This window comes from Gorilla gorilla, chromosome 14 (assembly GCF_029281585.2).
Source record: "Gorilla gorilla gorilla isolate KB3781 chromosome 14, NHGRI_mGorGor1-v2.1_pri, whole genome shotgun sequence".
In the NCBI taxonomy this organism is placed as follows: Eukaryota; Metazoa; Chordata; class Mammalia; order Primates; family Hominidae; genus Gorilla; species Gorilla gorilla.
In genome coordinates, this window is record NC_073238.2 from 6,663,386 (window position 1) to 6,807,564 (window position 144,179).

The window sequence follows — 144,179 nt, forward strand, 5'->3', positions numbered from 1 at the left end:
TAAAAATTATATGAATTCATAAGCTTCCAACAGTTATGGAGTTACCCCTTTTGAGAAATCTGTGCTAAAAGGACCCAAACAATGCTGATGACAATGATCAGGATAATAAGTACGCTGGGAAGACAACAAAATGATTTAGATCTTAGACAAGTCATTCTAGGTGTCTCCACTGTTTCAGTTCTTGCATTCGTTCATTCTTGTGCTTTTTCATTTTACCAAATAAAATAGCTCCTTGATGTCATATGAATCCACGCTATGCTTAATGAGTATTGGTTAGTAAAATGCCTATAACTAGTAATCTTCATCTGTTCAATTAAATATTAATTCATAAAACACTTCAAATGTAAACAATAATTAGTAAATGAAAAGTACATAATACCTCGATTAGAAAAAAAATCACTCCATTAAAAAGACATTATTTGTGTGATAAAAGAGTTTGCCATTTTTGTATTTTTCTACAAGGTTAAAGAAAACTAAGTCAACTTATACAAGTGAATTTTAAAAGACATTAGGGCGGGCGTGGCGGCTCACACCTGTAATCTCAACACATTGGGAGGCCGAGGAGGGCAGATCACCTGAGGTCAGGAGTTCGAAACCAGCCTGACCAACATAGTGAAATCTCATTTCTACTAAAAATACAAAAAAATTAGCCCAGTGTGGTGGCACATGCCTATAATCTCAGCTACTTGGGAGGCTGAGACAGGAGAATAGTTTGAACCTCGGAGGCGGAGGTTGCAGTGAACCAGGATTGCACCATTGCACTCCAGCTTGGGCAACAAGAGCGAAACTCCATCTCATAAATAAATAAATAAATAAATAAATAAATAAATAAATAAATAAATAAACAAAAGCCTTTAACCCAGAATGCATAGTAAATTGGCCAAAAATGCTAACCTATGCATTTCAATACTATAGGAGTTGCGTAGGTAGAAATAACTAGATGAAATACTTCTGGTATTTCACCTTCCCAACTCACACAAGCCAGTGTTTTTCTGTGAATAACAAAAACAGCAGAATTTACTTGCCTATCCATAAGAGGTTACCACTTCTGTGTGTACCCCTGAAACAAGTGGTGGCTGGGTGAGAAGGTGGACAGCACTAGCGTAGGAGATGGGGTCTCCAGTATCGTGGGCGAGCTTCCTAAACCTCTGCAACTTTCAGCCCCTAAATGGGATGAGCCATCAGAATTTTTAGCACAATGCCCAGAACAAAGTAAGGATTTGACAAATGACGCCTCTCTCCACATTGTTCTGTCATCAGCCACCTCATCCTGTACCTCCAAGCCCACTGGGCTCCGGCTGTTTCCATCACATGGAGAATGACTCAGAGCCTGGCCTCCAGCCACCCTCCTGGCCTTTCTGCTTCTCACTCTGCCACTGGCTCCTCATGGACCAGCCTGGGTGTCCTCAGATATACTGCAAACTTGACTGTGGGAGTCACGCATCCCTCACTGCTCCTTCACCAGGGAGCCATGGGGCTTTCCTCCTCAGGAGGACTCTGCAAGCAGCTGGGTGAAGGGCCCTCCCATCTCTCATCCTTCCTTAACTTTTGTCACAGTTCTCCTTCCTTCCACTCAGTGCTGCGCACACTGATTGATCCTCCATCTTCCCCAAAAGACAGGAACAGCATGAGCAGTAGAGAGTAGATTCCAATGATAGAAAAAATAGTCAGTGATTTCTCATTTCCATTGATCATCAATGAAGAAAATGTATCCTGAAGGTCATGTACCTCCTATGGGACTGCTGCATCCTCAGCCTCCTGAATTTCAGCCCAGCACCTTCCTCCCCAGCACAGCAACAGGTCAGCCCTTACCAGCATCCCTCTCTTATTGCCTTTGTGCACAGCCAGCACCAGGGCCGGGGGAGGCCTTGGGATTGTCCCTCCCCAACAATCTGTGAAACAATCCTTTATGTCACCAACAAAGCACAGCCTTATGCATTGGTGATCAGTCCCTCCCAACACCTCTGTCACTGTAAAGCTGGCAGGCAACCCTCCAAGGTTGGCCTTCCCAAGCACTGCACCTCTAGGTGACAGAGCAAGTCCTTACCTTGAGGCCTGGGCGCCCAGTCTATCCTGTCCAATGAGCGAGCTGTGGAGAAGGGGGGATTCCGGGTTAAGGGGAGACTAGCAGGGCTCCTGCCTTTATGTTGCCCTGTTGGGAAGGCTATTAAACACAAAGTGCTAAGCAGTGGGGATAGAACATGTTTTCATTATTTAAACCAATACATTCCACAGAGGGAATAATAAGAAATGCTACAACCAAGCTAACTGAATCCAACAGCATATCAAAAAGATAATCCACCATGATTCAAGTGGGTTTCATAGTAGGGATGCAGGAATGGTTTAACATAGGCAAGTCAATAAATGTGATACATCACCTAAATAAAACTAAAAACAAAAATCACATGATAATCTGAATAGATGCAGAAAAAGCCTTTGACAAAATCCAGCATTTCTTTATGATTAAAACTGTTCATCAAAATCAGCATAGAATGGACATAATAAAAGCTATCTATGACAAACCCACAGCCAACATTTTCCTGAATGGGGGAGAGTTGAAAGCATTCCCCCTGAGGACGGGAACAAGACAAAGATGCCCACGTTCACCACTTCTTAACACAGTGCTGTTCACTACAGCATTGGTTATAAGAGCAAGACTGGAAACAGAACGAATGGATACCCATAGCGGGGTGCTTAAGTAATTTTGGGAATAGTCATAGGGTGCAGTAATTTATAGCTCTGAAACAATACAATGGATTTACATTTGAAATGTGGAATGATAACTAAGGTGCATTGCCCAGTGATATATGCAGAGGTGCAGAGGACTTTGTGTAAACACGATCACACATCAGCATGCATTCCAGGTGCATGTTTCTATTTGCACATAGATTGCAGGGATGATAGGCAAACAAAAATGTTGACTTGGTGTTTGGAAGTTCAGAGTGGAAGGGAAACTTCCTTGCTAACCTTTTATGATATTTAGTTTCTAAATGTGAATACGTAATACATTTAGAAATCTTAGTTAATAAGAAAAGCCTCTGTTCCTGGCCTCTTGCTGGCACATGTCAGGTGGAAATGGGGCTGTCATGCTAATGTGTGCAAACAGAAAAATCCAAGAATGGGAGTCTGCTTTTTTCATCATACAAATAATTGTTAATAGAAACAGTATGATAATTGCTCATTGATATACCATGCATATTCTATTAGATAATAATAAATTTCTGAAATTTGAACTATACTTACACATGGAAATTGAAGTATATGGAAGAAACATTGTGGCTTATATAGGCAATTGTTTTATTGGCATTTTACAAACATCATCATTCCTCATGGCACGGGTCTATGTGATATTAAGTAGCTTGTTATGCTTGGGAAAGGCAGTGATGACCACAAGAATGACTTCAAGTACTAAAGTACAATGGAGATTTCAACAATGTTTTGTTTAATATTTAAATATTTCATTGTGCTCCCAGGCTTTTTCTCACCCTAATAGCTCTCATCCATATCATGTGGGTCCCATTAATACAGATACCTCCGAATGCACCACTCTTCCATTATATCCAGTCAATTGCTGGTTACCTTGGGCCTACAACTGGGGGAGGGCAGGGGCTGCTGGCCACCTCCTCATCTACAGTAAGAGTCAATGAGCAGTTAAGTGGATACTGAAAACCATTTATCCTGCTGGCGTGAGAAATAAATGGTTTCTTTCAACAGCGTAGTAAAATGCATCTTTTCCAAACTATTTATATGACTCAAGGCCCATCTCAATTTCAGATGTGGTTAGCCTCAATTCCTGATTCTCACGAAGGTGTGCAATGTCATCCACGGCCCAGTGCAGAGGAACACAGGTGCTGCCGTCAGACTGCCAGGGTCCAATCCCGCCTCCTCACTCACCCCGGGAGATCCCTTTAAGCCGGGAGTCAACAGTGAGGATGGAAACATGAGTGCTTTTTAAAGTCCTGAAAGTTCAGAGGCCGACTGTCAATTTCTCCTCCACCCCTGGGCACACACCAGGAGAACTCTGTCTCCAGGTTGAAGGAAGTGCCTGTGAGAGAGTTGTGTCCCTCAGATTCTGTTCACCACAGGTGACACTCGATGCAACCCCAAACCTTTTCTGCACAATCCCAAGGGGTGCTGACTAATCCAACCCAAAGGCTGTGATGTTTGGCAGAGGCAGAAAAGAAAAGGCCAGGTGTTCTGGGAAAGACCACCTTCTAATAACACATCACCCTCATGGCCCAGAGAGACAGTTCTAACTATTATGCCAATAAACCTGGAAAAGACCAAATACAGTATGACACATATTTCCTGTTTCGTTTTGATTTCATGCCCCCTCCCTTAACCTCCCAAGCAGCATGGATACCCTGAAGGCCCCTGGGAACTCTCTCCCATTGGATCTTACGTGGAAAGTAGTTACCTACCTACAAATCCCCATCATCGGATAAGCTCTCCACAGTCAGATCTTTAGAAACACAAACACCAGGATAAGTCATTAGAGAGAGGCCCACCCACTCCTCCCACCCCAGCTGAAGCCATGGTGCTTCGCACAGGATCCCCTGGTGTTTCACCATCTTGGCCAGGCTGGTCTCGGGCTCCTGACCTCATGAACCACCTGCCTCAGCCTCTTAAAGTGTTGGGATTACAGGCCTAAGGCACCATGCTCAGCCATATTTATTTATTTAATTATTTAGAGACAAAGTCTTGTTCTGTCACCAAGGCTGGAGTGCAGTGGCGCCATCTCAGCTCACTGCAGCTTCCACCTCCGAGGTTTAAGCGATTCTCATGCCTCAGCCTCCTGAGTAACTAGGACTACAGATACTCATCACCACGCAGGGATTTCTTTTTCTATTTTTTTGTGGAGACACGGTTTCACCATGTTGGCCAGGCTGGTCTCAAACTCCTGACCTTAGGTGATCGGACAGCCTCGTTCTCTCTAAGTACTGGAGTTACAGGCATGAGCCCCTTGCCCGGCCTCTCACTACATTTAAGTGACGCCATGGCTCATGCCTGTAATCCTAGCACTTTGGGAGGCCAAGGCAGGTGGATCACCTGAGGTCAGGAGTTCGACATGAGCCTGGCCAACGTGGGGAAACCCCGTCTCTAGTAAAAATACAAAAATTAGTCAGGCGTAGTGGTACAAGCCTGTAGGCCCAGCTACTTGGAAGACTGAGGCAGGAGAATCACTTTAACCAGGAGGCAGAGGTTGCAGTGAGCCAATATCATGCCACTGCACTCCAGCTTGAGTGACAGAGACACTGTCTCAAAAAAAAAAAAGAAAAAAAAAGAGAAAGAAATATGATGCCGGGGCATCTCGGCCTCAATACCTGCGTGAGCACAGTCATGTCCAGGCCAGGGCTGCTGGTCGAGGTCCAGCCCCATCTCTTCCAGCAGAAAGGGAGTAAGCTTGCGGGGTGGCTGGGGGACAAGATCCCAGGATCTCGGCCTCTGCTCATGGATCAGCTCTGAGACCCCGAGTGAGCTGGGGGTGCTCTGTGCGCTTTGGTTTCCCCAGCTGTCAAGTAAAGGGATTGGATGAGGAAGTCTTGTCAAGGTGGAATGATCTCACATTTGGGGCAGCAGTGAATGATCCCACTCCCTGGGCCATGCCAGTGGCCTGGCCTCGGCTGAACACAGCCCCAACACTCTGGAATGGGGATGAGGGGGCAGTCCGCTCTTGCTCCTAGTAAGAGAGATGCAACAGGGCTCTGTGGCTGAGCTGGGTGCCTTGCCTCACACCTGTAATCCCAACCTTTGAGAGACTGAGGCAGGAGGATTGCTCAAGACCGGGAATTTTGAGAATAGCCTGGACAACATAGCCCGACCCCATGTCTACAAAATAATAATAAAACACACAGCTATAGTCCAAGCTACTTGGCAGGCTGAGGCAGGAGGGTCCCTTGAGTCCAGGAATTGGAGGCTGCATTGAGCTATAATCACACCACTGCACTCCATCTTGGGTGACAAAGTGAGACCCTGTCTCTAAAAGAAAAAAAATTGGCCTGTGAGCATGGGTTTGATTTTCAAACAGGACCCGGAGGGTAGGGTAAACGTGTGGGTAAATCTAAATGAATGTTATTGGTATAAAATGACAGTAGTATAGAAAATGATATCTTGTGGGGTTTAAAATAAGTAAAACATACTGAAATATGTATGCGTACAGTTATATATCTGGGATTTGCACTGAAATAATGTGGGGTAGAGGGAAGCAGGAAAGAGTATACATGAAATTAGCTTGGCCATAAGATTGTTGTTGAAATTGAATGGATACGTGGGGCTTCATTACACAATTCTCTTTACTCTTACATAGCTCTACACTTTCAACATAAATAAGAATAAAAACACAAAAAACACACAGGTACATCTATGCACACACACATATTTAAAATACACAAAAATATTAGCATATAAGTCACTGGGGGTAAATTTAGTTCTTGTTCCAAGGTTCTTGTACTGACTAGGAAGAGGATAGAAGTACTAACTCATAGGCTGGGCGCGGTGGCTCACGCCTGTAATCCCAACACTTTAGGACGCCGAGGTAGGCAGATCTCTTAAGGTCAGGAGTTCAAGACCAGCCTGGCCAACATGGTGAAACCCTGTCTCTACTAAAAAAGAATACAAAAATTGGCCGGGCATAGTGGTGCACACCTGTAGTCCCAGCTACTCAGGTGACTAAGGCAGGAGAATTGCTTGAACCCAAGAAGTGGAGGTTGCAGTGAACCAAGATTGCTTCACTGCACTCCAGCCTGGGCAGCAGAGGAAGACTCTCTCTATCTCAACAACAACAACAAAAAGTACTAGCTCATGTTAGACTTTGATAAGTGAAGGATGCATGTTGTAAGCTCTAAAATAATCCAGTCATCTTTTAAAATAACTCTAAGACTGCACAGTTATGAAACTAATAGAGAAGGAGGAAATTAAATAATAAAAATAATAAATCCAAAACAAGATGTGAGAGGAGATAAGAAGAAATAGAATAGGCATGGAAAACAAATTGGTGGTGGGTTTCAACCCAAATAAATCATTAGTTACATTTAAAAGGACAATAAAAATTAAAATAATTGAAAATAAAGTAAAACCCAACTAATGCCTTTTATATAAGGATACAGAGAGGTGGAAAATAATGAAAAATATGTCATGCATGCACTAACCAAGAAAGCTGTATAACTTTTTTTTTTTTTGGAGATGGAGCCTCACTCTGTCTCCCAGGCTGGAGTGCAGTGATGTGATCTTGGCTTACAGCAATCTCTCCCTTCTAGGCTCAAGCGATTCTCCCACCTCAGCATCCCAAGTAGCTGGGACTACAAGTGTGCCAACTTAGAATTATATTAGCCACACCCAGCTAATTTTCATATTTTTTGTAGAGGCAGGGTCTCGCCATGTTGCCCAGGTTGGTCTTGAACTCCTGGGCTTCAGTGATCCACCCACCTCGAACTCCAACAAAGTGCCAAGATTACAGCCATGAGCCACCATGCCCAGCATAACTATTTTTAATGAAGTAGACTTTAAGAAGAAAAGTATTATTAGAGGTAAGAGACACATCACGGAAAAGAAGAATTTACTGGGAGCCAGGAGCAGTGGCTCATGCCTGTAATTCCAGCACTTTGTGAGGCCAAGGCGGTGGACCACCTGGGGTTGGGAGTTCAAGACCAGCCTGACCAACATGGAGAAGCCCTGTCTCTACTAAAAATACAAAAATTAGCCAAGCATGGTGACACATGCCTGTAATCCCAGCTACTCAGGAGGCTGAGGGAGGAGAATTGCTTGGACCCAGGAAGTGGAGGTTGCGGTGAGCTGAGATTGTGCCATTGCATTCCAGCCTGGGCAACAAGAGCAAAACTCTGTCTCAAAAAAAAAAGTTACTAGCTAGTTTCAGTAATTCTTAACATCCAGGAAACTGGATGTGAAAGCTTTTCAGAGAAACTAAACCAATAGATTATACATAGAGAGAGATTTATTTAGGAATTGGCTCACATGATTGTGGGGACTAGCAAGTTTAAAATCTGTAGGGCAAGCCAGCAGGCTATAAATTCAGGTAAGAGTTGATCTCGAAGTCTGGAACCTCACATCTGTAGAGCAGTCAGGAGGCCAGAAACTCAGGCAGGGTTTGTGTGTTACAGTCTTGAAGCAGAATTCCTGCTTCTCTGGGAAACCTGTTTTTGTTCTTAAGGCCTTCAACTGATTGGAGGTGGCCCACCCATATTATGGTGGGTAATCTCTTTTACTTAAAGTCAATTGACTGTCAGTATTAACCATATCTATGAAATAACCTCCCAGCAAGATATTGACAAGTATTTGACCAAACAACGGGGCACCATAGCTTAGCCAAGTTGACACATAAATTAACCATCAGGAACGAGTAGAATATCCAAAAAACAACATACTAGGGGTATTATATCTTATATAGCTATTATAATTATATAAAACATATAATTATAGAATGAAGATATTAAGATAACCATTAGAACAAAAATATAAACTTTTCTTTCTTTTTTTTTTTTTTTTGAGACCAAGTCTTGCTCTGTCATCCAGGCTGGAGTGCAGTGGTGCAATCTAGGCTTACTGCAAACTTTACCTCCTGGGTTCAAGTGATTCTTCTGTCTCAGCCTCCCAAGTAGCTGGGATTACAGGCACCCGCTACCATGCCCAGCTAATTTTTGTATTTTTAGTAGACACGTGTTTTCACCATGTTGCCCATGCTGGTCTCTAACTCCTGACCTCAAGTGAGCCACCCCCTCGGCCTCCCAAAGTGCTGGGATTACAGGTGTGAGCCACCACACCCAGCCAAAAATCACCTTTTTCACAAGGATCAAAGCAGTCATTATGCTGGAGATGACAGACCTCACTGTCACCATGCTCCTTTTGTATGTCTACTAGGCACGGTGCTGGGTCCACACTCACAGAAAGCTTAGGAGCTCGCACCCAGGGGCTCCGGCTGTAGCAGAATCCTAAGAATAAAACCTGGTGCTGAAAGAGTAGGAGATGAGGCCGGGCGCCATGACTCACTCCTGTAATGCCAGCACTTTGGGAGGCCAAGGCGGGCTAATCAAGAGATAGAGACCATCTGGCCAACATGGTGAAACCCCGTCTCTACTAAAAATACAAAAATTAGCTGGGCATGGTGGCTGGCACCTGTAGTCCCAGCTACTCAAGAGGCTGAGGCAGGAGAATCATTTGAACTGAGGAATCAGAGGTTTCAGTGAGCTGAGATCACGCCACTGCACTCCAGCCTGGTGACAGAGTGAGACACCGTCTCAAAAAAAAAAAAAAAAGCAGGACACTGAACTCTGGGAGGGCCTCCTGGTGAGAGGTGAGCACAGAGGGGAGAGATGGAGGCAGGAGCATGGGCTTCTGGTGGCCCCAGCAGACCCTGTGGCAGTGTGGCCAGGGTCCTCTGCAGGGAGGAATCTTGGCCAGGATGACGCTGTAGCAGGCCTCTTCCTGAGGCCTCCAGCCAGCCCGGCCAGGGTCCCAGCATCCAGTGACCCCTGTTTCACAGCAGCAGCTGGGGCCAGCCCCAGGCTCTCTTCCACTCTCAGCTTCTTAAAACTGGAAGTGGAGAGAGTTGCTTGATAAAACACTGGGGCAAACCACATCCTCTCTTCACCAAGGGAGAGTTCGAGGGGATGCCGGCAGAGGGAGCTTTAGAGTAGAGACCCCTACCCAACCAGTGACCGTCAGGCACACAGCAGGGCATGCTATGGAGACCCCCAGACAGTCACTCGGTGAGACCCAGCAGGTCCAGACTCTTCAGAGATCTGTGGCAGCAGGTCCCCACTCCCAAAAGCCACGTGCCCACGGGTGGTCTCTGGTGCCTGAGACCCCAGTCTCATTTGCATCTTTGCAACTTCGAGTTTAAGTGGGTGTCGCATCCCTGTATGTCCTCCTGAGCAGAGGAGGGGCACAGCCCGGGGTGGCAGCTGGCGTCAAACCCTCAAATCCCCTGAGAGCCACTGGGGAGACTAAGCAGTCCGCAGCCCCCACTTGTCCGTGAGCTGCCATTCTCAGCCCTGTGGGAGGAGACAGAAAGCCCTGAAGAGAAACCAAAGGATCAGGTCAGGAGGGGCTAGGGGGGTGGCGTGAGCAATCAGGACAGGGAAGGATGGACAGATGGGGGAATGGAGGGAAGAAGGAATGAATGAAAAGGTGAATAAATGAACAAAGAGAGAGAATGGCCACTCCTCCCTTGCTTTAGTTTACAAAGTACTGGGATCCTCCCAACAGCCTGCAAGACAGAATTTCTGGGAAGCAGACCAGGTGGCTAGCAGGGAGGGGAGGCTTGCCCTGGCTTTTGTGGGCCCAATGGGAGGCAGAGGGCAGGAAGGGGCATCCTGTATGTGTCCTCCCTGCAGTGGCAGCAGCACCTTCCTGGAAGAGGATCAGGAAACACCCACTGTGGCCCCTCTCCATCACGACCTCATCCAGGACACCAAGTATCAGTCACTCAGCTCACGAGACCCAGGCCCTGACTCAGGAAGAGAGGATGTGAGGGGTGGGGCACCGGGCTCCTCAGGACTGAGAGACCTGAGATGAGGCCCCGGGCTGGGTGTTGGGGCAGACTGGCTATGGCAGCATTGTGTGTACCCCAGCAGGCCAGTACCACGCAGGGAGCCTCCAAACCCCTTCACCCATGACCCTGGGGGAAGACCCCAGCCTTGGAGAATTGGCCTCACTGAAGGGGCCTGCACCGGCCAGCAGGGTCAGGCGGGGCCAGACAGGTTCCCACCTAGGATATGCAAATGGGCCTCCTGAATCCCGGAGCCAGGTATGGACTCACACACCACCATTGTCCCAAAGTCCCCATCTGCCCCACGGGCACACCCTGCCACCTGTTCTGTGCAAGGGCCCTGAGGCTGTCTCCTTGCGCTCAAGCCCTGCAGGTGCTGAAGCCCACACACACAGCTCCTGCTTCCTGGGCCAGTGCACGTGCACACACACACACGCACACACACACACACCCACGCATATACATACCCACACACAATCACACACATTCACACATACCCACACCCCCCATACACTCACACACACACACCCACAAACACCCACGCATACACTCACACACACAATCACACACATTTACACACACCCACACACCCACACACTCACACACTCACAGTCACACACACCCTCCCACAGCAAAACACAATCACACAAATTCACACCCACCCACACCCCCACACACTCACACTCACATATACTCACACCCACACACACCCACACACTCACACATACACAAACACAATCACACACATTCACACCCACCCACACCCCACAAACACACTCACACATATACCCACACACACTCACACTCACACATAATCTCACACACACACACACATGCTCACACACACACGCCTTCTCCAGGGGGGGCTGGCTGCCAAGGGCCACCCAGCTTCCTCCCACGTCTCACTCACCGTACAACATTTGAGCAGACCTTGGAGTCAGCAGCAACAGCAGAGTGGACAAAGGCCTGGGGGCCACTTGGGGCCTGGTGTCGAGAGAGGAACACAGCCAGCACAATCACAGCCAGCGCCAGCCCCAGCCCCAGCCCCAGCAGGACCAGGTTAACCATGGCTCCGCAGTCCTGGGCCATGGCTCTGCAGCCCAGAAGGAGAGGGGAGGCCGGTGGGCAGACGGAGGGACAGATGGTTGGGCAGATGAATGGACAAGAAGATGCATAGATAGACTCACAGGTAATTGGACAGATGGACAAACAGGTGGGGGCTTAAGACAGACACGAAGATGGATCGACAGACAGGCCAGATAGCTAGAAAAAGAGGACAGTAAGAGAAAGATGGTCAGATAGACAATGGGACAGAGATGGGCTTACAGATGGGCGGACAGACAGACAGGTCTGAACAGCGGGCTGCCAGATGGACAGATGGGTGAATGGACAGATGGCTGGCAGCTGTGGTGAGCTGCTGCCCTCACCAAGTGCACACTACGGAGTGGCCAAACTCACGCCTCAACTTCTAGTTTTCAGCTCCTGCTTGTTCCTGGCAGGAGGCCAGGCAGCAAAGCGTCTGAGGGGAGTTTTCTTTGCCTAGAGAAGTCAGCTGCTGTGTTAACTCCCTCACTGCTGGTAGGTCCAAAGGCCCCACCTACCACCTGCCACAGCCCATGGTCACACTGTCGCAATGTGCAGGAGAACTTGGTGCCTGCTGCACTGCTGTTGCTAGGTAGGGGCAGGGCTCCCTGGAACCTCCACACCATTCCCCAGGTTCTCAGCAGCTCTGGGAAAGCAGAGCTGGGGCCGCTTAACTCTGCCCTGGATCCGGCAAGGCTGCCCCCCTCCCAGAGTGGAGCCCTGCTCCCCAGCTCCCATCTCTATCCCCTAACCCTCTCCGCATGGCCCAGCCTAGTCAGCATCAAGGTGGAGCTGAACAGAGGCAGAAGGAGGAGGACCCAAGGTGGTGTCACTCAGGACCCAGGTTCAAGTCCTTATGCTTCTGCAGCCTGGCCTGGGTCCCCCAACCCCCCCAGGGTGACCAAGGGCTTTCCAGTCTGCACAGAGGACAGGGGGACTTCACAGCATCAAATGTTGGTGACTACGAGACACTTACGTGGGAAATGCAGACAGACCATGCCTCTAGCCCTTGGTACCCGGCACCATCCATCCCTGGGACTTGCTGTCCTGGAAATGCAGCTTGGACCTCCAGGGAAGGGGGCTGTGCCAAGTGGGGGCCCCACCCCACCTGCAGCTCTTTCTCACCCTGGCTGCAGTTCTGCTTCCCTGAATCCAAATCCGCTACTACTGTTCTGGCAGCGCAGCCTGTCTGGGGACACTGGCCTGGCTCTGTTCTCCCCAGGCCTCAGGGTGCCTAAATGGGAGGCAGCCAGGGGAGTGAAGACCCACTGAGGGGCTCCGTTGACCAGACTCAGCAGGGGTGCAGGTGATGTGGGGTGGAATCCTTCCCACATGGCCCCCACAGTCCTCCCCGCTTCCTCCCCAGCTGAACACTGCCTGCTGCAGATGTCTACACCTGGAGTCCGGGCGCCTCCATCTGGGCAGCAGAGAAACTGAGGCACAGAGACAGACTGTGTCCTTACAGGCCACACAGCCTGCCAGGCCCCTATGTCTGGCCAGAGCCCCTGGTCAGCCTGGGCCGCAGTGATTGTTTAGAGGTAGGCTGTTCCCACGGCTGCCTCTCATGGTATGGGGGCCTGTGGACGCCTCCTCCCGCCCCCACCCGACTCCCAAGCCTCAGTGACATTGCTCAACCAGGAGCTGAAGTGCATTCCTGGGCTCAGGCCAGCCCACCCATCGACCCGCTGCAGTCCTGGAAGCCCAGAGGCCTGGGCAGCAGGAACAGTGGAGACAGCAGTGTGGGGGACGTCCCCCCTCCTCTCCCCACCATCCTCGTCAGGCAGAGGCCAGGGTGCAGGGACCACCCGAGCAAAGGCCCAGGGAAATGAATGGGTGTCATTCTAGTCCTGACCCGAGGCACAGCCAGGAAGGTCCCTGTGGGGAAAAGAAAGTGATATCAGACTGTTACTGTGTCTATGTAGAAAGAAGTAGACATAAGAGGCTCCATTTTGTTGTGTAGTAAGAAAAATTCTTTTGCCTTGAGATGCTGTTAATCTGTAACCCTAGCCCCAACCCTGTGCTCACAGAAACATGTACTGTGTCGACTCAAGGTTTAATGGATTTAGGGCTATGCAGGATGTGCTTTGTTAAACAAATGCTTGAAGGAAACATGCTTGTTAAGAGTCATCACCACTCCCTAATCTCAAGTAAGCAGGGGCACAAAACACTGCAGAAGGCTGCAGGGACCTCTGCCTAGGAAAGCCAGGTATTGTCCAAGGTTTCTCCCCATGTGACAGTCTGAAATATGGCCTCCTGGGAAGGGAAAGACCTGATCATCCCACAGCCCGACACCCGTAAAGGGTCTGTGCTGAGGAGGATTAGTAAAAGAGGAAGGCCTCTTTGCAGTTGAGATAAGAGGAAGGCATCTCTCTCCTGATTGTCCCTGGGCAAAGGAATGTCTCGGTGTAAAACCCGATTGTATATTCCATCTACTGAGATAGGAGAAAACTGCCTTAGGGCTGGAGGTGGGACATGCTGGTGGCAATACTGCTCTTTAATGTATTGAGATGTTTATGTATATGCACATCAAAGCACAGCACCTTTTTCTTAACCTTGTTTATGACACAGACATTTGTTCACGTGTTTTCCTGCTGACCCTCTCCCCACTATTACCCTATTGTCCTGCCACATCCCCCTCTCTGAGATGGTAGAGACAATGATCAATAAATACTAGGGAACTCAGAGACTGGTGCCAGCGTGGGTCCTCCATATGCTGAGTGCAGGTCCCCTGGGCCCACTTTTCTTTCTATATACTTTGTCTCTGTGTCTCTTTCTTTTCTCAGTCTCTTGTCCCACCTGATGAGAAACACCCACAGGTGTGGAGGGGCAGGCCACCCCTTCAGGTCCCTGAATGTCCTTCCTCAGGAAATGATGGGGGAAGGGGTGACGAGAATGAAGGAGAGGATTTAAGTCCCTCACCCCCCGAGGTAGTCCTGGGCTGAGCCCCATGGGACCTGGAGAACCAGGCTGTACCATCCACCAGCGTGTCGGGTCCAGGAAGTCTAATGGCCAGCTCCCACTTCTCTTGCTGCTGTGCAACCCAGAGCAAGGCCTGCCCCTCCAGCTTCAGTCTTCTCCCCTGCAAATGGGGTCACAGCCTTTCCTCTCAGGCCAAAATAAGGATTGAGGCTGGGTGCAGTGGCTCACCCCTGTAATCCTAGCACTTTGGGAGACTGAGATGGGGGGACTGCTTGAAGTCAGGAGTTAAGACCAGCCTGGTCAACATAGTGAGACCCCATCTCTATTGGTTTAATTTTTTTTAAACAAAATTAAATAAATAAAATAAGGATTGAAGAGTGGCTTGTACACCAGTTGAGCCTACCTCCACCTCACCCTTGCAGAGCCCCAGAGACACAGCCCTGCAGAGCTCAGACCCAGTGGGACTTGACTCCACAGGCATAAAACCCTGTTTGTCTATGGGCCCTTTGGAATCACCAGGTTTTCGGGGCTCCTGAAGGATAGCCCCGACCTGGCCTCACCTGGCCCCTGGCCCCAGTGCCCCTGGTGATATCCAGGTGCTGGGCTGTGATCACCGCCTCCCACCAGCCCACCTCCACCAGCCCTTCCCGGAACCCTGCTCCAGGTGTTGGAACTGTGCACAGAGGAGGGAGCAGGCCCCGAGGGAGGCCTGGAGGGGCTGCTAATGGTGAAGGCTGCTGTGTCTAGCTGTTTCCTTCTGGACCCACTCCCTCTGGGCTGCGTCCCAGGCTGGACCAAGCCCTGATCCCTGAGATCTGGGGACATCTTCCCGTTTGCTGTTCCCTGAGAACCAGACCTCCCTCTGGAGAGGATCACAAGCTTGGGTTTCAGTCTGGGCTTGCTCTTGGGAACCCCCCAGGGGCGTGGCTCTGACCAAGATGTTTTCCTCCAGCCTGTTGCCCAGTCCCCATTCCTCGGACCTCAGCTTCACCGCCAGTGTCATCGGCAGGGTGAGCTGGAGGCCTACGGGTCTGAGAAGGCGCCCGGGTTCCCAGCATCAGCTGGCCACCCTCTGCCTAAGAAAGCGCCAGGGTCGTGACACCCCCTGGTGGCTGCTCCTAGGTAGTGTCACTGCCCAGCCCCAGTAAGGGAGGGCCTGGCCCCAAAGTCCGAGGGATCAGGGTGGGAAGTGGCAGGGCTTGGTGTGAACCTTCCCCTGGCCCCCAGCCTTGTGCCCCGCTCTCCCCATGCTGAAGATGCTGAGGCTAGTTCCAGTGCCCGCATTGTGAAGATCTCCGAATCCCACCTCTCTGTTCCTCCCCAGCCAGATGGCTCCATTTCACACACAATACACTGAGGCCCAGAGAGTGGGGAGACAGGCCAGGGAGGCCACCTGGAGCCTGGCACAGTGGCCTCATTTATTATGCTGCTCTCCTGCTCACAGGGGAAGCCCGTCCCCCAAAGTCCTCTTCCTCATCCTCGTGAGTATCTTGTCCCTGGATTGCTTGTCATCCTTGTCTGCCTGGAGCAACCAGTAGCCAGCAGGTTCCCCGCCTTTCCTGGACTCCGAGGCAGCTGCCCAGCCACCAGCCGTGCAGACGATGGCTTGCACCACAGCGATGAAGGTGGACGCGATCTGGGTGTGATGGTGCTGGGTCTCCAGGGCTGCAGTCACTGCCTGGAGGTGGGAGGAGAGGGGAAGCCTGAGCAGGGCTCCAGATGCCACCTGAACCACGCCTGTGTGGTCACAGGCCTCAGCCCAGGTGGTGCCATTTCAGGCCAGGTCATCAGGAAGAGCAGGTTGGGGCCTTCTGGGTCTCATTGGAGCAGGGGGTTTGGCCCTCATGGCACAGGGGCTCCAGACGGCCCAGACACTAGAGAGAGGACACCAACCATTGTCCACTCTGTGATGATCCAGGCCTCCAGCCCAGGATGCTCTGGGGCCCCACACCGTGACTCAGTTTCTCCAACCCCTGGCCCACCTGGTCAATGTTTCTCTCCACTGTCGTGATGTTGGGCAGAAGCTGGTTGTGCAGCCGGTGCTCCTCCACGGCCCGCTTCACGTCATAGCCGAACCAGAGGTTGTAGATGATGGCCTGGGGCATGGGAGTGTGATCAGCATGGCTTGGGGGCTGTGCGGAGTGGGAAGGGCCAGGGAGAAAAGGGGTGACGCATACCAGTGCAGTGGCTGTGGTGATCTGCGTGCCCCCAGCAGCTCCCACCACCATCCGGACCTGGCCGTCCTGGCCCACCATGATCGTTGGGAACATGGATGAGAGCGGCTGCTTCCCTGCGGCTGATGGGAGAAGACAGGGATGCCCGTCAGCTGCCTGCCCAGGACACCCGCCCCTCTCCACCCCAGTCCCCCACCCCCGGACTTCCACCCCATACCTGGCTGGATGAAATTGGCAGGTGAGGGGGGTACCCCAAACTCATTGGTGATGCTGGGAGAGCTGAAGTCGTCCATTCATTATTGAACAGGATCCCGCTGACCAGGGAGCAGACCTTGGGGCCAAAGCTTCCACCCAGCCGGGTCAGACAGCGCCCGACCTTGCCTGGCCCAGCCTGGTCCCTATCCACCCACTGAGGCTGTAACATACTCACTGAGAGGCCCAGGATAAGCTACCAAGATTGGGCCTCAGTTTCCCACCAGGAAAAGAGGTGACGGAGCCACCTTACTGGATAAGTGGGCGGTCCCTGGGCCACCCGTCTCTGGCACTTTCCCACCCAGGCGGCCCAGCAGCCCCTACTAGAGGTTGATGGTGCTGGTGGCGGACACAGCACTGCCGTCCTCTGTGATGACAGACAGGTGAGCAGTGCCCCTGTCATCCGGCGTGTAGAACTCGGGCTTGTAGTAGGAGATCGGGTGAGTGGTGTTGTCAGAGATCTGGGCCTGGAGCTGGGCAGCGAAGAACTCAGAGGTCATGTTGCGGACCACCTGCCGAGACCCCAGAGCTGGCCTGATGAGGTGGGGAGGGAGGGTGGGGAGGGGGCACAGGTCTCAGAAGGCCCCTGACTGTGACTCTGACCAAAACCTTCTAGCACCCACAACCTTCCGTGGCTCCCCAGGACCCAAGGGCAGGCCCAGGACCTTGCACGACCAGTCTGACTCCCTGTCTCTGTTGCGTTTCAGTAACTCTGAATGTCTGTCTGCCTGGTCCTGAGCCTCCAGACCCTTGCCGCATTCAATCACTCATTCCTTCATGCAAAAAATATTTCTAGAGTTTGCACTGCATGCCTGGCACTGGGGAATCAACAGGGAACAGACACTTAGGTCCTGCCCTCATGCCAAGAAAAACAAACACACACAGGGAAAGTGCTGAAACCACAAGTCAGGTAAGGGGAATCAAGAGGCATGAGGTATGGGCAGAGTGGTCAGGGAGGGCTTCTCAGAGGAGGCAACGTGTGAAAAGAGCCTGGAATGCAGCCTAAATGGTCAGTGCAAAGGCCCTGAGGCAGGTGGTATAGGCTGGTGAGCCATAGGCAGAGAGTGAATGGAGTGGGGTGGGGAGAAGAGGATGAAGATGCAGGCTGGGGCCCAACCCACAGGACCTCCTAGGTCCCATAAAAACTGGCTTTTGCTCTGTGCCATGCAGGCTTAGGGCAGAGGAATGAGCAGGCTGGGGAGTGTTTTCACATGGTCCCTCTGGCAGCTATGACAGGGATAAGGATAAATCCCAAAGGGGAGGCTGTGGATATCAACCAGGCAAGAGATGATGGCCTGGGTGGGAGAAAGAGAAGAATCAAGGATGGTGCCGACTAGCGAGGTAAACCCTGCAGAAGGGGCAGGTTTGGGGATGGTCAGAAGCTTGATATTGGACACTTCATCAGACCTGAAGAGCATGGGTGCAAGTATAAAAAAAATAAATAAATAAGCATGGGTTCACAGGCAAGGGCAGGCTGAGAGATGAACATGGAAGTATTGACATTGAGTGGCTGCTGGATGCCATGAGCCTGGCCAAGGTCCCCAAGGCAGTGGCGAGGAGGAGATGAGGAGGTCAAGGAGGAGACAGAGAGGATGGACCCAAAGGCCGAAGAAAATGCCTCAAGAGAGTTTCAACACCGGGCGCGGTGGCTCATGCCTGTAATCCCAGCACTTTGGGAGGCCGAGGCCTGAAATCCCAGCACTTTGGGAGGGCGGATCACGACGTCAGGAGATCGAGACCATCCTGGCTAACACAGTGAAACCCCGTCTCTACTAAAAATACAAAAAGTTAGCTGGGCGCAGTGGTGGGCACCTGTAGTCCCAGCTACTTGGGGGGCTGAGGCAGGAGAATGGCGTGAACCTGGGAGGCGGAGCTTGCAGTGAGCCGAGATCCCGCCACTGCACTCCAGCCTGGGGGACAGCCTGGGGGACAGAGCGAGACTCCGTCTCAAAAATAAAATATAAAATATAATAAAATAAAATAAAGTTTCAGCAACACCCCACAGATTAGTTGACCAATCCCAGGGAAAGGTGTTCTGTCTGAAACTGCCCTCAAGGAAACAGAAAGGCAAATCCACGATGTGGGACATTTTCCAAGACTACTGCCCAGGGCTTTAAAAATCAACAAAACAGGCCAGGCACGGTGGCTCATGCCTGTAATCCCAGCACTTTGGAAGGCCGAGGCAGGCGGATCACGAGGTCAGGAGATCGCAATCATGGTGAAACCCCGTCTCTACTAAAAATACAAAAAATTAGCTGGGCGCAGTGGCAGGCGCCTGTAGTCCCAGCTACTTGGGAGGCTGAGGCAGGAGAATGGCGTGAACCCAGGAGGCGGAGCTTGCAGCGAGCTGAGATAGCGCCACTGCACTCCAGCCTGCGTGACAGAGCAAGACTCTATCTCAAAAAAAAAAAAAAAAAAACACACACACACACCTGTAATCCCAGCAATTTGGGAGGCTGAGGTGGGAAGATAGTTTGACCCCAGGAGTTTGAGACCAGTCTGGGCAAGACCCTGTCTCTAAAAAAAATACAAAAATTATCCAGGTTTGGTGGCACGTGCCTCTGGTCCCAGCTGCTCAGGGGGCTGAAGTGGGAGGACTGCTTGAGCCCTGGAGGTTGAGGCTGCAGTGAGCCAAGATCACACCACTGCACTCCAACCTGGATGACAGGGACTCTGTGTCTAAACAAAAACACAACAAAAACAAAACAGCCAAGGGAGCCTACTGTAGGCAAAGAGAAGGGACAGCAGGTTGTGTCACCCCAACATCCTGCTGTGCTATGTTCAAGTCTCACTTTTGAGACACACCCTGAGGTGTGACTTCAGTAACCTACTGTGGAATCCTTCAGAAAAACACGAATCCCAATGGATGTGGGTGGAGACGGAGAGAGTTAGGAAATCTGGCAGAAACGTCCACACTGCAGACTCCAGGAAAAGGGAACATTGATGCTTGGGCAGTTTTGGGATTTTTTTACATTTTTGTAGGTGCGAAAAATTTGCAAAATGAAAACTCGAGGAGATTGTGGTGAGCTGTGTGAGATGCTGCTGAGTGGGGCCTGATGGGGAAACTGAGGCTGGACATGGAGATCTGGTGGCATGGGGATAGAGCAGGGGAGGGGATACCCTGAAGGGAGAGAGGACATAGCCCAGCCATATTTGCTCTAAGAGGAGCAAAGGACAGAAGGAGGCAGCAGATAGAAATTTCTAGAGCAACAACAGCTGCCTTTCTTTCGGGAATAATCCGTGATAAAGAAGTAAATCGTCAGAGGCAGAAAGGAGCATTGTAGGAACAGCACCCCGAGCCAGCAAGTAGATGAAAGAGCTGGCCTTAGCCAAAAGGGAGGGCAGAGGGACACGCTGCAGTGGCTCTGTCCCCTCAGAGAGACAAGACACCAGGTCACTGGCTGCAGCGGGAGTCAGAGGTGCAGAATGCTCACGGGGAAAGAGAAGACACCACCCGGGCAGCTGACGCCCCTCCTGGGAGGCCACTGGTCAGTGTAGGGGGGTCTGCAGATCCACCCAGGAATGCCAAGGACCCAAGTAGGTAAGGAGGAATGTGAGGATCCTCAGCAGGAAGGGATATGACAGGGTCTTATAGGGACCCAGCGTGGAGCTGAGGCAGCTACTGAGTGAGTGGGTCAGGTGGTGCAGGGCTGAGGGTGGCATCTGGGAAGCGTTAGTTTGGAGTGACAGGGAGTGGGTGGCCGAGGTCTCTGTTCACCTGGCCCTCTCCCTTTCACCCATCCATCTCACCATGCCCGAGGGCTGCAATGCCCCCATGTGTTCCTCATCTCAGCACTGAGCACTTGAGAACCACAGCATGTGCAAAGGACCTGAGGTAGGAGGGTGGCCACTAATTCCCCACACTGTCAGTTCTGTGGGGCAGAAGCCAAGACTGGGGGTCACCCACCAGTCCATCTGAGCACACAGTAGGCCCGCAATCAAAGTTTGTGGCAGGAATGGATTCATAAAGCATATGTGAGGCTGTAGCCACCCTGGCGAGCCCACCCGATGCCTCTACAGCAGGCCCCACACCCACAGTGGCCCAGCCCCTGCCCCTTACTTCAGTCACATCCACAAACTTGGGGTCCCCAAGCAGGGTCCTCTTGGCGTAGGCAAACCGGAAAGCCTCTACGATGCGGTGGTACATCAGGCCCTTCTGCTCGGGGGTCTCCACGCTCTCCCGGGAGAAGTTGTACCCTAGTTGATCAGAGCCAGGTGCATGTTGCTGAGCCCTAGAGACTCTGAGGGGCTCAGAGGGTTAACAACTGCCTGAGCCACTTTGCCCACCTCAAGGAGCATTTAATAACCAATAGCAGCAGCTGCTTCAGAAGGCTGTGGTGAAAGTGAAGTAAGGTGAGGGCTCCCGAGCCTGGGCCTCACGTCACGCATCAGCTCTGGCCATTCAGTGACCAAGTGGCAGGGTCACCCACTGGACCAGGGTACCCTCTGGACCAGGCCCTGCAGCCCTGAGCTCCTGCACCTCTCTCCCTCCTGATGACTCCTGTTCCTCCTCCAACCCTTGAGCATTGCCCGCTTCAGCCCTGTCGCTCTGCACTGCCTCCTTCAGGACATGGTGAGCTGTGACGCAGGGACACACCTCGGGGGCTCAGTGATGGAAAGATGTGGCATGGGGGCCGAGCAGAGATGCAGCAGGGGTGGGGCGTGGGGAGAGAGAGGCAGTGTCATGGGTCCTACCACACGGCTGTGGTGCAACCACTCACCTTTGAGGATGTTAAGGATGAGGGCCAGCACGGGCCCACTGAGCCGCGCACTGGGCATGTACAGCACCGCGTCTCCCAGGCTGATGTTCAGCGGGTGCTCGATCAGCTCAGCACAGTAGTTATTCAGGTCCTCAGCTGTCACAATGCCCCCTGCAATGGGACAGCAGCTCGAATGGGCACTGGGATGGGGCTGCACCACTGCGTGGAGGATGGAGCTGCACCAGTGGTGTTGGGGGCAGGCATGGCTGCACCATGGTGGTGGGGAAAAGCCTGTACCTACCAGGGAGGACAGAGTGCACTACTGGAGGGGTGGGACTGTGCCCTGGGAGGGGGCCACAGGCAACCTCACCTCCTTGGGAACCTCACCAGCTCTGGCACTCCTGTCTCCCTGACACTGCTCACCACCTGACAGCCAGTCTGGGGCCACCTGCCCTCTGCCTGCTTGGCTTAGTGGCTTCCTGTCTGCCTTCTCTCATCTGTGGCCAGAGAGTGTTTTCTGTTTTTTTTTTTTTTTTTTTTAGAGAAAGGATCTTGCTCTGTCACCCAGGCTGGAGTGCAGTGGCTTAATCACAGCCTTGAACTCCTGGGCTCAAGTGATCCTCCAGCAGACCCTCCCCGGTAGCTGAGACTAAAGGCACAACTACACCCAGCAAATTTTAATTTTTTTTGTTGTGTTTTGCTATATTTCTTTTTTTTTTTTTTTTTTTTTTTTTTGAGATGGAGTCTCACTCTATCGCCCAGGCTGGAGTGCAGTGGCGTGATATCGGCTCACTGCAAGCTCCGCTTCCCAGGTTCATGCCATTCTCCTGCCTCAGCCTCCCAAGTAGCTGGTAATGCAGGCACCCACCACCACACCTGGCTAATTTTTTTGTATTTTTAGTAGAGACAGGTTTCACTGTGTTAGCCAGGATGGTCTGGATCTCCTGACCCTGTATCCACACGCCTCGGCCTCCCAAAGTTCTGGGATTACAGGCGCGAGCCACCATGCCCTGCCGGGTTTTGCTATATTTCTTTTCACTATGCTTTGAATTTTTTGTTTTCTTGTTCCCCACCCCCACCCCCACTGTATTTATGTAGATTCTCAATATTTTTTTTGTAGACTCACTATGTTGCCCAGCCTTGTCTTGGACCTCCTGGCCTCAACTTCTACCTCAGCCTCCCAAAGTGTTGGGATTACAGGCATGAGACACCAAGCTTGGCCTCAGAGGGCCTTTTCTTTCTTTTTTTTTTTATGAGATGGAGTCTCACTCTGTGGAGTGCAGTGGTGCAATCTCGGCTCACTGCAACCTCAGCCCCCCAGGTTCTAGCGATTCTCCTGCCACAGCCTCCCAAGTAGCTGGGATTACAGGTACAACCCACCATGCCTGACTAATTTTGCATTTTTAGTAGAGACAGGGTTTCACCATGTTGGCCAGGCTGGTCTTGAACTCCTGACCTCAGGTGATCCACCCGCCTGGGCCTCCCAAAGTGCTGGGATTACAGACGTGAGCCATGCACCTGGCTCAGAGGGCCTTTTCTAATTGGAGAATTCCTGCCGGCGTCCCTGCTGCTTGGCCTCTTCTCCTCACGATGAATGGATAGAGGGAGGGAGGGAGGCTCTTAATTCTCCTGGAGTCAGCTCCAGACAGACAGGGTATTGGCATGCCAATTTCCAGCCTCAGTGGTAAAGGTCGACAAGCTAATCACCCTCCTCCATGAAACAGTGACAAAAATTACCGGAAGAAAGCCACAGCCAAGCTCCAGGCCCCTGCCCTACAAATCCCCTTCCCCATGCCTCTCTCAAGGCGACCCTCATCCCTTGTAACCCTCTTGGTGAATCAAAGCCCCCTCTACTGGGCCTTAGCCCAGCTGTTCCTCTGCTAGGAATCCCTTCCTCTCTCTGCCTAACGAAGTTATCTGCAGCCCAGCCACCACCTCCTCCAAGAAGTCCTCCTGGATCTTCAGGCTGTATTCTAGTGCTTCCCTAGCCTTGGCTCTTGCCTACACCTGCATTTACCCCAACAGGGACTTGCTCTCCTGGACTGTGTGGCCTCTCTTGGTTTTGATATAAGCAGGAGCTGTGGACCCACATGGCCAGTCACTGACCCTCCTCCACCAGGAACTTCCTGCAGGCTCAGGCAAGACAGGAGGACCCCATGGCTCTGGGCTACAGCTCAGGGTTTCCACTGCAGAGTTCCTCACCCAGGCCCTTGAGGTTACCCACTCACCGGCCGCCTGGATGTCCTTCACAATCTGGGCCGTGAGGCTGCCGTTGTAGAAGGCCTGGGCACCCTCAATGGCCAGCGTCTCATAGGTGTCAGCCAGCCGTGGCAGGGTCAGTCTCTCCCCCTCCCGAAGCACCTTTCTATCCCGGCAGAACACCTCACTGGGGCAGAGGGGGCTCATGTGAGGCAGCAGGTGGGGTGGACTTAGCTAGACCACCCCACACACCTGCCCACACAGGAGACCAGCACAAAGCAGGGGCAGCGCCTGTCACAGGTGGGTGGCCCTGTCACTCAGCGCTCATCCTCCTAGTGTCCCTTCCGGGAACCTCCTAGTGTCCCTTGCCACTCAGGACACATGGCCAGCCACAGTGGCCACTGGGACCCCACGCTCAGAACGTGTCCCCACACGTGGTGGGAAGGGTCTGTATCTCCTCATCCCATTATCAGCGCAGGGTCCTGAAGGCAGAGGGCCGCTCCACTGCTGCTACAGCCTGCAAGGTCCTTGGGCTGTGCCTGCCCTGCCTGTGTCAGGGGGCCGCACCCACAGACATACCACAAGACAGGCTGCTGCTCGATGACCGTCCGCTTGTTTTCCAGGGCTGCTGCCAAGCCCTTGCTCATGGGGAAGCCCTGGCGGGCCAGCTGGATGCTGGGTTGGAAGAGGCGAGCCCAGGGCAGCCCAGCGGCAGCCCATGCCGCTGGTGTGCCAGCTCATAGCCTCGGATCTCCCCAGGCACCGCCACCGACAGCCCTCCTGGGGAGAGAGAGCCACAGTTAGTGACCCTGAGTGGAGGACATCGGGATCTCTCGCAGGCAGCATCCCAGGCACAGTCCCTGACTCGTTTTACAGATGGGGCAATGAGGCTTAGGAGGAAAGATTTTTTTTTTCTTTTTTGAGTTGGGGTCTTGCCATCTTGCCCAGCCTGATCTCGAACTCCTGGATTCAAGCAATCCTCCCACCTCAGCCTCCTGAGTAGCTGAGATTACAGGCGTGAACACCACACCCAGCAGAAGGGGATTTTTAATTTTTTTATTTATTTTTTAATTTTAATTTTTTTTTTTTTAGGAGGGGATGTTTAATTTTTTTTAAGAGGGGCTCAGCAGGTAGGAGTGTACATGGACCAGGGATGTCTGAGGAGGGCACAGGAGGGGAAGCAGTAGCATGCGGCTGGGTTTTGCTGTCCCAGGATGAGGTGTCTGTCTGTGCAGGTGCCTGCATGTCTAAAATCCTGTGCCAGGCCAGACCCCCTCCCATCTCGCTGACCACAAGGGCTTATCCTGTAAGACTCATGGACTCCACCAGAATGTGCCAAAACAAGAGCAGATCCCACCCTGACCCAGGTCAAGCACAGGCCACCTTCAAGACACAGCCAGCCCCAAGAAAGGGCTCCCTTCCTCTTTTCTACTGCCCCAGAGAGGCAAGACTGAGCCTTAACCTCCATCCTGTCCCCTTTCCCAGCCTCAGTTTCTCCATCCAACTATAAGGGTTTTTGTTTGTTTGTCTGTTTTGAGACAGAGTCTCACTCTTTTGTCCCAGCTGGAGTGCAGTGGTGCAATCACGGCTCACTGCAGCCTTGGCTTCCCAGGCTCAAGCGATCCTCCCACCTCAGCCTCTGAAGTACCTAAGACTACAGACATACCCCACTACACGTGGCTTTTTTTTTTTTTTTTTTTGAGATGGAGTTTCACTCTTGTTGCCCAGGCTGGAGTGCAATGGCACAATCTTGGCTCACTCCAACCTCCACCTCCCGAGTTCAAGTAATTCTCCTGCCTCAGCATCCCAAGTAGCTGGGATTACAGGCATGTACAACCATGCCTTGTTAATTTTTGCATTTTTAGTAGAGACGGGGTTTTACCAGGTTGGTCAGGCTGGTCTTGAACTCCTAATATCAGGTGATCCATCCTCCTCAGCCTCTCAGAGTTTTGGGATTACAGGCGTGAGCCACCACTCCCAGCCTAATTTTTTATTTTTATTTTTTGTAGAGACAGGGGTCTTGCTACGTTGCCAAGACTGGTCTCAAACTCTGGCCTCAAGCAATCCTCCCACCTCAGCCTCCCAACATGCTGGGATTACAGGTGCACCCAGTCTATAAGGGGTTTTGCCTTCCAGTTCTGACTTTTGAGGAGGTCATTGGAAACAGACCCCTGGGCCTGCTTCCCCCCGAGCCCCACTGCCCATATGGACACTACAGACACTGACCCTTTGCCCAGAAAGGTACAACTATGGCCTCTGCCCCCAGGTACTCTCCTGCTCTTGCGAGAGATGTTGGGGCCATTTGGTTTGGCTTTGCGGCTGCGGCTCTAGAACTGCCTCTCCCACCCTGAAGCCTGGCACAAGTTTCCAAGAGCTGGTGGTTTCAATTCCTAGAAGCTGCACATACATCCCGGAAGGTCTGACACCCAGCACATGATTCCTTCCACCTTGTAGTTAGACAGAAGTTCTTTTCTGTTTTGTTTTGTTTTTTGTTTGTTTGTTTTTGAGATGGAGTCTTGCTCTGTCTCCCAGACTGCAGTGCAGTGGCATGATCTCAGCTCACTACAACCTCCGTCTCCCAGGTTCAAGCGATTCTCCTGCCTCAGCCTCCCGAGTCGCTGGGTTTACAGGCACAGGCCAGCACACCAGGCTAATTTTTGGATTTTTAGTACAGATGGGGTTTTGCCATGTTGGCCAGGCTGGTTTCAAACTCCTGACCTCAGGTCATCCACCCACCTCAGCCTTCCAAGGTGCTGGGATGACAGGCGTGAGCCACCGTGCCCAGCTAAGACAGGAGAAGTTCTAATCTTTGATAGCAGACCAGGGTGATGATGCTTAGCAACAGTATTTTGTATATTTCAAAGTAACGAAGAGAGGACTATGGTGCTAACACCCAGAAATGAAAAATATTCAAGGTGACGGAGACTCCAAATACCCTGCCTTGATCATTATACACTCTATGCATGTAACAAGCACTCACATGTACCCATAAATATAGAAAATATCATGTATCAATATCAGAAAAAAATCTTCTCCTGACCTCAGGCCAATCAGACTCTCATGCCGCCACACTTGCCAAGTTCTCTGGTGACCCCCACACTGCCAGGCCCAGTGCCCCTCTCAGCTGTACTGGGCTCATCACTCTCCCTGAGAGCCACCCCTGCATCCCAGCACCTGGCTCCACCCAAGTCTCCCCCGCCTGCCATCCTAGCTCCTACTCTCCCCTCTGTCTTTGCTCTCTCTCCTCGTGGTCTGCTTGACATCTGAGCTTCAGCCTCCATTTATGCACTGACAACTCCCAAATTGACCTGCTGGCCTGGACTGCTCCTCTGATCACCAGACCTGAGTATCTACCTGCCTGCTCGAAGAAAGCATCTCAAACTTCAACGTGCCCAAAACCGAGCTCCTGAGTGTCTGCTCAACCTGCTTCCTGAGAACCCTGCCTGTCTCCATTAGGGTCACCCCATCCTTCCAGGTACAGACAAAAGATCAGGGGTCCCCGGGGACTCCCTACACAAGCATCACACCCAACCCATCTTCAAATCCACAGGCTCCACTTCCAAGTGTGTCTGTCCAGCATCAGCCACTTCCCAGCACCCTCTCCACGAACTACTGCAGTGACCTCTGGACAGGTCCCCACATGCTCCCTGCCCCTTACACAGCAATCCGTAGGCCAGATCCATCCCCTTCCACTCACACACTCCACGAGCCCCCACTTCCCTCAGACAGGAAGCAGAGGCTTCACCATAACCTAAGAGATCCCACACAACCTGGGCCATTTCCCTTGGGTCACTTGCTGCAGCCTCCCCAGCTCCCCACAGGGCTCTGTCCCTGCCATCACACCTGGATAGCAGACCAGGAGATAACTCCCCTGACCCCATCTCTGCCTCTGGGTCTTTGCTCAGATGTCCCCTTCCCTGACTGGGTCACCCTGCATAGAGTCCCAGATTTTGAGGCCCTCTAGGTCTGTTTTTCTACAGCCCATAACACACCCGCACCTGCCTAGTTTCTTTACCCACCTGGAGTGTCACAGATTTCATCTGCCATCTTTGTTTTTCACCCCAGCTTCAGGAACAACAGCTGATTCTTTAAGACAATGCTCAATACATTCTAGTTAAATAAATGATTCTAAGCATCCACAAGGTGCCAAGCCTATGATTCCCGCATTCTCTTACCCTGAGCAACTTCATGTCTACAGATGCTGAGTTTCTCAATGAGTATTAAAAACAAATGAAAGATTGGTGGGGCACAGTGGCTCACGCCTGTAATTCCAGCACTTTGGGAGGCCGAGGCAGGGGGATCACGAGGTCAGGAGATCGAGGGACCAGCCTGGGCAACATAGTGAAAACCCGTCTCTACTAAAAAATACAAAAAATTAGCCGGGTGTGGTGGCAGGCACCTGTAGTCCCAGCTACTCGGGAGGCTGAGGCAGGAGAATGGCGTGAACTCAGGAGGCAGAGCTTGCAGTGAGCCGAGATCGCACCACTGCACTCCAACCTGGGCGACAGAGTGAGACTCCGTCTCAAAAAAAAAAAAAGAAAAAAAAATCAAACATTGAGTATGTTGCAGAAGACTCCAAAGGGCACCACCCAGGACCCCCACCTGAAGTCTAAGGCCTGCTATGGTGAGTGTGTCCTGCCCCTCCATCCTCCAACTTGTTTTTTTTTTTTTTTTGAGATGGAGCTTCGTTCTTGTTGCCCAGGCTGAGTGCAGTGGCATGATCCCGGCTCACTGCAATCTCCACCTCCTGGGTTCAAGCGATTCTCCTGCCTTAGCCTCCTGAGTAGCTGGGATATTACAGGCCTGTGCCACCATGCCCGACTTATTGTACTTTTAATAGAGAAAGGGTTTCACTATGTTGGCCAGGCTGGTCTTGAACTCCTGACCTAGGTGATCCATCTGCCTCAGCCTCCCAAAGTGCTGGGATTACAGGCGTGAGCCTGTGAAAAAAAGGCCCAGCCTTTTTTTTTTTGACAGGGTCTCACTTTGTTGCCCAAGCTAGAGTGTAGTGGTATAAACATGGCTCACTGCAGCCTCAACCTCCTGGGCTCAAGTGATCCTCCCACCTTAGCCTCCTGAGTAGCTGGGACCATAAGCACACACCGCCATACCTAGCTAATTTTTTTTCCCATTTTTTGTAGAGATGGAGTCTTGCTATGTTGTCCAGGCAGGTCTCCTGGGCTCATGTGCTCCTCCTGACTTGGCCTCCTAAAGTGCTAGGACTAGAGGTGTTGAGTTGTTGAGACCCTCCCATCCTCCAACTTTTATCTCACAATTTATTGTGCCTCCTTTGGGGACAGACAGTGGCTTCCTGGATAGACAGTGGCTTCCCTTCAGGTACCTGGGGAATTTGGGGGCCTCCTCTCCACTTAAGACCAGATTAGAAAAGAGAGACTCCACCTCACATTCTAGAGCGCCATCCCCACAAATGAACAAATGAGTGAATGGGATGCCTGTTGAAAAGGCAGGATATAGACAGCCTGGGTTCAATTTTAGCTTCACCACCTCCCAGCTGTGTGACCTCAGATGATTTGCATGACCTGTCTGAGCCTCAGCATCCCCACCCTGTAAAATGGGAATCCACACAGCATCCCCTAGCCCAAAGGAGCAGGGAGGGTTGTGAGAGGCTCGTGGGTGAAAAGTGCAGAGCAGAGCGTGGGCCCCAGTGAGCCCTGGTCCATGAGGTCTGCTAGCATAATAATTATTCTTTCCATGTGCTGCACAGAGTGGCCCCGGAGGCCTTAGCAGAAATAACAGAAGCTCCCGGCCCTTTGCCGTGGTGATGATGGTCCCGACCACTCATTGTGGGAGGGTGCTATGGGGCCAGGAAGGGATGGGGGGTGCTAGAACTGCCCCTGAACCCTGACGGGAGCAGGCTCCTGTGGGCAAGGCCCCTTCCCAGTGGCTCAGCCAGCTCTGCACCCATGCCCCAAGTCTGCAGCATGGCTTACCCTTCTGGGACTGCTCCGAGCTGTTGAACATGCTGGCAAAGGCCAGCCTGGGGGCCACCTCGCGGGCATTGATGACCTCAGCTTTTCCTAGAAGGAGAAGCAGGTAGGCAGGCCCACCCACCCAAACCCTTTATGCCACGTGAGCCTGGGGGCCACCGAGCTGTGCCTCGGCCCAACCCACAACCCCTGCCCCTCTCCCTCTCCTCTTCCGAGGCACTCATGGGTGGTGCTGTTGTAGATGGTGAGGAAGAGGCCACCCTCGATGCTCATGCTGTGGGCATTCATGAGCCCCACACACAACAGGGCTGCAATGGCTGCTTCCACTGCAGAGCCACCGTCCCACAGTGCATCCCTGCCACATGGCACATAAAGGCATGAGAACCTGCAGGCTTCCACCCTGGCCCCGCATACACACCCTGCTGCCCACCTGCCCAAAGCAGGATGGAAGAGAAGTCCATTCGAGTTTTGGGGTTTTTGTTTTTAGTTTCTTTCTTTTTTGTTTTGAGATGGAGTCTTGCTCTATTGCCAGGCTGGAGTGCAGTGGCACGATCTCAGCTCACTGAAACCTCTGCCTCCCGGGTTCAAGCCATTCTCCTGCCTCAGCCTCCTGAGTAGCTGGGACTACAGGTGCATGCCACCATGCCCAGCTAATTTTTGTATTTCTAGTAGAGACCGTGTTTCACCATGTTGGCCAGGATGATCTCTATCTCTTGACCTCATGATCCGCCTGCCTTGGCCTCTTTTTTTTTTTTTTTTGGAGACAAAGTCTCTCTTTGTTGCTCAGGCTGGAGTGCAGTGGTGTGATCTCAGATCACTGCAGCCTCAGTCTCCTGGGCTCAATTGACACTCCCATCTCAGCCTCCCAAGTAGCTGGGACTATGGGCACATGCCACCATGCCCAGCCAATTTTGTTTGTTTGTGTATTTTGTAGAGATGGGGTTTCATCATGTTGCCCAGGCTGGTCAAGAACTCCTGTGCTCAAGTAATCCACCCACCTTGGCTTCCCAAAGTGCTGGTATTACAGGCATGAGCCACTGTGCCCAGCCTTTGTTTTATGAGACAGGGTCTCACTTTGTCACCCAGGATGAAGTGCAGTGGCACAGTCTTGGCTCAATGCAGCTTTGACCTCCTGGGCTCAAGCAATCCTCCCACTTCAGTCTCCTGAGTAGCTGGGACTACAGGTAAGAACCACCACACCGGGCAATTTTTTGTCTTTTTTGTAGAGATAGGGTCTTTCTATGTTGCCCAGGCTGGTCTCGAACTCATGGTCTAAAGCAATCCTATCGCCTCAACCTCCCAAAGTGCTGCGATTACAGTTTCTTCTTTTTCTTTTCTTTTTTTTTTTTTTTCTGAGACAGAGTTTCACTCAGTTGCCCAGACTGGAGTGCAGTGGCATGATCTTAGCTCACTGCAACCTCTGCCTCCTGGGTTCAAGCGATTCTCCTGCCTCAGCCTCCTGAGTAGCTGGGATTATAGGCGCACACCACCAAGCCCCGCTAACTTTTTATATTTTTAGTAGGGACAGAGTGCACCATGTTGGCCAGGCTGGTCTCGAACTCCTGACCTCGGGTGGTCTGCCCGCCTCAACCCCCCAAAGTGCTGGGATTACAGGTGTAGACCACCTTGCCCAGACAGTTTCCTCTTTATGAAGCAAACAAATGTACATGATTTTTATAATTGGGACAAAAAGGGAAATTGCTATACTTCATTAATAACATTTTTTTTCCCTGCTAGAGATGGTGGCTTACACCTGTAATCTCAGCACTTTGGGAGGCCAAGGTGGAGGATCACTTGAGGCCAGGAGTTCAAGACCAGCCTGGGCAATAGAGTGAGACCATATCTACAAAACAGTCTTTTTAAATTAGTCAGGTGTGATGCACGCCTGTAGTCCTAGCTACTCAGGGGGCTGAGGTGGGAGGATCGCTTAAGCCCAAGAGTTCAAGGCTGCAGTGAGCTATGATCATGCCACTGCACTCCAGCCTGGGTGACAGAACAAGACCCTGTCTCAAAATATGAAAAACATAATATTTTTTCTGTTTAAGTCTTTAGAAGGGAACTGATCTTTATATATAACATGAGATAAGAGTCTAAAATAGAATAAAACAGTAGAAGCCAGGCACCATGGCTCACACCTGTAATCCCAGCACTTTAGGAAGCTGAGGCGGGAGGATTACTTAAACCCAAGAGTTTGAGGCTGCAGTGGGCTATGATCGCTCCCCTATACTCCAGCCTGGGTGACAGAGTAAGACTCCACCTTAAAAAAAGAATAAGCCCTTCATGTCCCTGTTTGGGCAACAGCGTTCCTTGGGGGGAGGGGGGAGGGATGGCATTGGGAGATACACCTAATGCTAAATGACGAGTTGGTGGGTGCAGCACACCAACATGGCACATGTGTACATATGTAACAAACCTGCACATTGTGCACATGTACCCTAAAACTTAAAGTATAATAATAATAAAATAAAATAAAAAAAGAAAGAAAGAAATTGTCTCCTATCCAAAAAAAAAAAAAACAGAAAAGAATAAGCCGGGCATGGTGGCTCACACCTGTAATCCCAACACTTTGGGAGGCCCAGGTGGGTGGATTACCTGAGGTCAGGAGTTCGAGACCAGCCTGACCAACATGGTGAAACCCCATCTCTACTAAAAACACCATAATTAGGCCAGGCCACAGTGGCTCACACCTGTAATCCCAGCACTTTGAGAGGCAGAGGTGGGAGGATCACAAGATCAGGAGTTCAAGACCAGCCTGGCCAACATATCAAAACCCTGTCTCTACTAAAAATACAAAAATTAGCTGGGCATGGTGGCACATGCCTGTAGTCTCAGCTAATGTGGAGGCTGAGGCAGGAGAATCACTTGAACCTGGGAGGGGGAGGCTGCAGTAAGCCAAGATTGCACCACTGCCCTCCAGCCTGGGTAACAGAGTGATACTCTGTCTCGGAAACACACACACACACACACACACACACACACACACACACACACACACACACACAAATCTGTTGAGCGTGGTGGCACACGCCTGTAATCCCAGCTACTTGGGAGGCTTAGGCATGAGAATCGCTTGAACTTGGGAGGCGGAGGTTGCAGTTAACTGAGATTGCACCACTGCACTCCAGCCTGGCAACAGAGCAAAACTCCATCTCTAAATAGATAGATAGATAGATAGATAGATAGATAGATAGATAGATAGATAGATAGATAGATAGAGAGATAGGAAGAAATAAGTAAAAATAGCCACCAAACAACAAAACAGTGGAGTTTATCCAAAGAGACAGAGACTCTTAGAACTGAGAAAAGGGGCCCTGTTTGGCTCTAGGAGACCCACATCCTGCTCTCGGAGTCACCATCCCCTTCCCAAAGGCTACTGAGAGAGTCCAAGCAAAGCTTACATGTGGGGAAACTGAGTCTCAGAGGGGTGAAGGTATTGCTGTGGTCCACTTGCCCAGTTTTCAGGGCCCATGTCCCATGCCCTGCCCCACTCACCTCCCAATCTCCGAGCACTGCTTGGCATCCGCAGCCACGGCAGCCCTGGTATACACATGGTTGTCAGGTTCCTTGGAGGCTGAGGGCAGCCAGAGACAGAGGACGACAATGAACAGCACCAGGACCATGGCCAGCAGGCCCAGCACCACTAACTTCTTCTTCATGGCTCTGCTGCTCCCACGGGGTAAGGAGCAGGGTCAGGCCCAGCCTCAGACATTCCCTGGCCCCTCCCCAACAGGGCACAGTCTAAAGTCGGGGCTCAGAAACACAAGGCCTGTGTCTCCTTCCTGCTTCCCAGAATACGTACAGGCTGTCAGGCCCCCAGACCTTTGCGCAGGCCATGCTGTCTGCCAGAAGCTCTGGGCCTCATCTCTGCCCTCCCAAATCCTCCCTGCTTATCTTCAGAGCCCATCCTGGTAAGAACCCCATCTCCAGCAGCGACCCTTCCTGGGAGCCCCCAGATTTCCTCACCCCTCTTTCTGCAGGGCCTTGCCTACCTCCTCACAGTGGCTGAGCCTCCACTGCTTAGGGAGAAGCTCCAGTAGGGATGGGCCTGGCCTGGTTTCTCCTGTGTCCCCCACCTCAGCTTAGAGCCTGGCACTGTCCAGGAGTCCTCTGAAGACCCTCCACCCCACCTGGAGCATGGGGTTTAGCTTCCATAGTGCCCACAATCAGAACACCCCACAGATTCACTGCCACGGGGACAGGACTTACCGTCCAGCAGCAGACGGGGACCCCAAGCCTTGCCTGGGGTGTTGGCCACAAAAGACAGGAGGATTTGGTGGAAACACCTGAGGAAATAACTGGGGTCTCCCTCACACTCTGCTGAAGCCTGCAGCCACAGGATCTTCTTCAGAGACTCTCTGATCAGGCAGCCTTCTCGTTCTCCTGAAGGTCAAGGGAGGTTACCTGAAGCACGCGCAGCCCAGACCTTTCTGGGGGACTCCGTGTTACCTCCCTCTGCCTCTGGCTGGTTTCTCTGTCTCCAGTTGAACTCTGGAGGCAAAGAGGCTGTCAGTAACACATTTGTTTCCATGAATTCTCTCAGCACGTCTCCCAGGCACAGCTCAAAGAGGGTTTTGCATGGAGCAGGGCAGGTAGGGGACAGGGCATTCCTGCAGAAGCCCAGGATGTGCATGTGGTAAGCATGGCAAAGGGGGCTCAGGGGGCACTGCCAGCATGCCCTGCTCTGATGCTGGACTTGCCACTCACCTGCTGTGGGGCCTCAGGCAAATCACTGAACTGTCCAGCCTGGATGACGGCAGCACCTCACTTGCCTTGCTGCTGGGAGTTTTGTGAATAGAGTAGGTTAGACTGTGGGTAGGACTTGGTGAATGGTAGCTGTGATTATCATCATGGCTGCACTGGGGACACCCCCAGGAGGCCTGAGTGGCACAGGTCTCTTGCTCACTCTATGTCCCCTGTGGACTCCCTTCCAGGCTGTGCAGTGAGTGGCAGCAGTGACCCTTGGGAAGTCTCATGGATATGGCAGCAGGTGACAGGTGTGACAACAGGGAAGAGGGATGTGGTGACAGAGGTTGGAGTTCCCCTCTCCCACAGTCAGTTTCCCACAAAGGGAGGTGTCTGCCAGCAAGCCCCTCCAATGAGCCCCAAGCTGGGTTTCCCTCCACTCCACCCTGTCCCAGTGCAGAGCGTCTGACCTCAGAGGCAGACACACTATCCAAGAGGTCGTCTATGAATGGAGTCCCTGTGCCCTCCCCACACACAGGGAACATCCAGATGCCATCGTGGAAGTGTGGCCACCTCCCCAGGCTTGGTGGGCCTGGGGCCGATAGTGTGATACATTTGACCCCCTCCCAGCCCTGGATGCAGACACCAAGAGCAGAGAGACCTGGCAGTAGTCATGCAACAGCACACCACCCCACATCCCCAGCACAATCCAAAGCAGCCCCTCATCCCCACCGTGACCTACCACAGCGTGAATCCAGGTGCCACCTGTTTCTGACCTGAACTCCCTCACAGCTGCTGCCTGCACTCCCTCCCTCCAACATCGCCTGCCCTTCAGTCTTCCAGAAAGCTGCTAGAGGGCTCTGTCTGTCCAACTACAGAACAGGCCCTGCCTCCTCCTTGCCCCGTTGGACAGCTCACACCCTTCACCAGGCCTGACAGCGCTCTTGCCACTCCAACACCCTGGGTCCCAGCCGGGAGTCCGGGTCAGGATTAAGGGTCCCTGATAGAGACACCGATTCCTGGAGGTCCAAAGAGCCTCAGGAGCTGGGCCAGCAATATGCAGCATCTATTATGGACACAGAACATTCCCATCACATGGCCGGGTGCCGTGGCTCACGCCTATAATCCCAGCACTGTGGGAGGTAGAGGCAGGTGGGTCACCTGAGGTGAAGAGTTGGAGTCCAGCCTGGACAACATGGTGAAACCCCCATCTCCACTAAAAATACAAAAAGTTAGCCAGGCATGGTGGCAGGTGCCTGTAATCCCAGCTACTCAGGAGCTGAGGCAGGAGAATTGCTTGAACCCGGGAGGTGGAGGTTGCAGTGAGGCAAGATTGCACCACTGCACTGCAGCCTGGGCAACAAGAGGAAAACTCCGTCTCAAAAAAACAAAAGCAAAAAACAAAAACAAAAGGACATTTCCACCACAAGTCATGGGGCAGGGGCCTGGCCTGGTGAGTGACCCTGTCCTAGCATGACAGTCCCCTGCACCAAGGAAGCTACCCAGTCCCGTCCACTGGGCCGGGTCATGCTGAGTGCCCTGGAGGGCATGGCCTCATCTCTCCCAGGCTCAGGGTCATGAGCTGAGCCCCCGGTCAGGGTCCTGGGGTGGTCAAACCATGACCCAGCCTCCCCTGTCTGTTAATCTGTCTACCCAAAGGCCCAAGTAGGCACCTGGAGGAGCAGGGGGCACCCAGCCAGGCTTAGACTGCTGGGAAGAACTTGGAGGGGAGTAGGCAGTGCTGGGCCCTGTCCCTTCCTCCCAGGGCAGGTCAGCAAGGGAGGGTGGGCCCAGCCTCCCATAGGCAGATGTCCCCGGCTCGGAGGAAGACACCCTGCTGAGGTCCTGGGCTTCCATTTCCCATCCCTCCACCCTCAAAACTCACTGAAAGAATGTCCAAGCCCAGAGGCCTGGTTCTCACCCAAACAGTGTGAGAGCTGCACACACTAGGGGAAACTGAGGCTAGAAAGTAGGTCAGCTGCTATGGTTGGCCTCAAACCCAGAACCCCTTCCTTGTGACCCTGATGGGCTTACCTGAGGCCTGGGGACAGTGGGGGCCCAGGAGAGCACCTGTTCCTCAGAAGACAGTTCTGGGCTGCACCCGCTGGGGAGGAAGAGACAGACTTGTCTGCCTGGGAAAATCCCAGCCACAGAACTGGCTGGGCCCCCCCACTCTCCAGAGTGGCTCAGAGCCATGCCTGCGGCCCCCTGCAGCACTCCTCAGGGGGCCTCCGAATTGGGAGTGGGATCTGGGGGTGGCCACCTCCGAGGAGGAGCAGAGGCAGGGAAAGAGCAGGAGCGGCCAGAGGACCCATGAGCTTACCTAGTCCAAGAGACCAGCCAGGGGGTGCCCAGCAGCCCTGGTGGACAGTGGGAGGCATCCACACAGGGTGCAGGACAGGCAGGCCTCTCACAGAGATCCAGCCTGGCTGGGAGGATGGGGAAGCTGACGTCACAGCAGCAAGGAGGCACACAGTGACTTGGCACGGTGACTTGGCCTGTCACCACATGACTAAAGTTCACGCAGCCCTGGCAGGGCCCTGGATGGCAGGTGCTATGAGCCGGGGAAAGGGTTTCCTTCCTTTCAGACTCAGTTCCCTCCAAAGGGCACTGTCTGCCCACGAGCCCCTCCAGTGAGCCCCAGGCTGGGTCCCTCTGGCTCTCCCTGTCCCTGTTCAGAACATCTGAACTCACAGCCAGTGTCCCAGAGATGGCTCTGGAGGTGGTGGAGTAGTGGTGCCCCTGGCACTAGACCAGAACCCAGACTAAGGGGCCTCACCACACGCTGCTGTCAATGCTAAAAGTGTGTTCCGGGAACATGGGCTGGGGCCCTGAGTGCAGACTGGTTCTGCTGCCCATCCAGAAACATTAGCACCCCAGGCCCAAGGAACCACCTGAACAGCCCAGAAAGGCAGGGCCCAGAGAGGGCCTGAGCTGGCCCAAGCTCACAGAGCCCAGCAGTGCAGACTTGGCCACCTGGTAACTGCCCCAAGTTACTGCATGTTTCTGACCAGCCCACCAAGAAGTCTGAGCCAGGAACAGCTGCGGACCCAGCCCAGGGGACTTTGGACAGTGCTGCCCATTCCCCTGTGGCCCTCATCTGCCAGGGATATGGGCCAGAGTCTCCCTGAGTCGTGGCTCCCTCCCCTGATCCTGGCCTGCTGTGTCTACAGTGCCGGAGAGCCCCTGCAGCCTCCACCTGAGGTCTATTTCGTGCCCATAACACCTACCCCACAATCATCCTTCCAGGCTGCCCCAAGCTGACAGAAGGGGACATGAAGGCTGACCCAATATTGCTTCCTGCCTGGGTCACATAGGCCTGTCCTGTCATCCACTGCTCTCAAACGGGCTCTGGACAGAACCCACCAGACACACAACTGTGAGATCCTCAATAGCCCTAGGATGGAGGTGCTATGACCAAGCCCTTTCTCAGGCTATTCCTCCCCCTGAAGATCAGGGTGACTGGGAAGATGACAGGGCAGGAACCAAGGCCCCATGACCTGTCCCTGAAGGCTAGACAGCCAACAGGAACATCAGGGGATTTGGCCCTGCTGAGTGGCTGCATTCCATGGCAGTCAGCCGGGAGGGGTCTGAAGTGGAGAGCCACAGGGCTCTGTCCCCTGCCCTGCTCAGCAGTTTCCTCTCTGCCTGAGAGCATATAAGACATGCATGTTCTCACTCATAGGTTGGAATTGAACAATGAGAACACTTGGACACAGGAAGGGGAACATCACACACTGGGGCCTGTCGTGGGGTGAGGGGAAGGGGGAGGGATAGCATTAGGAGATATACCTAATGTAAATGACAAGTTAATGGGTGCAGCACACCAACATGGCACATGTATACATATATAACAAACCTGTACGTTGTGCACATGTACCCTAGAACTTAAAGTATAATTTTATATATAATACTATATATATTTATATATTATAATATATTATATAAATTACATAAATATAATAATTATATATATATATACACACATGTATATGACATACAGGATTCACAGCAGCAGGTGGGCAGGAAGAAAGTCTGAGTGGGTAAAGGATGGCCCAGATCCCTGCAGCTGACCCCAAAAGGAAAACCCTGGGCTGGGGAAAGTAGGGAGACAGAGCTGCCTTCAATAGGGCACAGCTGAAGCCTGGCAGCAGCTGAGGATTCCAGAGAGGGGAGACAGGAGGGGAGTCACTTTATCAAAGGACATGTTAATAGAGGTAGGGCCTACAGAATGAAGGAGGCTTTTCCTCACATGCTGAGTGTGTCACATTCTGTCCCAGTCAGCCCTCTACCCCCTGAATGCAGAGAGGGCACCTAGGGGGAAGTGGGTCCGGGGAAGCCATGTCACCTGAGGAAAGACTGCAGGGGCTGGCCTAGAAGTCTTCTCCAGACCCCACAGCTCTTGTCCTGGGCACATAAGGTAGTGAGTTCCCTGTCCCGAGAAATGTGCAAGCCTCACTCACCCGGAGACACTGACTCTGGTATCAATACCACCCACTTCCAACACACGTGCAAGCACGTGCACACACACACAACTGAGCCTCATCTAGGCTGAGCAGAGCAGCTTCCCAGGATGCAGCAGAGAGAGCAGTACGACGAAGAGGTAGACACGGCAGCCAGTCTGAGGTTTCCTGGTTAATCCTTCAACCCAGCTTGATGGCTTTGTCACCACAACCCCAGAGCCACAAAGGTGAAACCAGAGCACAGCCCCAACCCCATTCACAGGCAGGAAACTGAAGCTTAGACAAAAGGGATTTACCAAGGTCAGCTGGCTCCAGGAAGTCTGCAGACCTGCGGGTGAGCCCAGGACACACCCACCCCTTACCCTGCCAGCCCCCAGCCTGGAGTCGCTATCCCTGGATATCAGAATGTACAGATCTCTGGCTGCTTCCCCAGGACCGTCTACATCCCTGGACTGGATGCTTACTACCCAGATGTGGAGATGGAATCTGTCTCTCACAGTTTCCACCCTTGCGGCACAGAGTTGAGAATCAGAAGAAACACCCCTTCAGTAAGATTTAATAACCACTACCTGCTGGAAACCTGTAGAAAGAACTATATATATCCCTATATATATAGCTGAGAGGTGGCAGGTGCCCCCTGGAGTTGGGCAATGACCCCTCGCACAACCGGCCCTGCCCCACCCCAATCCACAGGCACAAACAGAACCCAGGAGCGAGGCAAGCATGGCCCAAGGACACAGCGTCCCCCAACCCCATCACAGCTCTGGCTCTACTCCAGAGCTGGCCCCCCACCCCCACTCAGGGCTGCCAGATCCTCCAGGGCCTGTTTGTTCATGCTGCACTCTTTCCTCTTAATTCCAAGAAGCCAGGGCTCTCTCAAGAGCTTCTTCGCACAAGTCAGGTGACTCCCCCCAGCCCTCCTTCACCCACCCGCATACCTCACTCAAACTCACGTAAACTCATCAGCCAAGAAACAGAGTCCCCCCCGCCAGCCCAGACCCAGTCGGATAAAGAACCCAGGGCTCTCCCCTTCTGTGGGATCCCTCTGCAGGATGCGCCCACACAAGTCTTGCCCCCTTCACCCCAAAGTGCAACTCACTCCCACGGCACGGGTACACAAACCGAGGCTCGGAGAGGAAGAGGAACTCCTCTAGAGTGCAGCAAGCATATGGCAGAGCTGAGAATGGGACTCAGGACTCCAGACACTCATGGGAGTGCCCTGACCTGAGCTTCCCCACCTATGATGTCCACCAGCTCAGAGAGGGTGAGTGGCGCCTCTGGGTCACACAGCACTGGGGCGCAACCAACTGCTCTCACTTCTGGGCTCACTCGACGCCCGGTCTGGTCGTCCAGCAGCACACTAAAACCAAGCTAAGATTCCCTGCTGTGACCCAGCTCCTCCTTCCCTCCCCCAGTGGACTGGGGGTGGGGCAGGGGGGAGGGGAGGCTTTAAAGGCACAGGAACTGCTGCAGGTGGGATGTGGGCTGGCTCCTGGTCCCATCCCTGGGGCTGTGTGATCTGGGATCGCTGCAGGCTGCAGGTCTCTCTGAGCCCGGTGGGGTCTCAAACCCTGAATGAGAGACCTGAACTCTGAAAGCCTCGGTGGGGCTGAATGAGGCTGGGTTTCAGCGGGAGGCAGATTAGACCAAAGGTTCCCTGGGAGATGGGGCCACAGAGCTGGGCTGCAGCCAGATGCCCATGTCAGGAGGAGCTGGAGATGTAAGCATCTGAGGCCCCACAAGGTCTGAGGAGCCTAGATCACTACTACAACCCCAAGGCAGGGGATGCTTCTCCTAACAGGCCCTCTCCCCAACTTTCAGGGCTATAGGCTGGGCTCTAGGAGCTGTTAATCCAAGGACCCTAGTCACCTGGACTGAACAGAGTCACGTGATCCAGGAGGGTCCTTCCTCAACCCCCAGTTTCAGGGGTCTGAGCAGACAGGCTGACCGAGGACCCCAGGCAACGGAAGCAGGGGGATGAGGCCCATCCGTCCATCATGCCCTCACCTGCTCTGCCCCGTTCAATGAGATGAGATAGGGTGGGTGCCCCCACAGGGCTGGCAGGTCGAAGCCTCTAAGCCCTCAGATCAAGGTCCACACATGGTCTGCAGCCTGCCAGAATTGTCACTCTTAGCAAGGCTAAGAGTGGCAACACAGCACCCTCCATGGCCCATCAGGAAGGACAGGCAGAGACAACAACGAATTGTAGGGATGTGAGAATAAGGGATGGAGAGGCCCTTAAGGCTACACTATGTGAGAAGTTGAAAGAACTAGAGATTTTTAACAGAGAAGGGGCATACATTTCATGTATTTGAAAGGAAATGACGCAGACTTCTCTTTGTTTTTTCCATGGGCAGATCTCAAAAGGGAAATTACAGGAAAGTGAACTTTTCAACAATCAGAGCTGCCCAAAAGTGGAACTGAGGCTTGCAGAGTGAGTAGCTCTCCCTCCCTGGAAGCATTCTGGCAGAGGTTGAGTGCCACCTGTGAGGGAGAGGAATAAGGGCTACACCATGGGGTCGAGGAAGGGCCAGAGGAGGAATGATTCAGTTTGGAGACAGGAAAGGCTTGTCTGGGCTGGGCTGGGAGCTAAGGAAGAAGGGGGATGCAGATGCATAAGACCAGAAAATGCCTTCTAGGTAGGAACTCTGGGTGTGGAGCTGGTGTCAGCCCAAGATTCAGGGTGCAAACTGCAAACCCAGAAGAAGATTCAGGAGCTGCCATGAACCCTGCCTTGCCACATTTTGCTAACCACAGCTGCCCTGCTCCTTGGTGAAGATGCTATCCACAGAAGCAGGGTCAAGGATGCTTCCATGAGTCTGCCGTCAGCATCAGGACCCACTGCAGGTAAAATGGATGGGACTGCAGTGTGCTAGGGTGATGGTCTGTGTACCTGCACCCACACTCAGCATGCACCTTGCAGACAGTCTCTCCACACCAGCCCCACAGAGCCACACCCACCCCCAGGCAGTCTCTGCACTAAACCCACTGGCCCAGGACAGCCGTGCCCTGCGGCCTTACCTGGCTGTTTCACAGTGACTTCTGTGCGCCCAGAAACCTCCTCTGCCAGCTTGTACCAGGCGTAGTTGGGGCTCAGCAGCCACTCCTCCAAGTGGCAGTAGTAGCTGCCGCTGTCGCTGACCTTGGCTCTCTGGAAGGTGAGGCTGAACAGGCCCCCCGACACATGCCTCTCAAACTGGAGCCTGGCTCTCAGGCCCTCCTCCTCCGCGTAAGTACCGTATTTGAAGGCGGAGTTGTGGGTAGTCTTCAGGATAAGCTTGCCGTTGGCATCTGAGGGCTTGTGGACGTACCAGAGCACCGCAAAGTGGGAGTTCTGGCTGGTCTGAGACTTGACTGAGCAGTTCAGCTGAATGGGCTTGTTTTCCACCAGGGTGAGGGTCCTCTTCGATTTGCTCACCTGCAGCTTTGTCACTGCAAAGGAAAGGGGAACACAAGAATCACCACAGACTCCCAGAAACGTGGCCCATCCACCTTGAGGCTCTGAGTCAGTTTTCCTCCAGCACAGTTCCTGGGGGATTTAACACCGACTGGCTTCAGTGTGAGGAAGGCAGCACGGAGCCCAGGCCACTGCTAAATACCCTTCCCTGTCTCCTCCTTGCCATGTGCCTGGCTTAGGCCTTCACCATCTCTCCCCTATCCACTGCCTGCACAGCCCACCATCACAGGGCCTCTGAGGGTGATCCTGCTGAAGTACAAATCTAGCTATATCAGGTCTCTGCTTGAAAAGTTTAATGGCTCTGAACTACTTACGGGCTAGAGAGAAACAATTCTTTTTCACAGCACAAAGTCCCTTCAGGATCTGGCCTTCACCCAAGTGTCCTGACTCATCTCTCACGACTCACCCTCAGGCACCCTCCACAGGCGCACACCCCTGGTGCAGTTTCCCTGAGTGCTGGCCTTTGCCCTTGCTGTCCTCTCTGCCTGTCTCCTTCTGCCACCTCCCACCCTCACCCTTCTCTCCACTTATCCCTCATTCCCATCCCCCTGGGCTCCATACCCTTCCTCAGCACCCTCTATATATCTTTGGGCTGTGTGTCCTCACATCTCTCTCCCATATCCTAGATGGTGAGCTCCCGCAGGGCAGGGATCAAGCTCTTTCCACTCAATCAACCAGTATTTACGGAGTGCCCACTCAGTTTCCCACAGGATGCTAAGTGCTGGGGATGCCCTGAAGAGTAAGCCAGAGTCCCAGCCCTCATGGGGTGGAAGGCCTAGCGGACATTCTTATCGCTGCACCCCCAGAGCCTAGCACAACACCTGGGCCAGGAAAGCATTTGATCAGTGTTTGCTGAAATAGGTGAATGAGTGGGTGAGCGAATGAGAGCACATTGGAGAAACACGGCAACAGGTAATTAGAGGATGCTGCGGGGGCGGGGAGAGGCGGCTTCCTCTAGGGGAGTGAGAGAGAAGGCTGAGAAGACAGTAAACCACGGGACAAGGCAAAGCCAACTGCAATCCTCCCTTCTCCTCACTGTCCCGCTCCAAAAACAGACAAGAGGGCAGCCTGTGGAGCGCCTCCCCAGCAGCTAATTAATGACGATATTCACCTTGCCAGTGGAAAGAAGCCAAGGTCTAATGAAATCCATCTTAGGAAGGTGATTTGAGATCTCACCCACCCTATCATCATTAACCTTGGCTCTGCATTCCCCCACCCATGCCTCTGATGCTACTAAAAATGAAAAAAAAAAAAAAAACAATTCTAAGTTCCTCTTAGGGAACTAATAGCACAAGCATTGTTTCACCTCCACCACTCTCTTGACACTTAGTTTTTCCGCCACAGGGACCAAACCACTTCCCAGCTGAGAAAGAAAGCAGGGGCAAGGTGCAGATTCCACCCAGGGACAGCAACCTAGGCCTCCTCCAACCGAGCTTGTGTGGAGGGCAGGGGCAGGGGCAGGGGCAGGGCAGGGATGCCTGGCCAGGCTCCAGCACTCTGCTGGTCAGACTCTTGTCTCTTTAGTCCAGCTCAACCCCAGGAACTGCATCCAGACCCAGGACCCAGCCCACTGGTCATGACCCTGGCCTGCCAGCTGGCTTAAGCTTGGTTTGGCAGCATCAAGGGTTGATTGAGTCCCATGCATCACAGAACCAAAACTTGTGAAAGCCACAGACTGCCACTTGGTCTCCCTGTAACACACAGACAAATGTTCTGAATGGATGGAAGGATTTAGCAAGCCAAGGTGTGGCAAAGTCCAATTCCCAATGCCATGACTGAGCAACACTGCGGAGCATCTCCCGGCGGTGAATCAGACATTCTCTCCAGGAAGACTTGTTGAATTCACAAACCCACAGACCTTCTCACGCCATCAAGAACACACCAGGCACCACTTAGAGAGAAATCCTGTGTGCCACGGCCCCACCCTCCCGGGTTCATCTTTTTTGTTAGCAAGTCCAATCTTCTGCCTTCTCCCTTCTTCAAATGCAGAAAGTCCTCTAGGGCACACTAGGAATCCAGGACAGGGTTTACCATTAAGCTCCCAAGCTCTGGAAGTTAGATTTGCATTCACTTGCCAGTCGACTTTTCAGATTGGATTCCTATAATACTTGAAACAACCGGCTCCCTTTTCATTCTTTTCCAACCCAATTCACCGCATGCAAATGATATCTATATCAGTGCAAATGACACTACCTGAATTATCTGGTACTTGGCCAAAAAAACTGGGTTGTTCAGCATGGAGTAGAATGAGGTTTAAAATGTATTATTAATTGGGACTGGATTCTTTTTGCAACTGTTACTAAGGAAACCTCAATTGCTACAGTAACTGCATATGTTAAACTGGAATCCTGTGAGTAAACTTCTATTCAGTCACATGGTCTGAGAACAAGAATTCAAGGAAGAGAAATGTTCCAAAGCATTTCCATTTTTTTTCCTTCCCGTGTCAAAATATTGTGAAGTGTTGAGAAGCTTGAAAGAGAGGCATTTTTTAAATTTGGTGCATGTCTGACAGGTGGGCAAGGGGTCAGCTCCTATTCTATGCTCTGGATTTCCTCCCACATCTCCAGGGCAGGTAGGACCTTTCCTGAGGCACAGGGGAGACTGGAATCTCCACATATAATTAGGGAGCCCTCCCATGTCCTGCCAGAGCCCTGCCCTGGGTGGTGTACAGCTTGCGTGCACCACCTTCCTCCACAGAGCTAGGAGAGCCCTGCCCACTTAGAGACCACAGGTGTTTTCATCTGCAAAATAAGAACAATGTCTCTATCTCCATTAGGAGTTTTGTGCAGACTAAAAGCAATTGTCTATAAAAAGAGTTTAGCACAGAACCTGGTATATAACAAACACCCAGTGAATTTTAGCTATTTTCATTCCTTTTTGGTTTCTGTGCCTTGTCCCAAGTTCAAAGTTCAACACTTAGATTGGGAGCTGTCAAGCATAAGTGGTAATCTTCCTGCTCAAAGTGCTGTTCTCAGACCAGCAGCACTGGGAGCTTGTTAGAAATGCAGACTCTTAGGCCCCACCCCAGACCCAGTAAGTCAGAATCTGCACTTTAACAAGATCCCCAGGTGATTCACAAGTAGCTTCAAGCCTGAGAAACCCTGGACTTGGCGTGTGAGTGAATGGGCTTTGAGAGGCCATAAATGCAGACGTGAAAGAAAAGAGTGAGGCTTGGTTAACCCCCAACAGTGAATTGGCAGGAGGAAGAAAGAATCCAGCAAGAGACAGGAAGAGGGTCTGAGAGCTGCTCCTGCTCACGCCAGCAGCTGCCTTCACAGCAGCCCCCAGGGGCCAGGCCCTGCTTTGAGGGAGTGGCCCTTTCTTTCTGCAGCTGGAGAGTTTCCTTCCCAGGCTTGTGATTAAAACTTGGAAGATCTGTGTTTTGTATGGTAGGAGAGGCTGTTGCGTTTGTTACAAGCCAGGGTAGGGTGGTTTCAAGGTGAGACAACAGGAAGAGGGAAGAACTCCACAGCGGAGACCAGCAGCAGCTTTCTCAGCCAGCCTACCCTCCCTTCAGATTCCACTCTGTGCATGCTCTTCTCACTCAAAACTCATTTATTTCTTCAATAAAGGATTCCCTTATGCTCCACTATAGCTGTTACTGCTGCCTTACAACGAAGGTAATTTTTAAAGTCTTCTCTTTCTTACAAAATTCTAAGCATATGCAGGGCAGGGACTCTGACCCAATCATTGTTAAACTAATCAATGAATAGTTGAATAAATGTGGTTACTTTTTAAAAGGAGGGGCAATTCTGATTTTGATAGAAAAGAGAACATTTCAAAAGGTATGTGGCCTCTGAGCTAGGCCCTGAGAAACACGTGGAGAAGGAGAGTGAAAGGGCACGCCAGAGAGAGGGGACAAGTGAAGAAAGATGACAACTACCCTGTACACTCTATTCAAGGAGGAGCAAGTGCTCAGGTGTAGTGGATGAGGTTAGAAAGGTAAGCTTCAGCCACACTAGAAGGGGCCTGCAACTTGTACTTGATCCTGACCACCTGTGGCCCTCAGGGTGCATGCCATGGATCTGCAGATCAGCATCACCTGGGAATTTGCCAGCACCTGTTAAGTCAGAAAAACTGCGAGTAAGGCTCAGCAACCTGCAGGCTCATGAGCCCTCCAATTGATTCTGATGCACATTCAAGTTTGAGAAGCAACAGCTGTGCTGCTGAGGTGGTTGCCGGTAAGTCTGGAGAAAGCGGTTTCTGTGCAGTGGTGTGAGCAGCAGCCAGAGTGGCAGGTGCAAAGAGATGGGCACTGAGGGAGGAAGACACTGCTCTTTATTAAAGACAACAGACAGTAATGCTAGAGATAGAGGCGGCCAGTGTCTGCGGCAGGAGAGATGTTTCAAGTGGAGAGAAGCAAGTCAGATGAGAGACAAGGAAAGAATGCAGGGTGAGCTGCATGGGAAGCCAGTGGCACAGGCGCCTGCCAGTCAAACTGTTACTACCCCTGAGTCCCTCTGTCCTTAACACCCCTTGGCTCCCTGCTCTCTCCACATGACCATTCCCTATTTGGGCCCTCAATGATCTCCTTCTCAGGCTCTTATAATTGGCCTGCATATGACACTCCCTCCCTCTCAGCCTAGCCACAGCCAGGGGATTTCCCTAAATGGCAAATGGGGCATGCTACTGCCCACAGCTGCCCACCCCACAGTCCATGACAGCAGTTCTCAATAAGGCAGCTAATTGCAAGCAGGTCTCTGGTTGCCATATTGATTTGGGGAGGGGTATATATTCAATAGAATAAAGCCATTAAAGATGTAAAATCATATATGGGACAACTCCATGCAACAAAACTCTGCCTCGTGTCCTGTGTGACTTTCAAATGACATTCACGTCGGCAAAAATTATGCCTCTGAGCCTAGAACCTACTTTCACTTTACTATAATCACAATTATTTTATTTTGCATGGTTTTAATATATGCCAGGTCAGTCAAGAGAGGATTTTCCTTTGTTTTGTTCAGAATTGTAGCAAGAGTTACTCAGGACTTCAGAAACCCTGTCAGGATGGCAGTCCTGCTCATGGTGCCAAGTCTGATACGGTGACTGTTAGTGTGCATTTAGGGACAGCGTTGACTGTGACTGTGCCTCCTAGCATAGCTGTCCTGAGCATTTACACATTGAAACACATTATTTTACTATGAACTACTTTATAAAAAAAAATACTTTCTTTATCCCACACTAGGACAGTATAGCAAATTTTAAAGATATGATTAGGAATGTTATATTGTATATGAATTTCATTTCTGGGTAAAGGGAATATTATAAATTATTACAAAAATGGAGTATATGATCTGGGTATGAGCTAAAGTCCTAATTTCTGAGTTTAGGATGTTCTTATTTATTTAGCAAACTTTCATCTGGTCCTATGTGCTCAGCACTATTCTAAGCACTTTATAGATATTAACTATTTGGTCCTCACCAATCCTATGAAATAAATATTATTCCCAATTTTATAAAGACACTTGCCCAAGGTCACACAGCTGGCTTAGTGGTAGAGCTGGGATTCAAACCGAGGCCGTCTGGTCTGTCCTTGCTTTTAGCTATTACATATGCCCACCCTCACCCCATGCTCCCATGTACAAAAGGGACTTCTTGATCCCTGCCAGCTTGCCTGGGGGTGAACCCCTCCCAGACCCCATGCTTTAGTCATCTCAAGATAAGCATGCTGCTCCCACCCTCCATGACTATCTTTATTCACACTCTTCTCTGAGCCTGAAATGCTCCACTCCTCCTTCCCAACCTCCCACCCTCACCCCTACCCCATTCCCTCCTCACGCCCCCTGCCCCCTGCCCCGTGTTCATGCCCTGTGCTGGCTCTGCCTCCACACCTGTAATGCTTTTCTGCTCTCCTCTGTCCCTAGGCCTCCTGCCTCCCACAGAGCCCGCAAGGCAGGAATGTGACACACCCATCTCAGCAGCCTCACCAGCATGGCAACCTGGCACTTAGTAGGTGCTCAATGCATGCAGAGAGACAGGGAGGGAGGGGCAAGGGGAAAGCAGCAAGAGTCTGCAGGTGGAAATAGCTAATGAAGGTTACCCAGATGTGCCCTACCCTGCCTTACCTGTCTGCAGGCAGGGCAGTGACCCTGGCTCGTTGATGCCAATAACAAGTGCCCCGGTGTTACCATGACAACAGGCCTGAGGCATCTGGGAGGGGCTGGGCTCTCATCTTAGGGCTCTTGCACTCATGCCCATTCTATCTTGGCACAGACAACAGGCAGAAGCCACCTGGGATGGAAGAAGGAGAACCCCAGACTCCCCTGAAAGAAGGCAGAGGCCAGTCCTCTGAGGGATGGGGCAGTCATCCCTCAGAATGTGAAAGGAGAGCCAGTGTTCACATGCTCTGGACTCATGGAAGTCAAAGAAAAGCCCTCTGCTATCCCAATCTGCCAGGTCAGCAATAAGAAATAGAAGAAAACCGATTTGGCAACATCCAGAGGGTATTAAATATTCATCCTGAGTGCCCATCAGTAAAATCCCAGCAGAATACACCCTCTGACAAGTCAGCTTTCCACCACTGGAGGCTGTCCTCATGGGAGCTTGTTTATGGCTTTGTCAATTTTAATAGCCAAACCAAGATATTGTCGTAAACATTTGAAAAATGAGTGCTGACATTTCCCTTACTGCTTCTGTATTTAGGGATGTGTAATTGGAGGGCGTTTTGAGCTAAAGAAAATCAGAATGAAGCAAGGCAATTATGCTTTACAATTAAAAGAGAAAACTGATTAAGAGCTAACAATCAAATATGTGAACTGGCTGAAAGTCTTGCCTAAGCACCCCTTGAGGGGTCACACTATGTGATCAGTGGGGATCAGACGAAGCTAGATCAATGGCAATATGACAGTGATGGCATTCCTTGAAGATTCTGTTGGGGATGTGCATACGCAACAGGAAGCACACACAGGGCATGGTCAAATAACAGATCCACAAGTCAACTGTGCCATCCAACCAGAGATTCTGATGAATACTGATATGGGGGCAGGATCAGCAGGGACGAGTCTGGGGCACAGACCACAAAGAAGCTTGCTGTGATAAATGATATCACAGCAGTGGAAGGCTGATGGTAAATGGACCAGCATGAGTGAGTCAACAGTCCCTGGGTTCCTATTTGATTCTGATGGAATACGAATATTTAACACAATATTCTTTAAAACGGGGGTAGCAGGGGACACTTCTATGGAAGACACCAGAGCAGGGCTAAGAATCTATGTTTTGAGGGGCAATGTACGCAGGGAGAGCAAAAGAAGAGAGGATAGCGCTGGTATCCCCAGGTCTTAGAGCCACCTTGTGGCAGAAGCTGGAAGAATCAGGAGTTAAAAGAGGCACAAGATAAAACTTCTACACCATCAGCAAACTGTGTCTTGAGGAACCTCTACCAGTGTCTTATAACCCCAACTTCCAAAAAACAAATTTAAGGATTTGCTAAAGGGGATTAGGAAATCAGGAGTGGTTAACCAGAGAGAGGAAACTTTAAATACAAGCATACGGTACCAAAGAAGATTCCTGAGAAGAAAAGCACTTGTCTAGAACATATAATAATAAAATTAGGGACTTGGACTCTGGAGCCAAACTGCCTGTCTGGACTTGAATCCTGGCTCTGCCACTTACTATGGCACACTGGGCAATTTATGTAATTTCTGTGTCAGTGTCCTCATCTGTGAAGTTGGGTAAAACGGTCCCCCTCACAGCACTGCATGGATTAAGAAACAAGGAACTAAGTTATTATGTGTAAAGCATTCCCAGTGGTTTACAACAAATGCTCAGTGAATATCAGCTGCCACTGTTGTTACTACCAGTAACGCTAGTGCCAAAACTCCTCCACATCATCAATCTACAAGGAGATAATTCTTCTGTAAAGGACAGCATTAACTGAATGCAGAAAGAAGAATCTCTGATTGCATAGCCTTTAAAAAGGTCAAAGTCTCCCTACCGCAATTACTTTTAAACAAGGCACACCTGGATTCAAATCCCAACTTCCCCCACTCACTAGGTGTTTAATTTGAGGAACTGAGAACCTCTCAGAGCCTCTGTTACTTCATTTATAAAATGGGAAAGCAATATGTTCCTCCCAGGGTTGCAGTGAAGATTAAGTGAGATAATATACACCAAGTGTCCAACAGTCTCCAGCACACAGTCAGCTCTCATGTATTTTTCCACTTCTATTTCCCCAAAATGAATGCACCAGCACCAAAGTATACAGGAAAGAGTAAAAACTCTTATGAAGCTCTCTGGAAAATATTAAGTGCTAAATGCATAAATATTTAATAAAGGAGAGACAGTAACACTTAAGGGGATGCACTCTCCTGGTGCCTCAGCTGCCCTCTGGTAGTCCTGCACGGCCTCAAGCACCCACCTTTGCTCTTCCTAGCCTCCAAAGGGCCATAAAAGTATATTACTGTGCACCTTTAAGTAGAGGCCTCATAACAGCCCAAGTACAGTGATACTCATAAGTCTCCTCTGCCAACCACTGTTCATTCTCATTTTATAGTGAAAACACAACAGAAACCAACTCGAGACACCCAAGACACAAAGACAACCTCAGAGCAGATCTGGGGTCTCCCAACCCTCCAGCTACTTTACCCAGGAGGCAATTATGGTATAAAGGAAAACGTTTGCTCTATGGAAGTCAGAGATACCTGGGCTCCAATCTCAGTTCAAATCTCAGTTTTGCCCCTTAACCAGCTGGCTTGCCTCCATCAAGATTCCTGACCACTTTGAGCCTTGGTTTCCTCATTAGCAAAATAGGGATACAAACACCTACATTATTAGGTTGTTGGATAAATTTAGAAAAGAAAACATGAGTAAAGCACTAAGCACAAACCTGGCATCCAAGAGGTACTTCATACATATTTTTCCCTGTCTGCCTTTAGTAACACCATAAATTAATCCAAATAATTAGAACCTTCAATGAACTCATTCTGTATTCTTCCCTTAGGCACTCCAGTCTTAGATTCCAAGTAGTACCAGAAACAGGCAAATACTAGGGATGGATTCAAAAATGCAATGTCAGACAAGGCCTTCAGGTCAGCATCTCCTCTACCTTCTACAGCTGCAGAACCATGTGATGGGCAATGCTGCTCAGAAAACTGACTTTGAGAGCCAGAGGGGACCAAAAAAGGTGCAATTACAATCCTAATGTCCCACTCAATAACGCAGGCAAGTGGGTACCTCGACATTTTCCACAACAAGGGTTCACATAAAATGGGGTCTCTGCTTAACCTTCCATTAACCTGAAAATCCACTTAAGTAAAACAGCCTCTTCTCTGAGCCTCTTGTCAGTCAAAGTTTAGGCTCTCGTTGGCCAAGGGAACAGTCTCATCATTTATACAACTCACTTGTTCCAAATCTGGTACAGAACAGAACTCTGTTATGGGGTTGGAAGAGGTGAAGGAGAAACCCAAAGGTTACCGTTATTTAACCTCATGTTGATGAAAACAACATTGTGGCCCCAACCATCTTTGCAAAGTCAGACCCTTGCCCTTGCCTGCACAGGTATCTGTTCTAGCCGAGGCATAGGCTGGGTGAGGGAAGGAACACAGGAGCCTACCGCCTGGGCTCCACCCTCCACCAGCTTCTAACCTGGCAGGAGACAAGGACAGATGGAGGAAAACCATAAGAGCTGCATGTACTTAACTCCTCCCGCATGTCAGCGGAAGAGCCTGATGAAGGCGAGAGTGTTTGCAGAAAGCCCTACTGACTAATGCTCCCCAAATTAATGCATCCTGATGATCTGCTTTGAGACAGACTCAGCCTCCATAGAGAAAGGAGCTCAAATTCAGGGCCCATACAACTGGACAGGGCCTGGGTGCAGGCAACATTGTGGGAGAAAGACAACCGGGGTTCAAATCCTGGCTCCACCATTCACTAGGTACATGACCTTAAGCTAGTCACTTAAATCTTTCCTGGGGTTGTTGTGCAATTCTAATAGAATAACTGACCTTCAGCACCTCATGCAAAGAAGATGCTCAATAGGTGCCTATTACCCTCCCTCTTTACTCAGAATTTCCTTGTCTATGAACAGGAGACAATGATATCACTTCCACATAATTGTATGAGGATTACAGGAGATGAGGTTAAGTAAAGAAAAGGGCTTTCTTTAAAACAATTGGCCTGTGCATTTCACAAATGTCCATGTCTACAGACACACACATACACACACACACACACACACGCAAACAAACAGGTTAGGGAACTGTTCTAGATTAAAGGAGTCTAAAGAGACAGGATAACAAATGTGATGTGTGATCCCTGGTTGGATCCTAATCTGAAAGGGAAAAATAAAGGGCATGATTGGGACAACTGGGGAAATGTAGGTGATAGGACTACACTAACGTAAAACCCCAAGGGTGTGATAATGGTGCAGTGGGTGGGTAGGTTCTTAGGAGTTACATGCTGAAGTACTTAGGGGGAAGTGTCCCAATGTCCACAGCTTTGCCTCCAATGGCTCAAAAACAACAACAAACGTACACACAGAGGAAGAAAACAAATGCCGTCAGACAACAACTGGCTATCAAGGAAAGGAAATACAAGTGTCCACTGCATGATTCTTAAAACTTCCTATTGATTTGCAATGTCTCTAAATGAAGAGCTGGGAAAGGGGGAAGTGATGCTAAGGGCTCCATGCACACTTTTCTTTTTCCCTCACGTCTGCTCAGGCAGCATGGGCACATAGCCCACAGGTCCTCAGCACTCACCTGGCTGCAGCAGCCTGATCACCAGCAGGCTGGAGGTCCTCTCCGCCAGTTGTGTCCCGGTGTTGTTGTAGTTCTTCCGCCACAGCTCTGCCACACACTGGTACTTGCCTGCTTCCATGTCACTGGCTCGGCTGATGCTTAGGCGGACGTTGTTGCTGGACTCAGCCTTCTCGGTGGCAGTTCGGGTTCGGAAGCTGGAGGACCTGTCCCCCCACTGGACCCCTCCATCCCGGGTGAAGGTCACCAAGTCATGGAACTCCACCGTGCCCACCGGCTGGAACCGCCATGTCACTGACACGGGGACCTGGGCAGGGTAGTGGGGTTTGATGATACACAGCAAGTCAAAGGAGTCGCTGTAGGTCACCCCCGGTGTCCGGGAGATGGCTGTGACTGCAAAGCCCATTTCTGGAGAGAAAGCAGAGAGATTCAACCAGAGTAGGCATGTGGCTTTCTCAGGGGAGTATGACATCAGCAATGGGGCAGCTGGCAAAGCAAGCAGTGTGGAGCAGAGGCTCTCGGGGCCCCTTTTGAGTTCTCAGGCTAGTGTTGCTTTTAGTATCCTGTTGAGGCCCAGTCCAAGAGTTTCCAAGACTCCAAAGAAAGGCCCACCACAATTCCCCCTGAACAGCACTAGCCTAACCCTTCCCAATGAGATCCTCGTGCATTTGCTCCTCCCCTGGAATTAGACATCACAATCCTCTCAGGGACTGATTGCATGTAGGCAGGGTTGCTCCTAGAAATCTTGAGATTCCATGAGAAAACAGGAAAAGAAAACCCCAAAGCCAATTTCCTCCATTGCACAGGAGGAAAACACAACCACACAGCCCCAACACCTCTTTTCCTGGTCCCTTAGTGAACTGGTGCCGAGAAGGGAAGCAGATGGAGTCGGCCTCCAGTCCCTTTCTCACGTCCCTCATGAAATCCAAGAACAGAGCAGGTGGGGACCTCCAGTGGGGTGGGACAATTGTCCTAAATGCAGGGTTCTGCAGTCTCAGTGGCTGTGGGTCTCTCAATATTCCTTATTGAATGGGCAGCACTGCTAAGCTCTAATACTGACTCCTCAATATGAGTACCTCAGAGTTCCTTCAGCCTGGAAATACTGTTTAATATTCATACATTGATCACAATCATAAAGCTAACAGTAGCCAATATTTATTGAGCACTATCTAGGTGCAAGCATGGTGCCAACTGCTTTGCTCTCATCATGCTCCACTGAATCCCCAAAACAACCTTGTAGAACAGGCAGGCTTGTCATCTCTTCCTGCAGATGTAGAAACTGATGCAGAGAGAGGTTAGATAAATTGCCCAATATCAAGCATTTGGTAAGTCAATGACAGAGTTAGTCTCCAACCACATGTAACTGATTCCAGGGGCCTTTTTAGGTTACTTTAGCCATGGAAAGCATAACACGGTGGTTAAATGTCCAGACTCTGGAGCCAGCAGCCAAGCCTTTGATACTTCCCAGCTAAGTGACATTAAAGTTACTTAACTTCTCTCTGCCTCTGTTTTCCAATCTGTAAAATGAGTCTCTGTGAAGATTAAATAAATCAGTGTTTATAAATATTACAAATAGTACCTGGCACGTGAGATATACTATATTTTGTTAAATATTTTGTTAAAAAATGAAATAGAAATTTAAAAAAACTACTTTAAACACTGTAATGTGAAAGACTGGACACAGGATGAATCTTTTGGCTTTCTATGGAGAGGTTAAGTTGGCAAATAGGTAGGTACAATTTGCTGAAAACTCTGGACCTTTGATTTGGATTTCATGGGCTATCTCTATATACCCTTTAAAAAAGTTTATGACACGGAGGCCCATCCTTAAACATGAAGCATCTCTGACAGTCACTGTGCATCTGTGTGTAGTAGGTGTTGCATGAGGGTTGTGTAGGACAGAACCTCAGGGACAGGACCCACACCAGGTGCTCCTGGCCTCACACCTGAAGGGGAGAGAGCTTCCCCAAGCAAATGACTTTGTCTAGTCCTGACACAGACACATGCCACAGTCACAGAGCACCCAAGCTGCTCTAACTGAACAGCCATAATGGCCCATTGTACATTTGGGACCCGCATCTAATTATACTGATATGAAAATTCATGTGTGTCATTGTTAACTTTAGACTGAAAAGACAACCTCAATTAGTCTAGAGTGCCCTCCCATTCTTCCTTGTTCAGTCCTTTGGGCCACCTGATTATGGCTGTAACCAGAGGTATCTCAGTGGTGGAGATCAGGTGAACAGTGCTGGCCTCCAGATCCCAGGGCAGAGCCCCTCAGTGCCCCTGGCTGTGAGAACCACCAGACATATGATGAGTAAGAAAAAACTCAGGGGATAACCTGATACCATAAATTACTTCTAGAGAAACAATCCTCACTAACTCTAATCACTCATTGGACATTCCTAACCTTCCAGGATGGTTAAAAAAAAAAAAACAGTACTGGACATCCAAAAGTTGTCCCCCAAGTTCCATCTCACTGGGTCCACATAGTTGCTGAGTATGGACACAGGAACTGAGCTGATCAGGAAACGCAATCACTGGAGGAAGTTTCTAAGACAGAAATCTGAGCCATATAATTACTGCAAAAAGCAGGTCAATCTTTAGGATTAAGCTTTAGAAAACAAATGTAATTCTAATCTCAGAGGGGTAAGAAAATGGAGGACTCTGTCAAGGACAAAAACCACTCGGGGCTGCCGTCTTTACTGGAAGTATCCAAAAGCACCACCATCCCGACCTGCAAGGAAGGTGGTGACACAGTCCCAGGGAGTGGGACATAAAGTTGCTGAGGACAACCGATGTCTCCTGATAAACAGGAAGACCTGACATAACAAATTTCTTTCCCAGCAAAGTCACAGACTGGTCATTTAAAATCTAATATACTGATTATATCCAGGCAGATAAATGTTGATAGAAGCCTCTTTACCCCAGTGAGAAGCAAATCTAATCTTCCTTGGTTTTAGCAAATCTCAAGGCGTCTTTTCATTCCATGCTAATGAGGGAATAGCTTTGTTAGGTATGGGCCCCATCAGGTAGTAGAAACTTCTAGCCTTAGGCAAAGTATTTAATGTGTCTCAGTCTCAGTTTCCTCCATAAAATGAAAGTGTCTGTCACTTGGCTAGGTGGGGATTCAATGGGACAACTAAGCTTAAGTGTTAAGGATTAGCCAGGAACATAGTAAATGCTAAATAAATGACAACAGATAATTTTATACCCTTCTCTGCTCTCTTTCAGGAAGGCTGACCCCTGAGCAGCAGGGCAGGAAAGACATGCCACACAGTGCTCAGCCACTGTGCTCTCTTTAAGGTCAGGCTGGCAGTGGCCATGCTCCTCCACCTGGGGCCACCACTATGGCTGGGTGGCTTCACTAACCTGGATGGAGTTCTGATAACATCACTCTCTCCCAGCCAGACTAGGAGTAGTCACAGCTTCCAGCTATTGCTATCCCTCAGGAGCCCCATCATCCACTGTGGGTCCCTTAGTCCCTGCTAGCACTATCTTAATTAATTAAACCCTTATAAGAAACAAAATAGATATAAAGGAAAGTACTTCAAACTGTATAGGTAAAAGACTGGCCATAGTTTCCTGCTAGAACTCTGACAGACAAAAGTCATGATAAGGTGTTTGACACTGAAGCTGTCTCCATGCCAGACCCACTGCCAGTCCCACCGCTCACTCACCAAGAGCTATGATGGAGATGGGAGTGCTGGCCCCACGCTCCCCAACAATCTGCTACTCGCCATCCACCACCCGCACCCATTCAGTCACATGGCATTCATACTGGCCCTCGTCCTCCTTCCTGCTGTTGAAGATGCCCAGGCTGAATGAGTTGGGCTGCACCTGCTCCATCTGGACGCTCCCAAAGCTGCTGCGCTCCCAGTAGGACGAGCCTGGCTGCACGGTGCCATCCCGGTCTAGCCACATGATATTGCTGTGGCGGTTCTGCCTGTCCACAAGCTGCCAGATGACAGAGAAGCGACCCTGCAGCCTGCCTGCCATGCGGACGCTACAGGAGAAGCGCAGGTCCTCGCCCTCAAGGATGACGCTGGCATTGCTGGCCACCTCCACGGAGATGCTGCTCTCTAGGAAGAGGGAGAGAGAAACACCCTGGAGGCTTTATGGTCTCCACAGCACCCTCCCCACAGAGGAAACAGGAGGAGGGGTGCAAATGGAATCATATTCAGGTACGGTGAGCCTCAGAGGGTCAAAAACACTCTGACCCTAGCTGATGTAAGCCCTGGCTGGTTCTGGGCATTGCTCCCTGTGGTTTTAGATCTGATAATCTAGGATGTTCTTTGCTGTGTGCAGAGAACTGTGATAACGAGGTTCTAAGACCTGAGCCTGAATAAGAACCTAAGAAATACAACATAGTGGCATGATGATTAGGGCATAAAACAATTTATTGGGTAATCTATTCAGCTGGAGTTCAGGGTTTTTCAAGTTGAATTTTCAGCAAGAAGAGTAACTCCAAAATCCTACTTCACTTCCCTCTTCCTACCATTCGATACTACAGCAGTCAAATAAAAGCTGAACATCCATAATGTGTCATTTGAGTCCTTCAGGACAATTTAGGAAATACGAAAAAAAAAAACTGACAGTAAGTATTTGGATGATAACGTGTGCTTAAGTGTGGGTAATAAGGGAGCACAGATGGTCTAGTTTCGCAGAGTGCATGAGGAGCAGGCTTTCATTCTTTCATTAACACACAGGAAGAAAACAAAGCCAGCAGCTCGTCATCCACCACTCTCCCGCCTGTCCAGTCAGCCCTGGGGCTCCTTTGCTCTCTTTCTAGAAACATTCGGCCAATCAAAAGTTTGGGATAAGGATTCCACTCCCTTCTCTGTCTCATCTAGCCTCTGCTGCTCACTTAACTATCTGAATTCACTCAATCAAATTATTTAAACTCGACATGCCTCAGCCTCTTCTTCTGTAAGACAGGTAGAGAGCCACCTTTAATTGTAGAATTCTTTAAATATTAAAAAGTAAATGAGATGATGCGTATAGATTCACCTAACACATAGTAGGTTTTCAAAAACTGGTCATCATGATCATGATTAATTTTACTATTCCACATAACTCTTTGTTTTTATAAACATCACAGATAGCCTAATATGTTTTAATTATGCCTGTAGTATTTTGTATAATTATCTATATTGAGTTCAGAAGGTCTGTAAGTATTAAAGAACACAAAGTAACTAATTTGGCTCCAATTTTGGGGTACCACCCACATTAAATACATGCAATAATTTAAACCAATTAATTAAATCAAATCCCAGATTTTAAGAGGCACACCCAATTACCAAGAGAAAACACACACGTACACATAACAATGCATTTGAATCAAATCTTTTCTCTCCTTTATTTCCCCAACAAGCAGAAACAAAGACGAGCACTGAGCCTCAAAATGTAGCTCTTATTATAGTGAGGATGCCTGCTAGCCATTCTGGATGTGCGTGTTTTATGTGAAAAATAAAAGGTCTGGATGGGGCAGGGAATAGCAATTTTCCCAGGAGGGCAACCTCCCCCAGGAGTCATACCAGGATGATTCATAGAGATAATCAGGCTCCTGAACAGTCACCATCTATAGCACTAATGGTTAAGGGGATGCATTTGGAGACTTCCTAACTCTGTAATCCTGTGGTTCTTCCTTAACCTACCAAAGCTCCAATTTCTCATGTGAAAAATTGAGATACTAATAGTGCCTACTTCTTAGGGCATGACATTGACAGGATTAGATGAGGTAATTATTTTTCATCATCATTAATAACAATAATATTCCTCTTTAGATTAAAGACTCATCCCCACTGTTACCAATTCAAAATAAGGGATTAAAAGGGCAACTGCAGCATCAAGGAAGAAAATCCTTTCACTTGTCTTAAGCAGGAGAATGACTTGCAGGACCTCACTCTCATCCCCTACTGTCATCCCAGTGGACGCTTACACAAGTCCTGGCTCATTTATTGAAAGGGCTACTGTTTGGTGGTGCTCTGTTGCTTGAGCAAGCCTGGAAACCCACATAGTTAGAATGTGGGGCTACAAGAAGAAATGCTATTTCATTACAGCAGCTGAGGCAAAGGCAACTACAGACCTGGTGCCTCACTGCCCACTAACACTACTTATAAGAATTTCCAGGCCTGAGAAAAGGCAGCCGACAATTTTAAACTCTCTGGATTAAGTGAAAACTAGGACAGAACTAATAAAAATCTGAGTACACATTCGCAAATGAAATTTCAAATCAGGAAGTTGATGGTGTAGCACAGGCTAAGCGCAGGGCGGTGGGTGTGGAGTTAGAAGCAAATATTTCCTAATGCAATGCAAGCTCAACCACTAACTGAACCATCAGCTCTGTCACTTCCTGTGTGGTGCTCTGATTTCTTCATTCATTCGATGGATATCATATTGGCCTCTACGAGGATTTGAGAGGTGGGAGCGAAGAAGATGATATATGCAGAAGCACTTTGGTCTCTTAGGAGGAAAAGCGCCATTAAAATCCAAGGCATTATCACCATTACCGATGTGATTGTTGTTGTTCTTCAGCCGACTTATCCAAGTGGCCTTGGGACAGGATCTGGTGGTGCTGGGGGACTTTAACTACCCAGTTATCTGCTGGAAAAGCAATATAGCAGGCCACAGATCATCAAACCAGTTCTCAGAAGGGGTTGGGGGAAATCTTAGTACAAAAAATATAGGAAGTAAACAGCGTGGCTGCCCTTCACTTGATCCTTAGAAAACAATGAGGAATTAGTTGCAGATTTAAAAGTAGAGAGTCCGTGGTTAAGGCAAGCACAGACTGACAGGAAAATAGTAAAGACAGTGGGCATTTAATTCAATAATTTCAGTTGTACAGTATTCAGCGAGCACCTACTCTATGCAAAGCACCATGCTAGGCATTGCAGGGTGGAAAAGGCTAAGAAACAAAAGAATTTCAAGATAATTAGGTGGAGCGGGCGGGCGGGCTGCTGAGGACGTGCCGCCTGTGCCTCCCTCCCTGCGTGCCTCACCCCGGGTGGCCCGGGGCTGCCGCGGTGCGCGGGTGCCGGGCCCTGCCTTGCCGGCCATGGGGGAAGGGGGCGCCGTGGGGCGCCGCCGGCCCTTCCCCGGGGCACTGCGGCAGCGCTGGTGGCAGCGGCGGCAGCGCTGGTGGCAGCGGCAGCAGCAGCAGCAGCGGCAGCGGTGGTGGCCCGGTAGCGGCGGCGGCTAGGGCGCGGGGCGCGCTGCCATGGGCCTGGCCGGGCTGCAGGCAGGAAGTTGTCCAAGCCCCGCGCGGTGGAGGCGGCGGCGGCGGCGGCGGCGGCGGCGGCGGCGGCGGCGGCGGCGGCGGCGGCGGCGGCGGCGGCGGTGGCAGCGACGGCCCCAGGCCCGGAGATGGTGGAGCGGAGGGGCCCAGGGAGGTCCCGTACCGACGGGGAGAACATATTTACCGGGCAGTCAAAGATCTATTCCTACATGAGCCCGAACAAATGCTCTGGAATGCGTTTCCCCCTTCAGGAAGAGAACTCAGTTACACATCACCAAGTCAAATGCCAGGGGAAACCATTAGCCGGAATCTACAGGAAACGAGAAGAGAAAAGAAATGCTGGGAACGCAGTACGGAGCGCCATGAAGTCCGAGGAACAGAAGATCAAAGACGCCAGGAGAGGTCCCCTGGTACCTTTTCCAAACCAAAAATCTGAAGCAGCAGAACCTCCAAAAACTCCACCCTCATCTTGTGATTCCACCAATGCAGCCATCGCCAAGCAAGCCCTGAAAAAGCCCATCAAGGGCAAACAGGCCCCCCGAAAAAAAGCTCAAGGAAAAACGCAACAGAATCGCAAACTTACGGATTTCTACCCTGTCCAAAGGAGCTCCAGGAAGAGCAAAGCCGAGCTGCAGTCTGAAGAAAGGAAAAGAATAGATGAATTGATTGAAAGTGGGAAGGAAGAAGGAATGAAGATTGACCTCATCGATGGCAAAGGCAGGGGTGTGATTGCCACCAAGCAGTTCTCCCGGGGTGACTTTGTGGTGGAATACCACGGGGACCTCATCGAGATCACCGACGCCAAGAAACGGGAGGCTCTGTACGCACAGGACCCTTCCACGTGCTGCTACATGTACTATTTTCAGTATCTGAGCAAAACCTACTGCGTGGATGCAACTAGAGAGACAAATTGCCTAGGAAGACCGATCAATCACAGCAAATGTGGGAACTGCCAAACCAAACTGCACGACATCGACGGCGTACCTCACCTCACCCTCATCGCCTCCCAAGACATGGTGGCTGGGGAGGAGCTCCTGTATGACTATGGGGACCGCAGCAAGGCTTCCATTGAAGCCCACCTGTGGCTGAAGCATTAACCGGTGGGCCCCGCGCCCTCCCCGCCCCACTTTCCCTTCTTCAAAGGACAAAGTGCCCTCAAAGGGAATTGAATTTTTTTTTTTTACACACTTAATCTTAGCGGATTACTTCAGATGTTTTTAAAAAGTATATTAAGATGCCTTTTCACTGTAGTATTTAAATATCTGTTACAGGTTTCCAAGGTGGACTTGGACAGATGGCCTTATATTACCAAAACTTTTATATTCTAGTTGTTTTTGTACTTTTTTTTGCATACAAGCCGAACGTTTGCGCTTCCCGTGCATGCAGTCAAAGACTCAGCACAGGTTTTAGAGGAAATAGTCAAACATGAACTAGGAAGCTAGGTGAGTCTCCTTTCTCCAGTGGAAGAGCCGGGACCTTCCCCCTGCACCCCCGACATCCAGGGACGGGGTGTGAGGAAGACGCTGCCTCCCAATGGCCTGGATGGGATGTTTCCAAGCTCTTGTTCTCCTAACGTCTCTACAGGCGCTCACTGAAGTGTATGAATATTTTTTTAAAAGGTTTTTGCAGTAAGCTAGTCTTCCCCTCTGTTTTCTTGAAAGCTTACTGAGCCCTTGGCCCCAAGCACGGGCCGGGCATAGATTTCCTCTTCCACAAGCTGCCGCTTTTCTGGGCACCTTGAAGCATCAGGGCGCGAAATCAAACTAGATGTGGGCAGGGAGAGTGTTGCTTACCTGCCCTGCTGGGGCAGGGTTTCCTGACACTAGGTTAATTCTTTATAGAAATGTGAACACTGAATTTATTTTAAAAATAATAATAAAAATTAAAAATAATTTTAAAAAAACCACGAAAACAACTTACATGTATATAGGTCTTGAAGTGATTGAAGTGGCTGCTTTTTTTTTTTTTTTTTTGCTTTTTTTTGCTTTTTGTAGAAGAGATTGAGAATGGTACTCTAATCAAAAATAAAGTTTTGTAGTGGAACCAGAGATTACTTACCTGACATCCACCCCCATTCCCCCTCATCCTGCTGGGGTTGAAAGTTCCAGACCTGCTGTCGAGGCCTTGTGTTTGTCAGATACCCAGTGTCCTCCTGCAAGGACGCAACTGAGCTGAAGTGTGAGCCTAGGAGCCCAGGACCCCTGACCCCAGCTGCTGCTGCCAGCCTCAGAAAGGCACCCAGGTGTGCAGGGGAGCACACAGGGCCCGGCAGCCCCCAGGAATCAAGGATAGGGCTAAGGTTTTCACCTTAACTGTGAAGGCAGGAGGAATAGGTGGCTGCTTCCTCCCACCCTTCACAGAACTGATTCTCACACACTGTCCCTTCAGTCCAGGGGGCCGGGGCTCAGGAGCCATGACCTGGTGTCTCCTGCCCACCCTGGTCCCAGGTAAATGTGAATGGAGACAGGTATGAGAGCCTGTCCTCATCTTTGATTTCCCCCCAACCCCACCTCAGGCCTTACGACGGTGTTACCTAAGAAAGTCTTCCCTCCCAAACCCCCCACCCCGCTAGCCTGGTCAGTGGTCAGCAAATTGGAAGAGGATCCGATGGGAGTATAAATGTGAGACACAATGTCTTGATTGTACCTGTTTGTGGTTTAGCTTTGTATTTAAACAAGGAAATAAACTTGAAAATTATTTGTCATCATAAAAATGAAACAAATTAAAATATTTATTGCCAGGAAAAAAAAAGATAATTAGATATGTGTGTGCATGGTTTTTAACAAAATAATAATAAGCATAAAAGAAAATAATCCAGTTGATGGGAAAAGAAGAAAAGACTGACAAGAGGACCCCTATGGCTACTTTCTACTTCACACTTGAAGAGAAATATTTTAAATAGTAAAACATATAAATGAAAAGTAAAGGAAATTATTACAAGCCTCAGAGAAAGAATAGTTTTAGCAGCTGAGAAAAGGTTAAAGGTTAGTCTTAAAACTTTACCACTTGTTTAAAATTAGAGCATCATAGGTTTTTATTCTCTTTACTAAAAACAGAACTATGGGAGAATGAGATTAATAAGAATATCTTGATACTGTGAACGTTTAAACACAACACAAGCAAACACCGGTAGTTTCTGGAATCCCTAGCAATGGCCACTACCCACCCACACAAGGCCAGTCTACATGAAGGCTGGGAGCCCACTGAGGCAGCCTCAGAAATCAGCTAAGCTTAAAAGGCTATGCTCCAGGAAGATGTGAGAGGTCCCGTCCACTGACTTTTAGAAACACAATTTCAACAGGGAAAAGCCATTTAGGGAAATGCCAGCCTTTATACCTGAAAAACCCAGATGGCAAATCCTTAATAATGCACTTTATGATTTAAAATCCTCCCATAAAAGACCTGCTCTCCTTAAGTGAGATTTCAAGGCAGGCATCTATCTACCCACTTCTTCTGGGACTTGATTCCCACACAAGAGCAAACAGCTTTCTGGGATTCCTGGTTTCCCTCCAAGCTGAGCTGGCACTGCTTGTGTATGCACAGGGCTGCTAGCAATCAGATAGGCCTATGCCCAGCCCTATCTGGACACCCTGATCCTGGACACCCCTGATCCTGATCCTCTGCTATGGGGAGACTGCTAAATGTAGGCAGGTGGGCTACTACAGGGAAGAGAGGCTCAACGGTTTTTCCCCCAGCTCTGCATTAACCTCGAGGGTTCCATCTGTCTCCCCTCACCCTCACCACACTATTCTCTCTCCCCCTACCTCTCCTAAATGATGCTGAGCCAAAGGAGAAGAAAGCAGCACATCTCTCTACTTACCGAGGGGGAGGACTATGATGGGGATGTTCTTGGGACGCTTGCTCTCCTTATCAATGAATTCCCCCGTCACGGTTTTCTCTCGCTCAGTCACCCGGCAGTTGTATTTCCCTCTATCTTCCTGGCGGAGGTGGTAGATCTTCAGCACAAAGACACTGTCGCTCTCTTTGGCCACGTTAAGCTGTCCCCTGGCTTCCCGGTGAGCAAATTCGCTGTTGAGGACAGGCACAGCGTTAGGGCCTATGGTGGCGATGAGCGAGCTGTTGAAGGCTCAGGGGACAGCAAAGTAACGGTCGGGAACATTCCGAGCCTCCAGGATGCATCTGAACTCCACCGGCTCGCCCACCGTGTGCAGCCGCTTCTCTGTTTCCAGCCGAACAGTGAATTCTTTGTCTGAGAGAATAATTAAGAAAAGAGACACATTCTGGGTGAATGAGGGCCCCAGCCAACTAAACCACATTAGCACATTCCCACTATCCTTCCTCTTCTTTACAATACTAATTGCGGGGAGGACCACAGCACTTGGCTTGAGAGTAAAATCCAACTCAGACCCAGGTTATCTGAGGTCCAGAGAAACGCCTGAATATCACAGACAGAATTCAAAACTACTTCAGCCCAGACGGTCTAAGCAAACTGTTACCCCAGTTAAACCAATGGGGCTCAGTCTGAAGCTTTAGATGTCTTGCATGAGACCCCCAGTTCAGTGAGAAGCTACTAATATCACTCAAATGGTGGATTACAAATATCTAGCCTTGATATATGCACCCAGAACTCTATTTAAGCAACAGCATTATAAACATTTTCAGCAGATATTGTAAGACTTACCCCACTGAGGTCTGTGGGAAAAAATTACAGAGTGGCCTAGGTGCTGGCCCAATCCTAACAAATGCTCAAAGATTAAAATTCCCTCTCTACCCCCCGCCATGTGAATACTAGAAATAAGATGTAGCTATGACAAAACCCTAACAGAATTACATAGAAAAAATAAAAACTAATGTCTGTTCACTAGTTTACCACCTGTCAGATCAAATCTTTAGGCAGATTTCAATGGAAGTAGGTACTTTCCCACTGAAGTACCTACTAAGTACTTACTTTAGTAGGAAAGTACCTACTTTAGTGGGAAAGTACCTACAAAGTACTCACGCCTGGTTAAACCTTAGTAGGTACTTTCCCACTTAGGAAGTACTTAGTAGGTACTTTAGTAGGAAAGTACCTACTTCTGCTGAAAGCCAGACAGCCTCTGAAATGATTACTAAACCCAAGCAGCCTCCAAAGAGCTAGGTGTTTTTTAAATTTTTATTTATTTACTTATTTATTGTGACAGGGTCTCGCTCTGTTGCCCAGGCTGGAGTGTAGTGGCATGATCATGGCTCACTGCAGCCTCGACTTCCCAGGCTCCAGCCATCCTCCCACCTCAGCCTCCGGAGTAGCCACCATATCTGGCTAATTTTTGTTGAGTTTGGTGTTTAACCAGGCGTGAGGGGGTGACCAAAGAGGGGCTCATCACCACTAACAGCATCACCACAACCGGTGTACCAGTGTACAGTGGCTATTAATCCCATTAGACAGCTATCGTATCTCATAGGCACCCAGGGCAGAAGTCAGGGGGAAGAAAACGGAGTTAAGGGTTAGGGACTGGAGCTGTGACCACTGCCCAGTTCTAGCTCTGTTCCTCTAAAAAGAACACTGAGGTGGAAAAAATCTCATGGCAGAGATGTTTGAATTCCATGTAGATTCATTAGCTCTGACCTTGTCTGCCTTCCCTAGACTGGCATGTCTAGTCTTTCCCACTATCTTCAAGATCTTGCCCATTCATCCCGTCCTAGGCACTCTTCAAGCGGACGAGGTTTCTGTTTCCCCGAGAAAACATAAGAGTCACGAATGAGCAGCATCCACATTCCTCTTTTCCAGCCCCAGCTCAGCTTTACCCCTCCCACTCCTCAGGCTCTCCAGCCCCTCCCCCCGATATAGGCCAGTGTCCTGCTGCAAACACCCCTTCTTTCCAGTGACCTAACTACTTCCTCTAGCAGCCAAACTTCCTGACAGGGAAAACCACGTCATCAACTCCAGGGCCTCCCCTCCAATGAAGTAGCTGCCGTCACAGCTTCCAGCTCCCAAGAGACCAGTCTTAAGAGGCATGGATTGAAGGAAGCACATTTCACTCTGCCACCATCTGCCTGGATGAACACACCCATATGGGACAGTCCCCGTGTTATCTGCTGGATATTATCTCTCACGTCAACCCAATTAGTCATTTATAACCCGACATCAATGGCAGAAAAGCACTCCTTCCACATAAACACCACTGGAGCTGTGCAAGGGGTACCCTAGACCTCAGACCTTTCCATTGCTCCAGGTTAGCCTGGCTGTAACTCTGGCTTTCTTCTTTCAGCGGCCAAAGACTCTGCTTATCTCAGGGGAATCCCCCCATGCCTTGGTGACACCTTCATGTTCCCAGGTTGAAGACACAAGATTTACCCACATCACCCCCGTTTCTGCCCTTGGTTATGCCCAGTCAATTACATCTCTAGAAACTGACCTGTGCTTTTTCCAATACCCCTTCCACTTCATCTCACTGAAATTAGGCTTCACTGACTTAGCAAATGTCACGAATGATCCACCCTACCCCTACCCCTACCCCCATCCTAACCAAAGGCTTTCCTTAAGCAGGTTGAGGCCTCTAAGCCTGCTCTGTGATCCCTTCTCTCCTGCTCTTCTTCTTGCTGGCCTGCCCATTCTGTTCCACTCTCTCACCTGTTTCTCTGGTCACCTCTTACTGCTGCTGTTCTCCCAGGCCCTTTCCCATTTTAACCCCATGGGCTCTTCCAGGGCCCTGATCACTCTCAGGCTCGGTCTCTGAGCCCCAGACCCCTATGTCTGAGGACCCACTGGGTGTTTCGCATACTGAGCATCTCTATCAGAGTCTATCTGATGGATGGGCTCTTTCATTAGAATTTACAAAAAGAAAAGGCAGCCAATGCTGCCACAAATGCAAAGGTCCCGCATGTCCTCATTATTGTTCCTTCCCTCCCACAGTTCAAGGAACCCCCAGAGCCACAGCCCCAGCCCCTGGGCTTCTAGACAGTTGGACCCCTCCTTCCATTGTGCTCTTTATTCTTTCACCTCTGGCACCCACTGACCTAGCCTTGGCTCTTATTAGCTCTTTTCTACCTGGTCTCTTGGCTTCAGATGCAACGGATTTAATCAACCTCCAGGTGGCCTCCATAGGTTTTTCTTTCTGAAACCCTGATCTGATTGTCTTACTCCCTGCTTAAAAATCTCTACCTCCTCTCCAGCTGTCTGCAGCAGAGGTCTTCAAACTTTATGAAGAAGAGGACAAAGGAAGGGGACTTTTTATTCATATAAAATCTTCTGCTGCCAAACATAGTTGAAGCAAGGGGGGACCACCCAGGCCCTCGCATGCCTTCTCCCTGCACTCCTGGGTATGCACACATGCACATGAAGACCAACACACACCCATGTCTAACCTCCTAGGCACCTTTGAGGGGCTTCCAGGGTTCCAAGAACAGCTTGAAAACTCTTGGCCCACAGAGTCAAGCCCCGGCTCTATATCACTGCATTTGGGGCTTTGGGCTCCCTTTCCTCTCATCACACACATCTGGAACTCAACATCTGGAACTAGTCATACTTGACTCCTTTCTGCTTGCCAAACATATCAAACACTTTTGCACTTTTATGCTTCTTCTACTGCTGACTCCTCAAGCTTCCAGACTCAGTTCAAGTCAAGAAACTTATTGGTGTTCCTGGATTTGTCTTATCAACCATCCCATTCAGAGAAAACTATGGTGGCAAGAACACTTCCTATTTCCGGTATTCCCAGAGCACTCTAAACAAATGCTATCAATGCACTTAGCACATTTTACTTGTCCATTGGTTCTCAGGTCTGCCTAAGTGCAGGGACCAGTGCTAGTCATCTTTGAAGCCCTTAATGCCTATCACCATCACACCTTCAATGCTGTGGAGACTGGCTACATGTTTACTGAAATAAACTGAGAAGGGTAGAGTTGGAGATGCAACTGCTGAACCTAAACAGCACAGGAATGCAGAGTGAAGTCATCAAATTTTTTTCACTTAGTTTTCCTTTTGATGGCTTAGTCTAGATACATTTTCAGGGTAAATTCAAAAAGTTCTAATTCCAAATTGGTAAGATTAAAATAAAGAAGATTAACTGATGCAACCTAATTTAAAAGCATTAAGACTCAAAATTTGGCCCAAATTTTTGAAGTTGATCTTAAAACTATCCAGGAAGGGAAAGGATAAATATAAAATAAAGCCCCTTGGATAGATTTTTTAATACTGAAAAATCCAGAAGCAGCTAAATGTCCTACAGAGCAGATAAAGTGCTCCCTATCCCTACCAACCCCTATGGTAAAAGATTTCACATCCATTAGATGACTTATTAAAGTGATGTCCAGAGAATTGCTTCTGCCCTAGAAGCTTTGCTTGAAAAAAATGTAGATAGCAGAAGAATCACCTGGGAAGCATGCCAGAAATCCAGCTTCCCAGGTCCCATCCCAGGAGCCTCCAATTGAAGACTTCTGGGAAGAAGCCCCAAAATGTGTACTGTTAGCTGAGTCTGAGGCATTACTCTAGAATGGCAGAGAAAGTATGCAAAGACCCAGACAACTAACTGCAGCAAATGGGACAGGGAGCCCAAGAGACAGGTCCTGAAGAAGGACCCCACCTGTACTGCAACTCACCAGCTCATTTCCCACAAAGCCACACTCACTCACCAGAACCACCACAGTCCTCACTGGAAGTGAGCATCCGCACAAGGAAAGGCTTTCAGGCCACTCATCACCAACTTAGTGATGGCACAACAACCACGCTCCCATCAAAGCTGGGGGAACTGAAGGCCCATGTGAGAACCTGCCCTCAGCCCAGCAGAGGCAGCCAGCAACAGCTGTCAGCTCTGGCCTGGAGCCTGGTGGGCTCATGAGACTGGGGAGTAGAGTCTGGGGCCACAGGAGATACCAAGAGAAGTCAGGGAGGGTTTCAGCTGGCTGTGCCACCATCATTTTGCCTCAAGACAAATGATGGTGTCTAAAGACATCATGCAACCTCTTAAGGACCGCTTCCAGGCCTTCACTTAAGAAAACATCTACAGTGGAACTTGGTACTCTCAGACTGGCCTCATCAACATGCCCTATGACTCCTCTTGAGCCCCAACATAAAGTAATCTGCATTCAGCATCCTCACCTGCAAAATAGGAGTACTACCACCTACTCACCTCACAGAACGTCTGGGGGATGGTGAAGTAATACGTGATAAAGCATTTTGGAAATTACAAAATATCACCAAAGACTATTATTAGATAAAAAATAATAATTTAAGCCAAAATTTCTCTAGTTCATAATGTTAGACCTTGGATGGAAGTCTCATTGTCTCAAATGGCTTCTGCAAATGAAACCAGATGGGTACCCAAGGAAGGCAACATCATTAAACGGGGCAGCAACTGTGGCTAATGGGAATGAAAGCCCAGAGTTTTAAGATACAAATGGTTTCTCAGAAATCTCCCAATTTTTAAAATGAGTTTCTAATTCAAAAAAGTGTAAACACCACATAGGTGGAAGAAAGCATGTCTCTAAGCAGGATTCAGTCTGTGTGGCACCTGCCTGTGACTCAGGTCTTAGGATACCTATGTCCCGCACATCCCTCAGCTCCCTCCGGCCGCACACAAGACCGGCTTTAACTTCACATGAAAACCTGCCGTCCTGGTAGAGGTGCCCAAAGAAGGAGTCTCCACATTCTCCCAGTATCTGACAGCTTTCACCACCAAGTAAAGGACAGGACAAGAGGCTCAGAGGGACTGACCAGTTGGCTGGACATTGACCACGGCTCCCTCGGAACGCTTTCGGGTCATAGCATACCATGACCCATCCGGATCCTGGATCCACTCGGCGGCCTCGCAGTAGAACTCGCCCTGGTCAGAAGGCTGCAGGTGGAAGATGGTGAGGCGGAAGGTGGTCCTCCCCAGCTTGTCCAGCAGCACCTCCCCCAGGCTCTGCCTCTGGGCATATTCGCTGCCGGAGTGAAGCATGAAATCTCGGCTCAGGGAGATGACCTCCACGGGCTTCTCGCCAAATTTCTGCCAGAGCCAGGCCACAGACAGGTGGCTGTGCTGAACGGTCTCCGAGGCCACCTCACAAGTGAGCTCCAGTGGGTCCTGCTCCACTCTGTGCAGAGTCTGGGGCATGGCAGTGGTCTGCAGGGAGTCTGGGATCACTGCAACACAGAAATGTCCTGAGACTGCAGTCACAAAGCCACAGAATCTGAGACTCCCGGGGCTAAGCTCCCATTCCACGCAGGTGTCACTGCACTGAGTCCCTAACAGTCATCCTTGAACCATCGATTCAAGGCCACAGACAGCCCCAAATGCACATAAACAGAAAGTTTTCTGTTCAGATTTGGAAATGCATTATTTGGTGCTTACACTTACCTGTCTCGAATTTTAATAACACTTGGATAAAACATGGGGTGTATTTCATATTACATAATAAATGAACTCCCTGAAAATACTGTCTTTAAACAATTGTCTTATAGGTCAAATAACATTTGTTGTTGATTCTGGCACTGCTTTGAGATACTTTAACTTCACTTCTGACTGATCCTGTAATGGAAATACCTCCTGGAACTTTTAGTTTTACATTTCTATACAACATCCTTTCTTTCCTTCCCACATCCCCATCCTGTAACTTACTTCAGCAATGCAGCCCTAGGAAGATGATTTTTTTAAAAAACCATTTTTGGTAGAAACAATAATCATCATACCCTATTTTTAGTGGGTTTAATTTTCACGTAATTCATCGATCAAAGGGGTCCTCACTGGAAGGAAGCCACAGTCTGGAGAGATTCAGGCAAGAGAATAGATTTTCTCCGTGATCCCTTGGTCAGAATCATACCCTGATCCTTGCTTGCACCTTTCTGGAGATTAAATAGCACCACCTCTCTGTATGATGAGAGTACCCTAGTCACAACTAGTATGTGTTTTCTCCCTGTTCTCACCCAAGGATTGGGTCTTACAGGTCTCCTGCTGGGAACGGCCAAGTGCAGTGGCTCACACCTATAATCCTAATACTTTGGGAGGCTGAGGGAGGCGGATCACCTGAGGTCGGGAGTTCGAGACCAGCCTGACCAACATGGAGAAACCCCGTCTCTACTAAAAATACAAAATTAGCCGGGCATGGTAGTGCATGCCTCTAATCCCAGCTACTCAGGAAGCTGAGGCAGGAGAACTGCTTGAACCAGGGAGGTGGAGGTTGCAGTGAGCCCCATTGCACTCCAGCCTGGGCAACAAGAGTGAAACTCTGTCACACACACACACACACATGAAAAATAAAAGGTCTCCTGCTGGGACACAGACTAGTTAGAGAAAGGAAAAATAAACAAATGATAGTATGTGTATTAATAAAAGAACTAGCAACACCCACTGCTTAGTTGTGATAATAAAAACTGGACATTAAGATAAGCAGAAAAACAGAACAGCCTTGATATGGTTAACCCTTTGACACTGGCAAACACTGTGACCAGTGCTGCCCACACTGGAAGCTCCTGCATCCCTCTTCCTCATGTTTCCTTCAGCATTAAGGAGCAACAAGGGAGACAGCCAGTTCATAGTTCCTTACGCATGGAGCCAAAGGACCTTCAATGTACAAGGTCTGAGCAAGGACCCGCAGCCACATGTGCTTCCTGCTTCAGCAGTGCCCCGTGGGTCTCAGAGCTACCCAAAGGCCTATCCTTCCGAGAGGTTTCTCCTCTCTTCCAACTGATGTCATAAGTCTCACCTTCCTTGTCATTCAGATCATCAACCACAAACGTCCTTGCCTTATATTTTCATATCCCTTTTCACCAGTTACAGAGTTAGTTAACTTATGAAATTCTTAACATCTGTATTAGATCTTTTTAAAGTTTCACCCTCAACCACCTATTATTTAGAAGTGAACACAGAAATTTAGTTTCCTTGTGCTATCTGTTGACCCCTAAAATATGTTGGGAGTTTTGGGATTTTTTTTAAAGTCAAATGCATGGCTTAAAGCAAAATTACACTACTAAAGAACTGAGTCAGGCCAGACGCTGGCAACGTGAAGACAGCTTCTCCTTACCCACTAGGTTCATCTTTGCACTGTAAATCCCAAAGTATTGCTTATCGGTGCTGGGTGTGTGGCATTCATATTCTCCGGCATCCCGGGCCTGAAGATCTGTGATGTGCAATAGGGTTGGGTTCCCCTGGACTCTTTCTATGAAGATCTTCCCTTCGCAGATGCGCTGGGTGTAGATGGCATAGGGGAAGGAAGAGTCCATGGTGCTGACGATCTGCACCTCTCGCACTGGCGACGAAGGCAGGTAAATGGATCACTGGAAATTCTGCTCAGAAGGTCCCTGGTAGCCACTCACATTGCACCAGATAGTGATGTGGGAGCCCTCCGTGCGGTACAAGGGTCCTTCCTGAACGGTGACCTGCCGCTGTGCTGACACCACACCTACAAGGGAGAGAAACACACGCAACATGCTGACTTACTTCTCAGACCAAAATGCAAAGTAGGCAGCAATCTCCAAAGGGTTTGTTATTTGTGTGACATGATAATAATATAAACAGCTTACTGGCCCTTTCAAAGGCACTCTGTGACTTATAAATATTAATTAAAACACTCTGTGGTAAAGCACTGTCCCTAATTTGCATATATGGGAATTTGATCATGCCAAGATGTGCTTTTGTTACTTACTCAACAGCTGACCCTTGGGAATTTCATTTAGCCCCTCTGTTTGTCATGTATATGGCAGTTTATATCTATTTATTAATGCTGTGTATAAAGTTTTTAATAAAATAAGCAGGAAAAGTTGAATCCTTGGCACAAATTCAGATGAAAACAAATAAAAGCAACCATCTAGAAATCTGGCTGAAATTAAATGCTTCTTCCTTGGTCCGAGTGCTGTTGGGAGGGAGTCCTGGGAGCACCTTTTTACTGGTGCTGCACCCTTCATTTTCCCATGTAGCTGCTCCCCAACACCACCCCAAGGAGCATTCCTTAGTTTCTCTTCCCTCCATAAATGGAGGCAGAGCTGAGCTCCTGCAGGCTGCTATCGTTTTAAGCTGAGCACACCCAAATACAAATGTGAAGGGCTGAAACAGATCCCTGATGCCCAGATTCCCACAAACTGACAAAGGGGGGAACTAACAGTGCCCAGCTAAACCTGTGACAAGGACAGTCAGGCTACCCTTGAGTTTCCCACTCAAGACTCCCCCGCTGACCTCCTGCCTTCTGGCTCAGATACTGTTCTCCAAGGTCACTTCTGCCTGCCTTCTCCATGTTCTTCTTAAAGTGGCATGGTGAGTTTAAGTTCTCATTTCATGCCAACTCAACACTGATTGTGCCTGAGCCACTCAGAAGGTGGGAGGGGCACACCGCTGCCTCTTCATTTCGGCAGTGCTCACGTACTGCAGGTTGTGAAAAGCGCAGGTGAGTTATAGGCGCAGCTTTGCCACCAATTAGAGCTGGTTGTGTCATCTCAGACAACTTGCTTTTCTTCTCCAGACCTTGATCTTCTCATCTATCACATGATTTCTAAGAAGGCTTTAGAGAGGACTAGCATGGGTTCCGATGCTGGTTTTGTCACTTATTAACTGTGGTCTTGTATAAGCTGCTTAACCTCTCTAAGCCTCAGTTTTCTCATCAGTAAGATTGGGATAATAATGCCTGTCTCATAGGGTTATTGAGAAGATTTAGTAACATCTGTAAAGACCCTAGCACAGAGCCTAGCCCACAATCAGTCCTCAATAAAGAGCTGCTGGCTAAGACATATTTCTGCTGGAACATTCTGTGGCTCTGGATCCATAGAGGACAGGATTTGGCCAATGACTGCTTAAGGACATTTCAATGGCCCCTTGACAATGACACCATCGCTGGGCTGCCCACCTCATCCCACAGCTGCCGCCCATTCTTGTGATAGCTTCCCTTTTCCCCCACAAATGGGAATGGCGGCTGCCCTGGCTATGCCTATCTGAAGTGGATCCAGCTGGTGAACAGCTGGGACAGCTCAAATACTAGTGGAGTGCAGCTCTCTGCCCAGCCGAGCAGGTGACTGTGCCTCAGTGTAAGCTAATCTAATCTGCAAGATGACAGACCTCAAAACGGCCCATACAATAAAATGCCCATGGCTTGCAAAACTTTAATTCATGCAGAACCTTTCCTCACAAACAAAATCTTACACAGAACCCCATCTTGGCTTCAGCAGAATCAGGAAAAATAAAAAATTGGCAGGGGAAGGAAATAAACAGAACAAGTGGTATCTGAATTTATTTGATATATTCTGGTTGATGGCATTAATTATGATACTTAAAGTCACCATGAGGACAACTCATTAGTAATATCAGTATGTTAAAATATGCTGCATAACATTTTTACTATATGTACAGTCATGCACTGAATAACATTTCAGTCAATGAGGAAGCACATGTGCAACAGTGATCCTGTAAGATTATAATGGAGCATATATAGAGATCTAATATATGGCACTTAATGTTGGCGTGGCAGATCAAGTAGGGGAAATGACTGCTATTTAGCAACAGTGCTGGGACATTTGATTTTCCATAATAAAATATATAAATGAAAATATATATCCCATCTAGGTTTGTTGAAATACACCCTATGATGTTCACACAAGAATGAAATTGCCTAACGACACATTTTTTAAAACATGTCCCCATCATTAAGTGACCCATGACTGTATACACACACACATATGGTGACATTTGAATCAAATGATTGCAGTATTCCTGAAACACAGAACATTTTGCAAACCTTTTACCTACATTCATAACATTAGGTATCCTTTGAATTGCAGTGTTGTATGACAGAGCAACTACAACCAACCCCCATCCATCTCCTGCAAAGAAGGCTGGAGGCAGGTCAGGGTACACCAGCATCTTCAAGGACTGCTTCTCAGTCCTGGACCTACACTGGAATCACCTGGGGAGCTTTAAAAAAATAACAGTGCCTGGACCCCACCTGACATAACTGGTCTTAGGATTAATTAGGATTTTTTTTGAAGCTCCACAGATGATTCAAATCAGGTGTAGCAAAGCACTGTTACTTTAAAGTGTCTCTACCTACATGGTGCCGGCCAAGTGCTCAAATGAAATATCTTAAGGCTCTCACTAGCTTTAAGTTTCTCTCTTTGGTAGAGACCCAATCACTGGTTCAAGGAAGTTTCATTCTCCTCCAGTCTTCCCCAGTGCAAAAGAAAAGAGCTGAGACCCATCAGATACTGGCTTTTGTGATGCAATAATGAGTTTAACCAGAATGCATCCTATTTACAGACCTTACAAAGGCACTCGGCCAGCGGATCATGCATGTCCTCCCCACCCAAAGGTAAACAGTGTTAATTGGCCTGAATGAGCCAGGACAGAAGGGTCAAATGTACTTGTCTAGGCTGGAAGCAGGTTATAAACAATCCGGACAAATAAATAACTACTGGATTGCACTTTAACCACACACATTCAGCTGCACCTGTTTATTAAATACCTCCTTAATTTCCCTCTGCCCCACAAAGGGCTTCTGACCCCTGAAAATAATGCTTCTCAACATAAAAATAATTGTTTTCTTCTTGGCAGTTTAATTCCCCTTCCACACATCCCACCCCACCCCCCATTTCCCTGTAATGGTAATACACTGCTGTGCAGACCTCTGCTGCCTCCAAAGAGGCACAGGCACCCAACCCTGACCAGGGCATCCTCTGACCCACAGCCCCTCTATCTCCCCTCTCAACCTACAATAGAAAGTTCCTCCCAGGCAAGGATCTTTTTTTTAAATAACTTTTTTAACTTTAGACATTCTGTACTCTTTGGATTACTCTGCAATAAGCGAATATGACTTCTGTAACATAAAAAGAAAGATCAAAATGTTATATATAACTGCATGAAAAGAACTAGAAAGAAAATACTAGGTGACAGGATGGCAAGTGATTTTTATTTTTTCTTAATATTTTACTCCTTCCCCCAGTCCTCTGCAATGAGTGTGTACCAGTTTTATAACTAGAAAAAAATTTTAGCCAAAAAGAAAAATAATGCATATTTGCTATATAAAATTCACTACTGTAGTATTTATATATATATATACATATTTGGTCTTTGTCCCCAGTTCCTGGCACTGAGCTCCTAAACCCCTTGGAACTTCCTAAGCAATGGGAATACCTTTTGTTATTTATAAGAAGCCCCTTTTGGCCATCCCAGAGTTTATGCTAATGAGGTGACTGAAGGTGAGCACGGAGGCAGTTTCAAGGAAGGAGCTGGCCACGCTTAGAGTTGTGGAGTTTTCAGCCCCACCCTTAGACCTCCAAGGACAAGAGGGGGACCGCAGATTGATCCAATCAGCATTGGTCAGTGATTTGATCAGTCATACCCATGTAATGAAATCCCATATGAAAACCCTAAATAACGGAGTTAGGAGAGCTTCTGGGTGCTGGAAGCGGCATGCACCAGGAAAGGGCATGGGCAGTCAGCACTACTCCCCTCTCAGACCTTGCCCTATGCACTAAATAGGACTGACCTATGTGACCAATAGGAAATGCACAAATGGTGGAATGTGACTTCCAGGGCTAGGTCATAAAAAGACAAGCACGATGTTATGAGGACATCAAAGCAGCCATATGGGGAGGACCGCATGAGTCCTCCTGCCAACAGCTAGCACTAACTTGCTAGCATGTGACTGGAAGTAGATTCTCCAGCCTCAGTCAACTCAGTCAAGCCTTCAGATAATGTCAACCCCAGGCATCTTTTTGTTGTTGTTGAGACAGGGTCTCACTCTGTCACCCAGGCTGGAGTGCAGTGGTGCAATCATAGCTCACTGCAGCCTTGACCTCCGAGGCTCAAGTGATCCTCCCACATCAGCCTCCTGAGTATCTGGGACCACCAGCACACACCACCATGCCTGGCTAACTTTTTTATTTCTTATAGAGACGGGATGATATGGTTGGGGTCTGTGTACCCACCTAAATCTCAGGTTCAATTATTATCCCCAATGTTAGAGGTGGGGCCTGGTGGGAGGTGACTGGATCACAGGAATGGATCTTTCATGAATGATTTAGCATCACCCTTTTGGTGCTGTGCTCATTAGAGTTCTCACCGTATCTAATTGTTTAAAAGTGTGTGGCACCTCCCCCCTCTCTCTCTTGCTCCTGCTTTGGCCATGTAAGGCATGCCTGCTTCCCCTTCACCTTCCACCATGGTTGAAAGTTTCCTGTGGTTGCCCCAGACGCCGAGCAGATGCCAGCATTATGCTCCCTGAACAGCCTGTGGAACTGTGAGACAATTAAACCTCTTTTCTTTATAAATTCTCCAGTCTCATGTATTTATAGCAATGTGAGAACTGACTAATACATAGGGTCTCACTGTGTTGCCCAGGCTGGTCTCAAACTCCTGGGCTCAAGTAATCCTCCTGGCTTTGCTTCCCAGAGTGCAGAGATTACAGGCATGAGCCACTGAACCTGCCCCTTTCCCCCCAACAACATCTTGATTGCAACCTCCTGGGAGACTCTGAGTCAGAAGTATCCAGTTAAGATATTACTGACTTTCTGAACCACAGAAACTGTGAGATAATAAACATCTATTGTTCCTTTAAGCCTTAAGTTTGGGGCTTTTTTTTTACACCAATATATAACTAATATCCCTAAGATTGGATGCAAAATTGTGTTACATACACATGAGAGTGTTCTTCTGGGAAAAGAGTCCATAAACTTCAAAAGATTCTCAAAGGCCAAGACCCAAAAAGATTAAGAAACATTGCATCAGACAATAAATTGTCAATGAGCAAGGTCCTGTCCTTTTAGACTGGGTTTTGAAATCACCCATCCCACAAATATATGATACCACTTAACTAGTTTTTCAAGATATTTCTTGTTCAAAGATGCTCCCACTTTTTCTTTGTGCTCAAGTCCTAGATAAACCTGGCTAGGGGCAGGAGGTATGATTCAGGAGTTAGTGAGCCGGGAGGGCTCACTGTGCCTGGGAAAGCCAGCTTCTCATGCAATTTTTGGAATATGCCTTGGCTCAGAAACCTACTTCTCTAGGCACAGGGTCCAACTTACATGTTCAAGATGCGTGACTGAGCATGTGAAAGTGTCAGAGGGATCAACCTCACCATTTTACATCTACTTTTCCAGTTGTGGCCCCTACAATCATCAAAGCCCATTCAGCACCATGCTCCTCCAAATTCTGCATGCGACTCAGCCACACTAGTATCTTTCTTCATCTATAAGATGAAAGTAATACAATGCACCATGTAGCAAACTCACAGGAGACCCTAGAGATCAAATAATACTGTGAAAGCCACCAAATGAATATTTTAAAATTTTATCTCATTTCTGTCAAGGTGAGATATCAATCTAAAAACAGGATAAATCTTTGTAACTACAAGAACATTAAAAAGAACATTAAGTTTGGGTTAAAAATGCAAAGCTGCATATGCAGGAAAATTACGTTTAAAAAAAAAAAATCCTACACCTACAAAAACAACCAAACAAAACATTGATGATACTGGGCTGAATCACTGAATGGTGAGAATATGAGTGATTTTCTCCTCTCCTATTTTTCTCAATACCTTTTCTCTATTACCTCCTTTTTTAAATAAGCAAGTATATATTGTTCTAAACTGAAGATAAATGATCATGAGTAGCACTTTCCCAGGCACTGTCCTAGTTGCTCTGCATACATCATCTCATTTAATCCTCACAACAGTGAATGGGGTCGATTTCATTACAGCCGCACTTACCAGACAAGGAAATGGTTTTCAAGGTTAAGTAACCTTCTCATGACACAGAATGTGACTAAGAGTTTTCTTATTCCGTGGCAACAGCCCTCTGAGGTAAATACTCCTAGTGACCTCACTTTACGGATGCAGAACCTGAGGCAAGGAGTTAGGGAGTAAATGAAGCTGGCTAAAGACACTTGCACTGGCCAGGCACAGTGGCTCATGCCTGTAATCTCAGCACTTTGTGCTGACCAACATGATGAATCCCCAGCTCTACTAAAAATACAAAAATTAGCTGGGTGTGGTGGCACACACCTGTAGTCCCAGCTACTCGGGAGGCTGAGGCAGGAGAATCGCTTGAACCCAGGAGCTGGAGGTTGCAGTGAGCCGAGATTGTGCCACTGCACTCCAGCCTGGTGAAAGAGTGAGACTACATCTCAAAAAAAAAACAAAAACAGAGAAACAAAAAAAACCTAAGCATCAGTCAATAAATCAGACAGAGAATAAGTTAAATTCAAAGAAAGAAAAAGGAAAAACATAACAAACAAATGAAATACAAAAGAAACACACAATAGAATCAGCCAAGCTAAAACTTGTGGTTTTTTTGGTTTTCAGATAGGGTCTCATTCTGTTGCCCAGGCTGGAGTGCAGTGGCTCAATCACAGCTTAGTACAGCCTCCCCCTTACAGGCTCAAGCGATCCTCCCACCTTTGCCTCTCAAAGTGCTGGGATTACAGGTATGAGCCACCGTGCCCTACTAAAACCTGGTTCTTTAAAAATACATTATAAAATTCACAGACCTTTAGCAAGATTTGTCAAGAAAAAACATTCAAAAAACAATCTTGCACAGGAGGACTGTACTACAGATAGAAAGACTCTGAAAGGAAGTCATAACTTGCAGGCCAAGAACGATGGCTCGCACCTGTAATCCCAGCACTTTGGGAGACCAAAGTGGAAGGAATGCTCAAATTCAGGAGTTTGAGATCAGCCTGGGCAATATGGCAAAACCCCGTCTCTACCAAAAATACAAAAATTAGCTGGGCATGGTGGCACGTGCCTGTGGTCCCAGCTGCTTGGGAGGCTGAATCAAGATGGTGGCTTGAGCCTGGGAGGTGGAGGCTGCAGTGAGCCATGATTGCACCACTGTACTCCAGCCTGGGCAACAGAGTGAGACCCTGTCTCAAATAAACAAATTCATAATGTAAAATTATGAATACCTCTATGCCAACATCTAAAGCATAGATGAAAAATCTTTTTTTTTTTGAGACAAGGTCTCATTCTGTCACTCATGCTGGAGTGCAGTGGCACAATCACAGCTCACTGCAGTCTCGACCTTCCAGGCTCAAATGATCCTCCCACCTCAGCATTCCAAATAGCTCACACTACAGGCACCCACCACAACACCAAGCTAATTTTTTTTTTTTGTAGAGATGGAGTCTCACTATATTGCCCAGGCTGGTTTTGAACTACTGTAGTCAAGTGGTCCTCCCACCTGAGCCTCCCAAAGTGCTGGGATTACAAGCATAATCCACCATACTTGGTGAGATATGAATTTCTACGGAAAAAAATCAAAATTGACTCAAAAAGTAGAAAAAAAACTTACATAGATTAACTATATTGAATCAGTAATGAAAAAACTTCCCATAAAGAAATTTCCAGGCCCAAGTGCCTTCACCAAAAAGTTCCATGAAACATACAAGAGAAACAAACCAACCAAACAAACAAACAAACAAAAAACTCTGCCACCAACACAAACAAATAAAAAAAGAAGACTCCCCAGTTCATTTTACAAGGTTAAAATAAAAATAACCTTGATTCAAAACCCAACAAGGCAAGTGCAAGAAAAAATATTTACAGGCCATCATTATTCAACATGGATCAGCAATTATTTTTAAGATGTACTGGCCAGGTGTGGTGGTCATGCCTATAATCCTAGTATTTTGGGAGGTCCTAGTGAGAGGATGGCCGGAGCTCAGGGGTATGAGACCAGCCTGGGCAACAAGGCAAAATCCCGTCTTTATAAAAAATACAAAAATTAGCTGGGCATAGCAGCACACCTATCGACCCATCTATTTGGGAGGCTGAGGTGGGAGGATCACTTGAGCCTAGCAGGTTGAGAATGCAGTGATCCCTGATCATGCCACTGTGCTCCAGCCTGGGCAACAGAGTGAGACCCTGTCTCAAAACAACAACAGAAAGATATGCTGACCTCCTGTGATGCTGGCCAGGATGGCATATGCATGCTACGGCCTGTCGTTTCCACTGATCACAATTTGAAACTCTGGACAAAATATAAATAGCAATGACCCAAGTACTCTGAAAAGTAACCAGCAGACAGGTTGGGAAACGTCAAAACCTGAAGAATTATCTGGATGGCGGTGGTGAGAGATCATATTCTGGGTCATAAAAGTCATAAAACAAACCCTAAAGTTAAACAATTAAAATTCAGTGAATTATTTTCTCTGATGACAGAATTAAACTAGGAATCTAGAACATTTCTAGAACATCCCCAAATATGAGAAGTTAAATGGCGTACTTCTAAATGGCCCATAGGTCAAAGAGAATATCTTAAGACAAACTGGAAAACAGTTTGAACTTAATAAATATGACATCATCTTATCAAAATATGTGCTTACAGGGCAATTTATAGCACTAAATTATGAGAAATGAAGCATCAAATCAATAATGTAAGCATTTACTTTAAGTAAAAAAAGAACCAAATAAACTCAAATCAGGCATAAGAAAAACAGAGTAAATCAGTAATATTTAAACAAAGACAGTAAAGGAAAAAAATTCAATGAAATCCAAAGTTGGTTCTTTGCAGGGGTGGTGGGAGGTGGAAATCAATCAAATGAGGAAGCCTCTAGCAGACTGACAAAGGAAGAAGAGAAAACACAAATTGCCAATACCAGAAATGAAAGGAATATTATTCCAAATCCTGTAGACACTAGAAGGCTATAATGGATACTACAAAAACAAAACAAACAACTATATGCTTCTAAATTCTACAAATTAGGTGAAATAGATCAATTCCTTGAAAGACAGACTACCAAAACTCAAGAAGAAACAGACAGCTTGAATACCCCTGTATTTATTAAAGAAACAGAAGTGGCACAGCACTTTGGAAGACAATTTGGCAGGTTCTGATAAAGTCAAACGTACATGGACCATGTGACTCGGCAATCCTACCCTTAGGCATTTGCACAAGTGAAATGAAAACCTATGCTCAGACAAAAAAGCACTTTGTGAATTCCAATCCACTTATAATTTACCAAAAAGTGAAAATAGTCCATATTCCTCCAATGACAAACCAATAAGCAAACCATGTAGTATTTATACAATGGATTACTATTTGGCAATAAAAAGGAATAACTGTTGATACAGTACATGAAAGTAGCCAGACTCAAAAGGCTACATCCTGAACGATTCCATTTGTATAAAATTCTGAAAAAAAAAGCAATGCTAGAGGAACACAGATCAGTGATTGCCAGAAGTTTACAATGGAAGGTTTTACTATAAAAGGCAAGGTAATTTTTGGAGTGATCATATAATTTTGTAATCTACCAAAAACAAACATAATAAATGGGCAGATAAGTAAAGTTCATGGATTGGAAAGTTCAGTATTGCAAAGGTCTCCCAAAAATGACCTATCAATTTAATCCCAGTGGAAATTCCAATCAGTTTTGTGAAGGCTGCTAAGTCAACTCTAAAACGGCCAAGAATAGACAAGATCACCGGAGAGGAAGCAGGGAGGTGGACACAAATATCTTCTGATTGATGAGTGAAATCATTAGAAGGCCAGCAAAAATACAAGTAAGCCAGAATTTCTAAAGCACCACAAAAGAACACTAGTTAGTAGTGCATATAGGTATCTCCCAAATTTGTTGTAAACATAGGCCTTTAAAAAAATATTAGAAACTGATATTTAAAGAGATATAAACTCATATTAAGCTTTTAAAAAATTCTAAGCAAGGGCCTCACCTAATTTCATAAAAGGTTGTGTAGAACCAACCGTTGCTGCAAACGATGTGCTGCCCTGAGATGTGAGGATCCCAGTGGTCCCTCTGGGTCAACAGCAGCTACCATGGCTGAGCCCAAACTCTGATACATTATCTATCTACAATCTTTATTTTTAACAATTTATATCAATGCTACCCATAAGGCACAGAGAAGCAGAAATGTTTATGTGGCCTCCTGCCAAAAACAATCACTTGTACTTATTTCTAGTACTCCAGAAGACAGTAATAGAAGTTTTTCAATTTAGAAAAACATTTACAGCAAAGAAAAAAATCTCTGTAAACTTCCTGCTTAACCAATCTAGTGAATTGTGATGAGCCATATAAATTCATTTAGCCACCTTATGAAAGACTTAATCCAAAGTCACTTCTAACTTCTAGAAGAGCTAATGTATTATAATCACAGTTGTGAAAGACTCAAAGGCCAGAAATGTCAAGGTGTGGTCTATATCCTAAGTCCAGAAAAAAAAACAAAAAGCAACATGTACAGGCCAAATGATTGCCAATTTCTTCTGCCTACATCATCTTTCTTCACTATAGCCTGAAATTACATTTCATGTTTGACAATTCTCAGCAAGGAGACAAAACAAGCTTATGAGTAAAATAATAGAAAGCAGAGCCACAGAGAGGATGACAGGCAGGAGTCATCTCCCAAGTCCAAGTTCCACTTCTATATTATTAGACAGGGCCTCAGTGTTTTTGAACTGTATGGAATTAATATTGATTGTAGCATGAGTAAAACCTATCTTCTACTCATCATGAAAAGTCACAGTCGTTTTGTTTAAAGACTCCAGAATTATTATAGGCAGAAACAAGAAGGTTACACACCTATTTGGTGAAACGAGGAATCAGGAATGAGCATTCCCAAGAGAATACAATTACAAAAGTAAAATCACCTAGAGTTTTTGGGCTGCTTAAAAAACCCAGAAAGAAGTGCCAAATGAGAAAATAATCAAATTCAGTGGAAAAACTCACTTGAAGGTATCATGGTCAGCTGCGTTTCCACCCCTTTGTTGCACTTCAAATCCTGTGTATTCCACAAAGACTTGCTCCTTTCTAAAGGCTATGGTTCACGTTCAACAGAATAGCAGCAACCACCATGAGCCTGAGGGCTGGCTAGTCTTTAGTATTCTGCCTTATTCAAAGAAATGATCATTTCCCTCATTCCTAAAGATCTCCCAGGTCCATTACAAAAAAAGGAGCAGCAGCCAGGCCCAGTGGCTCACACCTGTAATCCCAGCACTTTGAGAGGCCAAGGGGGGAGGATCACCTGAGGTCGAGAGTTCAAGACCAGCCTGGCCAACATGATGAAACTAAAAATACAAAAATCAGCCGGGTGTGGTGGTGTGTGCCTGTAATCCCAGCTACTTTGGAGCTGGGTAACTGGCAGAGGTTGAACAATTTGCAGGTCTCAGAAGACAGGAAAATGTGGGAAAGTTTGAAATTCCAAGAGACTTGTTGAATGGCTTTGACCAAAATGCTGATAATGATATGGACAATGAAATCCATGCTGAGGCAGTCTCTGATGGAGATGAGGAACTTGCTGGGAACTGGAGCAAAGGTGACTCTTGTCACCTTTGATAAGATGGTGGTTGAGGAGAGTTCTTGGCAAGCGGTGATGTGTGAATGTAGTGAGGGGCCTGAAAACGGAACTCAGAGAGGACACTGGGTTTTAGAGGCTGAAACTACAGAAAGTCCGCTGCGTTCAAGGCCTGCTTCCACCAAAATCTAGCAGTGTGGCCTCAAGCAAACCATTTCACTTCTCTTGGCCTCAGTTTCTACATCTGCAAAATGGGATTTATAATCCTACCCCAGCCCACAGAATTCAGAGTTATATGAGAAGGCTAGAAGAGCTCACCTACCAAGGGACTCTTTTAATGGCAAGGTGGGGAAACTGAGGCACCGAGAGGGCTAGGGCTCTGCTAGCTGTCACCCAGAGTCTGATGGACCTGCGATGAGAAACCAGAACTCCTGCCCCTAGTTCCCCCGGCTTTCCTCAGGCTGGGGAGTGAGTGCGGTGAATAGAAAGGGCAAGCCCTCCTGCTGTTTCTCTCTGGACAGGGGCGGGATGCTGGGTGAAGGGTGAAAGGAAGAGGCTGGAGAAGGGAGAAAAGCTCCAGCTCACACTAAGTCTGAAATTTTTTAAAATGCGGACTCCGTGGCCCCTCCCTTACCCGCCCCATTCCTCTCTGAAGTCCTGGTTGTGAAGGGCCAAGTCCCAAAGTCTGCTGCTCCGCCTCTCTGTGTGCAGAGCCATGGGGCCTTCACAGGCTGCAGTGGGTCCCGAGCCCCCAGGGCTGTGCCCGCTGGTCCTGACCAAGATCGTGGCTGCCGAGGTCTGTCCAGCGCCAAGGGCACAGGGCCAGGGCAGGCAGGGCAGGGCTACCCGAAGCGCATAGAGGCTGCTGGTGTCAACGGGACGTCTTCTGGGGCGCCTGGCATCCCTAGGAGTGGAAGCCGCTGATGAAGTCAAAGCTGCCTCCTCCTTCAGGAAGACTTTGCTCCCACAGCTGGCGAACAGGAAGTGGAGCAGCGCCAGGAGGATCTGGGGGCGCTGCTGAGGGCTTCTTTGCAGGGACAGTGCAGCAGGCAGCCAGGGACAAGACTGCACGGCAGCCCCCCATGGCCAGGGGAAGTTCAGAACCGGAGTCGCCCGCTGCCCGGCGATTCTCCATCCCTGGATCGGTACAGGGGCATTTGGACGCTGTGGGGAAGTCGCGGTCTGGGGATATTGGGTCCAGCCTTCGGGTAGAAGCAGGTGATAAACGCAGTCAGGCCAGCCCGGAGCGTCAGCCACACTGCGGTGCCCACAATGCCCAGGGTAAGCGCCACGAGGCGCAGGAAATTGGCTAGGGTGGGAGCTCACTGGTAGGCGGCCCTGGAAGTCAAAGATCTGCTGCTCCAGCGCTGCCACCAGTTGCAGGCAGCAGAAGGCGAGGAGCGTGTGGCACCCGCGTACTCGCCCATCGCGGACCTCTTTATCCAACCTTCAATAATTATTCTTTTTATTATATTCAATGATTATCTACTTTTCATAGAGAGCAGCTGTCAGTCCAATAACACACTTAACAAATGATATACCTAGTCCTCAAGGTTAACAAACACATGAAGACCAGCCCAACCCTGAAAATCAGTTTGCAAACCTTCGCTATGTCTGATGCCATTCCTAAAAATTTTTAGGGACAAGTTTTGTTTGTGGTAAACAACATAAGGTGGGGTGTGTGCTGAGCCCAAAGCTGACCGATTGCTCACAATTACTCATAACTACCCATTGACTTGATTTTATCAAACTTCAGACAGTCTTGTCTCCTCTCCTCAGGCCCCTGGACCTTCGCTCACCACCTAAGACTGAACAAGCACTAAAGGACAGACCAGCCCGCTAACAGCTCACTCCAAAAATGAGCGGGACTCCCAGAGAAACTATTTTTATTGGAGCATCCTGGTTTTGCCACCTGCTCACCCCACTGCCTGTCCTTCTCTCCAAGGAGGCTTCTGCCAGCCCTGCTTGTCCTTCCCTAGAAAAGGAAAGCCTTTTCCTGTTTGATCCTGAGACACCTGTAGATTGAGTTTGGAATATTCTCCCTATTGCAATAGTATTTTTGAATAAGTTTTATTTTTCCCTACCTCTGGTTGATTTTTAATTAATACCAGTAAGCTTGGATGAAAGCCTGCACACCTTAGGGGTGTGTGTGTGTGTGTGTGTGTGTGTGTGTGTGTGTTTATGTATGTACTTTAGCATTACCATGAATGTAATAACAGTAAAATCAAACAAACACAGATGGATAAGCAATATGTTGGACTAGTATGAAAACGGCATTGGCAGCAGTGATATGATTTTTTTTCAAAATGCTACGCTTTTTGAAGTATAATCTTATTTTAACTTAAAATCTTACTATCAGAAAATGCAGTGTACATTAAAATGTTCTGAACTTCTTTTATTCATATATTAAATGGTTGTACTCAAATATCTACAAATTTGTTTTTCACTTATGTAATTGTCTTATAGAATGTTCAAAAGTCATGCAGAATGTGAGACAATTTTCTATTGAATACGATTGCTTTATCATTGCAAGACATCAAACATCCCTGTTTCCCGCCAAATAAATGTACAATAGCAATAAATGTAAAGATGTGTTTTGTAAAAAAGATATATTTTTGAGTTACAAAACAAGGATTTTAAAACTTGAATTGTTACAGTGAATATGTCTTAATACAGGCCAGAGTCATTTAGGTAAAAAATTACCTCGCATCTATTCTTTGCAGTATCACTTAAAGGTGTTTATTTAGCGGCAAAGATTTTTTTTTGTGCCTAGAGGCAGATATTTTGCCCCATGGCTATTTACGGTATGAAACTGTATTTAAATGAGTGTACATATATAAAAGCTGCCATTCTGGCTGTAAACTATTGCAGGTTATCAAGATTAAAAAATAAACAAATAAAAATATTTCTGTTTTTCTATGAAATGTCTTTACTCGAGTCCAAATGTAGAGATATAAAATGCTTGAAATTCATAAAACCAAGTGTTTCACATATTTCAGTTGTGATGGCCTTTGTCCTACTTTTGTTAGTGAAGCAGGCAGACTGCATTTTTTCCCTCTCATACACCTTCAGATGATGGACAGAAAAATTTGATAAAACTTCTAGGGCATTATCTGATGAAACACATTAAACACTAAAGGAGAAATACAACTTCATTGTTTATAAAAGACGTATAAGAAGGAAACCTACATACATATATCTATCAGTTTTGTATTTTCAAGAAATATTTGCCTTAAAATGAACTTCATTAGAATATGTTTTCTCCCACAGAGCCAAGGAAAGTAAGTTAGACACAGGATCTGGAAGTCTACCTGTGTGATGTAATTACATTGAAAACATTCCACAAATAACGCAGAAATGTATCATTGTGATCCAAAATATTCTCTAAATTTGCTCAAAGCAATGTGGCCACATCTATTATCTTTTACTATGACTAGTCATCATTCCATGCATTTGAACATTACCTCACCCATTTGCAGCCTCCTATCTCTGCAATTAATTATGGCTAACATTCTCAGCAGTCCAAACATCTTGCAAGTGACAGCTTGAAAAAGCCTACCAGAATGATGTTCACTCTGTCACCTGACTAGCTTGTCTTCCATCTAGACATTGCAGTATGTAGAAGAGTGCTTTTAGTATTATAAATTTGATCCAACACGTGTTCAATTAGATGAAATCTTAAATATTGCACTACATGTGAATTGGGAAAATGTTAATTTGCTTCTGTAGTTTTAAGTGTATTCTCAGAGGCAGATGAAGACATATTACATCACTGAGTTCAAGAAATAAAGTAAATAGAAGAAAAAAGGTGTTATTTTAATTTGGTTATATTTATATTTGAAGTTTTCTTTTCCAGATTTAGGAGAACCTACTAAATACACTGAAAAAAATGTGGTAGCCCTGGCTTAAATATCATACCTTATTTTTTGTTTATTAATTCCAGGGTAGAGTAGAAAAATATGCTCTCTTATATAATATAAAAATGATATGGGGAAAAGAAGTAAAAAATTAACTTAGAGACACCATTAATTAATTTCTTTTATAAATGAAACACTAGATAGTTTCTATTTGTTTTGACAAATAGAGAATATATTTAGAATCAATGCTTTATTTCTTGGAAAGTGGAGTAAAAAAATTAAATGTAGTATTCAGATTGTATTATAACTATGCACTACAGATCACATACATTTGTCTTTTCTTTGTATTAGACATTATTTAATGGTAAGCATCCTTTCAAGGGCTATTTTATATAAGTAGTAAGGTATCTGGAATTTCTGAAATAATAAAAGTGACCTAAATCACTGTGTTTGGTAAATTCACAATATCCAAATAGCAGGAGGGGAGTGCTAGAGGTAGGGAGGGGAATGCTCATGTTCTCATTATTCCCAAACAGATTCTTAAAGTCTTCTCACTGGACACATGGATGCACCTCTGTAATACCCAATGTCTTAGCCACAACTGTCTGCACTTTTTAATGAGATACATTTCAACATTATTCCTTGTCACCTCAATATCAGATACTTTCTCATGTAATCTTTTACTTCTGAGGAGTTGAATTATTGATCCACAAACTGAATCCATAGCTATGTATCTGTGGATGTTTTTAAATTATGTGAAAATTTTGTATATGCATTTTTCAGGGGAAAGTATCAGATCACCCACCTGGTGATTGTAACAAAAACAATCACTCCTGTTGATATTTAAGTCTTAATTAATTCAGAAAAATTTGCACACACCTTAAGGTCAGATAGCATTTTGTACCCTACATAAAAAAACTCCTTTTTTTTTTTTGGAGATGGAGTCTCACTCTGTTGTCCAGGTTGGAGTGCACTGGCATGATCTCTGCTCACTGCAAACTCCGCCTCCCATAACATTAATGATCACTGATCACAGATCACTGTAATGAATATAATAATAAGGAAATATTTTAAAAATTGTGAAGATTACCAAAGTGTGAAACCAAGACACAAAGTGAGCACAGGCTGTTTGTTAAATGGCACCAATAGACTTGCTTCACCAGGGTTGTCACAAACATCTCATTTGTAAATAAAAGAAAAAATGTTCCTATCTGTGAAGCACAATAAAGAGAAGTGCAATAAAATATGTTTGTATTAATTTGGTTAACTTTATTCCAACTTAATGTAAATTAGTTTTAAAACAGTTTATAAAATTCTAAAATGAACCTGGCAAATTTAGAGCAATAATAAAATGATTTAAATTAGAAAAGTCTTTTTTTAAAAGGATAAATAACAGATGTCACATTGGAATTATTAAAGTTGTTTCAAGTTCAGCTCTGAGGTTCTTAGAAACTAAAGTAAAAAAGTATGACCAGTTTCTGAAGTCAAGATAAAATCATACAATCTTTAACTTAGAAAATTATCTTCTGTGTTGTGTCCTAAGCATAAACAAATGTAAGGACTTGCCCTGACACTCTGTAAGTAGTTCCACTCCAATACGCCCTGCAGAAATGTTTCCTGGCAAGAACAGCAAGTCAGAAGCCTTTTCAGCATGGCAACGAGGGAGAGAGACTATGCTATTAAAAAAAAAAAAAGATGAGCAGGAACAATAGCATCTTAGACAAGTGAGAAGTTTCAAAAGAGACATGTATAAGGAGAGCAGTTGCAATTATAAGGAGCAAAATATGGAATGATGAAAAAAGATACTTTAAAGAAAGTTTTCCTCAGTACTTTGCAATGCACTTGCCACCTTCTGAAGAAAGCTGGCTCCTCCTGGAACCTTAGGGTATTTGGACCCATGCTTTGGAATGGGGTGACCATCTGCATCAAGCTAACTTAAATTCAAATTTGTGTGCATAGGATAAGAATAATTGGGTTAAATAAAATTCACTTTTAATCTAAAATGTCATTCATTAGTTTGACCAACTTTCCTTACCACTGGCCACTTGGTCCTTGTCTTGTTTGACAGGGTTGTCAAACAAGGTTTGTTGTTTCCTTCTTTGAAGGAAAGAGTCAGTGTTTCTTCCATTCCAATGCATCCACTTGAGGAATTTTTAATAAAGTGGGCAATGAATGGGCAGCAGAAGAATTTACAGGCCTGCTAATCAAATGCTAAGTAATAAACCCTGGAAATTCTAAACTCGTTTGCATGAAGACCTTGCTTATTTTGTAACTATTATGTATTATCAAACGTATACTTAATTCTTTGAATGTGTTAGTATGTGTTCAAAGTACACCTTAATTTTATATATACATATATTTAAATTACATAAAATAAATAAGCCACTAAAAATTTTTAAACATGTTCTTATATTTCCTTTCAGTATTTTTATGTGCATGCATCTGTACTTGGTAATATTGCTGAATGCATGTTTGCATTGACAAAGCCTCTCCCCTTGCCCAAACTCTAGTCAGGATCCTCTAAGCCTCCTCTCAGCCTCAGCCTTCAGTGTTCGTCCTAGTCTGGCCCACATCTCTCAGGTTTAGGAAGAAACTTGCAAAGAATCCCCCACTCTCAGTACTGATCACCTTTGATATCTGATCAAATTTGTTATCTCCCACCACCCTCCAGATGATTTCTGATCAGTCTGGCCTGCCTTCAGTAAGAATCCTGTTCGATCTGTTTAACCCAAATCCCCTTTGCCCCTGATGTTTCCTCTTAGTATCCCCAGTTGAGCCAATTTTTAACCATTAAAAAAATCTTGGAAAAATTAAGTTCAGATAGGTTCCAGAGTGCTTATGTTCATTTCCTGGCTTTCTGAAGACCTGGCATATCCTCTTTAAATTGCCTCAATACAAGAAAATACAAAATGGAAAGAAGTAGACATTAGAAACTGGAAAAATGGAGAAATACAGGAATGAAGATAAGTTTCTATTTCAAGTAATTAGGTAAATTGTAAGGTGTTTATATTTAACTTTTTCTCATTAGCTTTAGCCCCTTGAACCTTTGAGAACATGTTATTACTATATTTATCGAATGTCATATTTTTTATTTTAACATAGAATGGTATTTTCACTCAAATCTCTTGAAACATATATTTATAGTCAATAGTTAAATTTTATTTAATATCAATTGTTTCTTTTTATTAGTATTTTCTTAAAAAATAATATTGGCCCGGCGCAGTGGTTCACACCTGTAATCCCAGCACTTTGGGAGGCTAAGGTGGGCAGATCACTTGAGGTCGGGAGTTGGAGACCAGCCTGAGCAACTTGGAGACAACCTTTCTCTACTAAAAATACAAAAAGTAGCCGGGCGTGGTGGTGCATGCCTGTAATCCCAGCTACTCAGGAGGCTTGAGGCAGGAGAATTGCTTGAACCTGGGAGGTAGAGGTTGCAGTGAGCCGAGATCGCACCACCGCACTCTAGCCTGGGTGACAGTGCGAGACTCCATCTCGAAAAAAGAAGAAAGAAAGAAAATGCCAGACATTTATTGAAGGGCTGGAATGGTATAGTGAAGTGTTCTGAGTCAGTTGGGCTCTGACTGATAAAGAGCTTGGCATGTTTGAAGGACAGCAAGGAAGCCAGAATAGCTGGAGCATAGCAGCAGGGAGACAAGTGCCACAAGATGAGTTGGGGAAAGGTTTGTCTTTTAAGTGCTCTGAGAAGCAACTGAAGATTTGAAATAGAATAGTGACTTGCTTGATCACATTTGTACTTTTGAAAAGTTCCTCTGGCTGCTGTGGGGAAAGGCTTGAGTAGATGCAGGGTGGGAGAAGCATAACCAGCAGTAGACTCTTGTGGCAGGTTAGGTGAGAGATGGTGGTGGCCACGACTGGGCTGCTAGTGGTGGAAGTGACAAGAAGTAGAAGGATCGGAGACAAAACTTGAAGATAGAAAGTCTTGAATTTGCTGATGATTTGCATTGACGAAGTGTTGGGGGAGAGGACTGAAGGAGCAGAGGAGAGTGACAAGGGACTGGATGTCATTTATAAGGATGGGGAAGACTGGGATGAAACCGGTTAAGGGAGAAATTTTAAACATGGCAAAATTAAGAGGGGTTTTATGTGAGAAAATGGAAATGCTAAGAAGGAAGTTGAAAATCCTGCTAATTTGGAGATCTTTGATTAAAACTAGAAATAAGAATGTGGGAAGCATCAACTTCCAAGATGCCCTCATTGTAGATAACACCATTTAGGATCTAGGCTCAAGCCCTGGGAAACTCCAGGGCTTTGGAAGTCAAATAGAGGAAGAACACGTACAGGAGATGAAGAAAGATTAGCGAGGAAGTCAGTGAAATATCCACAGGTGGGCTGCTGCCAAATCCAGCAGAACAGTATGCCAGATGTTAGGAGCATGAGTAAAATGAGAAAAGAGAAATGGCTTTTGACAACACTTCCCTACTAATAGTAGGGAAGAAGACATAGGTACAGATTCAAGTTGATTTCAAATTATGAAAGTGAGGTAATTGACCTGCAGTGGTTGCTGCTCAGTGAAATCAGCATAGTGATTACCTGAGCTAGGTTAGAGATTTGATGGGTAAGAAAGAACACCTGAGGGTAATCCTGGAGGGGAAAAAAATAAAGTGTTTGCTGGAGAGAATGAGTTGGATTGCTGGACTTCAATGTGTGTGGGTTGAGTTTGTGACTTAAAAATGAAACCAGTCTATTGCTTGTGTGGCTTTTCCAAAATACTGTTATTCCGCTACCTATCTCTTACCCCAAGAGTAGTCACATTCTTATTTCTGGTTATTTTAATTCCTGGTATTTGTATGTGATTAATGAGATAGTACTTGTTAATTTGATGATATTCTAGAAACCTGGTAAGTACTATGTACCTTGTCTTAAGTTTTGGTTACTTGATTGGTAAAATTATGCATGCACCATTGAATTACCTAATTCAAAATATATTCATTTATTGTTTGACATTTGTCTTGTTTTTCTTTAAAATGTTATCTTTGTGGAGTAAACATTTTTCTTTATGCTGTTTAGCATCTTCAGATTAGTTCAGGATATTGCTGAATGTGGTTGGAAGTAAAATGCTTTAGTTTTAGTTATATAGATTTTAATAAGATAATACTTTCTATATAATTTATCAGGTACTTTAGGCATTTTAATTTGCAAATTTAGGACAATTTGCTTTAACGTTTCTTCACTTTTGTCCATTGGATGTAATTTCCATAAAGTATTCATTTCTCTAAGTAAAAACCGAAACCAAACCGACAACTAATGGTCACTGAAGAAAGAGTGATTAAATGCTAAGGTTATAATGGTATTTGCATTTGAATGTTACCAGCTCTCTACAGTGTAAAGTTTATGCATTTATCGATTGCTTATGTTTCTCATTGCATTCTTTGGCCTACTGGTTTTGGTTGTTTATAGCTATAGAATATAGAATTCCTTATGGTTATCCATTTCTCCTTTTAAGTAGAGTGATAGTTGTTAGAAGAAAAATAACCCCCCAATACTTTCTTCTAGTGTTAATTCTTAAAGTGTGATTGACTTTTATTTACTTTTTGGTGCAGTAATTGCAGTTCATGAGTCAATGTTGATATCATATAAACCTTAATTTTTAAAGTTTCATTGTAGTGATGTCTCTGTAGCAGCAAACATTTAAGTTATTTAAGTTATACTTAAATGTTTAAATCACTGTTAGTGATTAGCTTATTTTGCCTTCCTTGAAGCAATTTGTCCTAAATTTCCATACGTTTGCATTTGTTTTTGCTGTTCTAAAATTCCTTAGTTGCTGGCTTTTACCTTTTATGTTGCTGAGTTTTACACATCTATTTTCTCAACTGCCATATCCTAGGAGGCTTGGAGTACCCATAATACAGTGAGCCCACCTTCCTGGTCCCCAGACATTTCAGAAGGTCGGGAAATTTTTAAACCCAGGCAGCTTCCTGGCAGTGCCATTTGGAGCATCAAAGTGGTAAATAAAATTGCATTTACATTCATATATCATTTCTGTCTGATTTGTTTTGCCCTACTGGGTGTTAAGAATTAAATCTTTCTTTTCTAGATTGAGCTTCCAGAAACACTATTTAAATCTAAAAATTTTAATGTAAAGAAATAATATGCTTGCGTTTAAAAATCAAGTATACATTTTTAATACCTCTTTTTATGGTTAATTCCTTTTGTTGTGATTACTACTGGTTTTATGAGGGAGAAGTCCTTGACATGTAGACCAAAAGGTAATTAAGGACCTTTTCATTCATGATATCATAAAACTTTGTTGCTTAGAAAAAAGCAGAAGAAAAAACTCCATTAATTTATTATGTTCTCATGGAGAAGAAATACCAAAATTGTGGCAGATTTCATTGTCTGTTTAATACCTTAAAATGACAAGGCTTTTTCCCCCATGACATTGGTTGATGGCTCTGCCAGTCCTTGAAGTGAGTTAAGTAGTGTGATGCATTTTGAAGAGAAAAAAATTAATTTGAAAAAGTATTAACTCAAAAGTTAAAATACTTCATTGACTGGAGATGACAGTTTTTCTTCATATTCTATATTTAATATTCTGGAATATGGCTGTTTAATTCAGACTAATCAAGGATTTTAAGGAATTCTAGATTATACTTTATTTTCTTTCATGACTGGAAGAACTATTTTTTTTTAACCTCCCTACCTCACCCTGATATCATCCAAGATATTGAGGTATAAATATACCTCATTTGATAGTTTGATAATATAGACCACCAATTTTTACTTACTTTTTTTCTGGGTCAGCATTTCATGTTTGAGAAAATAAATTGAGAGACTACTGTAGTCTTGATTTTTAATCGCTGACTTAATTTTTCAAAAATCTTTTATACCAATTTAATAACAAAACAAACTCAGCCTGGCACAGTGGCTGACGCCTGTAATCCCAGCACTTTGAGAGGCTGAGGGGGCAGATCACTGGAGGTCAGGAGTTCGAGGCCAACCTGGCCAACGTGGTGAAACCCCGTCTCTACTAAAAATACAAAGAGATTTAGCTGTGCGTGGTGGCATGTGCCTGTAATCTCAGCTGCTAGGGAGGCTGAGGCAGGAGAATAGCTTGAACCCAGGAGACGGAGGTTGCAGTGAGCCAAGATCACACCATTGCACTCCAGCCTGGGCAAAGAAGCGAGACTCCATCTCAAAAACAAACAAACAAACAAAAAACCCAAAAAACTAACCTGACCCCATCCATCTGTTGTGCAAAGAAGCTGATGCACTTCTCAAAAGGGATCTCAAGGAGAGCAGGGTAAGAGAAGACAGGAGTGGCAGTTTGAAGCTGGGAGCTGGCTGTATTTATTACATCCAAAGGGAAAAAAGCCATTCCTCCCATTCCTTTTGTTCATGTGTTTCTATTTTATGCTTACAGTATCACCATCAATTTTTGACTTGGAAACCATTCTGCTAAATAGGGAATAAGTTCATTTCAAACTATGATAGGGACATCAGTTGAAGATATGACATATTATTTAACTTATGGTGAGGGAAACACCTAAGTATTTTCCTGAGCATCTGGATAATTTTAAATATACATAATTCATCTACTTAGGTAGGTGCCAGGTTTTTTCAAGGAGTAATTAATTAGTACAAACAAGGGTGAGGGGGCAGGGAACACCATACTCTGGTACTTAATGTCTGAAATTATCAGGGAATTTAACACATTTTCCAATAGGTTTATTTCTTGTGTAAGAAGTCAGATAAATTATTTCCATTTCAAGTATTTATTATTCAGATTATTTAAAGCAAAGCTTTCACAAAGCCTTTTGTCAGCTTTCCTGTAATCCTCAAATAATTTTTCCTGGCTGGACGCTTTGGCTTACTCCTGTAATCCTGGCACTTTGGGAGGCAGAAGCAGGAGGATCACTTAAGCCCAAGAGTTCTAGGCTGCAGTGAGCTGTGATCACACCACTGCACTCCAACCTGAGTGACGAAGAAAGTTCTTGTCTCAAAAATAAAAGTAATAACAATAATAATAAATTTTCCTCTAAATACAATGGTGAATGAGGTAGAAATGTTGAGTTCATAAGAGAACTGTTGAATAGTGAAGGAAACTGACTTAATTTTAGTGACAGGAAGAATACTGTTACACACTAGCAAAAATGAACTTTCATGCTGATGTAGCAGTACAGAATATGCTTCCAACCCAGGGACGCTGGAGCCAGACTTGCTAGCTAAGCGACCTTGGACAAGTTACTTAACCCTTTTATTCCTCAGCACACTCATCTCAAATGAGGATAATAAAACCTACTATATGGGATTGTTGAGAGTAAAAAATACTTAGATTAGTACATAGTAAGTACTCAACAGATGTTAGCTATTACTGTAATCACCGCGAGACCAGTTAATGAGAGAGTTCTTCCTTATCCTTACTCTATATTGAATACAACTTGTTGCACTTCGAAATATCTGGATAAGGCTATAGTTGTTGTCGTCACCGAGAATGTAGGAGTGGGAAAGAGAAAAATCATGCAAAGGCTTGCTGATAGCGTTCACAGTGACAGCCCGAAAGTATGATTCTAAGGTTGTAAGCATTTTATATTTAGATTTTTAAGTTGTGGAGTATACTTTTAAAGATAAAAATAATAAGCCAGGTCTCTTAATACTTATCTAAAGAAGTGTTTGTATAACATTTAATAAAATGTTTTATCTCAGTGGCATTTGGATTTAAAAATTATTTTGGGCTGTCACAGAATGTTGACTTTTCCTAATCTATTACATAGGGCCGTGGGTCTGGATTTCCAGGAAAGCGGAGACCTCGAGGTGCAGGACTGTCGGGGCGAGGTGGCCGAGGCAGGTCAAAGCTGAAAAGTGGAATCGGAGCTGTTGTATTGCCTGGGGTGAGGCTTGCTTCATGTATATTTTCTCTAATCTAAATGTCAGTTAATGATGAAAATCTCATAGCAAGTTATTTTGAACTTAAGAGTCATATAAATAGGTCAAAATGTTTATTTTACTGTCCTACTTTGCTTTTTTTTTTTGAGCCTCTGGTTACGTTTTCTTGTATATTTACTTTCTCATCCTTTCTCTTTTCTTACCTTCCTCTTTGACTCCTTATCTTTCTATGCCAACCCTCTCTAAAAAGTCAGTATGTAATATAGTTGCTCTTTAATTTAAAAAATTTTAAGATTGATATTTGCTTACTATCATGTTATGAGGCTTTATTTATATGTGTATTACAAATATATTTGCTAACTACTAGCAAATATTTTATGTAATAACTTTGCTATTTATTAAAATCCTGTTTTTAAAATTCTGAAATGTCATTTTAAGTATAGGAGACAGGTGAAATTGTTCAAGTTTACTACTAAACCAGGAATAAGGAAGCTTGGATTCTCGTCCTTTTTTCAAAAAGAAAAATTTTCAAACCAGGCTTATTGAGGTATAGTTGATATAAGCTATATTTGACATGTACAATTCCATAAGCTTTGATATATACATATACAACCTTGAAAACGACACCACAATCATGATAGTGAATATATTCATCTCCCAACATTTCTTCATGTCCCTCTGTAATTTTCTGCATTCCCCCTGCCATCCGTTCTTGTCCCCAAGATTAGTTTGCATTTTCTAGAGTTGTATATAAGTGGAATCATACAGAACTGTATGCTTTTTGGACTGATTTATTTCAGCACAATTATTTGGAGATTCATCTATGCTGTTGTACTTGTTAACAGTGTACTCCCTTTTCTTGCTGAGTATTAATAAAACTGTGGATGCACCACAGTTGTAGACCTGTGCACTTTTTTTCTTCTTCTTTTTTTTTTTTTTTCTGAGACAGGTTCTCTTTCTAATTCCTGGCTGGAGTGCAGTGGTGCGATCATAGCTAACTCCAGCTTTGACCTCCCACCTCTGTCTCCCAAGTAGCTGGGACCATAGCTGTGTGCCAACACACCCAACTACTTTTTAAAAATTTTTAATAGAGACAGCATCTCACTATGTTGTCCAGGCTGGTCTCGAAATTCTGAGCTCAAGCAATTTTCCCACCTTGGCTTCCCAAAATGCTGGGATTACAGGCGTGAGTCACCATGCCCCAGCCTGTAGTCTTACATTCTTGTAATGTCTTCATCTGGTTTTGGTATCAGCATAACTCCAGCTTCATAGAATGAATCAGAAAGTATATTCTCATCTTCAGTTTTCTGGAAAAGTTGTGTAGTAGTGGAAATGTATCTTCTTATATTATACATGAATTTATTAGTGAAAGCATCTTGGCCTGAAATTTTCTTTGTGGGGGGTTTTTGTTGTGTTTTCTTTTTTTTTCTTTCTTTCTTTTGAGATGGAGTTTCGCTCTTGTTGCCTAGGCTGGAGTGCAATGGCACAATCTCAGCTCATGCAACCACTGCCTCCCAGGTTCAAGTGATTCCCCTGCCTCAGCTCCCTGGTTCACCATGTTGGCCAGGCTGGTCTCGAACTCCTGACCTCAGGTGATCCACCTGCCTTGACCTCCCAAAGTGTTGGGATTACAGGCGTGAGCCACCATGCCCAGGCTGGAGTGCAGAGGCGTGATCTCTGCTCACTACAGACTCCACCTCCCAGGTTCAAGCAATTCTCCTGCCTCAGCCTTCTGAGTAGCTGGGATTACTGGCATGCACCAACATGCCTAGCTAATTTTTGTGTTTTGGGTAGAGATGGGTTTCGCCATGTTGGCCAGGCTGCTCTCGAACTCCTGACCTCAGGTGATCCATCTCCCAAAGTGCTGGGATTACTGGATGAGCCACCGGTGCCCAGCCTGTGGGACAGTTTTTAACAACAAATTGTATTTCTTTAATAGGAACCTATTTAGGTTATCTGTCTCTCCTTGCATAAATTTGCACCTTTCAAGAAGTTTGTTCATTTTGTCTATCTTGACAAATTAAAGGAATGGAGTTGATCATAATGTTTCTTATTATTTTAATACCTGTAGAATCTGTAGTGATTTCACCTTCCTCATTCTTGATACTAATAATTTGTATCTTGTCTTATTTTTTTCGTGATCAGTCTGGCTAGCGATTTATCAATCTTATTGATCTTCTTGAGTCAGCCTTTGTTTTCATGGACTTTTCTCTGTTTTCTTTCCTCTTTCTGTTTTATTGATTTATATTCTCATCTTTATTTTTTCCTATCTTCTCACTTTGAGTTTAATTTGATCTTCTTTTTTTGTTTACTCTTACGTGTCCCTGCTTGGAAGGGACACTTGTGAAGTTTAGGTCAGAGCTTTCTATTCTCCTTGGCTTATATCTGTGGTCTAGGAAAATGAAATTTCTATCACCTTCTGGATAAATCACACTATTATCTATGCAGGCAACAATAGCACATATTTTCTCAAAGATTACCTTTGCCCTCAAGTTAGGTTTTATTTTTCTAGCAGTCTAAAGGTCATGAAATAAATTATAAAATAAAAACAGTGGGTCTTCAAGCTAGATGATACTGTTTTCTTTCTTGCATGGACAATTATTTTAAAATATTTTGGTTTTTCTGCACTTATTATTTAAATATGACTCCCCACCCCCACTTGAATCTAGGGACATTGTAGTTTTCTACTGCAGACTTTGTTTCTGGTTTATACTGGGAATATATTGTTTATCATTTTCAGTGAAAGCATCCACTGGTTAAATTTCCTTTTAAAAATAATAATGGATCTTTACAATTTCTTTGAGCTGCTCAGTGTGTATAATGTGTTGAATTTTCTGTTAGTAGTCGGGAGGTAGAAATAGATACTTTATCTCTATTTTAGCCATTTCCCTAATTATATATCTCAATAGTCTTGTCAATGCATCATTAGTCGTATGACTGAATTAATGATTACTTTTAGTAGTCACTTAATTTCTTACTGATGATGATGATTCTACTTCTGTGAATCATCTTGGATGATTCTCTAAAATCTTAGAAAGCTAATTTTGTTAATGCTATGCATATAACACATCAATACATGTTCTCTATTAAAAAAATTAAAGCGCTATAGGTAGATCAGAATTTACCATTACTAACTCCTCAGTCCTCCTTATTTCCCTGTTACCAGTTTGGTATATTTATATATTAGGTTGATCCATATGAAATTGCCAATATTATTTCTGAACTGATGAAAAGCAGCAATTTCTTATGATTCAACCTCTTATATGTGCCCATAGACTACATGTAATGACTTTGCAGGTTTTTATATTATAGTGCTATACCTCAAATACTGTTCTGCAATTTATTATTTCACTCAACAACGTCTTTTGTAATTTCTTTCATGGCAGTCTATACAAGTTTCTACCTCCCTACTTTTAAAATGTTGCATAATTTTCTAATGTTTGGATTTGTCATGGCTTTACTTACTCCCTAATGATGAATATTGGCATTATTAACGCTTGTAGTCATTAGGGTTCATATGACTATAAATTGCTCTTATAAAGCATTAGTACTATCCATTAAAACTGCTTTTAGGCTGGACACGGTGGCTCATGCCTGTAATCCCAGCACTTTGGGAGGCTGAGGTAGGTGGATCATGAGGTCTGGAGATCGAGACCATCCTGGCTAACATGGTGAAACCCCATCTCTACTAAAAATACAAAAAATTAGCCGGGCATGGTGGCAGGCACCTGTAGTCCCAGCTACTTGGGAGGCTGAGGCAGGAGAATGCCGTGAACCTGGGAGACAGAGCTTTCAGTGAGCTGAGATTGTGCCACTGCACTCCAGCCTGGGTGACATAGCAAGACTCCATCTCAAAAACAAACAAACAAAAAAACAAAAAAAAAACCTGCTTTTAAATGTATTTGTATTGAAAAATACTGAGATGTAGTCCTTCTATTTAGTTAACCAACCAACCTTCCTTCCTTCCTCTTTCTTTTTTTTTTTTTTTTTTTTTGGAGACACGGTCTCACTCTGTCACCCAGGCTGGAGTGCAGTGGCATAATCTTGGCTCACTGTAACTTCTGCCTCCTGGGTTCAAGTGATTCTCCTGCCTCAGCCTCCTGAGTAGCTGAGACTACAGGCATGTGCCACCACGCTCGGCTGGTTTTTGTATTTTTGGTAGAGACAGTATTTCACCATGTTGCCCAGGCTGGTCTCCAACTCCTGAGCTCAAGCAATCCACCCACTTCAGCCTCCCACAGTGCTAAGATTATAGGCATGAGCCACCACACCCAGCTGGTTAATCTTCTTTCAGTTGTTCCTCAAGAAAAGTAATTCAGTTGTTTTATGTTTTGACCTTGAACATAACCTGTTGTGTTTCAACTCTGTCTTTCCAGGCTTAGGTTATAAGCTTTTTAAAGAAACAGGGTTGTATTTTATGATTTTGGCAGTGCCCTTCTTGTCTTCTTTCTACAACTTCTAGTTCAGAGCTTTATTTTGTTTCATAATCACTCTAGAAATTATTAACAAACCAGTGGGTACTTAGTTGATTTAGTCAAATAGAACTAAGTCCAGACTGAACAATATTGGTTGATAATCATTTGGCTGATACTGAAATTTGGATGTTATTAAAAATAATATTCTAAAGCGGTGCTAATAGAAATATAATGAGAACCACATATGCAATTTAAAACTTCCTAGTAGCCACATTAAAAAGTTACAGTGAGCTGGGTGCAGTGGATCATTTAAGGTCAGGAGTTAAGAGACCAGCCTGACCAATATGGTGAAACCCCGTCTCTACTAAAAATACAGAAATTAGTTGGGCATGGTGGTGGACAACTGTAATCCCAGCTACTTGGGAGGCTGAGGCAGGGAGAACAGCTTGAACCAGGAGGCAGAGGTTGCAACGAGCCGAGATCGCGCCATTACACTCCAGCCTGGGCAACAAGAGTGAAACTCATCTCGAAACAAAATAAAGGTTATAGTGAACAGGCGAAATTAATTTTAATGCCTTCCATTTTGACCGATATATCTAAAATATTACCATTTCAACATGTAATATGTAATTACGTGCTGTATTTTATGTTTGCAGGACATCTCAGTTCAGACTAACTACATTGCAGATCCCAAGTGTGTGTCATTAAAATAGTGATAGATTTGTGTGTGTACATACTTATAATATTATCATTTATAGTTTCTTGATTAGAATTCTGCATAATCAAGTCTTACTAAGACAGGTTTATTATATTTTCTCATTACTTCTTGGTCTAAAGGAATTCTACCTCTAAAGAGAGAATGAGTTGAATAATAAAATGTCATGACTCCATTTTACTGTAGTATCTTAGCATTAATATTTGGAATTGTTATTCTAGACCTTAGCAAAAATATATGTTTTGATTATGAATTTTCTGAAGCTTTCCAGTTAAGTGTAAAACAAGTGAAAAATATAACTTTGTATTTTGTGTATTTTGCTTTTTATAGGTGTCTACTGCAGATATTTCATCAAATAAGGATGGTGAAGAAAACTCTATGTACACTATGGTTGTGTTGTTTTCCAGCAGTGACAAATTCACTTTGAATCAGGTTTGAACTTGACAATTTACTGTCTTCCTCATTGAATTCCTCCTTGTACATTTCTGCTTTATCTCATATACACAGAAGTGATCCAATATTTAGCTATAGAGCTGTATTAGTTAAGAAGGTATTTTTAAAGTAAAATTTGTAGGTTTTTAGCTTAGTCTCCATTTAAAATATGTTCTGTTTTCTTAACTTCAGGATATGTGTGTAGTTTGTGGCAGTTTTGGCCAAGGAGCAGAAGGAAGATTACTTGCCTGTTCTCAGTGTGGTCAGTGTTACCATCCATACTGTGTCAGTATTAAGGTAAACATCCTTAAATTGAGTTAACAAATATGTATTGAATTTTTATTTGGTTTTAGTAGTAACATGAGCTCCCAGTTCTCACAATTAAGTATTATGATTATTAAACATATGTGACAGTATTTAAGTACTTTAAATACTGCTTTTAAGGGTTTCCTATCTCAAGAAATTTGCTTCTCTATAAATCTTATATTGTACTAATATCCTGCTTTTGTCTTGAAAAAGTAAAACATAAAAATATATGCATTTAATTTAAAAGACAATTTATACTATTCACAAAGATTTTAGGTTTAGCTGATTCATTTTGTCTGTTGATTTATAAAGCTGAGAACTGGAGTATTTAGTAAAAAATTATTAGCCCATTCTGTTCTTTCCCACATTCTCTCTCCTCTGTGCTCACTCATACACAAAATGACATTTTCTCCTTACAGCCAAAAGAAACAAAACAAGTGTCATATTTAATGCAATTGGTAATAATCGAGAGTCAGCACTGCTCACTTTCAAGCATTTCAGGATAGAGGCTTTCTGGGGAACCTTTTAAGTGGTATCGTGTGCTTGGTTTTAAATATGGACAGGTCTCAATACTTCACTAGTTGTATCTAAGGTTCTTGGTTTTTTCTCTTTAAGAACTCAGTCTTAATAAAACTTACATATTTGAATAAAGTGTCATGGCCACTGGAAGCAAGCATGGAGGTATAGCTCTACAGCAGAGGTCTTAAACTGTATACTCCACAAGGAAATCTTTTCTAGTATTGCCATACCTTGTAATATAAATACTAACCTCAGTTTCAATAATAGGTTGTGAATCATGAGTGATTTTTATACCATTCTCCCTGCCCTTCAGACATCACTGTGTTATATCATTGTCAGTAAAATGTCAGTATAGTAAGCAAATCAACATTATCTCCTTCAGAATTCTTTGTTGATAACTACACTAGTATTTATTTTATAGGGTAATACAGGTTTTTGTGAATTTAGGAATCAAAATGAAAGATTGTAATTAATACTATCCAAAATAGAAGACTAGTACGGTTAATTTATGTAGTTTTTAAAAATTAGTTGCTCATGGTATGTGACTGAAAAACACAGAGTATATAAAGCCAATTAAAAATGGAGTTATATATGCATAAAATATGTTTCTTTTCTTCTTTGTGCTTTATATTCTGTATAAAAGTAGCTGCTATCATTAGATTTTGTTTTTTAGAATACTTAATGTTTTGGACCTAAGGAAATTGAACAAGATCCCTTTCAAGATAGTAATATATTTCTTTTAACCCATCCAACAATTACCGAATTCCCATTTTACAGATGAGTACGACTTACATAAGTTAAGATTGGACAATTAGTGCACTATCAGACACCTAGTTATTCCTGTTTTTAAAAATTATGTGTGGTTCCTTTTACGCAACACTGTTTTGGACAGTATAGAATACTGCAGTCTCATTGAGAAATACAGCAGTATCTAGAAATATACTAGGGATATGTGAATTGGCTCAGCTTGCATTTTTATTGCAGGAGGCAATCGTTTGTGGATAAGTTTGATACCTTTGAAGCTTCTTTTTAAGCTTGCTGGGGCAAGTCTAGAAAGCCTTCACTCTAAGGTGGATATTTTCAAACTTTATGGTTTTAGAACCTTAACACTCTTTAAAATTACTGGGGATGCCATAGTTTTTGTTCATGAGGCTTTTAACTATGGACTAATCAGCATTTTAGAAATTAAAACTAGGAACATTTTGTAACACAAGACTACAGAAGCACAACCTGTACAATGTCAGTGTAATATTATGATACAACATGTAGCTTCTATAAACACCACTGTATAATTGTGAATAAATTAAAGTGAAAAAAGGCAAATTAAATCTTAGTATTATTTAAACTTGTTTTAACTTTACAGACCCACTGGGGTTCCCTAGTCCACATTTTGGTAGCTGCAGTCCTAGCATTAGTTTAACCCTATACTTAAGACTTGGCCTTTCTGGGATCACTACTGAATTCTACCCCCTGTTCACCAGTGTCTTTGTACTCTGACTGGTTGTGCTTCACTTGTCTTTGAGACTTTTGCAAGCTCTGGTAATTGTGCAGCTTACAAATTCCCAGTAGATGTACTTTTCCCTGGTTGTGGGTCTTTGGGCTTCTAGAAGTACGGCTTGGTGTTCCACCAAAGACTTCAGGGGATCCTTTGTAGATTTCTGGAGCTCTTAGTCCTTATTGCTTCTTCATTTTGAGTACTGTGTCCTGCAAATTCCACTGCCTCACCTTCCCTAACCTCAGCGAGGCCATTGATTGTACTCTGCTGAGGTTCTCCCTCCCTGGGCAGCGTTCTGGAAAATGTTTCTAGGCAGAATATCATAGGACTCCCTGAGTGTTTCCTTCCTCTCAGAGACCACTGTCTCCTTTACTATGTGTTGTCCAATATCTGAAAACAGTTGTTTCATACACTTTGTCCAATTTTCTACTATCCTATGGGAGAACAGGCTGGTCCCATCTACTCCATTATCGTTGAAGCATGTATCCGTATTAGATTATAAAACATATCTGTAACAACTTTGGACATGGTACCATGGATGGAATCCTGGATGACATCTTATTTGAAAAAACTTTTAAAACTAAGGCTAAACTGGTTCAACAGAAGAAAAAAATGATAGTACAACCCCAGTACCTAAGTTAAAAGGAAATTTCAAAGAGGGAGAAATTGTTGAAGTGTTGAAGTACTAGAAGTCAAGAAACACAAACACTAATGTTTCCATTAGATTTGAGAATAAGAAGGTCTTGACAAGCCTGGCTTAAGCAGTTATGAGTGGATGTGGGTGTAGAGACCAGACTGTAGTGTTTTGAAGAGTGAATATAAGCGGAGAAACTTGAGAGTTTGGTTGTAAAAGGGACCACAGGTATCTGTGAAGAAAACTTAATAGGAATGAAGATAAATATTTTAAAAATTCTGCCACTAAACACCTCAGATCTGTCTGCCACTTTGTCTTCAGGTCATTGTTTAAGCCAGGGTCAGGCAGACTGGCCCATAGACTAAATCTGGCCCATTTCCTGTGTTTGCAAATAAACTTTTATTGAAATATGGCCATGTTCTTTTGTTTACATATATTTGTAGCGGTTTTTGCATTACACTGGCAGAGTTTTTATAGAGTTGCAACAGATCATATGGCCCTCAAAACTTTGTGTTTACTCTCTGGCCCCTTATTGGAAATGTTTGCTGGCTACTGCTCTAAGCCACCCTGATCTTACCCCAGGCCATTTCCTTCATTTGGGCAAATAATATACTAACTTGGTAATCTAAGACAAATTCTTAAAAATCAATAAGCTAATCAAAATAATAAATATACATGTTTAAAAATCAAATGACATTAAAAGCCTTGTAATGGGCCGGGTGTGGTGCCTCACACCTGTCATCCCAGCACTTTGGGAGGCCGAGGTGGGTGGATCACTTGAGGGCAGGAGTTCAAGCCAGCCTGGCCAACACAGTAAAACCCCATCTCTACTAAAAATACAAAAATTAGCCGAGTGTGGTGGCTCATTCCTCTAGTCCTAGCTACTCAGGAGGCTGAGCCATGAGAATTATTTGAACATGGGAGCCGGAGGTTGCAGTGAGCTGAGATCACACCACTGAACTCCAGCCCAGGCAACAGAGCAAGACTCCATCTCAAAAAAAGAAAAGGCCTTGTAATGAACAACCAACTCTTGTCTTACTCTACCTCCACATCTGAGGCAATCACTTTTAATCTTTTCAGGTCTTTTTTCTTGTGGTTAATGTTACAGCTCTAAATAATCAACTGGTTTGCTGCTTTATCAATGCTAGATTTTGTTGACTTTCTGCTATGAATAAATAAATTCTGATTTAGGTCTTAAAATACACCTCCTTCCTTCTCCCAATATAGTTGTATTACTATGTTTAGTTCAATTAATAAGGTGTTGGTTATGACTCAGTAAATGTTCACTGCAGATCTAAACAGTATACTATGAGTTTCTTTTGTCTTTCATGGAGTTTTTAATAACAAGAAAGTAATAGTGACTCTCCATTCGTTCTTTGTTTTTGCCTACTATAGAACTATCATATAAGATTATTTTTTAAAGTACTGTTTTTTTCTGGGAGAAGTCCTACCCTCCTTCTAGACATTCCCTTCTCCTGCTCTGATATGTGCCAGTGGCTTCTGGGTGTGTTGTTCTCATCCTTAAACTTCCCTGGCCTGATGTTCTTTGTTGGATCTGTTGATTTATAGATCCTAAGTCTTCCTTTTCTTTGTAATACATCCTCATTCTGTTCCGCATATCTCTAAGTAACTTTATTAGAAGGAGAAAGAAGGAGCTGAATTTTGAGTCTTCCTGTGTCTACAACGTATTCTGTCTTCACACATAGTTGCTTGTGTAGCTAGGTTGAGAATTGTACTTTGAAAAGTATTTTCCTGTAGAATTGGAAACTTATACTCTTCTAGCATCTGGAGTTGGGAAGTTTTGTGCCATTCTGATGGGTGTTCCTTTGAATTTAACTCTTTTATTTTCTTCTCTGGTAGCTTTTAGGCTTTCATGTACCTCATGATCTGAATTTTTATTCTGTACCCTCATTACTTGCTGTTTCATTATAATGTGGGCACTTGATTGGTTCTGTCTGACGATCCTAGTCTTTTGAGATGTTAAAGAAGTTCCGCAATCTTAATATTACATGGTGTGGTTTCCTTCAGGAGTTTGTTAGGGATTTGGAGATTCCCAAATATTCTGCTAACATACCCTTGAGAGAGGGGAGAATAAACAGAGGAGTGAATGTGAACTTCAGAATTCCTAGCTTCATAGTCTAAATAGAAATCCTCTAAGATCGTAAAATGTCCCTAAGAACTCATGCTTTACGTTAATTTTTTTGGTATTTTTTCTATTGATTCTAAGCATGGAAATGTAGATGGAGATTTTGTTGATGTATTTTCAAATTATGTATCAATAATAGTGAAGCTTACTTGATTTCTTTAAAATCTGGTCACTATATCTATAAATATAGTGGACATTAAATGTACAGCATAAGGTAATTATGTGGACTTTAAAAAGGCATTAAAATATGTGCCATTTTCTATTATTCTGCTCAGTAGGCTCCTAAAAGCGTGTATGAACATGCCCAACCCAGTATTGGGCCTCCGTAGGTGCTTAATAAATGTTAGTTGATTGCCCCTTTCTGCTTCTAGGTACATAAGCACCATATTAATTTATATAGTATATTTGATTATGTTAGGTTAATGCATAAATCACATGGATTGGTTGTTTCTTTTACAGATCACTAAAGTAGTTCTTAGCAAAGGTTGGAGGTGTCTTGAGTGCACTGTGTGTGAGGCCTGTGGGAAGGCAACTGACCCAGGAAGACTCCTGCTGTGTGATGATTGTGACATAAGTTATCACACCTAGTGCCTAGACCCTCCATTGCAGACAGTTCCCAAAGGAGGCTGGAAGTGCAAATGGTTCTCTAGGGTTTGTTTGCCTTGTTAGTCTTTCAAGTTCAGAGCTTTCTCATACCACTTTAGTTTTTAAAAATTAGCCATACCTATTTAATTGAATAATACACATATTCTATGATAGATACCACTAATCAGAAAAATTTTCACATACACATTAAATCATTAGCCCCATTATGTTCGTATGTAGCTTCCTGAATTACAGTAACTGAATAACTAAGAAAATAAAATTGAGACTTTTCGGGGGGATTTGGATTTCAGGTGTGTTTGGTGCAGACACTGTGGAGCAACATCTGCAGGTCTAAGATGTGAATGGCAGAACAATTACACACAGTGCGCTCCTTGTGCAAGCTTATCTTCCTGTCCAGTCTGCTATTGAAACTATAGAGAAGAAGATCTTATTCTGCAATGTAGACAATGTGATAGGTATTGTGCTATTTTTTCATCTTTTTAAAGCTTTTCTCTTTGAAATGTAGCAAAAAAAAAAAAAAAATGGAAAATAGCTTTTCCTTAATCACAAGTTTTAGGTACAGAGCTTTTTGCCTTGTAGATTTTTAGTCACCTAGAAACTTACAGAATTGATTTCCTGTTTTGAATTCTCAACTCCAGACTAAAGTTTTGTTTTGTTTTGTTTTTAAATTTAGAGACAGAGTCTTGCTCTGTCGCCAGGCTGGAGTGCAGGGACGCTATCTTGGCTCACTGCAAACTCCACCTCCGCCTCCTGGGTTCAAGCGATTCTCCTGCCTCAGCCTCCGGAGTAGCTGGGACTACAGGTGCATGCCACCACGCCCAGCTAATTTTTGTATTTTTAGTAGAGACGGTTTCACCATGTTGGCCAGGATGGTCTCCATCTTTTGACGTTGTGATCTGCTCACCTCAGCCTCCGAAAGTTTTATGATTATAGGCGTGAGCCACTGTGTCCACCCAAGACTAAAGATTTTTAATTTAGGCCTTTTTGAGGGTTTAGGAATCCCTTGAAATTAGATGGAGAATTATTGCCTTCATCTATGCCGTTTCTTATGAAGGGTTTCTGAATCTTTTAATAGATTATAAAAAATATCTAACACTTTCTGTTCTCCTTAAACCACTTTCTCTTAAAGCTCTAGATACTAGATATCTAGGTATTAGATAGCACCTTCTGCCCTCCCTACATAATTATGTGGAATTTCAAAATCAAGAATGTTTCCTTGCTTTCATTGGTATATTGTTGTACTCTTCAGAAGTTAAGCAGTGAACATATATTGATAGTATTATTTTATCAGTAGTACAGTATTCTTGGGACTCTGGCTACTAATTATCTGTTCCATTGCAAGACAACTTTTTACTTTATTTCCCAATTACCATTCAACATCGCTTTCCATGAGATATGTCTACTTCAAGTTAGATGCATTGCCTGGAGCCCATATATGCTAGCACTGCCATTTGCAGTTTTCTGAATACCTTTGTGTTTGCCCTAACTAGCTTCCTTGCTGTCTTTGAAATATTTAATATATGATTATAAAATAATTAGCTTCCTTATGTAATGTGCTTTGCTTCCTCTCTAATAGTTGTTCTCATTCCTTTTTATTTCCTCCTTAGCTCTATGAAAGTTTTTCTGTTAATAGGGATAGTTAGGAGAAAAGGGCAAGGTAGGAGGAGCATGTGAGGCTTAGGGCTTTTAAGTTTGAAGACTCAGTGTTACAGGTTTAAAAGGTAGCAGTTCTCAGTATATTCCATTTTTTTAAAAAAATGTACAAATATGGTCTTTTTAGATGGATGCATGCAGTTCGTCAGAACTTAAATACTGAGGAAGAAGTGGAAAATGTAGCAGACATTGGTTTTGATTGTAACATGTGCAGACCCTATATGCCTGCGTCTAATGGTAAGAGAATAATTTAAACTGTGAGTCTGCACTCTTGTACCACTCATTTGCACCTTACTGTCCATAACCAATGAATTAGCTTAGCTCTACTCTATTTTATCTTTGTGAAACTTACTTTGACAAGTATTTTATGAAAAATATTATTGTTGGTTATACATGACTTATCACAACTTGTTATAAAACAATTTACATGAAACAATAAAAAGCACATACTTTAGATGTAAACTATAATTTTGCTTCCAAGGAACATGATCTTGTAGTTATTGACAATATGTCAAAATCCAATGTGTTGATTCTTTCTTAGCCAGGTTTTCCTCCATGACTTGAGTATTTCCTTCATCACTTCTTGTTTTGTTGTTGCTTTAAAAAGTGCTTTTAACTTTAGTGTTCAAACATTTATTTTAATAAAATGAGTATAGAAACAAAAAATTTAATCATACATAAGTATGTAAATACACTTTACCTTTTCTGAAAAGAATTACCTGGATTTTTTTTTTCATTTCAGTGCCTTCCTCAGACTGCTGTGGATCTTCACTTGTAGCACAAATTGTCACAAAAGTAAAAGAGCTAGGTAAAATTTGAAATGCTTTACTTAATTTAATTAATTTACTTTGCTTAATTTTTACATAATTGGCTTACCACTTGTAAAATCTGCTTCAATCATATGGGTGTTCTATCCAAATTCCATAATGTTGGTAATCATTTCCACAATGATATATAAAATGTCATCCAGCTTTACTGGGGCAGTATTCCTATAAATTTCAGCAAGTTGGCAACAAAAATAACAGCTCTTAGAATAACCATTAATGCCATACTTACTTTGGTTTCATTGATATATTACTGTGCTTAATTATCAGTTAGCAGAAAATACAGCCTAGTTAGCAAGCAGATTTCTTTTAGAATTAATTCAATCTCTTAATTTTTTAAAATAATTAATAAGCCTAGTATGGTGATTAATATGATATTCTTATTAAACAGTCATTCTTTTGAATACTTGTATTTAATAGCACCTGATATAAAAACATTTGGATAGTACAGGAATTGTTCTAAGGAACAACAGTTTTGTACATTTAAAATTAAATCTGCAGGATTTGTACTTATTTATTACTTCTCCCTATTAGTAATTATGTTGATACTCTGATTTTTCCAGATGAGCTTCTGGAGTATTCTCTCTTTTCTTGTGTAAATAGATCCCTGCCTTTTGATCTTTTCCAGGAAAAAGCTCATAGTGGATTAGCTGAGCATTGCATTTCTTTGCAGTGCTTCTAACTCTTTTTATTGGGACATGAATATAGAAATGCCAGGAAGACTTTTTTGAGACGGAGTCTCGCCCTGTCACCCAAGCTGGAGTGCAGTGGCACGATCTCGGCTCACTGCAACCTCCGCCTCCCGGGTTCAAGCGATTCTCCTGCCTCAGCCTCCCGCATAGCTTGGATTACAGGTGCCCGCCACCACGCCCGGCTAATTTTTTGTATTTTTAGAAGAGACAGGGTTTCACTGTGTTAGCCAGGATGGTCTCGATCTCCTGACCTCGTGATCTGCCTGCCGCCTCGGCCTCCCAGAGTGCTGGGATTACAGGCATGAGCCCCCGCACCCGGCCCAGGAAGACCAATTTTTTAGAAACATGTAACATTTCTGCCTATAATCCAAGGAAGTTTGACCTATTTTTCCTAGTTTTTATTGGGTTTCATGAAGTTAATTATTCATGCATTTCATAGATACGTAATTGCTTTCTAGAACTACAGTCACATTCCCTTGACATGGGTATTTTGGAACAGTAATCAGTCAAATTTAAAATGAAAGTTTAAATTTGTATTCTTGGGATTTTGTAATTTTAGACCCACCCAAGACTTATACCCAGGATGGTGTGTGTTTGACTGAATCAGGGATGACTCAGTTACAGAGCCTCACAGTTGCAGTTCCAAGAAGAAAACTGTCAAAACCAAAACTGAAATTGAAGATTATAAATCAGAATAGCGTGGCCATCCTTCAGACCCCTCCAGACATCCAATCAGAACATTCAAGGGATGGTGATATGGATGATAGTCGAGGTAATACTAATTTATTTTCCATGAAATATGTGTGCAAGAATTACAGCATATAAAGTAACTTTTGAAATATGTGTATGATTTACCAAAGGGTAAATCACACTGACTTAGATAACCCCGATGTGACCCTTGCCATCTCCAAATGAGTGATCTTCTTAGACCTTGCCTTTTCAGGTTCTCTTCCTTTCACACGTTTTAGAACAGACCTACCTTACAGAAATCTCAAGGAGCACCATATCTGTGAAGATCACAGGTGGGAAAATACAGAGGGCTTGACTTTAGTTTGCTAGATAACGACACAAACCTTCTCAGATACTGTGAGCTTGGATAATACCATGTTTAAGTGAAGGTAGTTGATGCATACATTCTAGAAATGGAAAAGCTGTCATTTAATATTACTTCAGGTATAACTTCATATTCACCAGTGTGCATCATAAAGTATTGGTTTATAAACATTTTCTTAATCAAAGTAAATATAAGGTTTTTCTAGCTGAATTCTTTTTTTTTTTTTTTTTTTTTTTTTGGTTGGGAGACAGGGTCTTGCTCTGTTGCCCAGGTTAGAGTGCAGTGGCATGATCTTGGCTTACTACAATCTCTGCCTACTGGGTTCATGCGACCCTCCTACCTCAGCCTCCTGAGTAGCTGGGACCATGGATGCGGGCCACCACGCCTGGCTAATTTTTGTATTTTTTTGTAGAGATGGGGTTTTGCCATTTTGCCAAGACTGATCTTGAACTCCTGGGCTCAAGCCATCTGCTCTGCTCAGCCTGCTGAATTCTTGAGATAGCAAAATATTTTAATAGTAACCTAAAATCCAATATGAATTAAAGAGGATTACTGTAGGTTTCCTCATTTTTGGGGTGGTTATTTATTTTCAACTGATTCAGAATTGAAGCGATAATTATTTCTGTTCCATTACATTTTATTTCATAGTTTTTTTTTTTTTTTTTTTTTTTTTTTAAGGGGCAGTGTCTTGTTACATTGCCCAGGCTGGTTTCCAACTCCTGGGCTCAAGTGATCCTCCTGCCTCAGCCTCTCAAGTAGCAGGTACTATAGGCATGTGCCACTGCAGCCGGCTTTGAGACAATAGAATTTATTGAATACCTACTGTATGTCAGATGTTGGAAATCATATCAGTGTACAAAACAGGTAGAATTCTCTGCATAGAGTTTATATTTTAATGTTAGGTAACTCAACTCTTAAAAAAAATCAGTTAATTATAATGTGTTTGGCAAGTCCCATGGTAAAAATTAAGTTTGATAAAGAGGAATTGCCTGGCCAGGCACAGTGGCTTATGCCTGTAATCTCAGCACTTTGGGAGGCCAAGGTAGGTAGATCACTTGAGGTCAGGAGTTCGAGACCAGACTGGCCAACATGGTGAAACCCGTTCTCTGCTAAAAATACAAAAATTAGCCAGGCTCAGTGGCATGCACCTGTAATCACAGCTACTTGGGAGGCCAAGGCAGGAGAATTGCTTGAACCTGGGAGGCAGAGGTTACAGTGAGCCGAGATTGCACCACTGCACTCCAGCGTGGGTAACAGAGCAAGACTCCGTCTCCAAAAAAAAAAAAAAAATAAGGAATTGGAAGTACAGACAGGTGTTTAGGGTCCATATGAACAGAAAGCAGTATTTGAGCACAGATTTTAAAGAGGTGAGTGAGTGAGCCACTTGATTACCTGAGAGAAGAGCATCCCAGACAGTGAGGAAGCCAGTGTAAAGGCTCTGGGTGAGAGTGTGCTGAGCATGTTTGAAGAGTGTTGTGGAGACCAACAGAGTGAGCAGAGGGGACAGTCAGAAGGTGAGAAGATTAGAGATGTGAGGACAAGAAGGACGGCTCAGTATATCTCACACAACCATAAGGTGATGTGTCAGTAGTTTGTGCTTAATAGCAATGGAATAGGAGGCCATTGAATGTTCCTGAAAAGAAGAATACCATGATCTTATTTATATTTTAAGAGGAACACTCTCCTATGATATAAGTAGATGATTAGGTGCAAGAGTTATGACAGGTAGATCAGTGAGAAACAATGGTCCAGGTGAGAGGTAATTGTGGCTTTGAAAAGGTATGTCTTTTGTGGCCGGGCTCGGTGGCTCATGCCTGTAATCCCAGCACTTTGGGAGGCCAAGGTGGGTGGATCACCTGAGGTCAGGAGATCAAGACCATCCTGGCCAACATGGTGAAACCTTGTCTTTACTAAAAATACAAAAATTAGCTGGGCGTGGTGGCAGGCACCTGTAATCCCAGCTATTTGGGAGGCAGAGGCAGAGGATTGCTTGAACCCAGGAGGCAGAGGTTGCAGTGAGCCAAGATCGAGCCACTGCACTCCAGCCTGGTGACAGAGTGAGACTCCATCTCAAAAAATAAATAAATACATGAAAAGATATGTCTTTTGTATGTTCTTGATAATTTTTGTTTTTTAGTGTGTTTTGGGTCTATGTTGCTGGGAGAAACACTTTCTGATGCTTGTATGTAACTGATTTTCAGATACAGTTGAACAGGTAATTTGATTTGGGGGCTTGGAGTTTGCAAAGAAGTAGTCCATATACTTGGAGGAATTGATCAGATCAGCATTAACAAGAATTTCCATTTCTGAGGATGTTAAAAAATGTCTGAAAAAGGTTTCCATAGTCTCTTAAATTTGGGAAGTGCTCCATTTCACAAAATATGAAAGGTTTCTTGATAATAGTACACATTGTTTCCCAAATTATGTGATTATAATACCTTTTTAAAACAACACAGAAGACCTTGGAAGGTTTTCCTTGTGACTTACCACTTGTAAACACTGAGAAATGGTGATATGTTTCAATTTCATATTTTCTCATTGACTCGTATCAGGGTAAAAGAAAATCAGTTGAAAAATTGCCCTTGCTTTTTTAAAATTTACGTGATAAAATAGCCCATCTGAGTTTACTGAATTTGTCCTTATTTTTATTGAATATGAAAAAAGATTGTTTAGTGTGTTGGATGTTAAATGCTACGACAATTTTAGAATTTAAGGAATTGAATATACAGTATTTTCATGACTAGTCCCTCATGTTCATTTACATGCCAGGATCTCACATCCTTTGCAGAAGGAAAGGTACATTCCTAGGGATAAAATAAATGCATGTTACTTGGACAACATTTTTGCTTTCTGTTTGCTAAATAAAAATCCTTTTTAAAAATTTAGTATTGCCACACTTTGCCATATTAAAAATGTTTTAGATTACTATATTATCCTGAAACTACATGTACACACACACCCCTAAAATAAGTTTTATGGTATTTCATATGCCTGTATGGGAGAAAAAATACGAAAAGAATACAATCATCATAAGTTCTTATTATTACGTTATGCTGAGATTTCTAATAACGCTGCCCTTTTCTGGGTATTTTTTATTAACCTAAAATTTGTGATGTTTTAGACTGTTTCACTAACATGTTTTGATAACGTCTCAGTACCCTTGGGAAAGCATTATAAAGTAGTGGGCAACGATGAAACCTACTCTGGATGTTTTTAGGCAAATTTTTTAACTTCTCTGATGCTAGTGTTCTCATTTATAAAATAGGTTAACCAGGATGAGCCCATAGGATAGTTGTGCTGATGAGGTGCAAGGATGCATGCCAGGCACCCAGCACTGGCTCTTCCCAGACATGGAGTGCTCAGTAACGGTGAGCTATTAGAATACAAGTGCCCAACCAGTGCTTGAGCAATTGTGTTCTCTGTCCAACAGAACTCAACAGAATCCCACGTTTGTCTTTATATGTGAATTCAGTTCCTTTTGAGTTAGTAAGAAATTATGCCTTGGGGTAATTGAACTTTCAGGAGGAGGGAATTGTCTGCCACAATTATTCTCTGAACTTAATGTTTCCATGTATTTTTCTTCATTTTGGAAGTTGTGGAAAAATTATAATGAAAGAGTATATAAACGTTTTCCTCTGTATTATAGCGTATCTGACAGTTTCCTTTATTAAAAAGTATGATATATTAGGGAGAGACTTGATGAATTTAAAATTAAAGTTTGAAAAGTGTTACTGACTATAAGTGATCTTCGGCTGTGCAGTTTTCAACTTGAGGTTGTCAGAATGTAATATTACACATTATATTACACACATCTACAGAATCCAAATTGTGATGTTCCTGGAGTATTGGAACAATACCTATGACTTTTTGTTTCTATTGATTTTTAACTCTTCTAATAACCACTTCTTTAAGAAAAGTCATACATCATCACTTTGGTGTATCAGAAACAAATTCCTTATGCAATAAAAGCATACTTCTTTCTCATTCACCTACTGGGATCTAGAAACCCTGTTAATGCAAGAAAAAAATCCCCAACCTCAGTAAAATAACACTCTGTTTGTCTCAAGAGTGGAAACACAACACATTTCCTCTCAACTGGTGGTCCCAGATCGACCATCACAGTGTATGGATGTGTTTGGAGGTGTGGGAATAGGACTGCACTGAGGCTCTAGAAGGCCAGCAGGTGGGGCAGACTGAATGGAGGGAGGGGAGTGGCATTCAGTAACTACTGGAGCGTGGGAAGAGTGAGGTAGACTGTCCATCTGGTGAAGGTGGCTGCTTCCTTGAGGTTTGTTACTTTCTGTAATGTTAATTCCCTCAACTTTTAAAATTTGATTTTTAGACAAGTTATACATTCAAATGATTTAAAATTGGAAAATAATAAAAAGGTAAACAGTGAACTCTCTCCCTTTCCCATGCCTTCATGCCCCCAGTTTACATCTCCAGAAACCTCAGAGGTTTCTCGTGTAACCTTCCAGATGTGTTTTATGCATGTACAAGGAAATGTGTGTGTGTATATATATATATATTTGTGTGTGTGTGTATATATATATTTTATTCCTTTTGTCTTACTACTTTTTACTGTCCTTCATTTTTTTATGGCTGCAAATATTCCTTTGTATGGAAATATAAGCAATTTAATTTACCTGTTCTTTCCCCTGTTGATAGACCTTTGGGTGTCTTTCAATCTTTTTTTTTTTTTTTTTTTTTTTTTTGAGACAGAGTCTTGCTCTGTCACCCAGGCTGGAGTGCAGTGGCACGATCTTCGCTCACTGCAAGCTCCGCCTCCTGGGTTCACGCCATTCTCCTGCCTCAGCCTCCTGAGTAGCTGGGACTACAGGCGCCCGCCACCATGCCCGCCTAATTTTTTTGTACTTTTAGTAGAGACGGGGTTTCACCATGTTAGTCAGGATGGTCTCGATCTCCTGACCTCGTGATCTGCCTGCTTCGGCCTCCCAAAGTGCTGGGATTACAGGCGTGAGCCACCGTGCCCGGCTTTCTTTCAATCTTTTACTGTGAATAGTACAATGAATCACCTGGTATATTTATAATGTTGTATGTAAGTGGGCCTGCAAAGGTGAATTCCTTGCTAAATCCAAAGACATAATGCATTTGAAACTGTTTTTGGAAGGTAGGATACAGTTTTTTGTTTTTTTTTCATTTTTTTATTATACATATCTGAGGCATACAATATGCTTTGTATACATAGTGAAATGATTACTATGGTCAAACAAATGTCTGTATCCTTCACCTTCCATAGTTTCTGTGTGTGTACACCTAAAATCTCTTTCAGCAAATTTTCTGTACACAATATTATTAACTATGGTTCTCATGCTGTGTATTAATTTGATCTCTAGAATTATTCATCTTACCTAACTGCAGATTTGTACCCTCCGACCTACTTCTGCCCATCCCACCCATCCCCTACCTCCAGACCCTTGAAAACCACCATTCTACTCTCTATACGTTCAGCTTCTCACCCCGCTGCCTCCCATTCTGCTTATTAAATGAGATCATACGGTATTTTTCTGTGTCTGGCTTACTTTATTTAGTATACTTTCCTCCCGGTTCATCCATGTTGTCACAAATGGCAGTATCTCCTTTCTTAAAGCTAACTATTCCATTGTATAAAGTCCTCATTGTCATCAGTAAGTTCTTAGAAACTGTGGTTAAGAGGGGAAAAAAAGTATGACAAAACTGATTTTTTTTTTCATTTTGCATTATGCCAAAATTAGATTGAAGGAAACAGTGTTACTTGAGGACCTGCTGTATGTTCATTTAGCTTAACATCTCAGTTCCCAAGAACCTATTGATGACATTAAGGGAGGACTTAATATATGTATATACAAACGTCACAATTTCTTTATCCATTCATCTGTCCTTGAATGGGTAAGTAAATTGTCCATCAGGACACTTAGTTTGTTTCCATATCTTGGCTATTGGAAGTAATGCCGCCATGAACGTGGGAGTGCAGATGTCTCTCTCAGATGCTGATTTTATTACCTTTGAATATATGCCCAACAGAGGCATTGTTGGATCTTATGGTAGTTGTATTTTTTTTAAGGAAACTCTATACTGTTTTCAATAATGGCTATACTAATTTACATTCCTATCAACCATGTACAAAGGTTTCATTTTCTACACATCCTCACCAACACTTATGTCTTTGCCTTTTTGATAATAGTCATTCTAAGAGACATGAGATGATATCTATTGTGGTTTTAATTTTCATTTTCCTCATGATTATGATGTTGAGCATCTTTTCATATACCATTTGACCATTAGTGTGACTTTGGAAAAATGGCTATTCAGGTCCTTGCCTATTTTAAAATCCAGTTATTTGGGTTTTTTTTTTTTTTTTTTTTTTTTTTTGCTACTGAGTTGTGTGAGTTCTTTATATGTTTTGGATTTTAACCCCTTATCAGATGTGGTTTGCCAATATTTTCCCCTAATCCCTGTGCTACCTTTTTACCCCTGTTTTGTTTTTTTTTTTTTTACTGCTATGCAGAAGCTTATTTGCTTGATGTAGTCCCACTTGCTTATTTTTGCTTTTGCTACCTGAGCTTTTGATGGGATATCCAAAAAATCATTGTCAAGGAGGATATTAAGAAATTTTTCTCCTAAATTTCCTTCAAGGAGGTTTATGGTTTCAGGTGTTAGGTATTTAATCTATTTTGAGTTGCTTTTTATGTATGATGTGTAAGATAGGCATCAGGTCCAGTTTCATTCTTTTGCATATAGATATCTAGTTTTCTTACCACTACTTATTGAAGACACCATCTTTTCCCTATTGTATCTTGTTGGACTTGTCAAAAATTAGCTCATAATATATGCTTGGGTTTATTTTTGGGCTCTGTATTCAGTTCCATTGATCCATGTGTCTGTTTTTATGCCAGTACCATACTGTTTTGATAACTATCACTTTGTAATATAAGTTGAAATCAGGTAGTGTGATACCTCCTACTTTGTTTTTCTTTCTCAAGATTCTTTTGGCTATTCAGCATCTTTTATGATTTAATACAAATTTTAGAATTGTGTTTTCTATTTTTATGAAAAATGCCTTTGGAAATTTGATAGGGATTGCATTGAATCTGTAGATCACTTTGGATAGTATGGACATTTTAACAATATTCTTCCAATCCACAAACTTGGGGATATCGTTATATTTATTTATGTCTTTAGTTTTTTTCTGTTTTTTGAGACAGAGTCACACTCTGTTGCCCAGGCAGAAGTGCAGTGGTGTGATCTCAGCTCACTGCAACCTCCGCCTCCTCCTGGGTTCAAGCAATTCTGCTGCCTCAGCCCCCCAAGTAGCTGGGATTACAGGTGCCTGCCACCACGCCCGCCTGGCCAATTTTTGTATTTTTAGTAGAGACAGGGTTTCTCCATGTTGGCCAGGCTGGTCTTGGACTCCTGACTTTAGGTGATCTACCCGCCTTGGCCTCCCAAAGTGCTGGGATTACAGGCTTGAGCCACCATGCCCGGCTGTGTGTCTTCAGTTTACTTTGTCTGTATTTTATAGTGTTTAGTATATAAAGCTTTCACTTCCTTCATTAAATTTGTTCCTCAGTGTTTTATTTTTTTGATGTTATTTTAAGTGGAAATGTTTTCTTGATTTTTTTTCAGATCATTATTTGTATAAAGAAATACATCTGATTTTTGTATATTGATTTTGTATCCTGCTACTTGACTGAATTCATTTATTCTAGTAACTGTGGAATTTTTAGGGGTTTCTACATACAAGATCATGTCATCTGCACACAGGGATAATTTTACCCCCTTTTTTCTGCTGATGCCTTTTATTTTCTTTTCTTATGTGATTGCTCTGGCTAGGACTATGTTGAATATAAGTGTTAAGAGTAGGCATCCTTGTCTTGTAGCAGATATTGAAGAAAAGCTTTCAGTCTTTCCCTGTGGTAGGTTTGTTTTTGAATAGGCAATACCTGTGCATGATACAAGAAATACAAAAGTCTTAAAAAGAGTGAACAATGTTAAGTTAGCCTACCTTTTGGCCATCCCTTCCTTGGAAAGAACCAGTGTTTTCTTATAACTTTCCAGAGATTAGTCATCTAGATACAAGTATGTATATATGGGAGAATTTCTCATATTTGGGTGATAACAGTCTTTTTCTCTTTTCTTTTCTTTTCTTTCTGTCTTTCTTTCTGTCCTCTTCTCGTCTCTTCTCTTCTCTTTTCTTCGTTTCTTTTGACGGAGTCTTGCTTTGTCGCCCAGGCTGGAGTGTAGTGGCGCAATCTCGGCTCACTGCAAGCTCTGCCTCCCAAGTTCATGCCATTCTCTTGCCTCAGCCTCTGGAGTAGCTGGGACTACAGGCACCCGCCACCACGCCTGGCTAATTTTTTGTATTTTTAGTAGAGATGGGTTTTCACCGTGTTAGCCAGGATGGTGTCTATCTCCTGACCTCGTGATCCACCCACCTCAGCCTCCCAAAGTGCTGGGATTACAGGCATGAGCCTCCGTGCCTGGCCGATAACGGTCTTTTTCTTTATTTCAGCCTGTGGGAATCAGAAGGCCCTTGTGAAGATGTTGGTTAGAAGAGACTTTAGCTACAGTGATACCACTTGTGTTAGGGCACTGTATGTGCTACTTTATGCCATTTGTCTCAACATGTATGCTTACTGGTGTCACTATGAACCTCATCAATAAAAGTGCTCTCTTGGTTTTTACTGTCCTTGTGTGCATTGTTTCAGGTGAAAGGTGGTCTTTGTACTAGATCCAGTGCTATCCTTGGCCACAAACCATTGCATATGATTAATTTGGGGATTTCCTCTTTATCATCCTGGAGATCATCTTCTGTTTTCTCCTGTGTTACATGTGTTTTCTGCAATTTCATGAATTTCCCTTTATTTCTTCCCTCAATTTGGGTGGAACGTATCTTCCGTAGCTCCCTGACAGAGAATGTGTGGAAGGTAAGTTTTGAGCATTATATACTTCTGAAAATGTCTTTATTTTACCTTCCTACCTGACTCATCTTTTCCAGGTTGGAAATACATTTTCATTTATCATTTTTAGTCAATTGATCCACCGTCTTTTAGTTTCTAGTATATGAAGAACTCGGTTTTTTCTATGTGACCTGTGTTTTCTTGGAAGCTCTTAAGATTTTAGGAAATTCTTTGTCCTCAGTGTTCTAAAATTTCATGAGGATAACGTCTGTTTTTGTCTATTTTTGACATTTAAAATCTGTTTTGTTAGGCACTGAGTGGTCTCTTTCAGTCTGCTGTCTTATATCCTTCAGTGGTAGGAAATGTTCTTGAACTATATTATTGATAACAATTCCCTCTCTTTTTCCAGAATTCTGCTTTTCAGATGTGAAACATACTCAGTTTTTCTCTGCTTCTTTCCAATCATGTCCTTATTTTATCTTCCTCTACTGAGTTTTGTTTTTATTTCAGTTATTTCAAGAGCTTTCTTACCTCCCTTCGAATGTTTCTTTTGTAGCATCCTATTCTTGCCTCAAGGGTATCTTATATTATCCCTCAGAGGATTTTAATCTTTTTGAAGATTTTCTTTACTTCCTACTTAGTCTGTTAAGTCCAAATTGTCTTTTATGTTCTCAGGTCTCTGTCTTTTATGTTACAGATCAAGGGTGTTGCAGATCTTCTGGCTTCCATGGCCCACATTGGAAGAAGCGTTGCCTTGGGCCACACGTAAAATACACTAATGATAGCTGATGAGCTTTTTTAAAAAAAAACCTCATAAAAAGTCTCATAATGTTTTATGAAAGTTTATGAATTTGTGTTGGGCTGCATTTAAAGCATCTTGGCTGCAGGTTGGACAAGCTTGTTATAGACCATTGTCAGATAATCTTTATGGTACATGCATGATTAAAAGTGAAGAACTAAAGATGGAGACTGGATAGATAGTATTTTTATTTTTTAAAAAGGAATTAAGTAGTTGATTAGAAAGCTTTGAGTATGTGGTGGTGCTTGTCGATTTGTAAGTTTAGTGGGGTGATTTGTGCTGACCATTTGGTGAACCCTCTGGTTTCAGTATCTTTAGATGTTCTTCTTGAACTGATCAGGCTCCCCACAACAGTCTTTTCAAACCTCATACTTGGAGGCTAGAGATCTGGCTGCTAGCTTTCTGAGAATTCAGTGGGGAAATGTGGGGTCCGGCAGCGGGAGCAGAATGGGGTTGTCCACACTTAGTATGCCCATATTTTCTTGGTCCTATTTTCGATCTTCATCCCATTGTTCCGTTTAAGGTCACCCAGGAATCCTGCATCCCACAAATGAGAGTAGCAGCTTCTCAGTGTGTAAACCTAGGAAGCAGGTGTACGGAGTATAACTTCTGCAGATAATTAAATCTCTTGTTGCTTCAGTTTTCTCCCACTTATTTCCAAAGGTGGCCAGTTTTCCTAGTTTCTCAGCCTTCTGAGGATTGTTATAAACTGGATTCTTTTTTTCAGTTCTTTCTGCTCTCAACTGAGAATTTGCCTTTGTTAAGTTGTTTTTCTCCTTTCCTATTGTCTTTTTTTTTTTTTTTTGAGATTGGGTCTTTCTCTGTTGTCCAGGCTGGAATGCAGTAGTGTGATCATAACTCACTGTAGCCTCAACCTTCTGGGCTCAAGCAATTCTCTTCTCCCACCTCAGCCTCCCAAATAGCTGGGATTACAGGCATGCCACCATGCCACAGCTTGATTTTATCTTTTAAAAATAGATTATTTCAGTGTGTTTTTAGTAGGGTTTCAGGAGAATGTAATTTTAATGTATGAATTTAGTCTGCCACCTTAACCCAAAATTCCCTGTCATTAACTTTTAGGTGGGTTTATTTGAAGGTAAACAATTTGTATTGTCATCTTTGGTGTTTGTTTTTTTCAGTAATTTTCTTTTTTCTTTTCTTTTCTTTTCTTTTCTTTCTTTTTTTTTTTTTTTTTGAGACAGAGTCTCGCTGTCACCCAGGCTGGAGTGCAATGGTGCCAACTTGGCTCACTGTAAGCTCTGCCTCCCGGGTTCACGCCATGCTCCTGCCTCAGCCTCCCACGTGGCTGGGACTACAGGCACCAGCCACCTCACCTGGCTAATTTTTTGTATTTTTGGTAGAGACGGGGTTTCACCCCGTTAGCCAGGATGGTCTCGATCTGACCTCGTGATCCGCCCACCTTGGCCTCCCAAAGTGCTGAGATTACAGGCATGAGCCACCGCGCCCGGCTTTTTTTTTTTTTTTTTTTTTTTGAGAGATGAAATTTCACTCTTGTTGCTCAGGCTGGAGTGCAATGGCACGATCTCGGTTCACTGAAACCTCCGCCTCCCGGGTTCAAGCAATTCTCCTGCCTCAGCCTCCTGAATAGCTGGGATTTTAGGCGTGTACCACCATGCCCAGATAATTTTGTATTTTTAGTAGAGACTCACTATGTTGGTCAAGCTGGTACGGAACTTCTGACCTCAAGTGATCCACCTGCTTTGACCTCTCAAAGTGCTGGGATTATGGGCATGAGCCACCGTGCCTGGTCTATAAACTTTTCTTTTCACGGTTTAGTCATAAGTCCATAGCCATTATCAGATTGTTATGGAATTGGCCTCAAATATAGACCAAATATAATAAAAAAGAAAAGACAAATACCCTGTTCATGCCATTACAGAAATACGTTATCTCTAATACTGAGAATATTGAAGGAGTTAACAACTTGATTTTAAAATGTATTTGATAAACATGTCTTTTTCCTGTAATACAATGTAAAGCATATATAACTTGGAAAAGTTTGATTACCACAGTGTTAAAATAGCATTCTCTAAAATAGCATTCTCTAAGCATTCCATTTACCTCATTCAGTGAAGTATTTATTGAACATGTATTAGGTATCCTACTAACAATACATCTGTTACTAAGAAAATCTGTGTACCTGTTCTCATGGAGAATATAATCTAGCAGGGACACAGATTTTAAAGAACCAATAAAAATGAAGCATGACGTTCATACATGCAAGCATAAAACTGTTTGACATAATCTTATCTAAATATCAGGAATTCTTTAATACAGTGAAGTTTAGAATAAATCCTGAAAGATAAGTTAGGTAGAAGGCAGAAATTGGGGAAGATAGTGGAAGAAAGAGCTTGATACATTCAAAGAACTGAGTATAGTTCACTGGAGGGAGTGAGATGAAGCTGGAAAGTTTACAAGAGACTGTTGTAATGGGCCTTGCAATTTGAAGTTTATTTTGAGGGCATTTGGGAAGACATGAAAGGATTTTAAGCAGAAAATTGATACATATTTATAGAAAGATCATTTATGCAGTAATTTAAAGAATTGATTGGAGAGAGGTAAGCTTTGAGGTGGGGAACTAGATAGGAGCATATTGTATTAATAGTGAGTCATCTGAGGTTGGACTAAGATGGTAGTAGAGAGTGATAAAATGCATTTCAGGGGTATTGAGGAGTCTTGGTTGTAGGAGGAAAGAGATTAGGAATGATTAAGGTGGTCTTCCAGGCCTCTGTCTTCTCCAGGTTACATTTCCATGCCTTTTAATGATGATAGGTAACATGGGAAAAAGGAGAAAGTTTATTTTAAATTAATAGTTCATTTTGGATATACAGTTTTCAGTAACTAGGTAATATTCAATTATAGCTGTGGTTGAAGCTCAGAAGAGAGTTCTAGTCTAGAGACCTGGACCTGAAGACATAATTAAAAGCAAGTGAATTTGTTAAGTGCAAATGGATTGCACTTAACAGAACTCTGAGTTCTGTGTTCCCCTTCTCTGATTATGTTTTATTTCATGGGAACACTGCACTAAGCAGCACAATTTCTACAGCCATTTGGGGCTGCTTCTACCTCCTTTCATACTTTCCCTACCAACAGGGATGTACAATTAAAATGGCTCAGCAACAACCCTACTTTTTATTCCCCATTGTGTAGGGATTATATATTTGATAGGTTTTTCCAGTTTTGTGTATATATTTACTTTTTTCCAGAAGGAGAACTTATGGATTGTGATGGAAAATCAGAATCTAGTCCTGAGCGGGAAGCTGTGGATGATGAAACTAAGGGAGTAGAAGGAACAGATGGTGTCAAAAAGAGAAAAAGGAAACCATACAGACCAGGTATAGTGCCTGAGGTAGACATTTCAATATCATCAACACTTGGTTAATTAAAGAAGAATGCAATACTGAAGACTTCAATTAAAATTAAATATTCAGGATTAAGAACTGTCTAAACAAAAATATGTGCACATAAATTAAAGAACTAAACTATTTGAATACGACTTTTTAGCTCCAGAGTTCTTTATTTTGAATATGTGAATACTTCACAATGAACCATTATTGAATGCCTTATCCCAAATGTTAACCATTTTATTAAATGCTTTACTAGATTGGCTTTTCTTCATACTTGGACTTTGAAGGCCATTTATATAGTTCCTCTGGATGTGTACTTCTGTAACGCTTTTAATTTTCAGTATTCACTTTCTAATATCTTTTTTTGAAAAAACTTACTTCAGTGTTTATGCAGGAGTGCCAGTAAGTATACAGTGTGAAGGGGAATAAGACAGAGTTATTATGGCTCCTAGAATTTATAGTCTAGTTAAAAACCATGACTGATTAAACACTCATTTCTTATCTGCCTCAGGAGTGGAGAGAAAAGCGGTCTTGCTTGTCAGTTTTATTTGCCTTATTGGAAAAAATTATTAAAATTGTCACAATACGGAGGTTGTAGGCTTTTATGTATTAATTTAAGAAAAATTATTTTCCGCTTTTCACACGTGTTGAGTAGGCTTTCCTTAGCCAGTTTATTAATATCTTGTTTACCAATGAGGTTTTAAATTGGATTTGTACAATCTTTATGCTTCTTATTGCTTATATTTTATTGGTAAGAGTGATCTAAATCCTTTTGGATATGTAAGGAAGAACTTTCTTACTTCGTTCTTATTCCATGAGACCTTAAAAGATAACCTGTCTTTTAAATAGGTCATATCTATAATAAGGACCTAAGATGAGTTGCTTCTAAATCGTTTTATGAAAATGATTTCATTTCTTCCTAATCATGAGGCTTATAAGTGTACTTTTTTAGACATTGCAGATTTCTTTCAGGAACTTGCATTTACTGTTTTCTTTTCCTCTGCTTCACATGGAAGTCAACCCTCTAATTGAGGGACCCATTAGGTCACAGAGTATATTGCTAGACAGCGATATCATTTCACAAAAGCTTATAGTGTTGACTGTGTACCAGACCTCTATTCTAAGCACTTCACTTATGTTATTTGTCCTTTTAACATATGTATGAGAAGCTGCTTTGCCTTACCCCCATTTTTAACCAGTGAAAGAATTGAGGCATTGAGAAGTATTTAGTGAGTAAGCAGAATTACATAGTCTGACTCCAGATTCCATGCTCTTAACCACAGGGCTCTATGTGTCCCATGTATAAATGCCCTCATACGTTGGAGTACCAGACACCGTCCCCCTGAAATCATATCAGTCAAAGAATATTTGTGTCATCTAGGTAGTTCGTGTCTTCTGTCCTCCAGCTAATGTACCAGTTAGCCGGTTAATATACAGACACAGTCATCCATCACTTAGGTTCAGAGAAATACATCATTAGGCATTTTCATCCTTGTGTGAACATCATAGAGTGCACTTCCACAAACCTAGATGGTATAGCTTACTACACACTTAGGCTGTATGGTACGCTAAATTCATTTTAAAAAATAAAGTCATTGTGCTACGGTGTTATAACTATGGTGATGTCTGTATGTGGTGGGAATTTTTCAGCTCCATTATAATCTTATGGGACCACTGCCTTAACATGCAGCCCTTTGTTTACCAACATCATTATGCAGTGCATGACTGTTATGTGATGTATGAGACACTAATATTTGTCAAATAGATAAGCCAGCGTAATTTAGTGTTTGATATTTACACTGATACTGTTTAGAAGAGGAAGTGCACACAGGTCTTTTTGTATTCTGTTTGATAAGTGATAACAGTGGCTTTGCCTTTTTTTTTTTTTTTTTTTTGGTTGCTTTTAACTTCTATTTTACCTAAAACTCGGGTTATTTATTTAGACTAGCACAGTTTAATTTTGGAAAATGACTTACTATTCAAGATAAAGCATTTTTATCCTGTGTACTGTGGAAACGTAGGGAGAAATTATTTATCAGTTTACCCAATTTCTTTTTTGGATAGGTATTGGTGGATTTATGGTGCGGCAAAGAAGTCGAACTGGGCAAGGGAAAACCAAAAGATCTGTGATCAGAAAAGATTCCTCAGGCTCTGTTTCTGAGCAGTTACCTTGCAGAGATGATGGTATAGTACTGACTTAAAAAAATTTTTTTTTTTTATGTAACCCCTTGATCCTGATATTTCTATTGGAAAGAACTATCCTAAATAATGTTACAGTCAATAAGAACCTTATTGCCTCTTATTGTTACTCAATAAGAGTCTTATTGCCTTTTATTGATGAAAGGATTTGAGTGCATATAGAGTTCATATCTGTAATACAGCAATCAGGTTCTATAAGGAAATGGTTTAAATCCAATAGACTTTATTCTTTTGAGATTTTTTGACAAGCTCTTTTTTCCTGTATCAAGTTATTAAATATATTTTCTATATTTAAATATAAATGGTTTAGGGACTTAATAACTTAATTACATAAGGTACTTTCTGGTCATCTCCAAAGCCTTTCTTTGACTGCCTTAGATACTTATCACATAATTTGAAATTCTCAAGTGACAGTGCATCTCAATTTTTATCTATGTATGTATGTATGTATGTATGTATGTATGTATCTATCTATCTATCTGTCTATCTTAGGGTCTCACTATGTCACCCAGGTTGGCCTGCACTGCAGCCTTGCACTCCTGAGCTCAGGCAATTCTCCTGTCCTCAGCCTCCGACGTAGCTGGAGACCACAGGCACACAACCACCATGCCTAGCTAATTTTTAGGCTTTTTGCAAAGACAGGGTCTCACTTTGTTGCCCAGACTGGCCTAGAACTCCTGTGCTCAAGCGATCCTCCTGCCTCAGCCTCCCAAAGTGCTGGGATTACAAACGGGAGCCACTGCGCCCGGCCGTTAGGGAGTTCTGTTATCCCCATCTGTAAAATGGGGAAAATGGAGTCAAAGAGAGTTCAAAGGAAGCCCCAAGGTGGCACAGCTGGGGAATCGAGTTTTGATTTGAACCCAGAGAGCCATTTTCAAGAGCTCAGCCCTGACCTGCTGTGGGGGTCACCGCTCCTAGGTGCCACTTTGTATTCTGGGAGACTTGGATTCCAACTCTGCCGGGGGATCTCAAAATGGAGGATGGCGTGCTTGCCCCAGAGTCAATGCCCAATCAGTGATTGTTATTATTCTGTTTTCCTAAGGCCAAGGTCAACCACTTAAGACAGAAAAGAATGGTATGAGTCAGCATGGCTTTTGGCATTGGATCTGGGCTAGAATCCCACTTTCTTCTAGTTGTAGATCTTCAAGTAAGAGAATTAAGTCAGAAAGTTAACATCAGGCCCCAGTTTCCTCATCTGCAAATGGATTTAAGCATGAAGGTTATCAGGAGAACTAAGTAACACCATAATATAAATCAGCTTTGGAGCTGAGAGTGGTACATAGTGGGGGTGCAGTAAATCATTTTGTTTTTCCCCTTTTATTATTATTATTATTTTGAGGCAGAGTCTCTGTTGCCCAGGCTGGAGTGCAGTGGCTCCATCTCTGCTTACTGCAACTTCTGCCTCCGGGGTTCAAGCGATTCTCCTGCCTCAGTCTCCCAAGTAGCTGGGATTACAGACACGTACCACCATGCCCGGCTAATTTTTGTACTTTTAGTAGAGACAGGGTTTCACCATGTTGGCCAGGCTAGTCTGGAATTCCTGACCTCATGTGATCCTCCTGCCTCTGCCTCCCAAAGAGCTGGCTTCCCACCGAGCCTGGCCTGTTTTTCCCCTTCTTATCCCTCCTCTTCTCCTCCCTGTTCTTCTTATTTTATTTATTTTATTTTTTGAGACTGTCAGCCAGGCTGGAGTGCAGTGGCACGAACACTGCTCACTGCAGCCTCGACCCCTTGGGCTCAAATTATCTTCCCATCTCAGCCTCCTGAGTAGCTGGGATTAAAGGCGCATGCCACCAAGCCCGCCAAATTTTTATTTTATTTTATTTCATTTCATTTCATTTCATTTCATTTCATTTCATTTCATTTCATTTTATTTAAGACAGTTTCACTCTTTTTGCCCAGGCTGGAGTGCAATGGCATGATCTTGGCTCACTGTAACCTCCGCCTCCTGGGTTCAAGTGATCTCCTGCCTCAGACTCTTGAGTAGCTGGGATTACAGGTGCCTGCCACCACTCCTGGCTAATTTTGTAATAATTTTTGTATTTTGTAGAGGCAGGGTTTTGCCATGTTGTCCAGGCTGGTCTCGAACTCTTGGACTCAAGCAATCTGCTGGCCTTGGCCTCCCAAGGTGCTTGGATTACAAGCATGAGCCAGCCACTGTGCTCAGCCCTCTTCTTACTATTATTATTATTACTGTTATGGTTGTAGAAGTAACCTGAAATAGAGATACATTTAAATATCTGAGTGATTTCAGCAAAGGAGAGAGACCCTGTGTTACTATTTTAGGAGTGCTCTTGATTGTGTGAACCCATTGAATACACCACTTACTAACCGAGCCCGGCCATTTTGCTCAGATTATTCAGAGCTCTCAGGACCATTCAGAATGAAATTCAAAATCTTTACCATGGCCAGAAAGATCCGTGCAATCGAGATGCACCATCCCTATCCTAATTTCCTGGCTTGTCTCCACGCCAGCCACAATGCCATGCTGGCCTCCTTGCTGTTCTTTGAAACACTGGGTGCACTTTGCTTCAAGGACTTCGCTTGCCTGTCCCTGAACCTGGAATGCTCTTCCCCTAGAACTCCATGTGGCTGCCACTGTCACCCCCTTCACATCTTTATTTAGATGTGTCTATGATGAAGCCTTTCAGGGCCAATCTATTTAACATTTCCCTCACCGCCCCTCCACTCTGTAGCCCCTTTGCCCCCTGTATTTCTCTCCATAGTACTTATTATAATATCTAACACACTATAATATCAAATGTTAACTCCATGAGGATAGGCATTTTGATCTATTTGGTTCCCTGCGGCATCTTCAGCACATAGAACAATGCCTGGTGTACATAGTGGGTGCTTATTAGGTACATGTCACATGAAAGAGGAAAAAAACGAGTGTATTAAAGAATCCAGGAGCCGGGTGAGGTGTGTCATGCCAGTAATCCTAGCACTTTGGGAGGCTGAGGCGGGTGCATCACCTGAGTTTGAGCCCAGCCTGGCCAACATAGTGAAACCCCATCTCTACTAAAAATACAAAAATTCAGCTGGGTGTGGTGGCAGGTGCCTGTAATCCTAGCTACTAGGGAGGCTGAGGCAGGAGAATCGCTTGAACCGGGGAGGCAGACGTCGCAGTGAGCCAAGATTGCGCCATTGCACTCCAGCCTGGGCAACAAGAGTGAAACACTGTCTCAAAAAAAAAAAAAAAAAAGAATCCAGGGAGGCCAGGAGCAGTGGCTCACACCTGTAATCAATCTCAGCACTTTGGGAGGCGGGCAGATCACTTGAGGTCAGGAGTTGGAGACCAAAATGGTGAAACCCCATCTCTACTAAAAATTCAAATATCAGCCAGGTGTGCTGGTGCACGCCTGTAATCCCAGCTACTCAGGAGGCTCAGGCAGGAGAATCACTTGAACCCCAGAGGTTGCAGTGAGCTGAGATCACGCCACTGCACTCCAGCCTGGGCGACAGAGTGAGACATTGTCTCAAACAAACCAACAAACAAACAAAAACCCAAGGAGCACAGAACAGCTACATATTGGAACAGCTAAATATTGGAGCACCTACTGTGTGTTGACCGTTCCACAGCATGGAGGAAACTGGTCTTCCCTTGGAAGAACCTCCCCACTATTCAGGTGGTAAGAGAAATAACGTACCCAGGGCTAGGCATAATGCAGACAGTGTTATAAAGGAGGCATTGAACAAAGGAGAGAGTAACTGAAGGAGGTGGCATTTTGAGTGACCTTGGGGCCGATTAGGGTGGTTACAGGTTGATGCTTATATATATGGCATATACGTTGGGGGATTGGGTGGCAGGGAGGGGTGCAGGCATTCAGAATAGAGCAAAGAGAGGAGTAAGTATAGAATGGTGTATCAAATGTTTATCCAAAAGCAGGATATGGAACTAGTAAACATTTTATTCACAGTGTGTATTTTTTTTTTGAGAGGGAGTCTCGCTCTGTTGCCCAGTGGCATGATCTCGGCTCACTGCAACCTCTGCCTGCTGGGTTCAAGTGATTCTCCTGCCTCAGCCTCCCAAGTAGCTGGGATTACAGGCGCACGCCACTACGCGCGGCTAATTTTTGTATTTTTAGTAGAGACGGGGATTCGCCATGTTGGCCAGGCTGGTCTCAAACGCCTGACCTCAGGTGATCAGACCACCTCTGCCTCCCAAAGTACTGAGATTACAGGCATGAGCCACTGCACCTGGCCTGTTGTCTATATTCTATTTTTTTTTTTTTTTCTGAGATGGAATCTTGCTCTGTCACCCAGGCTAGAGTGCAGTGGCACGATCTTGGCTCACTGCAACCTCTGCCTCCAGGGTTCAAGCGATTCTCCTGCCTCAGTCTCCTCAGTAGCTGGGATTACAGGCGCCTGCCACAGCGCCCAGCTGATTTTGTTGTATTTTTAGAGGAGACGGGGTTTCACCATGTTGGCTAGGCTGGTCTTGAACTCCTGACCTCGTGATCCACCTGCCTCGGCTTCCCAAAGTGCTGGGATTACAGGTGTGAGCCACCGCGCCCAACCTGTTGTCTATATTCTAAAATTTGGATAATTTGGATATGGTATAGGTTATGTGGCAATTTTCTTTTGGAGAACATGTAGGTTGTTTCTAGCTTTTCGCTATTGGAAACAGTGCTGCATCCTTGTGTATGCTTTCTGCATGAGTGATATTTCTCTAGGATACATACTGTAATTATATGCTTGTCTTTTTTTGTGTGTTTTAATTTATTTAATGTCTGTGCTTCCTGTTAAAATACAAGCTCCATGAGGGGAGGAATCCAATTTGTTTTGCGCCACACTCTTTAATTACTATCTAGCCAAGTGCTTGGGAGAAAGGAGAGGTCAATAAATATATACTGAGTGAATCAGGCTGAAAGATTGGCTGGGACCATGGTGTGGTTTTGTATCCTAAGAGAGGGAGCCTGACTTATTTTGGAAAAGTAAAATATTTTTTTGGAGAATTTCGCACAAAGCAGTAGCAGGATGGTTATTGGTGGAATTTAGGAAAACGTATTCTGGACTAGAAAGAAGGCAGGTACAGGAGGTGCGATTATGAGATTATTACACAGGCCAGAAGGAAACAAAGAAACATGGGTGGTGAGAATAGAAAGGAAAGGGTACATACATTTCAGAGAGATTAGAAGGATAGGATTTGTGAGATTTACTAAGTAGCTATAAGGGGTGAAGTAAAGAAAGCATAGAAGGAAAGTTGATTTCTAGCGTAGAACATTTTAATTTTACAAACATTTATTCTCTCTCCCAGCTCCATGGAAAAAGTACTCACTAATTGCTGTTGGTATATTAATTTGTATTACATTTTCTTCCCCACTTTCTCTTTTTTTTTTGAGACAAGGTCTGTGGCCCAGGCTGGAGTGCGGTGATGCCATCTGGGCTCACTGCAGCCTTGACCTCCTCGGGACCAAGAGATCCTTCCACCTCAGCCTCCTGAGTAGCTGGGACCATGGGTGCCAGCCACCATGCCCAGCTAATTTTTTTTTTTTTTTTTTGAGACGGAGTCTCACTCTGTCCCCCAGGCTGGAGTGCAGTGGCGCAATCTCGACTCACTGCAGCCTCCGCTCCCTGATTCATGCCATTCTCCTGCCTCAACCTCCCAAGTAGCTAGGACTACAGGCACCTGCCACCACGCTCGGCTAATTTTTTTTTGTATTTTTAGTAGAGACAAGGTTTCACCGTGTTAGCCAGGATGGTCTGGAACTCCTGACCTCGTGATCCGCCCGCCTCGGCCTCCAAAGTGCTGGGATTACAGGCGTGAGCCACCGTGTCCAGCCCTATGCCTAGCTAATTTTTATATTTTTCTTAGAGACAGGGTTTCACCGTATTGCCCAGGCTGGTCTTGAACTCTCGGGTTTAGGTGAGCGCCTTGGCCCCCGAAAGTGCTGGGATTATAAGCATGAGCCACTGTGCCTGGTTTCCCTTTCAAAAGAGATTTTGGGTGTTTCGTGTCACTGTATCCACGCCGCGTGCGGTCTCTTGTGCGTGGCTTCTTTTCCTGAGCACGCACAGCTGTCTTCTAACCCGCGAGCAATGGCTTTAAGGTTTTTGTTTGTAATTCGGGGGTGACCCAGGGGTTCGGGCCGCGGGCCCCTCCTCTCGCCCAGCCACACCTTGCAGAGGAGGGGGCGGCGGGGACAGGACCCGGGTCTGTGCCTGCGCAAACCCTCGCGGGCCAACACCAACCCCCCGCTGGGTACCTGTCACGGCTACTGCCGCGGCGCGCGCCCGCCAGGTTAAGCCGGATGGCGGGAGGAGGGGTGCGGGGCATGAGGTGTGGGGAGGGTGGCACGGCGCGCGCGTGCGCAGGAGTTGCCGAGCAAGAACTGGTAGTGCGCGCGCTCGCCGCTCGCTCGCGTCCCGGAGGCGGAGTCTGCGGGGGCGGGCGGAGCGGGGGCGCGCCTATGCTAGTCACGTGGGCGCTGGGGCGGGGCCGGGCGGCCGTTCAAGGCAGGGGGCGGGGCCGGCGCGGCCGTTCAAGGCAGGGGGCGGGGCGTCTCCGAGCGGCGGGGCCAAGGGAGGGCGCAACAGCTGCTACCTCAACACTTTCTGACCCAACGGTCACCCAGCGCCAGACTCGCTGCGCCCCGGAGGCTCTAGGGACCCCTGGCGCCTACACTTAGCTCCGCGCCCGAGGTGAGCCCAGGCCCTAAATCCTCCGGGCGGGGGTAGGGGTGAGGGACGCTCCTTTTTTGTTGGGGCGGGGGTCTTGGAGACGCGAAGGCACTAGGCGCCTCGGCGGATGGCTGCACCCCTCGCCCGCGGCTCCCCGTGTCTATTGGGGGGACACGGGTGCGGGCGCGGAATCCGGGAGGTGTCCGCACAAAAGGTCGAGAAAAACTCCGCGACGCCTCCCTCCCTCCCTCCGCCCTCCCCGCCCCCTCCTCTCCGCGCCCGCTCCTCCTCATTCAAACCCGGCCGGCCTGAGTGGTGTCAGCTCAGTCCTGGCCGCCGCCGCATGAGGAAATGGCCGAGGAGCCGGAGCCGCAGGTAAAGGGGGCGCGCCCCCCGCCCGCGCCAGCCGGGGCGCCCGCCCGGTCCTGTGGAGGCTCCCGCGCCGCCCCCGAGGCGCCCGGCTCTCGTTGTCTTGTCCCCTCCCCAGGCTGACCTCAGTTCCCCGTGTCAGCTTTCTAGCCGCTCCTCTAGGGCGCCACCTCCCCAGCCGGCTCCTGCGCTTCCGCCCACGGGAAGGTGCGGGCGATCCCGGGCTGCATCCGCTCTTGGCCGTCACACTCACACTGCACGATTTAGAAGGGCTTGGGGTGCGGGGTTCCCTGAATCTCCGCCGGGAGCGGGGGTCCGGGGGTCTGCGGGGGTGGGCGGTGGGGGTCTGTTCCGAAAAGTTGGGTCGCCCCGCGGGGCGGGTCTCCCAATTTGCCCAGTCGGCCCTTGGGGCGCGGGTGGAGGGGGGACGTCAGCGTAGGGTCCCCAGCGATACCCCGGGAAGGGCCGGGGCAAGTTGGAAATGGTCAAAACAATGCGTCTGGAAGGGCAGCATTGCTTCTTATTGTAGTTTTAATCTGCATTTCTCTAATAGCTAGTGATGATGACCAGTTTTTCATTTGCTTATTTTCCAGTTGCAAATCTCTATTAGTGAAGTATCTGTTCACATATTTTGCCCATTTTTTAAAAGTTGGCTTGTTTTCTTATAATTGAAGTTTATTTTTTCTTATACTCAAAATTTTAATTCACACATAATAAATTGTACATATTTATGAGGTACAATGTGATGTTTCAGTACATTTTACATTGCATAATGATCAAATCATGGTAATTAGCATATCCATTGCCTTAAACATTTACCATGTCTTTGATGTAAGAATATTCAAAATCCTCTCTTCTAGCGAGAATATGAGTGTATTTTAAATGTACATCTATTTGTTTTCTCACAATCCTATAAAATGATAGCTTGAGTCAATGAGTTATCCCCCCAAGTCCTATCAACCTTGTCTATTTTAGTGAAATTTAATATTGTCTAGAAAACACTAACCAAACATAGTTATTCAGAGAGCATATCTGAGCCCTCTGGTTATTCTCTGTAACCCACAAAGGAAGCTGAACACTTGATGTAAACTTCTTCATCAGAGTAAATAATAAGAATCCTCTCCATTACATACAAAAGAAAAAATAACTGGAGAGATAGTCTCTGCTCTGAGGTTATTATCCTGTGGTCTTTGGTTTTGGTACATTCTCCCCCACCCCATGCCCTTCTCCCTCATCTTTAATGAGTATCTGTATGTATGGCAGAACAGTATTTTTTTTATTATACTTTAAGTTTTAGGGTACATGTGCACAATGTGCAGGTTAGTTACATATGTATACATGTGACATGCTGGTGCGCTGCACCCACTAACTCCTCATCTAGCATTAGGTATATCTCCCAATGCTATCCCTCCCCCCTCCCCCCACCCCACAACAGTCCCCAGAGTGTGATGTTCCCCTTCCTGGGTCCATGTGTTCTCATTGTTCAGTTCCCACCTATGAGTGAGAATATGCAGTGTTTGGTTTTTTGTTCTTGCGATAGTTTACTGAGAATGATTTCCAATTTCATCCATGTCCCTACAAAGGACATGAACTCATCATTTTTTATGGCTGCATAGTATTCCATGGTGTATATGTGCCACATTTTCTTTATCCAGTCTATCATTGTTGGACATTTGGGTTGGTTCCAAGTCTTTGCTATTGTGAATAGTGCCGCAGTAAACATACCTGTGCATGTGTCTGTATAGCAGCATGATTTATAGTCCTTTGGGTATATACCCAGTAATGGGATGGCTGGGTCAAATGGTATTTCTAGTTCTAGATCTCTGAGGAATCGCCACACTGACATCCACCATGGTTGAACTAGTTTACAGTCCCACCAACAGTGTAAAAGTGTTCCTATTTCTCCACATCCTCTCCAGCACCTGTTGTTTCCTGACTTTTTAATGATTGCCATTCTCAAAGAGCAGTATGTTTTTAAGTGTCTGCAGTCTTGGGCCAAGCTCGTTCTATTCCCCACTCTACAAGAATCACAAGAGCGCTAGGATTCTGTTTGGGGTTGCTGTGGACACAGAGTTCTTATTATAGAACTGACTTATTCTCAATAGGAGGTAAAGACCTAGAGGTGAGGTCTCTGAGCAAGGGAGTCCCATCCCATCCTCTGCCCTCTCTGTTGGCTGTTGTCCTCTCATCTCCATCAGGAGAATTAAAATCATGTAAAGTTTTGGCGGGGGGACTAGATGGTGGTCTCTGCGGCCCATAGACAGGAAAGTTTGCTTATACCCAGCTGGGGGGACCACTAATTGACATTCCTTTCCCCTCCCAGGGACCTTACAGAGTCCCCTTACCCTCACGGTACTGGGGGACAACCCGTTGGTGTAAGGCCAAATAGCAATAACCTTGTTACTTGCCAGGAATTGGGTCAAGATTTGATTTAACAAGCTTGGTTTTGGGAACTAAAAAATGAAAAAAGGAAAAGCCATAATCTTGAAAGGCAACAAGAGAGAAAACTGCTAACAGGATCTTGATTAAATTTCTCCCTCTTAGAGAATGTTGGACCGACGACACAAGACCTCAGACTTGTGTTATTCTAGCAGCTGAACACACCCCAGGCTCTTCTGACCGGCAGTGGCTCTGGAAGCAGTCTGGTCTATAGGTAAGCATGTCCAGGGCTTACAGGGAGAAACTCCCAGAAATCCAGCTCTGCCTTGGGTTGCCCTGGTTCACATCCAAAGATGTGCTTGGGCCACATCTCTGGAGCACAAGGTGGTAGACTGAGAGCTTTGATATTTCTACTGCTACGGCAGATGAGCTGGTATAACTCCAAAGGTATGGAATTTGCTGTTGTCTGTGACCCAGCAAATAAAAAGAGAAAAATAATTCGATAGAAAAATAATAGAAATAGAAAAAATTTAAAAAACAAACCAAGCCTCATTCTATGACATTTTAGGCAGTGTGATAATATGCATATACTGGTCACTTTAATCTTTCCTACAGGAGCAGCTGGTTGCCCTAATGTTGGATGCTCTGTTCAAGGATGGTGAGCTAGTGTTCAGCTCAGGAAGCCACTCCACAGAGATGGCCACCAAAAGGGCTTCAGTGGTCCCATCTCAATTAACACCTGAAACACTGTTAATAATTACAGTAAAGGTCACAAATGGGTTTTTATTAGTGAAATTGATGGCTTACAAAGAAGCATGATGGATGTTACAATTATATGACATTTTAAGATCTGTTAATCAACTAACGTGTTTTGGAGACAGCCCACCCTTGCATAAACAGGATAAAGGTGTATGAGGGTGGCCTGTAGTGTATATTTAGAGACAACACCCAAGGCTTGATCCTCATATGGTCCTATCTCCAGGAAGGTTTAGGAAGATTTTGGCCTCTGAAACATTAGGAATCTGTTGAGAATGAAGCTTTCATGCTTGGGCACCTAAAGTGCGGAAAGCTTACAGAAGCTTGTGTACTGTGTCTGCTTGCTACTGAATGTTTTGTTAAATGAATATCTGTATGTGTGGCAGATTTGGTCGGAGACCTACTTTTCATTATAACCTGGTAGCATGATTATAAAGGTGTAGCTAACCTTCAGCTAACTCAAACTTCTGTGGTTGCTCCTATCTACCAAAAAGCATTTAAGAATTCTGCATGACCACTTCAGTTTAGGACAGTTTGCAATTCTCACCTTCCTTAGAGGGCAATTTAGCTATTACTTATTCATGTCCCATGAGGGAAGTCATTCTGTGCCCCAAAGCAGCTTATCAAAGTATTATTTCAGACTTCATGCAGTACTCTCCCTGAAAGGAGTTCAGGTAACATCTATGGATGTCTCGTGCCCTTTTTGGAGATTAGTTTCCCAAGGAACTTGCTTAGCAATCCTGGCTTGTCACCTGAATCTGGAGTAATTTGAGTGTCTTCCAGTTCTCTTCCTCAGTAGAGGATGTCTGAAAAATCCAGTAATCATTTAATAAGTCTGCTTATGTCGGAAACTCAAATTCTTACCTTTTTGGTGTTTTGAACATTTTCCCCTGTTATGATTTATTAGTGTATTCTGCATAGACAATCCAATTATTCATCCTGCTGAAAAGTAGCGGATGCCTATAGATGCCTTTCTTTTTGTAAAAGGTATTGTTTTTCCTGAGACCTGGATGAATTTCCAGGAGCCATTCAAGGACATGAGAACACCCACTTAGAACTTGAAAGGTTCCCCTCATGGCCCTCAGACCAGGCTAATGAGATGCGATAATTTGAACTCTGGCACTCCTTTCCTCACAGGCTGAAAGACTAGCACAATATTAGTGTCTATCTGTGCTTAAAGGTTGGAGCTATTGATCAGAGTCCAAAATTAGTTTGTGTAGGGGAACTTTTCTTAAAGACATAAAAAGATACCATTTAATATATTGTTTCCAAAATGTGTTTCTCACACATTTCCACTGTGAGAAAGAGGTTCTGTGGTCAAATAGGTTAAGAAACCTCAGCACACTCTTAGAGAATCCCAGTTGTTATCAGCAGCAAAAAAATGTATGTGATCAGTTTCTTAAACCTATTTAAATGTTTGAAAAATTAGAAAATTGTGGCAAAGAGCATTAATTCTTGAGTCTTGGGAGTGTATTACCTTGATGAGAATGTTTGTGTATTTGAAACTAAAAATGTGTATCAGTTTATATTGCCACATACTGATTTTTATGGCATAATATATGGTGTAGAGAGCAGGTTGTCTAAAAACCAATATTGGCAAAATGCTGAATATTCAGCATGGTTTTATGAAGTTGACAGATGTGGAGTGTATTTTGCATGTGTCTTAACTTACAGATGAGGAAATGAAGTAGCAGAGAGATTAAATTAGCCAAGCCAGGGGTTTCGGTGCTAGGAAGTCTTGATATTGTAAAACATAGCCATATAACTTTAAGAAAATGAATCCAGACAAAAAGAAAACAAAATCATTGTAAACACATAATCCACTTTAAGTTCACAAAATGTTTTAAACATAATTAAGGCTATGCTTGACTTATCTACTTGTTTATTTCCTACCAAGGATGACCGGGAACTAGCCATTGATATAGAAACATTCATTATTCTTACATTTTCTTTCTTTTTTCTGTGTCCTCTCTCTCTCTCACACACACACACACACACACAGACACACACACACACACACACAGTCTCAGAAGTACTAGTGCTGTATCCTGAAATTGTTTCTTTAGTTCTTGTCAAAATTCCTCCGATTTTATTTTTTGTGTCCTGAAATACTGTTGACATTAACATCCTCATTGCCTTCCAAAATATCTGACTTTATTTTTTGTATGTGCTTTTTACTCTTTGGTAGAGTTATGGATTCACTACCAGATTCTACTGTATGCTCTGACAACTATGACCACAATGGGTGAGTTGACTGATCTAAGTGGTGAAAAACACTGGGAGCATCAATGGCAATAACAGCTTTCTATCAGAGACTTTAAGCATCTTTGGTAACATTGTTTTTGAACCAGAGTGGAAAAAATAAGATCAGGTCAGAAGAGGGATGCTTGGTACTCAAAGATTGTTTGTGACTCTAAGTAATTAGCAAACAAAACCTTAGGAAACTATCAGAATGCCTGTGTATGAGAGTCTCTCAAGAGTGATCCAACAGAGTAGAGAATCCTACTTGGAGAAAGAAGGTGGTAGCATTGGACAGGCAGCAGAGGAGCCCTCAGCATAAAGAAAGGAGCTAAGAGACCCTGTATCTGTCCCTCACCCTTCAGAGCTGGTGCCCCAAACTCAAAGCCATCATCACATTGGATGGAGCCCCTGCCTCAGGTTTAGTCACTTGATCCTATTTGAGGAGAAGCAAAGATATCTGTGACTCATGAAGAGCATGAAGGTGGTGGAGGGACTTGATAATTAGGAAATCAAAATGGGCAAGAATAATGTGTGACTACAAATGGGACATGAATTTGAAGGAAATTTAAGTTAAATTTGCTGCCACACATGATGATCAGGTTCGGTAATAAAGAATTGTATTTAAATCTTGATTCATTAAACTTTTTTGAGAGTCCTAAACAATTTTTATTACCAACACATAGAGACTTGTTTCTAGAGAAAAATCAAGTACCAGGTGCCAAATAACAGATTTACATGAGAATTTTTAGGGACAACACATTGTAATTTGTAGCGCAATCATAGCCAATTTGAACCAAAAAAAAAAAGTCGTGTATGCATTTATGTTGTTTCTTACTATTTACCTTTCAATCCTTTGAACTGACTCCAATGAATTGACATCAGAAATCTGTGCTGGAGTCAACAATGAAAGGTGATGTCATAATATATATTGGAGATGGGAGGAATTCAGGTTTGTGAAATTCAGTCTCAGAATTATTCATGGGAAAATAGTTTTCTGGACACTGATTCTAAATTTCTTTCTAAAAAGTTGGGTCTTAAGTAAGCTAAGTCATATTTATCATATCTTTTAGATTCAAGGAATTTTGTTGTTCAAATAAATTGGTCATATCACCGCTCCATGTGGCAAATCTCTAATAGATTTTTGCATTTGATGTTTGAAGTAAAATGCAGCAACCTTACATAGAGCTTTATAATAAGCTTCATGTGTTCAAATATAATTGGTACTTTTATAACCGATGCTGTTTGTTATACTCAGAAAGTTATTTCTTATCGTAAGATTACCAATATAGTCACCAAAATATTTTTTTATATTTTGAATTAATTTTCCACATTTAAATAAAACAAGCGCTGCTGCTGTTGTTACTATTCCCTTTTAACGTCTCCCCAAGTTAATGTTTTATTCTGTACACTTTATGAGATGGCAGCTTAACAATACCCTTAATATGGCCCAAGGATTCTACAAAAGGAAATGCTGGTGTGTTTGTCAAAAGTGTTTTCTGGCTGGGCATGGTGGCTCAAGCCTGTAATCCCAGCACTTTGGGAGGCTGAGGCAGGTGGACCACGAGGTCAGGAGTTCAAGACCAGCCTGGCTAATATGGTAGAACCGCGTCTCTACTAAAAATACAAAAATTAGCTGGGCATGGTGGTGCATGCCTGTAGTCCCAGCTACTCGGGAGGCTGAGGCAGAAGGATCACTTGAATCCGGGAAGCAGAGGTTGCAGTGAGCTGAGACAGCACCGCTGAACTGCAGCCTCGATGACAGAGCAAAACTCTGTCTCAAAAAAAAAAAAAGTGTTTCCTGTGCAGATTATCTATTCACCACTTGCAGATTTGAAGTTTGCTAAGCATGTGTGATATCTAAAAGTTCATTTGAAGAATAAGTTTCAATGCCAAAAATGTTTAAATGTGGGATATAGGAAGATGATGCAAAGATCGAATATCCAAACATTTCCATTTTCACCAGGAGGACTTAATAGAATGTCTAACAGCTACTTTTAGATATTTTTGAAATGTGAGGGGGTGAGTTAACACAAAGTAGACTGTGAGATTAAAATGTCTGTTCACTCTAAAATCTCAGCATTCACTTTCTTATTGTCAAGTTATTCATCAGACTCTTTTCAGAGACAACCTAAATGCAAGCTCTTAGAATATTACAACATCTTTTATATGAGATGACAGGAAATAATTTCATGGCCTTTTAAAGGATAGATGAGGGATTTGAATACCACTTTCAGATTAAGTAACTCCTCTATTGAATATTACACTGTTTTATGGTTCATATCTCTATTGTGGTTGAGAGGTATTGCCAGATTTATTCGCTGACAAGTAAATATTATTCAGTTTATAATTAATATCCACCTTGGGGGGAGATACTTTCAGTCTATGTTAAAACTATCTTCAATGTTCAGTATCCTGTTCCACATAAAACTTTCATGCACTAGTTTTAGCATTCATTGATTTTTATGTGAATCAGTTGTAACTGTGATCATTACAAAATGGTGATTTTTTTTAAAAAAAAAGTAGTTTTTCTGTGTTTAATAAGTATCATTCTATTATAAGGAGAGCTATTCCTACCCCTATTTGTTCACTATTACTATGAACTTATAAATTCTTACATTATTTCAATGAATTACAATCCTTTCTGTCATTATTTATTTTGATCTTTAAATGGTCCCATATTTGGCCAGTGGGACTCCCTAAAAGCTAGCCCCTGTGTCCTTTTGACTTGACATGTTCCCATCACTTTTTGAGCATTTCCCCAGCCCTGGAATCAGCCATTTACCCAAAGAACCTCATGCCCTTTAGAAACCAATCAATATTTTGCATTTGGTATGCTGATTGCCATTGGCTCATTGCTACTTGTAGGCCTTTTAATATATAGATGAGAGTACAGTTATACATATTGACATATACAGATACATGCACATATGCAACAATTTTAATATGTTTAATACACAGTATATACATTTATGTGTGTTCTGTAAACTACGTATTATTGTTTTGCCTATATGTTTTTAAATTTACTTAAATGGTATTAAGTTGTATCTCATTTTGTTAGTTTTTTGCTTAGTAACATAAGATTATTCTTCTTGTGCATACCTTTTGTTGTTGCTTTTAACTGGTATGAAAAATTGCACAGCATGCATGCATCCCCTAGTGAGGAACACATATATTGCTTCCTACCATTTGCCTTCACAAAGAGTGCCACTAAATGATTATCCTTATGCCAGACCCCTATAGACCTGTTTGAGTATTTCTGTAGGAATATGAAACAGGACTTGATGGGCCATGGGATTGCATATTTTGAATTTTACCGAATACTGCCTATTGCCCTCACAATGGTTATACCAGTCTGCATCTCATGAACAGTGCATGATGGTTCCTACACATACACATTCACAACAACACTTGACATTATCAAACTTTCTAATTTATATAATCAATCTAATAGGTCATAACATATTGCATTATGTTTTACTTTGAATTTATGTGATAACTTATGAATTTGAGCATCATTTTATGTTCTTATAGCATTTGGGATTTCTTCTGTAATGGTCCATTCATGAACTTAGCCCGTTTTTCCACTAGTGTTCCTATCTTTGTCTTGTTAATTTACTTGTGCTGTTTTTGAATATTTTATATTTTAGAATAAGTTAATCAAATTTCTTTTAAAATTATGTTTAATTTTCAAAGTGATTATGTTACATTTGTAAACAATATAGCAATGATTCACTCTTTTTAGTAACATTAATAACATGATGCTATTGTTTGGAGGTTTGTACCCCCAAACTGCATGTTGAAATTTGATCCCCAATGTCGGAGGTGGGGCCTAATGGAAGGTGTTTGGAAGATGAATGGATTAATTCCCTCCCTTGGAGTGAGGGTGAGTGAGTACTCACTC

At 44.8% G+C, this 144,179-nt stretch overlaps 4 protein-coding genes and 1 pseudogene across 5 annotated transcripts in view; 3 read left to right on the forward strand and 2 right to left on the reverse strand.

Annotated features, from left to right (window-relative positions):
- Positions 1-15,850: 15,850 nt before the first annotated feature.
- On the reverse strand, positions 15,851-33,846 carry LOC129530465 (glutathione hydrolase 1 proenzyme-like; annotated as a pseudogene).
- Positions 33,847-34,086: 240 nt separating this feature from the next.
- On the reverse strand, positions 34,087-86,075 carry LOC129530464 (immunoglobulin superfamily member 3-like). Its single transcript, XM_063697646.1, is given in 12 exon segments — positions 34,087-34,159; positions 34,484-34,552; positions 36,497-36,566; positions 41,947-42,357; positions 53,080-53,484; positions 56,757-57,158; positions 64,134-64,523; positions 69,966-70,376; positions 72,254-72,631; positions 84,487-84,551; positions 85,086-85,898; positions 85,993-86,075. Coding segments are annotated over 12 exon segments (3,570 nt in total).
- Positions 60,427-61,621, forward strand: LOC129530468 (N-lysine methyltransferase KMT5A-like). The gene has a single exon (XM_055377288.2). It carries the CDS (start codon positions 60,442-60,444, stop codon positions 61,408-61,410), a length of 969 nt encoding a protein of 322 aa, XP_055233263.2. The 5' UTR covers positions 60,427-60,441; the 3' UTR covers positions 61,411-61,621.
- Positions 86,076-91,249: 5,174 nt separating the features above from the next.
- On the forward strand, positions 91,250-102,720 carry LOC134757054 (histone-lysine N-methyltransferase 2C-like). The gene is made up of 4 exons (XM_063697647.1): positions 91,250-91,288; positions 94,154-94,273; positions 97,041-97,157; positions 102,613-102,720. The coding sequence occupies exons 1-4, from the start codon at positions 91,250-91,252 to the stop codon at positions 102,718-102,720; spliced, it is 384 nt and encodes a 127-aa protein (XP_063553717.1).
- A 5,577-nt stretch (positions 102,721-108,297) lies between these two features.
- LOC134756947 (histone-lysine N-methyltransferase 2C-like) overlaps positions 108,298-144,179 on the forward strand; it is a 43,422-nt gene continuing 7,540 nt past the window's right edge. Inside the window, exons 1-9 of one of the 2 annotated variants that reach the window (XM_063697076.1) lie at positions 108,298-108,455; positions 108,711-108,875; positions 110,201-110,310; positions 110,816-110,881; positions 112,197-112,361; positions 125,570-125,698; positions 127,775-127,894; positions 137,447-137,555; positions 140,226-140,282. In XM_063697076.1, coding sequence (XP_063553146.1) covers positions 110,205-110,310; positions 110,816-110,881; positions 112,197-112,361; positions 125,570-125,698; positions 127,775-127,894; positions 137,447-137,493 — 633 coding nt within the window. In that variant the 5' untranslated portion in view covers positions 108,298-108,455; positions 108,711-108,875; positions 110,201-110,204 and the 3' untranslated portion in view covers positions 137,494-137,555; positions 140,226-140,282. Of the gene's footprint in view, positions 108,456-108,710; positions 108,876-110,200; positions 110,311-110,815; positions 110,882-112,148; positions 112,362-125,569; positions 125,699-127,774; positions 127,895-137,446; positions 137,556-140,225; positions 140,283-144,179 lie in introns of both variants that reach the window. The other variant, XM_063697075.1, reaches the window with a different exon arrangement.

Excerpts from the sequence above, each read along its gene's own strand:
- LOC129530468 (XM_055377288.2), top strand. The coding sequence starts at position 60,442 with ATGGTGGAGCGGAGGGGCCCAGGGAGGTCCCGTACCGACGGGGAGAAC.
- LOC134757054 (XM_063697647.1), top strand. The coding sequence starts at position 91,250 with ATGGAGAAATACAGGAATGAAGATAAGTTTCTATTTCAA. Across the intron at positions 91,289-94,153 it reads AAGATAAGTTTCTATTTCAA|GAGGCTTGGAGTACCCATAA; the intron begins GTAATTAGGTAA and ends GCCATATCCTAG. Across the intron at positions 94,274-97,040 it reads CCATTTGGAGCATCAAAGTG|GGCCGTGGGTCTGGATTTCC; the intron begins GTAAATAAAATT and ends TCTATTACATAG.